This window comes from Nothobranchius furzeri, chromosome 2, assembly GCF_043380555.1.
Source record: "Nothobranchius furzeri strain GRZ-AD chromosome 2, NfurGRZ-RIMD1, whole genome shotgun sequence".
NCBI lineage: Eukaryota > Metazoa > Chordata > Actinopteri > Cyprinodontiformes > Nothobranchiidae > Nothobranchius > Nothobranchius furzeri.
Genome location: NC_091742.1, coordinates 72210440 through 72332335, shown reverse-complemented (window position 1 = coordinate 72332335; position 121896 = coordinate 72210440). Strand labels below are relative to the sequence as shown.

Here is a 121896-nt window from a genome sequence, read left to right as displayed (position 1 = left end):
GTGAATGGGCATTGCACTACTTAGGCTGTACGCTAGGTGGATTTGTGAAAGGTGCACAGTAGAGGGGTAGCAGCTGTCAAGCTAACTTTGAGCAGGTCCAGTGGTACCAAGTACGGGGAAATACGACTTTCAACCAAGCTGTCCAGCGTGGAACTTACTTCCCTGAGCAGGTCCTACATCAAATCTCTCACCACTCGTGTGTACACAATATCCTGAGGTATGGTTTCAGACAAAGTCTTGATTGCACGTAGAGATTCATTAATCAGAGCAGAATGTAGGTTCCAAAGTACCCTGTAAGGTTTTAGTAGGTACTTCCTGTTAGAGGTCTAAGAGGAGTTACTCTTGGTTAGTGAAAGTGACGGCGGGGGGCCTGGTTCTTTGTCGGTTAGTACATGTTAATGGGTTAAACGTGCACTTTCCCCCCTTTCCATTTCCATGCATAGAACTATGTAGAGACTACGTCTACCTCCTGCGGGGAGTCTGGTCTCTGTACCCGCGGGGACGGTTTGACGTAGGGTTTGATTTGGTTTGCATGCACCCATTTGTAGACAGGCTCCTGTCTTGCTTTGGTGATGCGTAACCTGTATGCAACTGGAGAGAGTTTTGCCACGATCTCAAATGGTCCTGACCAGCAGGGCAGGAACTTCTTAGCTTTGCGTGCCGGTTGGGCGAACCGAAAGTAGAATACTTTGTCACCCACCTCGTATTCGCGGCTGGTTGTCTTTTGGTCGTAGTAGGCTTTAGCGCCTTCTACGTTGGTCTCCAGTTTCTTCTGAGCGTGCGCGAACGTAGCTCTGAGGTGTGTTTTCAAGTCTGCCACATACTGATGAGCGGTATAGGCAGTGGCAACACTGACATCCTCTGGGTGATACAGGAGGTGCAGTGGTAGAGTCATCAGTCTGCCGGTCATCATCTCAAAGGGCGTAACCCCCGTGGATCGCTGTGGAGTGGACCGTATGGCCATCAGGACCAGAGGGAGCTTGACGTCCCAGTCCTTCCCAGTGGAGCAGACGTACTTTTTGAGCATAGAGACGACCGTGCGGTTCATCCGTTCGACCTGTCCGGATGACTGTGGGTGATAGGGGAGGTGGAATCTCACTTCCACTCCCAAAAGTTCAAACAGGGACGTCATTACACTGGATGTGAAATGAGTTCCTCGGTCAGAGTCAATGCAGAGTGGAAGTCCCCATCGACTGAAAATGTGGTTAATCAGCAGTACAGCGGTTGTGACGGCTGTATCGTTTGGCGCTGGAAGGCACTCAACCCACTTTGTGAAACTGCAAGTTACAGTTAGCATATATTTGTTTCCTCTTGCCGATTTGGGAACCGGTCCAACCCAGTCGATCTGCAGGTGGGACCAAGGGAAGGTTATTCCCCTGCGTTGCAGTGGTGCTCTAGCAAGCGGCTGGGAGGGTTGAAACTGGGCACAGATGAGGCAGCCTTGGACATAGCTGTGTACGTCCTTGGACATCGACGGCCAATATGCTACTTCTGTCAGTGATGCGAGGGTAGCTTTTGCTCCGCGGTGACCTCCAACCGGAGTGTCGTGGGCGTAGGCAAGCATCACTCCTCTGTGGTCGAGTGGAACAACCCAGCGCGGCGGGCTGTGATCGTCACGTATGTAAACTAACAAATCGTTCTGTAGTTTCAGATGCGCGAGTTGACGATGCAGGGTTACCAAATCTTGGCTTGCACCAATAGGTGGTGATGGTTGTTTAGACATCGGGCCCTTTTGGAGAAGCTCGCGGATGAGCTTCAGGTCAGGATCTTGTTCCTGCATGGTGACTAGGTCCGCATCATGTGGTTGTCTGCCTAGAAACACGGGTACCCCAACGTTCTGAGGTTCGTCTGCCTGTTTAGCATGGCGACGAGTAATCGCGCAGACCTCGTGAACGGCCTTGGGTGGAAGCCACTCGTCTTTGAATTCCCAGCAGGTTCCCTGGTCAGCACCGAGCTTAGCAAGGCGGTCAGCTTCGTCATTACCATCTTTCTCTGGACCTAGGGTCCTGGAGTGACCTTTGACCTTTTTCCAGTAGACCATTATGCCTTTCTCAGTGGTGAGCAGATCACACGCTAGGAATAACTCCGAGTGTTTCACGTCTCTGTTCCTGGCATTTTTCATGTTGTTCTCCTTCCACATGGGGAAGTGAGAGATGAAGCTGTGTCTAGCGTAGTTTGAATCAGAGCAAAGGACGATTTGAGTGATGTCCAAGGCTGCCGCCTGCTGGAGGGTTATCAACACTGCAGCAATTTCGGCGTACTGACTAGACTTTTGGCCCAACCGGTAGTGATTTGGTTGCTTGGTGTCACAGTCCACCCAAACGACTCCAACCCCGGCACGGAGCTGGCCTTCGTGAAGGTAGGCGCATCCGTCAGTGTAAACTTTCGGAAGCCCTTGGCAAACATTCTCATCAAAGTAGCGATGATTGGATGCGGTCGGGTAGACTGCGGCAGGTGTGTCCAGGGGGCCCATGACGGAGTCAGAGTCACAGTGCTGGCAGCCTGCTAGCCCTTGTCCTAGCGCTAGCTTGGTGTTCTGACCATACTTGACCTCAATGTTGTATCCTTGGAGCACCATCATCCACGTCGCAATGCGGCTGTTTGACACTCTTCCTTCGCGCAGACGCTGGCTGTTTAGGAAGGTGACAGGCTGATGACACGTTTCAATGATCACCTTCTGTCCACCGATGTAACTACGAAAGTGTTCGACAGCCCAGACTGTAGAGAGGAGAGCTCTCTCGCAGTCTGAGAACTGGAGTTCCACCTTGCTCAGAGGCTTGCTGGCGTATGCCACAACTCTCATGTCCTGATCGTGTTTCTGCTTCAAAGCAGCGCTCAGGCAGTGAGAGGAGAAAGTAGCCTCTATGTAGAACTCTTTATCCTTGTCTGGGTAAGCCAGACAGGGTGCGGACGCCAACTTCTGTTTTAGGAACTGGAAGGAGAGTTCTTGGGGTCTGTCCCACACGAAAGGTGTGTCGTTCCGAAGCAGCTCAGTGAGGGGCCTCGCTGTTTCAGCGTACTCCTCAATGAACTGTCTGGAGTAGTTGCAGACTCCGAGGAAGCTCCTGAGTTCAGTCAGATTAGCTGGGGCTTTGATGTCCTGAATGGCTCTAATGCGTCCCGCTTGGGGCTCGACTCCATTAGGGCCAACCAGCAGTCCAACATACTCCACTTTGGTTCGACACCACTGTCCCTTGAGAATCGCCAATTTAGCTCCGGCATCAGCGAGCTGTTGCAGCACGTGACGGAGTTCGGCCAGGTGCTCCTCGAAGGTTCGACTCCTCATCAAGATGTCATCGACATATATGAGGTTCCCTCTGGAAGCAGCATCTGACATGGCTTTGTGGAGGAAGATGTTGAACTCGGCAGGTGAGTTAGAGTAGCCAAAGGGGCAGCGGTTCCAAGTATATTGGCGATTTCCAAAGGAGAAAGCCAGTTTATACTGGTCCGCCGGCTCAACCTTCATGGTCCAGAAGCCGTTGGCTACGTCAACCGTAGAGAAGAAACGAGCATCTCTGACTCTGGCTAGCTCCTGATCTAAATGGATCATAGGCCACCTGGAGAGAGGTACCTGTTTGTTCAGTGCACGATAGTCTATGGTGAGACGCCATTTCCCAGTCGGTTTCAGAACCGGCCAGATGGGAGAGTTGTAAGTGGAGTTACACTCTCTGATGATGTTTTTCTCCTTCAGCTGATTGAGGATCTCCTGGATCGACTCATAAGCAGCGAGGGGAATCTTGTACTGACGTACATAAGTAGGAGGGGCATTCGGGTTCGTCGGAATGCGAACCGTGTGCAGGTTTGTGAGTCCACAGTCCAGGGAGTCCCTGGATAAGACGGACTGAAACTCATAGAACAGGCTTCTAAGCGCTGCTCTCTGCTCCTCTGACTCCAGCGCATCCGCTTTGTCAAGCTGCTGGCTGACTTCGGCCTCGAAGCCGTCATAAGGTTCAGAGGAGGAGGGTCTCTGGTGTTCCGGGCTTTCAACCGGTGACTCAGAGGGTTGAGTATTTATTGCAAAAACCGTTAGACACTGACCGCCGTCAGTATCTAAGGTTGCACTGCAAATGGGTTCCTCAGGAAGGGCTTCATGCCGCTTGATGGTAATCATTTGTGAAGGGAAAGTACTGAATGTGTCTGCACCAACCTGTCTGTCGTTCAAGAACAACGGAAGTTGTCCGATCACGGGGACTGAAAGTTCGAAGTCATGGAATGAGCTATCTATCAGCATGCCCAAGGGCTTTCCTGCCGGCAGGTGGATAGGACTCTGGGTCGGATTTTCGACCAACAAGTACGCAGAACGAGTGTTCAGCTCCAAGAGTGGCGTGCCACAGACGGCTAAGTTGAGCTCCAAGAAGTGTGGTGATGGCTGGAAGAAGGCCTGTGTGCCTGGCAGCTTCTGATGCTTCATGAGAGTCAGACGAACAGACACTCCTTTGACCAGTGGGGGCAGAACCGTGCTGGCCTCAACCACTGCACGGCAGGCCTGTGGAATGGTCTGTCCAGACAGCAAGTGTTCACAGCCTTCTGAGCGAGGCTCAGAGGAAGGTGTGGCCCGGGCCCAAAGGACTTGATTGCAAGTGTCCAGCTGGGCACCTAGTCGAACCAGCAGATCTGCTCCAATGAGTGCAGGTGGATCAAGCTGTGGTATGATGCTGAATGTATGTGTGAGCTGTCTTGCTCCAAGCTGGATAGTCAGAGAGCAGACCTCTGGCGCTTTCAGGAGCCTCTGCGGCCAAGTAGGTGACAAGAGCCGATGGCTACGTGTCACACTGACCAGAAGGGGGTCCTTCTGACGCAGGTGTTCAAACATCTGCTGGCTGATGGCTGACTTTTCCGACCAAAGAGCAAGGCGAGCATCTGAGATGTGGGTGCAGTTGATGGTAAGACCACCAACTATGTGTGGTGCATATGGCTGCAGGCTGACGTTCTTCAGCGAGCAGAGAAAAGATGAATGTGCGCGGAGCGGAGTTCCAGGAGCGGTTTCGTGCCTTTGCAGGCGGTCATCGTCTGTGGGAGCCGTAGGGAGGGGCATGACCTTGGAACAAGGGATTTGCGGCTCACTTAGGCTGACTTCAAGAATGGAGGATGGTCGGCTGCTATCCGGGTTCCAGGGCTTAGGTGTGTCCACCTGGGCCCACAGTTGACCCTTCTGGCAGTCGATGAGGGGAGCTAGACGTTCAAGCAGGTCCTGACCAATGAGAAGTGGTTCAGTGTCTAGCTGGCAGACATAAAACGGGTGAACCAGAGTCATGTCTTGGAAGGTGATATCCAGCCACGCCCGGTGAGTGATACACTCCCGGGTCTGGGTGTAGCTGGTGATTTTCAGGTCACAAGGTTCAACCTGGACTGGTTTCCCGAGCGACCGCATGGTGTCAGACACGCGATGGAACAATGTGGAGCACATCAGGGTGATTTCTGAGCCGGTATCCAGCAGAGCATCAACTTGTATGCATCCACCTAGATTGGTGCTACAGTACAAACGGCGAGCATGATCATGGTTTGTTAAGTCACCAAGGAACTTCAGAAATTTAGTATCTGGTTTCTCTGGGGGGTAGATTTCAGGAGACTCCTGTGGTCTACCAGTAGTGTTTCCCCAACTGATCAGGTAAGTCCTGGCCACGCTGGGGGGTTGAGCCACGCCTAGTCATGCGGACGTTGGCTCTGAGTCTGGCTTCTTAGAAGCAGACTTTGGTGCAGGGGTCTCATCTGCAGATCTCAGCTGTTCCTTCTGTTTAGCTAGGAACTGCTGAAACATCTCCTGGAGGTCGGCTTTGGTCAAGTACTCACCTGCGGACTTGTGTTCGGGACCTACCTGTGGGCGGCGCTCCTTAAACCTTCCACTGTTCCGACCTGCCTGCCGTTGGTTTTGGTTGGGCCACTTCCTGTCTGATTGTCCAGACCTAGGCGGCCAATCAGCACCCCCCTTCCCCTGTTGAGGAGATTGGGACTGCTCTTGCGGTTTAACAGGTCTAGGTTTAGCAGATTTTGGCTTAGTGGGTGGAGCTTCTGTGCCTTCAAGCTCCAAACGCGGCTCGGCGTTGGGAGCTAGGTGCATGACGCGGTGATGTGCGTCAGGCTTTTGGGGCTTTCCGCCGGCTTCCCAAGCCTGTTGAGCGTATCTCCTAATCTCCTGAGTTGTCAGTTTTTTCATCCGACAATACATTGAGACTTCGGAGCGAACACACTCGTGCAGGTTGTGAATGAACAGGGATCTGAAGGCAGGGTCTTCCTCGAGCCCAGGGCCGTTTCGACCTTGGAAATAAGCACTTTTGAGTCGGCGATAATACTCTCTGGGGGGTTCGTTTCTCCCGTGTTTGATGGAGAAGGCCCCCATTGTAGCTGACGCGGAGTCTGCATACGTGGCGTATTCATCTCTCAACGCTCGGCAGAGCGAGGAGTACCGATCTCGAATGTCAGATGGTAGAGTTTCCATGAAACCATGCACCGTTCTAGATGTAGTTTTCCAAATTAGCTTGAGCTTTTCCCTTGAAGAGGGTGCTGGAAGATCAAGCAGACAACGTTCTATCTCCCTGAGATAATCGTCAACATTGGATTCATTGGTGTTAGGATCAAAGCGTTCTATGTCTTTAGCTAGCGATTCAATTTGACGTACACGGAGCCCTGACTCACGGTACGGCGCGTCATCCTCTGACTCTGACCCACGGTCTGTCTCAGAGGGCGCTGGATATCGCTGGTGTGCTCTGGGCTCCCAATGTTGACTCCTGGGGCCCAAATCGGGGTTCGGCATGCTGTGGCGGGCTGCTGGCACGTCACGTGGGTGTCTTGGGAGGTCCTCCTCCCGGGGCACGTCTGCGTAGTGCAGCCTGCGTCTTTCAACTGGGGCTTCTGCGTAATACGCACTGTCCGGGTACGGACTGGCGTATGATGCTTTGTCCTGCAGCTGGTTATCGGCATGCCGAATACCGGAGTAGCTAGGATGGGTGGATGGTTGAGGTGCAGCTTGGGGTGCATAACCCCAATCGGCACCTTGCACCCTTCGTGGACTGGGGGAGCGGTCTAAATAGAGGTGCCGCTCAGCTGGTCGACTTCTCACTGATTGAGAAGGCCGTGAAGATGAGGGTGGTGGTCCAACCTGGGGTTCGAGGGCGAATTGCCCTCGGCCCCTAGGTGGTCCTGAATGCCCTATAGTGTGTGTAGGGAACGGGGCCGAAGGTTGGGACAGATAAACTTCATCTCTCCCCTGCGGCGTGCGTCCGTCCAGAGAGTCATGGTGTTTCCCCCCTTCCCACTGTCTGTTGTCATCAGCAGAGGGGGGCGGGGTCTCCTCCCCATCTTCCCCAGAATCGGTGCGGGTGTCGTCTTCCTCGATCAGCCTTCCATTTCGCTGTTTTTCAGCTAGCATACTCTGGAGGTTCATGATCTCTCGATCATGTTGGAGTTCTCTCTGATAGAGGATCAAGGCTAACTTAGCTAAGTGAACCTGGATTGGTTTTGTACCATCCGGGTTTTCTATTTGATCGATTACAGCGTCTAGCTCGTCGCTACGCTGTTCTTCAGTGAAATCCCTAGAAGGGTAGTCGGGTTCTCGAGCAACCGCGACCAGTTTGGACAATATTTGTCCAGAAAGTAGGCCAGGTTCATAGTCGTGGGCCGCAGCGCCATCTGGTTGCTGGGAGTTGGTCAGTTCACTACTCTGTCCCTCCATTTTAACAACCGAACCAAAATAGCCTAGTAGAGCTTCTGCAGATAGCTCAAACTGCACCTTTTTGCAGCAAACTGCTAGCTTTGTAGCAGAAAAACACTAAATTAACCTTTGTGCGCACAGGTTTTAGCGTTTTAAGATTGCACGGAATGCCGTGACTGACGCTTAAAATACTATTCCTTTCAGTATTTTAGCAAAAGCTGGTGCGTTGCCGTAGCAACGTCTTACAACACTTGCAGTGTTAAATATGCTAGTTATTCCTTCAGAATATTAGCAAACAGGGTGTTATCAGTCTTTGAGTGAAGGTTTCAGTTAGTTATAATAGCCACAGTGAGTTAAAGTCGCTAAATTAGCAGTTAATTTTAGCCTAAAAGGGTTAGTCAGAATTACTTACACGCTGCACCTTTAATGAGGAACTGAATTTTAACCTAAAGGGTTAGCCAGAATTAATTACACGTTGCACCTTTAAGGAAAAACTGAATTTTAACCTAAAAGGTTAGCCAGAATTAATTACACGTTGCACCTTTAAGGAAAAGCTGAATTTTAACCTAAAAGGTTAGCCAGAATTAATTACACGTTGCACCTTTAAGGAAAAACTGAATTTTTAACCTAAAAGGTCAACCAGAATTAATTTACACGTTGCACCTTTAAAGAAGCACTGAGTTACTGGTGAGAGTTCGATGCAGCTTCCTGCTCAGCGAAATCAGCACCACTCTGTTGCTGGTTCAAGGCTGAACAACGGATTATTTTTAATTCAAGCTCTTTGGATTTATTTGTTTGTTTGTGCCGGATAGAAATCTCTGTGTATCCAAGCCTCACGCGGGCTGCACCAATAAAATGTTGGTGTTATTAGGAGCGAACAATTAGTAAGCTTCAACTTACTTTTGGATTCTTCAATAAATTCTGTAAATATGGGAATATTTACTGATTTATTAATTAATTAAGATATTCTTAGATATACGGGGCACCATTCCCCTTTTTCCGGGGAAAAATTGAATCCAAAACTCTTATCAGTCTTTCTTGAAGTTCGTAGAATCCTTGGAGCAGAGACTTCTCTTCGACACAACAAAGCTACTGGACACAAAAATCTGAATTTTATAACATTTAATTAACAATTTGTCAAATGAATAAACAGTGGAATAGATGAATAATAACCGTGTGATATGATTGAAGATGGATGTGTTTGCATGTGATGGAGGATGTATGAATGGGGTCCTTTGTTCTCACAAAGGAGTAGTGTGTATGTGTGTGTGTGTGTGTGTGCGTGTGTATGGATTCAAAATGGAGTCTTGAATACAAGATGGCTGACCCCTTTGTCTGGCTAAAGTGTGGGTGGCAACTTGCACTTTAACTTCCAAAGCACTTAGAATCAGTAGTAACTTAACCTTAAATCACTCAAAACATTTCAAAAGATCATGAAACAACACAAAAGATTAATCACAAATTAATATCTTTTAGTTTCAGCCTGGCCATGACAGAAACCATTTTAAGATACCAAACAATGATCAATAAGCAGTTTATTCTTTCAAAATGACCCGACGGACGTGTTTGGGACGAAAGAGGAAAACACGAAGCTACTTTTTAAGCAATAGACGCGGTTTTATTGCTTATTCTGGACTATAGAGGAAACGGGAGAAGAAAAGGAGAGAGAAAAAAAATGAGTTTTCTGATCACCAAAGCAGCAAGGCGTCCCCGCTGTTATGATTTGACGGTTCTCCGTTTTCTCCGCAGTTTTCAGCGTCATCCGTCGGTTTAATGCTTTCTCCGTTGTTTGGCTCCACGAGTGTTTCTCCACGGAGCGTCTCTGAGAGCTGAATGGAGCTCCGCTCGTTCCCAGTCAGGTCCCGATGAAGTTGAGTGTAGTTTCCAGCGGTTGCGTGGCTCAACTTGGCACTTAGAGCTTCCGCGTGCTCAAGTTGTCGGAGCGTTAACAAGCGTGTCCTTACCGCCAGGTATCCTGGGCAAAAGAACGAGGTTTCTTTGTCTCATTCATGATTTATAGTCTTTGAAGTCGCGGGAAAGCTCCAAGCTCCCGCCTCCCGCAGATCGTGTTTCTGGTATTAGGCGGTGACGTCATCACAATGCTTCCGTGTGCAAAGCATCATGGGAAATGAAGTTTCTTGGCGCTGATGTGATTATTTGCTTTTCAGAGCAATTTAAGCACAGTCATTTTGGAGAAAATCACTGCATAGTAATTTCCTCATGAGGTCAGACCCTCAACATATATATATATATATATATATATATATATATATATTATATATATATATTAGTATATATATATATATATATATATATTAGTATATATATATATATATATATATATATATATATATATATATATATATATATATATATATATATATATATTAGTATATTACAGCAGCTCAAGATTTATTGGGATGTCTATTATGATTTAAATAAACTTATGAAAATCATTTTTCTGGAGAAGTAAAAAAAGAAGGATGTGGAGGACACCCTCCTCTTCATGACAATAAAAGCAAAATTATTTAATTTTGATGGAAAAAATAAAATCAACAGAACTGTTTACATTTGCAAAGACAGCATCCAGTTCTTATTTATGGCAACTTGGGGGCAGTGTTTGACTCCAGGGTGTCACCTAAAAGGGTATCCAGAAGTGCAAAAGATCTTATCTGATCCTATATTCTTTTATTTCATTTGAAAATAGAAAAAGTTAACCCTTTATTGAAAATAATATAAAAAATCCCCAAAACAAAGATGAATGCTATTATTCGTGCAATTTAAGTGGACTTAGCGAAGTTGTCTCCAAGCTTTACTTCCTGGTTGCTCTGTGTCCTGACTCCTCTGGGTTCTGCAGAGGTTGAGCCATGACTGATGGTGTTTCTGTGTGCCTTTTCTATCGTGATAAGCCTCTACTGCTCTGATAATAAAGCAGATGTGCTCCAGATGGTTCTGTATGATAAGGTTGGGTGGTACTTCTCTTTATTCAGAACTGCCTTTTAGATGGGATGCCTGAATCATCACAGAGCCTTCTGTGTGTTTTATAGATGGATGCAGATATTCGCTACTGCACGTACTGGAGAGGTTCGCCGACACGTTTTAGTTTTTTGAGGGTTGGTTCTTTTTTCCCCTGATTTGAATCAAACCTGATCATTAAGTTGAACACTTTTAACCCTCCCACTGTCTTTATGGGTGACCCCGCGAGGAAAGTTGACCATTGAGCAGGATTGATGGTTTATCCCTTGAGGTCCACGTGGCAGGGGTGAGGTGGTGCTCTCTCTTCACCCCTGCCACATGGACCCAAGGGATAAACCATCAACCCTGCTCAATGGTCAACTTTCCTCACGGGTCTCACAGTGGGAGGGTTAAGCACAAACAAATGCCCAATTTGCTGTCTGAAAATAAAAGCTGCGTCATACCTTGGCAGAGGTTTCGAAGCAGCCAACAAACCCGTGCTCCTGGTAGAAGCTGTCCAATTTGGGAAGTTTGGGACACAAACCATGACTACGCTGGTCACATTTGTTGGTCAACAGAACCGCTGGAACTGGCCTTCCATTGCTCAGGGTGACCTGGTGGAACAGCAGACATGCTTGGAGCTGCCACAGGTTGAGTCTAGTCTGCCCCCAAGTGGACACAACAGTCTACTGCAGCAAATTCACTTACCTTTGAATCCAGATCTCCTTTCCACTTGAGGACAGCCTGGAACGTGGACAGCCTCGTCATGTCGAAAACCACCAGAGCTCCCACAGCTTCTCTGTAATACACCCGGGTCATGTTGCCATAACGTTCCTGTCCTGTTGGACAAAAACAAGAAGTGTTTGTGTTTCTGTCGTCCATCCGTCTGACTGTCAGAAAACTGCAGTATTAGTCAGAAATGTGATCAATGCCAACAGAAATTTGGTGCTTTATGAAAAAACAATTTAAACATTTTATAGCTCAAACACAACCCTGAAAAACCACTTGTTTGTTATGCTGAATGGTCTTTAAACACACCTAACACAAGAATTCCATCTGATCACACTTAGCTCGTGGTATACACAAGTGAGAAATGCAGCTGTAACTAAAGTTCAGAGGTTATTGTTTAAAATGTCAAAACTTCTGTCTTTTGTGTTAAGGGCGCTGCAAAGGGGACAATATGATTAAATTAAATCCAATTCAAGTGTATTTATATAGCGCCAAATCATGACAAGAGCCGTCTCAAGGCATTTCACATAATAAACATTCCAATTCATGTAAGTTCATTAAGCCAATCAGAAATAATGTTTCCTATAAAAGGAACCCAGCAAATTGCATCAAGTCACTGACTAGTGTCAGTGACTTTACAGCAATCCTCATACTAAGCAAGCATAAAGCGACAGTGGAGAGGAAAACTCCCTTTTAACAGGAAGAAACCTCCAGAGAATCCTGGCTCAGTATAAGCAGCCATCCTCCACGACTCACTGGGGATCAAGAAGACAGAGCAGGCGCACACACACACACACACACACACACACACACACACACACACACACACACACACACACACACACACAAAGTAATGTGTCTATAGTTATATTGTGATGTCTTAGCCAATGTAGGGAAGCTAAGACAGGAGAGATATGATCTCTCTTTTTAATTCTCATCAGAACTCTAGCTGCAGCATTTTGGACAAGCTGAAGACTTTTAACGACATTCTGTGGACTTCCTGAGAGTAATGAATTACAGTAATCCAGTCTTGATGTAATAAATGCATGAACTAGTTTTTCAGCATCACTCCTGGAAAGGATGCTTCTAATCTTAGCAATATTCCGACGGTGGAAAAAGGAAATCCTACAAACCTGTTTAACCTGGGATTTGAATGACATGTCCTGATCAAAGATAACACCAAGGTTCCTTACTTTGTTCTCGGAGATTAATGTAATGCCATTCAGGTCAGGTGATTGGCTACGCAATTTCCTTTTCGGGATTTCTGGTCCAAAGATGAGAACTTCCGTCTTGTCTTGATTTAAAAGCAAAAAGTTTAGAGTCATCCAATTTTTTATGTCCTCAAGACAAGCCTGTAATCTACCCAACCGATTAGGTTCATCAGGGTTAATGGATAAATATAACTGAGTATCTTCAGCATAACAGTGGAAGTTTATCCCATGCTGTCAAAAGCTTGGTTTATGCTTGACACATTCACTTTCCGCTTGGTGATGCGGCTGGCGGCTGGAACGCGCTTCACAACTCGCAGCGTTTATGGTTCATGCGGCTTGTCTCTGCGGTGAGCCAATATTCTCCCAAACTGAACGGGGCAGCATGGAGCTCTACGGCATGCATCCAACACTACACCATAGTAGAAGTAGAAATTACTGTTTACAACATGGCATTCCAGCATTTTTAACAGCATCCTTGTCTTTTCCGACAGTGCGAGCTATTTCTCTCCAAGAATTATTAACAACATGTTGATCACGGCGATCTTTGAGAGCTGAATCATACAAATGTCTGTATTTATGACCCTCTGCCATACTAGTTCTTGCCGGTCCGCCATGTTTTTCCACGTCCGACCGTCCGCGTGGTTAGAAAATTTCCTAGGTGCGCGTTGCGGAAATTTTGGGCCGTGCAGAGGCGCGTGGAGGGGCGTGGTTGTTAAAATGACGCAAAATGACGCAACTTTTCCACGCGGAGCCGTGCGGACCTCGCGGACGCGTCAAGCATAAACCAACCATAATGATTTTACCAAGTGGGAGCATATATATAGTAAAAAGAATTGGTCCAAGCACTGAACCCTGTGGTGCTCCACAAGTAACCCTGGAGTATGAAGACGATTTGTCATGTACATTTACAAAATGAAATCTGTCAGACAGGTAGGATTTGAATCAGCCTAACACTGTTCCTTTGATCCCTACAACATGTTCAAGTCTTTCTAAAAGAACATTGTGATCAACTGTGTCAAAGGCATCACTGAGATCTAACAAGACTAGAACAGACACAAGATTCTTATCTGAGGCCATGAGAATCTCATTTGTAACTCTCACTAACGCAGTTTCAGTGCTGTGATACTTTCTAAAACCAGACTGAAATTCCTCAAACAGAGCATTAGTGTTTAAATGCTCACATACTTGGATGGCCACTATTTTCTCCAGGACTTTGTATAAAAATGGAAGGTTAGATATTGGTCTATAATTCACTGGGTCATCTGGATCCAGAGAAGGCTTCTTAAGTGAAGGTTTGATTACAGAAACCTTAAAATCCTGTGGTACATATCCATTTACTAAGGATAGATTGATTATATCTAGAGTGGGGGCAGTAACCAAAGGAAATGCTTCTTTAAATAATTTGGTTGGGATTGGATCCAAAATGCAAGTTGATGGTTTAGATGAAGCTAATATTTTTGATAAATCTGAAAGCTCAACTGGATCAAAACGGTTCAAGCACAGATGAGGTTCTACAGTCACCTCTGATGCTGCCTCTCTTACTGAGGAGGAATAAATCGCATTAGGGAGGATGCTAAAGATTTTGTATCTAATAGAATTCATTTTACTTGTAAAAAACTCCCATGAAGTCATTGCTGCTGAGGGCTAAGGGAATAGATGGCTCAGAGCTATGATTCTGTGTAAGTTTAGCAACTGTACTGAAAAGAAATTTAGGATTATGCTTATTCTCCTCAATTAATGCTGAGAAATTAGCAGTTCTAGTTTGTCGAAGCTTATTTTTATAAAGCACAAGACTATTTTTCCAGGATAGGTAGGCCTCCTCATGGTGCGTAGAGCGCCATGTTCTCTCCAATTTCCTAGAGTTTTGTATTAAGGCTCGTGAATGAGAATTAAACCAGGGAGCCAACTTCCTGTCCCTGATTACCTTCTTTTTTAAAGGGGCAACATCATCTAATGCCACACGTAAAGAGGAATTAACATGATAAACTAATCCATCAATTTGTGAGGGGCTAGAACTGAAAATATTGCCCTCTGCTACATGCCTCTGAGATGCTGAGGACAGTAAAGATGGAACAGTTGATTTAAAAGATGCAACTGCGTTGTCAGATAGAGACCGACTATAGTGAAATTTACTTTCATGTCTCGAGAACTCAGTTATAAAAAACTCAAAGGTTATCAGAAATTGGTCCGAGAGGACTGGATTATGTGGAAAGATTGTTATTTCCTCACACTCTATGCCATAAGTCAGCACAAGGTCTAATGTATGATGGCAGGAGTGGGTGGAGCTATGTGTTCTTTGAGTAAAACCAATTGAGTCTAAGATATTACTAAAGGCTACATTGAGGCTATCATTCTCAATGTCCACATGAATATTAAAATCCCCCACTACAATGACCTTATCAGTATTTAGCACCAAATCAGATAAAAAAATCAGAGATCTGATCCAAAAACTCAGAGTAAGGGCCTGGTGAACGATATAAAACTACAAACAAGAGTGGTTTTACAGTTTTGCAATCTAGATTAGGAAAACTAAGAATAAGATGTTCGAACGAACTATTAATTGGTAAGGGACTGATTAATAAGTCCGAATGAAAAATGGTTGCTACTCCTCCTCCTCGCCTTGTACTTCGAGCAATATGATGATTTAAATAATTTGAAGGAGTCGACTCGTTTAAGCTAACACAGTCCTCTTGCTGCAGCCAGGATTCTGTGAGAGAGAGCAAAGAGATCTGATTATCACAAATCAAGTCATTAACTAACAAAGTCTTAGAAAAAATAGATCTAATGTTCAATAACTCACATTTAATTTTTCTAGTTTTCTGCTCAGTTGAATTTGTTCTAATATTTATGAGATTTCCATGATTTGCTTTATTAAGCCTGATATTTAATCTGTGTGATTTTGGCCGTGGGCAGAACACTGTCTCTATGGGGTAGTGGGTGGGTAACAGTACAGAAGCTGCAGAGGGGTGTGTTAAACTACGACTCTGCTTCCTGTTCTGGACCCTGGGTTGTCATGGAGGACTAATAAAACTGGCCATGTTCCTAGAAAGAAGAGCTGCTCCATCCAAAGAGGGATGGATGCCGTCTCTCCGCATCAGACCATGTTTTCCCCAAAAAGTTTTCCAATTATCAATGTAGCCCACGTTGTTTTCAGGACACCACCTAGACAGCCAGCGGTTTAAGGACAGCATGCGGCTAAACATGTCGTCACTGGTCCGATCAGGCAGGGGGCCAGAGAAAATTTCGAAGTCTCACATTGTTTTGGCAAACTTGCACACCGAAGCAACATTAATTTTAGTGACCTCCGATTGGCATAACCGGGTGTCGTTACCGCCAGCGTGAATAACAATCTTACTGTATTTACGCTTATCCTTAGCCAGCAGTTTCAGATAAGATTTAATGCCGCCCACTCTGGCCCCAGGTAAACATTTAACTATGGTTGCTGGAGTCTCTAATGTCACGTTTCTGACTATGGAGCTGCCAATGATCAGAGTCGGCTTGTCAGTGGGTGCGTCACTGAGCGGGGAAAATCTATTAGAAATGTGGACGGGTTGGTGGTGGCCCACGGGTTGGGTTCTATGCTTCCTGCGTACCGTCACCCAGCCGGCCTGAGGTCCCGGCTGCTCGGGTTCTGCCGGAGGATCGCTACAGGGTTGTTCTGAGCTAGTTAGCCCCGCGCTAGCTAAGTAGCTACGGCTGTTTACGGGTTTTTCAACAGCGCAGAGCCGGGACTCCAATTCCGACACCCTCGCCTCCAAAGCTACAAAAATGCTACATTTATTACACGTACCATTATTGCTAAAGGAGGCAGAGGAGTAACTAAACATCTGACACAGAGAGCAAGAGATAGGAGACGGAGAAGCAGAGACAGAAGTAGCCATAGCTGTGCTGAGGCTAAGCTAACTGGACGAGCAAACTGTTCAACACCAAATAAACTGCGTGCGAACTCAAATGGTTCCCTAAAAGCTAGGTGGAACAACAGAAAATGTGTGTTTTAGCGTGCTTATGTGCTACAATAACTCAGAGATATCCTAGTACAGAGAAATTAAATCAGTTTTAGCGAGCCCCAAACACCAAACAGCTACACGTAGTGCAACACCGAAAACAGGAAAAAGGAAACGCCTTACCGCCAGGTGCAGCCAATCAGCCCATGAGACAATTTAACTATTATAAAGGGTAATGCAACCACAAAAATAGCCCACAAACTCACTCACTCATTTTCTATACCACTTAATCCTCATACGGGTCATGGAGAGCTGGTGCCTAACTCTGGCAAACAATCCACAAATTAAAGCAAAATAAGAAAAGTTGAATAATGACATGAGCTAGACTATGTAACAAACTGGCTAAAATAAAAATAGAATAGCATGAAGCACAAACAACTTCATCATTTAAAAAATGTCCACAAACAAGAAAAGGACATTTATACAACATTAATAGAAAATGTAGTATAAATAGAGTTTCTGTGCAAATTTAGACCTCAAAACAACTGAAGAAAAAATGACTAAATTAGTCTGAAAATTACCTTTACATTTACATCTTTTTGGGATTTTGCATAAAAATATCTAAATGATAAAGCAAAACAAAACATCTGCCAGCAGTTGGAGACAAAACAAAGACAAGTTACTAACAGATTCTAAAAATACATTTTTCTGCTAAACAAACTAGCATAAAACATTTTTTCATGCCTCTTAACAACAATCTAACATAGTTTAGCTATAAATGTTTTGCTGCGATAAAAGCAAATACAACAACTTGTGGTTCTCTTGCATTTGTCTAAAAACCCCCGCCAATAACATGGCTTTGTCTGAAGCATCTACGGTATTGGTTGTCGTTTTTGCCAAACCGCCGCACTTCCTGGGTCCTCCGCTCATTATGAGCTTTTTTTATTTTATTTTTATTTTTTTGCAGCAGAACACCACTGGTGTGAGATTTTCTCTTGGCTCAACAGTATAAGAGAAGGAGAAACAGCCAACTGCTACCACTTGAACTTTAGGACAAACTACCAGAGTCCAAAAAAGAAAAACACTATTAGAAGTCACAGACAACAAAATATGTTTAGACCTAGGTAATGGCGACTGGTGTTTAGTGCTTTCTTGATTACTGTGGCAATGCTGGTTCCGGTATCTGCCGGACGTGACTCAGGGATGATGGGTTAAGTGTTCTGTGACCGTGTTTGTGTTTAAAAGCTAGATTTCCTTGCAGATTTGCTATTGCAGCTTTAATTTGAATGGTTTGTCAGCTTATAGCCATTTTTGGTTTCCTATGAACAGAAACTTCTGATGATGATATGTTACAACCAGGGTTCGAAATGAACACCCGCCAACACGCCAAATGCGGGTTAAAAATTGTTTTGGCGGGTACTGTTAAAATATTACTAGCCAGTTTGGCCGGTGATCCGGAGGCAACCAAACAATTCATGTCAGAGACGCTCTGGGTCGTTTGCCCCCTCCTTCCCTCCTCGAAGACGAATCACGACACTACTGTAAACCGTGTGCTATTTGTGACGTTTTAGAGGCCTATTGGCTGCAGCGCACAGGCACACTACTGTCTGCTGTGCAATTTGGTCCAATCACCAATGAGAGCGCGACACCAGAAACGCCTGAAAACACAAGCAAAAAATACGTGATGAAGAGCAAAGACAAAGAAAAATCAGAGCTGGACGGCAAAGTTGGATAAAATGCTGCGGTGGTTAGGACAGACGTCTGGAGGAGGTGAGAAGAGGAAGGAAGCAGAAGATGAGAGTGTTGACAGAGCGTGCAAAGCGAAGAGAAGAAACTTCAACAGTAAATGGCAGACAGGCCGTGAATGGCTTGTGTTTGACAATGAAAATGCAGTAATGTTTTGTAAAATTTGCCGAGTGTACACGAAAGAAATAAACAAAACTAACAGTTTTGTGGTGGGGACTAATAATTTTAAAATCGAGGCTGTGAAGGACCACGAAAAAGCTCGAAGTCAACAGGAAAGCCTCCAAATGAAGACTGCTAAGGCAGTTCCAGTTGAAGTGTTGCTGGGAAAAGTCTCTCTTCACTCAGAAGTTTGGAGTTGGAAAAGATGCAGCTTCTTTTTAGAAATGCTCATGCCATCGCAAAAAAGGGAAGGCCTTTCACCGACTTCGCATGGATGTGTGAGTAAGTAAATCAATCATTCCATTTACATGTTTCAGAATCAGTGCATTTAAACTGATACAGAGTGATGATAGACACGCCTTTACTGACACAGATGAAATGTTATGCTTGATTTCAAAAAGAAAAAATAAAAGAACTCAGTAACTGAACTCTGCACTAACTTTGGCTTTATTCACATGATTAATTTAGGGTGGACAGAAAGAAAGGCTTGAAGATAGGAGAGACATATACAAATGACCACCAAGCAAAAGAATTCATACACTACATAGCAGAGGATGAGAGGAGAAAAATGAAGACAAGATTATTAGATGGCAAGTTCATGTCAGTCATGTCAGATGGATCCCTGGACAGTGCAGTGATGGAAGAAGAAATTGTTTATGTCAGGAGTGCCAGTGAAGGAAAAGTTCAAGTTGACCTTGTTGGGGTTAAATCAGTCTCAAAGCCAGATGCTGCAAATATAGCTGAAGCTGTGTGCGGTATGTTGGACAGTGAAGTCAGCACTGATTGGAAGAAGAAGCTGGTTGCCATCACTACTGATGGAGCATCTGTAATGACAGGAGTAAACAATGGTGTTGTTACAAAACTGCGTGGAGACAGATGTTACGGGCCACTGCATGGCCCATAAGCTTGAACTCTCCTTTTCGGATGGAATAAGGAAGAATGTGATGGTCAGGAAAGTTGAGGACCTGTTGAGTGGACTCTACACCTTATATCATAAGAGTGGCGTAAACAGGGCCAGCCTAAAGGATCACTTCAGGGAGCTCCACCTGAAGCCTTTGATGCCAACCAGAATAGGTGGAACCCGGTGGCTCCCACATTTCTTCAATGCACTTGATCATTTTCTCAGGGGATATGTTGGCTTTGTCCACCACTTAGAGGAAAAGGTGTGTTAATTTACATTCTAGTAAAACTAGTGTAGATAGATACAATGTTCTCTAAATCTGATACTCACTATCATCAGTTTTAATGCGGTCTGTGGCTGTGATATAATTTAGTTTGTTTGTCTGTAGTCCCAAAATACCACGAACACCAATGCAGTTCTGAGGGCAAAGGCCAAGGGGTTCCTCAACATAGCCAAGGATGGTGGGGTGCTCAGGTTATGCTGCCTTCTCCATGACACCATCTATCAACTGAGCAGCCTCTCCAAGTCACTGCAGAGGTCCGTGTCAGCCCTGGCTGAAGCTCAGAGTCTCAAGCTGTCATTCAAAAGTACAAGTCAAGGTATGTAACCTACATTGTATTCTTTGATTTTAGGTTATGTTGCTTTCAAATAAATACTGTAGCTATGTGGATGGATGAAATGACACCCATCAATCTATCTGCACAAATGTAGACCTGGGCCTAAGCTGAGATCAGTGCTGGACACAGACACATGTGGCAAGGTGGAGACACGAGGGCCCGGGCGGGATTCGATCCCCAGACTCCCGGGTGAGAGTCATACGCTCTAACCAGTCAGCCAAAGGGACATCCCCTTGGCCAAGTAGCCAGGGCGCATGATCAATCGGGACATTGTGACAGGACACTCACACTGTCACACACATATGAGGGAGTCCTTCTGAAGCCTTCTGATGCTGGCCAGCACAACAAGGCAAAGAACGAGTTGATCGATTCTCTGTGTCAATGCATCACTGCGAGATTTAGTGATGTGAACAGTGGTGTCCTGCATGCTATGCGACTGACCAGTTTCCAGTGCTGGCCAGAGGCAGACACGAGTTTCGGTTAGTGATGGACACATCTTGCCAATGCATTTTATGATTTACGACAACTTCTGAACTTTGTAGTAATGTTTTCCCTTGTTCTCAGATTTTGGTGATGAGGAGATAAACAAGCTCACAAGTCACTTCTGACCTCTTCTGCTGTCTGCTGGAGTGGATGTGGACTTGATCCCTGATCAATGGACAATTGTTAAGGCTGAACTGTACACAGCAGGATTTAGCCAAGGTATTTAGAGAATGATGTTAGAGAAAAAAATTAACATTGATGTTCCTAAATGGCAAAGTTTTTAACAAGTCCTTGAAAAGCTAAATGTCTAATAGTGTAAGATTGTAATTTGTTAAAAGCGCATTACAAATCTAATTATGTCTTTAAAATAATATATAAAGTTGCATTTTAAACTATTGCTTGCTAGACTGTAATTTTGTCTGACCCTTCTGCAGGAACTTTTGAGAAAACCTGGCCTACTGTGAACAGAATGCTGCACCATCGGTGTCCTGACGTCCTTTACCTCTTTGATGCTCTCCTCACCATCCCTGCAAGTACAGCTGACTGTGAAAGAGGGTTCAGTGTCATGAAGCAGGTAAAGAGTGACTGGCGTTCACGCCCAAAGTCTCCTAACGATCTTCGTCCTGTAGCGCTAACCTCCTTGGTGATGAAGGCCATGGAGAAGATCATAAAAGAGCACATTGTAAGAGCAACTGAGCCCCTGATGGATCCACTCCAGTTTGCTTATCGTACACGCAGAGGCGCCGATGATGCAAAAATCTTCATCCTGGACTCCATCCACAAATATCTGGAGCTCCCTGACTCCTCCGCCAGGCTTCTGTTTGTTGACTTTTCATCAGCATTCAACACTCTGCAGCCTCACATCCTGGCTACTAAACTTTCCTCCCAATTTCATTTAGATGACCAGTTAACCCTGTGGATACTGGACTTTTTAACCAACAGGACTCAGAAAGTTTGGGTCAACAACTGTCTCTCCGGTCTCCGTTCCACCTCCACCGGCTCCCCCCAGGGCTGTGTGCTCTCCCCCCGCTCTACATCTACACCGACGACTGCAGATCCACACATCCCAACTGTCACCTGGTGAAATACGCTGATGATACAGTCCTCCTATCACTGTTGTCAGGCTCCTCACAACACCACAGACCTGCTCTTCAGGAGCTTGTAGAGTGGTGTGACAGCTCCAAACTTGAACTGAATGTGAGCAAAACCAAAGACATGGTCCTGAAATGATCTGCTAACACAGAGGAGATTCTCAGGAAGTGCCACCAATGGTTATATCTCCTTAGGAAGCTCAACTTCTTTGGAGTCAGCTCCTCAGTCATGATGACTTTTTACTGTGCCTTCCTGGAAAGCATCATGACCTTCTCCATCACTTGCTGGTTCTACTCTCTTAGCCTCCAGAACAGGAACAGACTGCAACACACTACATCAGTGTGTTCCAAAATCGTGGGCCTGCCTGTCAGAACTCTTGCTCAGGTTTTCTATCAACAAGCCCTGAGACAGGCAGCCCAAATCCTCCACAACCCCTCTCACATTCTTCACCCCGCATTTCAATGGCTCCCCTCTGGGCGACGCCTACGCTGCATTTCCTGCAAGACTGAGAGGAGGAGCCACCTTTGTCCCCAAAGCCATTCTGCTCTTTAACTCCAGCAGATAAGACCATCCCCTGATAAACCCTCTCCTTGGGCTCTCCATATATTTAACTTTTATACAGATGACACTTTAGTCACTTTATTCACTTACTCAGTGATTTTTACATATTTTACTGTTTTATCCATCTTCTTGCTGCTTTATTACTTCCTTATTGCCTATTTATTCAATGTCCGTATGTCCAACATTATGCTGCTCTGCTGTTATTTTTATTTTTTTTAATTGCCCCTCGGGGATAAATAAAGTTTTTGTGATTCTGATTCTGAAAGGTGAGACCCTCTCTGACCTCCTGAAAACCCAGTTGTGCTCATCTGACATTAAAGACTTTGATCCAACCAAAGCCATTGACATCTGGCATGCTGACAGTTTGCGCAGACGCAGGCCTGAATTTGTGCGCAAAAATGCAACAAAAGAAACTGATGCTTACTCAGATTCAGAAAAAGAAACACGTTCAGAGAGCTCTGAGGATGAGGATGTTTGATTCAGAGGGAAGAGATACAGTGAGAAAAAAATAAATCAATGTTGCACTTTTTATATGTTCTTGTGTGTATTGCAGTATGTGTGCGTTTTTCACAACAGCAGTGTTAATAAAATGACAAAATCTTCATTCAGTGGCATTCATAATCTCTTTTTTGACTGCAGAAAAAATGGCTAGTGGGAATCCAAGGTGATGATCATAAAGGTTAATTTTGAACCCTGTTTTTTACAATGAAAGAACGTTTATATTTTGGATTTGTACTTCCAAGTTCTCACTTGGTGTCGTTCTTGTCCTGACCAGCAGGTGGCGGTAACACGTTCATTGTTCTCCGAGCGCCAACCAAAACCAAGACGAAGAAGAAGTAAAGGACTGTTGGCAAGGTTAGCTTGTTGTATGAGGTGAATGTTGAGTCTCTGGGTTAAACCATCGACATATATACGGCTTAAACATGTATTCAGGAGAGTCTCTGATGGAGTTTGTCAACAAGCAAGTAGCTACTGCTAGAAAACTCATCACGAAGGTTGAAGAAGCCTTGGCCCAGTTCGAGGAAGGGCTCGGTAGTCAGCGTAGACTGTCGGATATGAGCTGGGAACCACAGAGCAGCTCACATGGAGCAGGTAAGAAACACCAGCGGGACTCGTGCAGAGAAAGAGTGGGACAATAATTTAGCCCGGGGCCCTGTCCTGTTATTATTTAAGGTGTGTAGAAAGCTGCTTTCTTGTGTAGATCATCTCCAGCAAGCGGACCTCAGTTTTCTGACTGCCTTCTAGCTAGCCGTCTTTCGATTTTTACGGGCGCAACTACAAGAGAATTTACGGTGTCCTCGTTATAGAGTGTCTTTCAAAATAAAAGCGCTCAAAACACATTTCAAAGTTTGTGTAAAATTGTGTCTACGATAAAACTTCGTTTTATCATTTTATCTATTTAATAATACTTTTAATTAAAATAATGAACACGAAATAAACATGTTTGTGTAAAATTGTGTGCAAGATAAAACTGTGTTTTTATGATTTTATCTATTTAAAAATACTTAAAATTAAAAGAATAAACACATTTGTCTACTTTGCAATTCTTATCCCGCCCCTCCCTTTCATCCTGATCTGATGTGGCATTTCAAAAGAAAGTGAAAATATTCACAATTATCACTAAATTCAATGGTTTCATTCTCAAAACGGTCTAAATGAAGTGCAAATTTAACTATAAAGACAATTTTCACCATATTCAATGGTTTCTTTCTCAAAAACTGTCTGATTCCACATCAGTCTTAAAGTACACACTGACTGCTAAATCCTCCCCGACTTTCATTAGGATCTGATGTGACATTTCAAAATAAAGTGCAATAAAATATGACTTGAGACAATTTTCACTATATTCAATTTAATAATTTCTCAAAAGCTGTCTGATTCCACAACATCATTCCACCTCAGTATTAGAACACACATCGAGGACTAGATCAGAAATTTTGTGAGGATGTAGTCGTCTATGTGTACTTTAAGGCAGATGTGGAATGATGTTGCGGAATCAAACTGTTTTTGAGAAATCAGCCGTGGAATATAGTGAAAATTGTCATTACTGACTAGTTTCATTGCACTTTATTTTGAAATGCCACATCAGATCTTCATGAAATTTGGGGAGGATGTAGTGCTCGATGTGTACTCTTAAGATTGAAGTCGATTGATGTTGCGGAATGAAACAGTTTTTGAGAAATTACCATGGAATTAGTAAAAATAGTCCTTAATGACTTGATTGCACTTTATTTTGAAATGCCACATCAATCAATCAAAGCTTTATTTATAAAGCGCCTGTCGGGAAGCCCAAGGCGTTGAACGTGGTACATGAGAAATGTGAAACATGATGAATAAATCAAAAATAAAAGCAATTCAAATTGTGCAAAAAAGGTAAAACATTAAAGTAGAAGACAAATGGGTAAAACAAGGGATAAAGAGACCAATGAAAACAGGGAAATAAAATCAACATTAAAGCTGCAAGCAGCGTCGTTCGGCCCTCGCAGCTCCGCGCCGCTCCGCTCCGGCCGGCAGCCCGGGGAACCAGGGCATGTCCGCGGAACAGAAATGTCGACCACCCCGACACCAGAAACCGCAAACGATCACCTCGTCCGCACCTCACCCTGACTCAGCATCCCCTCTGAGCCCACCAAGTTTGGTGCAGTTACGACCTCGTCTGTAGGAGTTATTACAGGTTTAATGGTGTGTAGGGGGAGCTGTGGTGACATTATACAAATTTCACCAACCGTTTGTGTCTCATTGGCTAAAGGGCATGATTGTTGATTGCCATGTTCAGTCTCCTGCAGATGGGAGGCTGTTTGTGGCAGTTACGATCAAACGTAAGGTCATGGCGTCATGCCAGAATTCGCCATGGCATCAAAGCCCCTCCCTATCTGGAAAGCTATCAGATCTGAATGGTCATCACAACATCATGAAGACAGGGCATGTCCTTAGTATCATGTTGACTAAATTAGAGGTGACAAATATGGGCATTTCCCCATAAAACAATAGACTTCCTATTATCAGGGGGCGGGGCTTAGGTGATGTCAGCTGTCCACAATGACGTTGCCTTGAGATGTGGTCAGTGATCACACAGACAAAGTTTGATATAGTTCTGATCGTGCACATGGGAGTTATTAAGTCAAGTAATGTAATGGCGAAAGGTCAAAGTTTGAGGCTTAGCCACGCCCACACCTTTATACTTATTTAAAATCCGACGGTTGAATTTTTTCCACTATATCTTAAGAGTATCTAGCAGAAGTTACAAGGCGATTGGTGAAAAGGGCGATGGAGCATCGCTCTCCAAACAACGTGTGCGAAAATCACTAAATCGAGTACTTGGACCAAAATGTCCGACTTCCTGTGCGACTTTGCACTTGGCTCCAAGAGACTTTTTTGTAGGTCCTGAGACACCACATTGGTGTACCAAATTTCGTAATCCTCAGTCAAAGCATGGCTTGGGGCTGACAGTTTTAATGGTCCTAGGGGGCGCTAATTCAGAAAATAGGCCACGCCCACAAACTTAAGCTGACCATGTCTATTGGAGGTCAGACTAGGATCACTCAACAAATTTCGAGGTGATATCACGATAAATGAAGAAATGAGAGGCAAACGTATTTCCATGGCGTGATGGCGAATTTCGCCATGCTCCCAAAGCCCCAACTTTTTTCAAAACCTTCCAGTACTGGAGACCAAGTGACCTCAACTTGTCTGCTGCTATTTACCAGAGATTCCTTGTGATTGGGTAAAAGGAGTCCAATAGGGAGCTGTGAAAAAAGAGTGGCCTGGCAAAAGGTCAAAGTTTGAGGCTTAGCCACGCCCACACCTTTATACTTATTTAAAATCCGACGGTTGAATTTTTTCCTCTATGTCTTAAGAGTATATAGCAGAAGTTTGAAGGCGATTGGTGAAAAGGGCGACGGAGCATCACTCTCCAAACAACGTGTGCGAAACCACTAAATTGCGCACTTGGACCAAAATGGCCGACTTCCTGTGCGACTTTGCACTTGGCTCCAAGAGACTTTTTTGTAGGTCCTGAGACACCACATTAGTGTACCGAATTTCGTAATCCTCAGTCAAAGCGTGGCTTGGGGCTGACAGTTTTAATGGTCCTAGGGGGCGCTATTTCAAAAAATAGGCCACGCCCACCGGATGTTCACATCAGATCTTTTGATGGGCCGGACTAGGATCACTCACAAGAAGTTTCGTGACGATATCTTTAGAATTGACGAAATGGGAGGCAAACGTAAGGCCACGGCGGTACGCCTGACTTCGCCGCACCGCCACAGCCCCGCCCTCTGCCGAAAACTCCCATAAAGTGACGCCAAGCAACCCCAACTTGTCTTCAGTTACCAGCTACAAATTTGTGGTGATTAAATGAAATGGGGCAATTTGGGACCTTTCACAGTAAAACTTAACCTTTTTGGTCCTGAGGGGGCGGGGCTTGTGTGACGTCATCATCCGACCATTCACTTTACTTTGTGGGTGGATGACGAATGACCATAGAAAGTTTGGTAACTCTATTCCATTCATTTATGAAGATATAGCTATTTAAATTTTTTTGGCGAGTAGTCAAACTTCGAGGCCTGGCCCCACCCCTTCAGTATTAACGAAAAGTCAATTTTATTGTCTCATTTTTTTCGCCCATCTCTTCTGAGCAATTTGACACAATTTTTGAGACGATCGTGAAAAAAATGATCGAGCAATCCAATCAGAAACGGACCCTAAAAACGGCCAAAACTGCAAAAAATCGCCATTTCAACCCAAAATGGCCGACTTCCTGTTTGATATTGACCATGCTTGCAAGAGACTTTTCTGTGCGGACTGTTGAGTACTATAAGTGTACCAAATTTCATAATTGTACGATAAACTAACCACGCCCCTCCACAGCGCCTCCGCACGGCCCAAAATTTCCGCAACGCGCACCTAGGAAATTTTCTAACTGCACGGACGGTCGGACGTGGAAAAACATGGCGGACCGGCAAGAACTAGTATGGCAGAGGTTCGTAAATACAGACATTTGTATGATTCAGCTCTCAGAGATCACCGTGATCAACATGTTGTTAATAATTCTTGGAGAGAAATAGCTCGCACTGTCAGAAAAGAGGAGGACGCTATTAAAAATGCTGCAATGCCTTGTTGTAAACAACAGTAATTTTTACTTACCGTAAATCCTCTAATACAGGCCGGTATTCAATTAAAAGCCGGGTCTCCAATTTTGGCCGGTGTCAGAGTCAGCGGAGGTAAATAATGGCCGGTCTCTTATTGTGGCCGGATGGAATTAACAAGCAAGTACGAGCGTCCCAGCGGTAGTCCCCAAATCAACCAGCAGAAGGCAGTAGGTGTTCACGCAGACCTTTATGAGGCTTTTTCTTCAACACTTTGTAACGCTACAGACTCGATCCTCTATCACGCTCCTACCACACAGAGTCATGGTGTCAGTTAACCATGCTAATTCAACCCGCTCCACAGAACACACATCACCTTCCCTGTGGCTTACATAACACTCACACAACACGCAAATCAGCACATAGGAACTAGCAGAACGATAGGAAACACATATAACACAATACCCAGAATGCACCTGGCTTACAACCCCGGCCAGGTCATTACACTATCAAGTTCAAAGAGAACGTGCTGATTATGCTGCAGAACACTCTGGAGAGCAGCAGTAGGGGTTGTATGAACTACAGTAATCCCTCGTTTATCGCGGTAGATGCGTTCCAGACCTGGCCGCGATAGGTGAAAATCCGCGAAGTAGGGACTCCCAGCATGCCCCTCGCGGGGATTCCCTCCACGTCGCACCTACGTCACAAACCGCGGCTATAAACGGAAGTCGCCTTTCCAGCTCACCACTCAGTCATCGTTTCTTCAGATTCACGATCAGAGTTTCCAACCTACCGATCAATCCAACGAACTATCAGCTCATAGTAAGTTATCTTACTTACTTCTGGAAAGCCCGGCATTTCCGTGTCACTTCGTTGACGCTCGAACGCTCGGGGGTTTCCTAGAGCAGCCGGCGTTTCACCGACGCTATCACTTCCGCGTCTGTGAAACCACGCTCCCTATTGAATTAACGTATGATCACATTCTCTGTGATCAGCAACGCGCTGTGCCAGACCGTAGGTACTGACACGCGATCGTTCATGTCAGTTCATTTCCTTTAATGTTTTCTGTCTTTTATTTGCGCCTGATGCGTTTCGCTGCTGTGGAGCGGGGCGCTGCGGGCATCACCTTGTCCTCCGATGCACTGATCACTGATACGGCCGCCAAACAGCAAGCGCTCCGCTGTTTTTGCGGTCGGTAGATCTATTAGAACTGCAGTTCAAAGGTAACTCATGAGGTGAATATATATGAACCCAGGTAGCAGTTTCTCTTTAGGATTGAGAGGAGATGCAGGAAGATAATAAACAGACAGGACAGAAAAATAGTCAAATAAAAACAAGTTAGTTTTTGTACCTGGTGTTGCAACAAACAGACACCATTGAAGGTCATCAGAAGTGAGGAACAGAAAATGAAATAATTATTTTAATGTTTAGAGCAGCAGGAACTCCGAGAGGCTGCAGGCGCATCCGTGAGTTTGCGGCTGCTGCGCAGGGGGAGGGGGGAGATGGCTGAAGCAGAAACTACCGTTGTTAAAAGAAATGTGTTTAACTTTGAAAATGTGGGCGCAATTTTAATTGTCAAAAACTCCAGCGAACCATTAGTTCATTTTGCTCAAATAGAAATAGAGGCCTGCCTCTAATACTGGCCCTCCTTCCAATAAAGGCCTGGAGCTTGATGAGCTTGAGTCAAATACAGGCCCGGGCCTGTATTAGAGGATTTACGGTATACTACGGTGTAGTGTTGGATGCATGCCGTAGAGCTCCATGCTGCCCCGTTCAGTTTTGGAGAATATTGGCTCACCGCAGAGACAAGCCGCATGAACCATAAATGCTGCAAGTTGTGAAGCGCGTTCCATCCGCGAGCCGCATCACCAAGCGTAAAGTGAATGCATCAAGCATAAACCAAGCTTTACACTAGAAATCCCAGTGACTTGTCATTTGACGGGATCCCCCATCTCTACCAGAGAGTTGTCATTTGACTGGGCTATTGTTATCTAGGATTCTTAATCACTTGTGGATGGTTTCCTTTGTTCTGTAAATTAGGGGTGCACCGATGGATCGGCATTTGATCGTAATCGGCCGATAGCGCCCCTATCGGTTTTGATCGGAATTTTCAAAATAGATCAAAGCAGACTGATCAGGTAGGGTTGTCACGGTAACCAGTGTAGCTGTAAACCCCGGTAAAAAAAAAAGTTGACAATAATAATAACCATCTTGTTTAAAAAAAACTATATTATCTTGGTGGGTTCACCGTGGCTGCGGTGTAGGCGCGGTGACTCTTACCAGCCACCGTATCATCTGCTGAAGTTGCAGGACCGGCGGCACATGCACGCTTTGCTGTTTACAACAAAAACTTTCTTGAAGCTAAAGCTGAAATAATGGCCAAAGGAGCGCTCAGGAGGACATTTTTTATCCCTCAAAGAAGACAAAGTCGGAGTTACGGTTATCTTTTAGATATTTGAAGAATGCCGAGGGAGTTTATAGAAGACGGACGGCTATCCTGTTTGCAGCACGTGCAGAAAAAGTGTCTGTGAAAGGCAGCAACGCTTCAAATCTCATGACACATCTGCGTGACCATCACCCACAACTCTACAGTCAACACAAGGCAAGCTAACGTTAGCGTTTTAGCTAAAATGTGTGATCCGAGGATTTGGGTTGAGGACGAATGCAACGAGTCGCTATATAAAGCAGCCGCAGCGCCGCTACCTGCATATAAACCGTGTCGCGGACACCCCCATGTTGAGATGACGCTATGCATCACGGGGCTCCCAGGGGCAGATAAGAGTTGGTCTCTCTCTGAGAATAATTATGAATTTAACAATGATTACTGCCTGATGACATTTTCCCCACATCTGCAAAGCTCACTGGAAGGACACAAACCAAGGACAATATTTTCCTGATATAGGGTTTATTACTCAAGTAAGGGTAAAAAAGTATCTGATTAGAAGGCTACTTGAGTACTGAGTGTCATCTGAACTAATATTTTTAAAATGATGACATCAAACAGACTGAAAATAAGAAGTTATGGGCAAATATTGGCATTTTAAAGACTAAAGGGGAAAAATGTAAACAAATAAACAACATAATTACAAAATAACACATTTTAGGCAAAATGTAGACATAAACTGAGGACAATATTTCCTGACATACAGGGTTTATTTAATTGTGTGAAAATGTAGCACGTTTAAAAAAATATACCGCGATAATACCGAAAACCGTGGTAATTTTGGTCACAATAACCGTGAGGTTAAATTTTCACACCGTGACAACCCTAATACAGACCACTTTAGATTAGGTTGCATTTCCTTTATTCCCAGATTATGTAGTTTGTAGCACTCATTATAATGTTGTAGAAAATTTCTGGCCAATCCAGTGATCGGTATCGGTGATCAGCATTCTTTGATATCGGTATCGGTGATCGGCAACAAAAAACCTGATCGGTGCATCCCTACTGTAAATGTGGCAGTTACATGTGAATCGGTGGTGTAGTGACAATTCATTCAAAGATTCCAACATTTAGGGTTCCAAAATGTTGCCTGTCTGTGTCTCCAGTCATCCTTTCTTCTTTAGAGGAGTTCTGCTCTCTGACGTGGAACACAACTCATCATCTGAAGACAAATCAAAACTCTCCTGCAAGAGAATGGATTCTTCCTCCCCCAACTGAATCACAAGAACCCATATTTTGCAGCAGAGCCAAAGCCTCGGCAGCAATGTAGCCTTTAAGCATCTTTGTGTCGTGTTTATCAAGCCAAAGGTTCTTGCAGTAAACTGTCCTTCTTATTCCCAAGTTTATATTGTCATCACAGTTCACAATCCCGCCCACCGTCCAACACGCCACACCCAAGTCTATAGGGCTGCATGATGGCGCAGTGGTTAGCACTGTTGCCTCGCAGCACGAAGGTCGCAGGTTCGAAATTCTGCGGCCTTTCTGCGCTGAGTTGCGTGTTCTCCCCTTGCATGCGTGGGTTTCCTCCGGGTACTCCGGTTTCCCCCACAGATCACAACATGCCCTATAGGTTATAAATTGTAAGTCTGCTAAATAAATAAACATAAACATAAGTCTATGTATGCGTATGACTTGTTTTCTACACCTGAAAAGTAGCTTTATCATAGGTGTTAGGAGCCACCTTTTCAAATGCAACTATAGCAAGTTCGTCTGCTAAAAGTCACCTATTCACAATTAGCTTAACAGTTCAAGTCGGCCTTGCAGTTATCCTGCCTGTGAGGCTTTAATGGCAGGCCTCCGTTGTTGTTGGTTGGTTGTGATTTCTGACCAGAATACACTTCCTACTCTGTTTATGTAACCACACATAAAAGGCATAACAGACAATAATGGCAACAATGAAAACAAACAACATAAGTACACCAACAAAACCATACATTACGTACCCGCTGGTGGACACCAGAGGTTCGGGGAGCCGTCAGGCTGAAGAAGGAGGCCTACAGGGCGTGGCTGGTCTGTGGGTCTCCGGAGGCAGCAGACAGGTACCGGATAGCCAAGCGGGGTGCAGCAGTGGCAGTTGCCGAGGCAAAATCTCGGGCGGGGGAGGAGTTTGGTGAGGCCATGGAGAAAGACTATCGATCGGCTCCAAAGAGGTTCTGGCAAACTGTCCGGCGCCTCAGGAGAGGAAGGCAGCAACTCGCTCACACTGTTTACAGTGGGGATGGGGAGCTGCTGACGTCAACTGAGGCTGTAGTCGGACGGTGGAAGGAATACTTTGAGGAGCTCCTCAATCCCACCAATGCGCATTCCGAGGAGGAACCAGAGCCGGGAGGCCTGGGGATGGACTGTCCGATCTCGGGGGCAGAAGTTGCTGAGGTAGTCAAACAACTACACAGCGGCGGAGTCCCGGGGGCGGATGAGGTTCGTCCTGGGTATCTCAAGGCTATGGATGTTGTAGGGCTGTCATGGTTGACACGTCTCTGCAACATTGCGTGGTCATCGGGGGCAGTTCCTAGGGAGTGGCAGACAGGGGTGGTGGTCCCCATCTTTAAGAAGGGTGACCTGAGGGTGTGTTCCAATTATTGGGGGATCACACTCCTCAGCCTCCCTGGAAAGGTCTACTCCAAGGTACTGGAGAGGAGGGTCCGATCGATAGTTGAATCTCAGATAGAGGAGGAGCAATGTGGTTTTCGTCCTGGCCGTGGATCTGTGGACCAGCTCTATACCCTTGCAAGGGTGATGGAGGGGGCATGGGAGTTTGCCCAACCAATCCACATGTGTTTTGTGGATTTGGAGAAGGCTTATGACCGTGTCCCCAGGGGCACCCTGTGGGGGACGCTCCAGGAGTATGGGGTGGGTGGCTTTCTGTTAAGGGCCATTCAGTCCCTTTACCAGAGGAGCGTGAGTTTGGTCCGCATAGCCGGTAGTAAGTCGGACCTGTTCCCAGTGAGGGTTGGACTCCGCCAGGGCTGCCCTTTGTCACCGGTTCTGTTCATCACTTTTATGGACAGAATTTCTAGAAGCAGCCGTGGTGTGGAGTGTGTCGAGTTTGGTGGCAGGAGAATCTCGTCTCTGCTTTTTGCGGATGATGTGGTCCTCCTAGCTTCATCCAGCTCTGACCTTCAGCTCTTGCTGGGTGGGTTCGCGGCCGAGTGTGAAGCGGCTGGGATGAGGACAGCACCTCCAAATCTGAGACCATGGTTCTCGACCGGGAAAGGGTGGCTTGCCAACTCCGGGTTGGGGGAGAGGTCCTACCTCAAGTGGAGGAGTTTAAGTATCTCGGGGTCTTGTTCACGAGTGAGGGTAGGAGGGATCGGGAGATCGACAGGCGGATTGGTTCGGCGTCTGCAGTGATGCGGGCGCTGAGCCGATCTGTCGTGGGGAAGAGGGAGCTGAGCCAGAAAGCCAGGCTCTCGATTTACCGGTCGATCTACGTCCCAATCCTCACCTATGGTCATGAGCTTTGGGTAATGACCGAAAGAACGAGATCGCGGATACAAGCGGCCGAAATGAGTTTCCTCCGTAGGGTGGCCGGTCTCAGCCTTAGAGATAGGGTGAGGAGCTCGGACATTCGGGAGGGACTCGGAGTAGAACCGCTGCTCCTCCGGATCGAAAGGAGCCAGTTGAGGTGGTTTGGGCATCTGGTCAGGATGCCTCCTGGACGCCTCCCCGGGGAGGTGTTTCGGGCATGTCCTGCCGGCAGAAGGCCCCCGGGTCGACCCAGGACATGTTGGAGAGGTTACATCTCCAATCTGGTCCGGGAACGCCTTGGGGTCCTGCCGGAGGAACTGGTGGACAAGGCCGGGGAGAGGACGGCCTGGAGCTCCCTAGTTGGGATGCTGCCCCCGCGACCCGGACCCGGATAAGCGGAGGAAGACGACGACGACGACTTGTACACCCCAAAGACAAGATATCAGCAGAACACAAATGTGGAATCGTATATAAAATCCCCCGCAAACTATGCAATAAAACATACATTGGTGATGCCGGACGGCAACTCAACACACAAAAAGGAAAGGAAGTGATGCCACTAACAGTGGCAAAACTCTAAAGAAGGCTGCAGTGATTGTCGAAACATCAGTAAAAACAAGGTAAAAATAACACTTTTTCTGTGTTAAAATAATAACCATAATGCAGTGCAAACATGAAGATTACTGAAAGTGAAAAGCTAGGAGAACATAAGGATAAACTATCAAAATGATAATACTTAACACCAAGAAAAGGATCTTACAGAGTCAATCAAAGAGCAGAGGGGATAACCACAATTGGAAAAAAAACTGAGAAAAAATTAGAACAGGAGAAGAGACTCTAAACAAAAAAAACTAAGAAAAATGCAGTGCTCAAAGGCACAAAAACGGAAGCTAAATAAAACATGAAAATAGAAAAATTACACACAAAATAAGAAAGTGAAAACTGATGAGAAGTAAAAACTGAAATAATCAGAGGCTAGGGCTGGGAATCACTGGACTGACACTAACAAGGGTGTGTGTATGAAAGCTGAAAGATAATAGAGGTGTCAGGAACCGAGTTCAGAAGACCCGTGAAGACGCCAACACAGTAAAAATATATTAAAAAGTCTTTATTTAATGCAGAGGTACCTGGAGGGCAAGGCTGAGGCAGGTTCAGAGGCAGGCTAAGGTCAAAGTGGCAGGCAGAGAGCAAGGCAGGGGTCAGGCAAAAAACAAGGTCCAGAGGCAAAGATCAGGCAGGGTGGATGGCTGGAGAATTACTGGCAAGGCTGTAATAATCTGGCATCTGTTGACTGGATGGCTGGGTCTTTTATAGCAGGGGAAGCAGGTGAATGGGATGAGGCTGATTACAGGAGCAGGTGGAATGAATGGAGCTGATTGAAGCTGACAGAGGTTGCTGGGGAAAACAGGGCTTGGCTGGAGCTTGGTGAGAGGACAAGGTGAAATAAATGAAGGTATAATGAGGAAGTGGAGGAGGGTGAAGGACGGGAGTCATGACAGAACCCCCCCCCCCCCCCCCTCAAGGGCGGATACCAGACGCCCACAGGAAACCAGAGCAGGGCGGGAGGAGGGGGACCAGGAAGGAGGGCCAGAGCAGGGCGGGAGGAGGGGGGACCAGGAAGGAGGGCCAGAAGAGTCAGGGGTACCGGCAACGGGGAACCAGGAGCCTAGACTGTGAGAGCCTGGGGGGCCGGCGACGGGGAACCAGGAGCCGGGACTGTGAGAGCCTGGGGGGCCGGCGACGGGGAACCAGGAGCCGGGACTGTGAGAGCCTGGGGGGCCGGCGACGGGGAACCAGGAGCCGGGACTGTGAGAGCCTGGGGGACCGGCGACGGGGAACCAGGAGCCGGGACTGTGAGAGCCTGGGGGGCCGGCGACGGGGAACCAGGAGCCGGGACTGTGAGAGCCTGGGGGGCCGGCGACGGGGAACCAGGAGCCGGGACTGTGAGAGCCTGGGGGGCCGGCGACGGGGAACCAGGAGCCGGGACTGTGAGAGCCTGGGGGGGCGGCGACGGGGAACCAGGAGACGGGACTGTAGGAGTGTGGTGATAGAGGACACTGGTGGACGAGGACTAAGAGGGGACTCTGGACCAAGACCAAGACTAAGAGGGGAAACTGGACTATGACTAAGACTAAGACTAAGAGGGGACACTGGACCAAGACTAAGACTAAGAGGGGACACTGGACCAAGACTACGAGGGGACACTGGACTAAGACTACGAGGGGACACTGGACTAAGACTACGAGGGGACACTGGACCAAGACTAAGACTAAGACTACGAGGGGACACTGGACCACGACTAAGACTACGAGGGGAAACTGGACCACGACTAAGACTACGAGGGGACACAGACTCTGGGACTTGAGGGGAAACTGGACTATGTCTTTGAGGGGACACAGACTCTGGGACTTGAGGGGACACAGACTCTGGGACTTGAGGGGACACAGACTCTGGGACTTGAGGGGGCACAGACTCTGGGACTTGAGGGGGCACAGACTCTGGGACTTGAGACTGGGGAACTTGAGAGCAGGAGGGGTCCTCTTCAGAGCAGGGGCAGGAGAGGTCCTCTTCAGAGCAGGGGCAGGAGAGGTCCTCTTCAGAGCCTGGAGGTGTTGACCCTTGGACTGGAGGCTTGTGGAAAGGTTTCACCGGAGCCCCTTGGACAGGCTGGGCCGGAGCCCCTTGGACAGGCTGGGCCGGAGCCCCTTGGACCTCATCCGTCGAAGCAAGATGCGATATGTCCTCCCGGACCACCGCCAGAGCAGGGTGCGATGCGTCCTCCCGGACCACCGCCAGAGCAGGGTGCGATGCGTCCTCCCGGACCACCGCCAGAGCAGGGTGCGATGCGTCCTCCCGGACCACCGCCAGAGCAGGGTGCGATGAGTCCTCCCGGACCACCGCCAGAGCAGGGTGCGATGCGTCCTCCGCGACCACCGCCAGAGCAGGATGCGATGCGTCCTCCGGGACCACCGCCAGAGCAGGATGCGATGCGTCCTCCGGGACCACCGCCAGAGCAGGATGCGATGCGTTCTCCGGGACCACCGCCAGGGCAGGATGCGATGCGTCCTCCGAGACCACCGCCAGGGCAGGATGCGATGCGTCCTCCGAGACCACCGCCAGGGCAGGATGCGATGCGTCCTCCGAGACCACCGCCAGAGCAGGATGCGATGCGTCCTCCGAGACCACCGCCAGAGCAGGATGCGATGCGTCCTCCGAGACCACCGCCAGAGCAGGATGCGATGCGTCCTCCGAGACCACCGCCAGAGCAGGATGCGATGCGTCCCCCGGGACCACCGCCAGAGCAGGATGCGATGCGTCCCCCGGGACCACCGCCAGAGCAGGATGCGATGCGTCCTCAGAGACCACCGCCAGAGCAGGTTGCGATGCGTCCTCAGAGACCACCGCCATAGCAGGTTGCGATGCGTCCTCAGAGACCACCGCCAGAGCAGGTTGCGATGCGTCCTCAGAGACCACCGCCAGAGCAGGTTGCGATGCGTCCTCAGAGACCACCGCCAGAGCAGGTTGCGATGCGTCCTCAGAGACCACCGCCAGAGCAGGTTGCGATGCGTCCTCAGAGACCACCGCCAGAGCAGGTTGCGATGCGTCCTCAGAGGCCACCGCCAGAGCAGGTTGCGATGCGTCCTCAGAGGCCACCGCCAGAGCAGGTTGCGATGCGTCATCAGAGGCCACCGCCAGAGCAGGTTGCGATGCGTGCGGGTGGTGTTTGGACAGGGGTTGCTGGCGACGGTTCCGGCGTCGTCGTCGGGTGGAGGGAGAGACAGCGTCAACAGGGACAGGGGAAAGGCAAAGGAAACCGGATCTGATGGGAGCAGGAGAGTACTGATGCATCGGGACAGACAGAGTGGATATGGATGAGGTGACCTGATGTTCTTGGGGTGTGGAATCGGAGACAGGAACAGGAGACGAGCAACGACCAAAGGTCTCCTGCAGACCCCTGGCAAACTCCCAGAAGGACACAGAGCCGGACGGACGCAGAGAAATATAGTCCATTGCCCATACCAGGGCGTCACCACCCAGATTAGACATTATGAACGAGACCTTTACATGACCTGAGGAAGCCAGGTCCAAACAACGAGCGCAGGCTTCGATATAAGTCCGGCAAGTCTCTGGGTCTCCACAGTATCTGTAATGGAGAGTTTTTGGTGTAGTCCAAGATTCTGCTGGATCCATGTCAGGTCAGATGAAAAGTCGAGAAAAAAAATATAAAAAATAAACTCCCAAGTACTGTGTCGGCGTAGGGTCAGAGTTTGGCCAGATTATTCTGTCAGGAACCGAGTTCAGAAGACCCGTGAAGACGCCAACACAGTAAAAATATATTAAAAAGTCTTTATTTAATGCAGAGGTACCTGGAGGGCAAGGCTGAGGCAGGTTCAGAGGCAGGCTAAGGTCAAAGTGGCAGGCAGAGAGCAAGGCAGGGGTCAGGCAAAAAACAAGGTCCAGAGGCAAAGATCAGGCAGGGTGGATGGCTGGAGAACTACTGGCAAGGCTGTAATAATCTGGCATCTGTTGACTGGATGGCTGGGTCTTTTATAGCAGGGGAAGCAGGTGAATGGGATGAGGCTGATTACAGGAGCAGGTGGAATGAATGGAGCTGATTGAAGCTGACAGAGGTTGCTGGGGAAAACAGGGCTTGGCTGGAGCTTGGTGAGAGGACAAGGTGAAATAAATGAAGGTATAATGAGGAAGTGGAGGAGGGTGAAGGACGGGAGTCATGACAAGAGGGACAGAAAACGCAAAGAGGCATAGGAAAAGGGGAGAGACAAGGGTTGACATAGGACAGAGGACATGAACAATTCCACATTTTTCAGGATCCCATGCTAACCCATGGTGTCCGCGGGATTTAAAAAGTATTAAAAAGGTGATAAATAAAAATAGTCAAATTTAAGGCCATTAAAAGTGTTAAATTTGGTCTCGGAGGTATTATTTTTTCCAAATTAGGTATTATTTTTTTCAGACTATCAGGTGTCGTATTCTGAACATTGACATAGAAATATATTCCGAATGAAATGTTTTTGAACGATTATAAAAACAAAACAAGCCGATTATTTGCTCCTCCCACTTGCGCTGCCCTGAGTTGCAAATGAAGCGCTCCTCCACAGTGTTGCCAACTTAGCGACTTTGACGCTATTTCTAACAGCTTTTCAGACCCCCTTCTTGACTTTTTAAATCTTAAAAGTACCTAGCGAACACCTCAGAAACATCTCTGGTAACCCTTAGCTACTTTCTGGATAACTGTCGTCGACGTTTCCTGCAGGTTAGCTAAACACTCCGCCTGCGCTCCGGACCGTTCTTCAGGACATTAGGAAAGGGAATGATGTAGTGATGTGTCTGTCAGTCTCTAAAGAAACAGCTCTCGGAGCCGGCTCCCTGTTGGAGTAACCAGAGTGAGTGACACACACCGTACCTGCGGACTCCTGAGCCGCTAAAAACGGCTAATGTGCGCACGCTAAACACACGTGCAGCTTGCCCCAGATTGCTGTGAGACCGGGTTGGGGGGTGGGGGGTGCAGCTGTGGTTGGGACAATTATTACATTAACTGATGGACCTGTAAATAATAGTTTATAAATAAGGTAGAAATAAGTTTCTCACGCTGATAAATAATAACTAATCTCTCTGAGGACACGGTGCTAGTGCACGCTCCTACAGCACCTTGACACGACTAAATAAATGTTATGCAAAATTTTGTGAACATCAATTTATTTGCATGCACTTGTTATAAATGCCACTGTATAATTCTTGCTGTCAGTATTTGCAAGATATTGGTATTTGGGTCTGTACTGGTTAGACTTAAATGAGTTAAACCAAGGTCTATAGCCCTTGGGTCATAAACTAGGAGCTATAAGTATATTGGTCTTTTTATACTGGAATCAGGAGTTCTTTTAGTGATCATCTTGTTTCTTATTTATTTTTGCCCTGATTGTGCCCTGAGCAGTTTTATGACTGAATAAAAAAATAAATAAAATAAAAATCTACATAAATTGAAAAATCGTCTTAAATAATTGAGATCTCAATTTCAGTCACAATAATCGTGATTATTGTTTTTGCCATAATCGAGCAGCCCTACTTTAGCATATCCGGTCACATAATGATGACGTCATATTCAGTGGTCGTTCTGCATCATTTCTGGCCTCGTGGTCAACTGTCTGAACCGCTGAACAGAAGTGCCTGGCTTATTTTCTAAGTAAAATAAATATGTGCAATACATTGTCAACATCAGTGAGTCTCTAAGTCTATTCTTTTTGTATGTTATATATGTTAAAATGTGTAAATAGGTCGCTGATTAACACTTGCAATTTAGTGTTGTGATGGTTTTAAAAAAATTCTGAAGGTAGTAAAAAAAAGTATTAAAAAGTAGTAAATTTTACTTACGGATTGCTGTATATACCCTGTAACCTTGTTTATTATTATTATAATTTTTTATTTCATTTTTATTCTCATTTTTTAAAATCTTAATTCTTCATTTTATCTTCAATTTTTTATTATATTTTTTACCTCTTTTATATTTTAATTGTTCTTTTGAAGCGACTCATGCTGTTTTTATTAAGCGCTACATAAAAAATCCTTTCTTGTCATTTGTGTGCTTCTGTGAAGTCTTTGGATGGACAAGTTCAGTTAACCAGATTCAAGACAGGAGAGAGACAAGTAGAGCCACTGGGCCAGCCTGAAAGACTGACAACCCCCAACACCCAAGCACATTCCATTGGCCATCATCTGTGGCTGGCTGCATTTACAAACGAAAGGCAGCTAACGATCAGTGATTTAGTCATTGTTATCAAACCAAGGAGTTATTTGACAAAGCTCTGGTAGAGCTGGGGCAATCTGAAAACGCTGGGAGTTCTAGTGTTAACACAGAATGTTCTGTTGTGGAGATACAATCTAAACCACTCCAGAGCAGACCCTTTGATCCCAACCCATCGTTCCAAGCAATCAAGTAGAATCGCGTGGTCAACTGTGTCAAAAGCTGTGTCAGATCTAACAACAGAAGCACCACAGAGAATTTCACTCGCATGTACTGTACCAGTGTACCTACACACATGACATGACAATAAAAGTGATTTGATTTGAGATGTACCCTGATCTAGTGATAGATAGATATCATTTAAGACCCTCAGTAGAGCCAACTCAGTACTACGGCCAGACTTGAACCCTGATTGGAAAACAAACAGATCAGAGTCAGCTAAATGTGAGACCAGCTGCTGATAAACGACTTTCTCAAGCAGTTTCAATGTAAAAGGCAGGGTAGAGATAGGCTTGTAATTTTTGATCACAGAGACATCAGCACCAGGTTTCTTCAGGGTTGGCTGAACAACTGCTGCTTTCAAAGCAGCTGGGACCACACCTGTGCTGAGGCTCCCATTGATAATCTGACCAAGTGATGGGCCAAAACACGGAAAGGCAGCCTTCCAGAGACAAGGCGGCAGGACCTAAAGTGGAGAGCCAGATGGCTTCTGCCTCGCAACAAGCTTACTCAGCTCAGAATAAGAAACGGTATTGAGGGCGCTCAGGGTGGGTGGTGATGGAGGAACTGGAACAGGGTCAATAGTTACCAGAAATAGCTGCTTTAATGCTTAGGCATACTTTATGAACAAAGAATTTGTGAAAATCTTCAGTTTCCAGCAGCTGTAGTGGACATGAAGCTGGGCTCTTGATACACCAGAACAGAGTTGAGTGTTTTGTAGAGAATCTTGGGATTCTTAGAGTTTGTTTCGATGATGTCTGCAAAATAGGCAGTTCTGGCAGCCCTCACTGCATCCAGATAAGCAACAGAGATGCTCTGAACAACTCACGCGAGACCTGTAGGCCATCCTTTTTCCACTTTCTCTCAGAGGATCTACATGCCCGCCTACAAGCCCGTGTGACATCAGAGTGCCAAGGCTCCCTCCTAGGCCAAGACTTGCAAAACTTGAGAGGTGCAACCACATCCAGGACCTGATTACAAAGTAAATGAAAGTGGTGTGAGTAACCCCCAAATTCCACTACCGCTGCTCCGCTCCGCTGCGGTCCGCCCCCGCCTTCCGCAGCCGCTCGCTTCCGATCTCAATTTTTACTGGTATGCGCTCTACAACGGCTCCGCTCCGGTGCGGAGACCTGAGGTGGACAAACAAGCATGCGCGGGATTTTCAAGATCTTGCGATACAGTCCGAGCAATAAACGCGGAAGTTAGATCCAAACTTTTTTTTTTTTTTTTTTTAATAAACTTTATTTAACAAACAATGAGTATACAACATAGAAACGAATGAAGTGTACAAAACAACTGAATATGAACACACAAAGCCAGGGGTAAAAGAAAAAAGTAACAATTATAAGAATACACGCAAAAATTCACATATATATATTGTTTTGAGAGCCTTTTTGTTGGTGGATTCTGATATTGATTTTATGTACAATTCCACATCCTTAAAAAAATGACAGCAATATGGTGTTTTGTTGGTAAACTTACATTTGTGAAAAAAGAATTTAGCTAAGAGTATTAACAGATTTATCATAAAAAAACATTTATCATTCTTCATGGGGAACTTAAAGAAACAGAATAAAACATTTTCCCATCGTAAAGAAAACTCCCTTAAAATATGGACAGTAACAAACCTGCTAAATTCCTTCCAGAATCTTTGTGTAAAAGAACAGCACCAAAAAAGATGCGTCACAGTTTCTGGATGATCCCCACAGAAAGTACAATTAGTATTTATGTCCCTTTTAAATTTTACCATGTAATGACTGGCTGGATAACATTTATGTAGAAGTTTAAATGAGACTTCTTTCACCTTATTTACAATCAAATATTTCTGGGGGATCATCCAGACTGTCTTCCACTTGATATCTGGAACATATCGGTTCCAATGAGATATTATATACGGGAGAGAGAGACAATATCTTCCTGGAATAAACTACGCATTCTGTTATTGCTGTTACCAAGTTCTAGAGAAAAGCAGATTTTTCCTATTGGTGACTCAACTGGATCAGGGAGTGTGACTGAGGTAGATATTGAGCTGTCAGTGTTTTTATATAACATTAAAATCCCTGAGGGTATGGCACCAAGCACCATTGAGAATTCCTGAACACTGACTGGGAAATTATATAGGGCAATAAAGTCGTTGTAAGTAAGTAGTTGTCCCTCTTTATTAACCAGCTGAGCCACCAATAGGATCCCATTCTGGACCCAAGTTTCCAGGAAAAGTGATTTATTTTTAAATAAAATATCTCTGTTGTTCCAGATAAGATATTTGTGAGGTGAGAAATTGTGTTTATAAATGAGGGTCCACGCTAAGAGGACTTGCTTATGGAAGGATGAAAGTTTTATAGGGAGTTTCTCAACATTGTAATTACTATTTAAAATAAAATTAAAGCCACCAAAACGAGAGAAAATATGATATGGTATAAGGTTCCAGATAGAGGTAGGGTTTTTAAGAAAATGTTTAGCCCAATTAATTTTGAAAGTGTTATTTAAAGTAGAAAAGTCTAGGACGTTAAGCCCACCTGATTCGTACTTATTCATCACAACAGTTTTCCTAATATAATGTGTACGGTTTTTCCATATAAAATTAAAGAGCATACGGTCAATATCTTTACCAATTTCCTTATCCAGATGTAAAGAGAGAGCAGCATATGTTAATCGGGATAACCCTTCAGCTTTAGTAATTAACACTCTACCTTTCAAAGACAAGTCCCTCTGCAGCCACTGGTTAAACTTTTTTAGGGTTTTCTGTATAATTGGAGTGAAGTTTAAAGAGCATCTTGACTTTTGATCTTTGGATATTAACAGTCCCAGGTATGTGACTTCCTGTCTAACAGAAATATTACAGACAGTATTTGCAGGGCAGTCTTTAATTGCTAGCAACTCACACTTTTTTAGATTTAGGCATAAACCAGAGGCCTCAGAGAAGTCACTAATCACACTAAGAGCTAGAGGGATTTGGTTTGCATTTTTTAAGAAGAGTGTGGTGTCATCAGCTAACTGGCTAATCACGAGCTCCTTATCAGCTATGGTGATTCCTTGTACAACACTGTTTGAAATATTAGTTGCAAGAATTTGTGTACAAAGTAAAAATAAATATGGTGAAATAGGACATCCTTGGCGAATACCACGTTTCAGGTCAAATCTCGGGGTGGAGCCATTAATCATTTTAATAGAACTATTGCCATTTGTATATAAGGTTTTGACAGCTTTACAGAAAAACCTGCCGAAGCCAAATTTTTCCAAAGAGTGGAAAATAAATTGATGTTCAATTGTATCAAAAGCCTTATAAAAATCCAGGAAGAGAATGAAGCTATTGTCAGATACCAAATCAGAGTAATCAAGTAAATCCAATACCAGTCTAATGTTATTAGAAATGTGTCTATTTCTCATAAAGCCTGATTGTGTCTCATCAATAATTGTGTCCAAGACCTCTTTAATCCTGTTAGCAAGTATTAAAGCCATAATCTTATAGTCATTATTGAGCAGGGAGATGGGTCTCCAATTATCAATAAAAAGTAAGTCTTTGTTTGGTTTTGGAATAAGTGTTATGAGACCTTGAGTAAGAGTAGGAGGGAGGGTGTTATTCTCTATACTTTCTGTAAAAACCTGCAGTAAAAACGGGGCCAGGAGATTAGAAAAAGATTTATAAAACTCTGTAGTCAAACCATCTGTGCCGGGAGATTTATTGGCCTTAAGTGCAGAAATGGAAGTACAGACTTCTTCCACAGTCAGAGGGCTGTCACAATAAATTCTATCTTCCACAACAATCGTTTTTAGGTTTTTAATATTATTGAGAAATCCTGTTGAGACAACCTCATTATATTTTGATTTGTATAGTTTAGTATAGAATTCGGCACAGAAATATGAAATTTCTCTAGGATTGTCAGAGACAATGCCATTAATATTTAGTTGATGAATAGAGTTCATTTTTGATCTGTATTTTTCAAGCCTGAAAAAGTAAGCAGAATTTTGTTCTCCCTCCTCCAGCCACCTCTTCCTGGATCTTACAAAAGCACCCTCAGCCTTGCGCCGATATAAACCGTCCAATTTATTTTGAAGTTCTAGTAAACTTAACTTATCTTCCTCTGAGATTTCTTCTGGGGACTTCTGGTAATAAGAGGCAATTCTGCTTATTACGTCTTGTTCTTCAACTTTCCTTAATTTAGCAATGTGACTCCCGTATCTTCTCAAGAATTTGCATGCTTCAAATTTAAAAAGTTCCCAGTTTCTACAAAAGGATTTCTCTCTGTTAGCTTTATTCCAATAATAACTGATTAATTTATGAATCTGCATGTTAACCATTTTATCTTTTAGCAAAGAGTTATTTAACTTCCAATAAGAGAAATTATGAGGTATATTATCCAGTGTAATTATTTGGATGTTAATGTGAATTGCTCTATGATCAGTGAGGGGGGTGGCATGTATATTAACGGTAATATTATCTTTATCAATGCAGTCAGAAACAAGCCAGAAGTCAATACGTGATTGCCTGGATCCTGTCTTATTGCTCCAAGTAAAGAGTCTATCATCTGGACATTTTTTTCTCCAAATATCCACAACATTAAATTTTCCCATACATTTTTTTAAGTTTGCACTATATGAGGATTGCTGCCCTGGAGGCCATCTATCAACCGTATTGTCTAAAGCGATGTTAAAGTCTCCACCAATTAATAGGACTGAATTTGGGTATTTGAAGAGCCAGAAATTAATTCTTTCTTCTAAGGAGTCGAGTAATTTATCATTTTCTGTTTTATTATTGTACCCATATATATTTACTGCAATGAAAGTACTGTTATTGTGTCTGATTATTGAGCAGAGGTAGTGTCCTAAGGTGTCACAGTCAGAGTGTAATACATCCCCAGAAAAATTATTTTTAAACGTGGCAACTCCAGCAGAACGCTCAGAGCCATGGGACAACCATATGTCATTACCCCATTGCGATTTCCAAAAGTTAATATCAGCAGGTGTGGAATGACACTTGGAAAAAGCAAAAATCTGTTTTAAATTGTTTGGCAAACAAAAATAAAGCTTTGCGTTTACATGTTTGTCTTAAACCCCTGGTATTAAGAGAAACAAATGAAAAAGACAAAAGTTATTAGAAAAGAGATTAATAGAGAAAGTAGGTTCTAAACGTCTACAGCTAAGAATAGATCTATAGAATAAGGGGACCGGGTGCTGCACAATTTTGTAATAGAACAGTAAAAACCCTGAGTAACTAAGCTCATAAAAATATAGAATTTAACTATCTGCTATGGTTTAAATATAGCTTTTATAAGCAAACACACTCTTCAACACAAAATAAAACTTTAACCTGAGGGTGAAAATATAAAGTTCTCCATGTAAACAAACTTGCAGAAATGTTAGGTTGGAGACTGAATAAGCCTCTCTATGAAGGAGGGAAAACTTCTGATCCACTGATGAATCCTCGACCTCCCACGAAATAAGCTGGCTTACCCTCCTTACGGGCTTTGTCTATCATCGGCCACAGTTTGTCACGACGTTCTTTGTCCTCCCTGGACAGATCTTCAGCGAACCTCAAATGATTGTTCTGCAGGTAGGAGGAAGTTTTGGCTGCTTTCCATACAGCATCTCTGTAGATTCGGGAGGTGAACTGCACAATGATGCCTCTAGGTCTGGTGCTACCTTGTCGCTTGGCTCCGAGTCGGTGTACAGTGTCGATGACGTCAGGCAGCCTATGATTTTGTGTTGGCAGAACAGACTTGCATATCTCAATCACCTTTTCCCTTACGTCTTCTTTCTCAGCCTCCTTGACTCCATGTAGTCTGAGATTCCACCTCCTGGAATATCTTTCCAATTCAGATATTCTCTGTTGACAGTTGTCCACTCGACCTTCCTCTTTAGTTACTTTTTTCTCCAGGTCGCAAACTTTCCCCTTCATATCTTTCATTTCCGCACACACAAACTCAATCGTCTTTTTGAGACCATCAATCTGGAGCGTATTCTCTCTCACCATGCTCTCAATGTTATCAGACCTGGTGTTTATTAGTGCCGACAGACGAGAAATTATCTGATTTGCATCATCTGGATCAGAGCTGCTGCGTTCATACATCACCTTCTTCGGAGCTGGCGATTTAAGAGGTGTAACAGGGAGAGGTGGGAAGTCATCCATGTCTTCTTCGGTTAGCGTGAGTGCTACTGCGGTAGCTGCGTAGTCATGAAAGCTATCCATTAGCACGTTGCTGGGCGTAGCACTCTTCTCATTAGCATCCTCAGGCGCTATCTTAGACTTGGAACTTTCCAGTCCCCTTTTTGCTCCTTTCTGGTTCGGCATTCTTGCCCTATAAGTACTGTATCTTCTCTTGTTTGGTGAAATGTTAGTGTTGGCAGCATAAAGTTGAGGTTTTACCGTTGTTCACAAACTTTCTGTGCAGAACTCGGTAGAAAGCGTCTGCTCACTCCGCCATCTTGGCCGCCCCATCAGTTAGATCCAAACACCCGTTGTGTTGGAGAAGCATCGGCATGAACTGTTTAATCTGCCCATCATTTGTGTAGAGATCAGCAGTGTTTGGATCAACAAAGTGTGACTACTTTGATAGTGGAAACTGTATTTATGGCTAACTTTTGTGCATTTAAACTTCAGCCGCCACTGATAGTTGTTAAAAGTTGTTAAACCTGTGCATATGAAACAAAAAACGCCTTTTGTTTATCGATTTATTGTGAAAAACGGAAGTTGTGCTTGCTCCTTTTCCTGTTGGGCGATGGTGATTTCTGTCCATTGACTGCGGAGGTGCTCCGACGTCCGGCGAAAATAGGATCGATTCTATTTTTGCCGGACGCCGGAACAGAGGACGGCGCACGGCGCCACACTGCCGGAGCACGGCCGCAGTAGTGGAATTGCTCTGACTGACTACAACGGGACCGATTTTGCTCCGGCGTTCGTGTCGGAGCGGAGCGGAGGTAGTGGAATTTGGGGGTAATGATCAAAGTTAGATGGATCTGGGTTAAAGGTCTCTAACCTCACAGACAAACAGTCCACAATTTTTGCAACAGTTTCTGCATCCAGGGCTCTGAACCTAGTAGCTGGAGCTTCACACACAGGGACAGGACATGGCAAAGTAACATCACAGAGTATTGGAGAGTGGTCAGAGAACACAGGAGGCAAAGTCACAAGGTTCATGACAGAGAGACCAAATGAGAGAACCGGGTCCAGGGTGTGACCCCTGGCATGAGTTGGGGACGATAACCATTCAGTTAAATTGAATGAATCTAGCAAATTCCAAAAACCTTTAGCAAGCACATTGTCAGGACATGGATATGGATGTTATAATCACCAAAAAATAGGACATAGTCATATTTTAGGATACAGTCAGCCACAAGATCATAGAAATCATTAAGGAAGTTAGAGCCAGTCTTTGGAGGGTGATAAATCAGTACGATGAGCAGGCGGGGGGAGATGCATAGTTCAGATAGGCACAGTTCAAAGGAAGAAAATGACATGGTGGGTGTAAGCTGTTTACAGGGAAAGCTGGATTTAAAAACAACAACCAGCCCACCACCTCTGCCCCGCGATCTAGGGATATTAAAACAGAAGCAGCCAGGTGGTACCAGCTCCAGCAGGGCGCTTGAGTCACCAAACGGGATCCAGGACTCACAGATGCACAGAAAACTCAAATCATGTTTAATAAAAAATCCTGAAGAATAAAAGTTGTGTTCTACACAGACCTGGTATTGACCAGACCAAACCGGGTCTGCGGCGGGGCCGCAGCACCGGGATCGCGCACCGGGATCGCGCACGGGCACCCTCTCCTCCAACTCTGAGCCCGTAACTGAGCGTAAATTCTCACTGTAAACCCCACTCTGGCGAGGTCCTCGAGCCGATTGGCCGTGGCGCGGTGCCAGCTCACCCTCATAGCCGGCCAAGTTCACAAGGCAGGGTGCAGAGTAAACCATCAGACGTCTCGGAACCACCGGGTCATAAGCTGGGCCGAATCCGACCAGCCGCTTCTTCAGGGATCCAGGAAGTCCAGCCCAACGTCTCACACACCGGCTACCTTGCTGTCCCCGTCTTCTACGATGCTTCCTTCCCAAGCTGGGGCAGACAGAGGGCCAACACATCACGGCTTGGGGGGAGAGAGAGCACAGGGACAGTCCAAACAACAATGCTATCCGTGAGGTTCCCAGCGTGCAGCGACCGCTATATCAACAGGAGTACGAAGCCTCAGCAGCGCAGCTCGATCAAAAGGCACCAGAGAAGCCACACCATTCAAAAAAAACATCAGAGACAACAAAAATACATTAAAACCAATAAAACGCAAGGTTCCGTTGCGTAAAGAGGACAAGCAGCTCGCTGCGTGCCATGCACCCGCGAATGCGCCATCTGAACTCAACATCAGATCTTTATGAAATTTGGGAAGGATGTATTACTCGATGTGTACTCTAAGACTGAAGTAGATTGATGTTACGGAATTAAACAGTTTTTGAGAAATTAACCATTAAATATAGTGAAATTTGTTTTTAAAGCCAACTTAGATTGCACCTTTTTTAAAATGCCACATCAGATCCTTATGAAAGTTTGTGAGGATGTACTAGTCGATGCGTACATTAAGTATTTTTTAAATCATGGGTGGGGAACCGTGGTCCATCAAGGGCCACTATCCAGGATATTTTAATTTCAACCCTGCTTTAACAAACCTGATTTCAATCAGCAGGTGATTAACAGGCTTCTACAGAGCCTGATGAGCTGCTGAACAGGTGAATCAACACCTGAATCAGAAGTGTTGGAGCCAAGACATACAGGATGCCGGCCCTCGAGGACCAGGGTTCCCCACGCCTGGTTTAAATAGACAGAATCATTACACACAATTGTGTACACACACACACACACACACACACACACACACACACACACACACACACACACACACACACACACACACACACACACACACACAAAATACCATACCACTTTATTTGTAGAGCACTTTTAACACAGCAATACAGCCGACCATAGCGCTGCACATAAAAACAAATAAATAAAAACACAAGCTAAATTAGTCGTGTATATCATAGAAGTAAAAAAGATGAAAGAGTTAAAAGAACATCAAACTAAAACCAGAATATAAAAACACAAATTTAAAATCGAACAAACAAGGTGGAAAAACTAAGGATGAGTTCATGCTTTATGGTTCGGGAGTTGAAGGCCAGGGAGAAGTAGTGGGTTTTTAGGCGTGATTTAAATCGGCAACAGAGGGTGCTTGCCTAACCTGATGAGGCAATGAGTTCCACAATTTTGGGGCACAGACAGAAAAAGCCCTTTCCCAGTGGGTCTTCAAACGTGCCTCAGGGACAGTTAGGAGGAGCTGATCTTCAGACCTAAGAGCATGAGTAGGGTGATAGTAGTTAGAATAACATTTAAATCTAGTTCATTCTTTTCATCAAAAGTATTTTTAAATAGATAAATCATTGTAAAGCTGTTTTGTCTTAGACACAATTTTACACAAACTTTTAATTGTGTTCATCCGCATGCTCAGACACACATCTTAAAAGTGCTCCTTTATTTTGAAAGGCACTCAAAAATGAGGGCACCGTAATTTCTCTTGTAGTTGTGCCCATAAAAATCGAAGGAGGGCTGGCTTGACGCTTGTTTCCGAACAGTCATGTCTGCGCTTAAACATTTTTAAAGAGAAGATCTGGACTTCTCCACAGCACAGCCAATGGTTGAAAGTACCAAAGAGGCTCTGAAAGAAATAATAGTCCATCTTAGCTCTGCTGAAAGGGAATTATTTAGCTCTCGTGATGGATACTTAGCATGCACGAGGAAAACAGGCGCTGAAGTCGCAGAAGGAACACGCCGGAGTTATGGAAAGTGGTTAAAAACTGTCAAGATTGATGGAGTAATATTCTGGATAAAACTTTTCGAATCACTTTTATTCAGGGTATCCGCGGGTCCTTAAAAAGTCTTAAAAAGTCTTAAATTTGCTTTTCCAAATTTAAGGCCTTAAAAATCCTTAAAAATGACAAATAATCCTTAAATACAGTTTCCAAAGGTCTTAAATTTTCAAAGACCCAATAAACAAGATTATTTTGTTCCTATAAAATTTTCGTGAATTTCTAGTTAGTCTTCAGCATTTTTTGTGTGCGATGTTGGTGTAAGCGGAACCGTGAACGTTCAGTTGGTTGTGAAAGGGGGCTATTTTTAGATGAGCACATTAGCTGGTTAAGCTAGTGGGAGCTTGCGCCATGGGGAAGTGCAACTTTAATGGTAACTGGATGGTTAATCCCACGTTCGCGACGTGGTTAGCACCGGTTCCAGGCAATAGCTGGAAATTATAGCTTAAATTAAATTAAAAAAATAGCTTAAATTTGGTCAAAGTGGCCTTAAAAAAGGTCTTAAATTTGGCTCCCTTAAACCTGCAGATACCCTGTTTATTGGAAGGACTTCTGGCTGATTATTTGGAGCTTACGGATGACGTTATGTCATTAAAAAGGTCAAGGACAAGGAACGCGAACAAGAAAACAACGCTGGAGCAAGGTGTGGCTGACGAGCAACAGGTGACAGGAGTTACAATGGCAGGCATGGATGATCAGCAACAGGATTTACCGACGACAATTTTCATGATAATAGGAGAGGAAATAAGAGGAGTAATAGAGACCTTGCAGCCACAACTGGACGATTTAAAGCAAGAGATATCGCAGGCTGGCAAAAAAAAAAGGAAGATGTGGAAGAATCGTTGTGTGAAATGGACAGTCGGATTACAATATTGGAGAAAGAAACGGACAACTTCGTAAGGTTAATAGTGAGTTAATAAAGAAGGTTGATCATCTTGAAAGTTACTCTAGGATGTGTAACATCCGCGTTTATGGGCTGCCGAAAGATGTAGAAAAGGGACATCCATCAAAATACATGGCTTCTCTCCTGTGCGAGATGTTTAAAAGTAAACTAACTTCGGAACCTGAGGTTGAAGTGGCTCATCAGATTGGATTAGCTGGGAAGACTGGAGACAGAGCCATGATTGTGAGACTACAACGATATAAAATGAAGGAAGAGATCATGGAAATTATGAAGAAGGAACGCATCTTTGAAATTCGCGGGATGAAGCTGCGAATTACTGCAGACCCGACGGAGATGATGGCGAAAAAGAGGGCAAGCTTCCGTGATGTGAGAGAGAAACTGTGGAAGGCGGGGGTAAAAAATGGGATCATTCATCCTGCAACATTAATTATAACATTTAAAGAAGAAACCAAGAGGTTCGTAGATCACCTCCAAGCTGAAGATTACTGGAAAAAAGTGATAGAGCCAAGCTTGAGTACTAGAGAATGTTATATTAAGACCACAGGATCTAATTTAGGTTAAACTACAGCTGGCGTGGTGAGACACTTCTAATTTAGATATGGTTAAAGGGGGAAATGTGTGTGATGTGATGGGGGTTTTCTTGTGGTTGAATGTCTAATGTTATGTGTTGCACAAATATATATTATTATATGACAATGGCAAAGGTTTGTGTATTGAGATGGAAAGTATTGAAACTGCATAATGACAAATGTTCTTGAATTACCTAAAAAGGATTGAGGATGGCTCATTTGAACATATGTAGTTTAAGAAATAAGATACAGGGTGTAGCAGAAATCAAATTCAATTCAATTCAAAAATACTTTATTAATCCCAGAGGGAAATTGACATCCAGATGGGATTTACATAAAATGGCGATTACTGAAACACATTTTGATGAGTCAATTAGTAATAATTTGCTTAGTATAGAGGAGTATAATATATATAGATCTGACAGGAATACAAAAGGAGGAGGAGTGGCATTTTATGTTTGAGATCACATACCAGTAAAGGTTAGAGGGGATTTAAGAAATGGGGAATTAGAAGTAATCTGGTTACAGGTGCATTTACCTCATTTAAAGCTGCTGTTAGTTGGGTGCTGTTACCGCCCACCTAATGCAGAAGTGAAATATATTAATTTAATATGTGAAATGATTGACAGAGTGTGTGATGTGGATAATGAAATTTATTTACTTGGAGATTTTAATATTGACTGGAATAAAACATCATGTGCCATCAGAAGTATATTGTTAGCCAGTACACAAACATTTAATTTGAAGCAGATGATCAGGAGCCCAACTAGGATAAAGTTACAGGGCCGTTGGATCAGTATCAGCCACTTGTATTGATTTAAATTTTACAAACGCACTAGCGAAGTGTTCAAAAGCAATAACAGTACCGGTAGGCTGTAGTGATCACAATTTAGTAGCAATAGGCCAAAAGACAAAAATGCCAAAATCTGGTCAGAAGATCATTTTCAAGTGGATCTTAAAGAACTTGGAATGGAATAAGTAGGGATGAGCGAGTACACCACTATCTGTATCTGTATCTGTTCAACCAACTAAATTATCTGTATCTGTACTCGGAATGGGCGTGGCATAACCCGGAAGTGGGCGTGGTTTAACCGGAAGTGGACGTGATTTACATCAATGTATTATTTTAAGTCTGAAATTGATATGGATTGATCAGAAGTTGCTATGTGTATTGTTTATTTGAAAACTATTTACAGAGCAGCCTCAGAATTGAGATTAAATATTTTGATCACAATAGTAAAGAAACTATTACAGAACAAGTGTTTCAATAAAATCAGAACATTAATATTTGAGTGCATGGATTAATACATCTGAACTCATGCAGTAGGAACTAGGAAATATGAAATGCTAGAACCAGACACAACTTTCTATATATTTTTTATTTTAATTTGATTAAACTGATTTTTTTCTTAACGTTCTTGGCATTTTCCCACACAAAGTTAAACAAAGAAATGTTGATTAATGTGTGTGTGTGTGTGTGTGTGTGTGTGTGTGTGTGTGTGTGTGTGTGTGTGAGAGAGAGAGAGATAGAGATAGAGAGAGAGAGAGAGAGAGAGAGAGAGAGAGAGAGAGAGAGAGAGAGAGAGAGAGAGAGTTCAAAAAAATAAAAAACTCGACCGGAGCGGAGGTAGTGACAACAGCACGTCAGCTCTGTCTTGTCAAACGCACCATGTCAGTTACGAAAAAAGTAACTTTAAATATTCAACCGAAAAAGAGGCGAGCTGAAGAAAACCTAGGGAAAACAGAAAAAACGTGAGCAACAGTGAAGCAATCACAGCGCGATCCGTTACTGTGTGTGTGTGTGTGCGTGGATGAGCCGGCCGGACTGAGCTCCCGGTCGGCTAGAGAGTTTTGTAAGTAGGGAGGGGCGGGCGCTCTATGTGACTGGCCAATCACAGAGCGTGAAGACAGTCAGTTGCCCAATGAAGATTTTCCTTCAGCACGATTACAGATAATGACTCGTTTTACTCGTTTCCTGCTCGTATTCGTCAAAAATGCGTTATCCGTACCGGATACTCGTCTGAAACGAGTATCCGGCTCATCCCTAGGAATAAGTATTACATGGATGTAAGCTGCATTGATTGGTCAAGATTTTTGAAAGAGATTGATCCTAATGAGGCTCTGAGTTTTCTATGTCATTGAGAGACATGCACCAATAAGAAAATTAACTGTGAGGAACTCTAAGGCTCCCTGGTTGGATGAAGAACTTTGAGAAAAAATGACATTAAGAGTAGGGTTGTCACGGTAACCGGTATAGCGGTAAACCCCGGTAAAAAAGTTGACAATAAAAATAACCGTCCAGTTTTTAAAAAACTAAATTATCTCGGTGGGTTTACCGTGGCCGCGGTTTCGGCGCGGTGACCCTTACCAGCCACCGTCGCTTCAGCTGAAGTTCCCGCAGCGCGCACACGCACTTAAAATTGAGTTCGGAAGCGAGCGGCTGCAGAAGGCGGGGGCGGACCGGAGCGGAGGTAGTGGAATTTGGGGGTTTTAGTTTGCAACGGCACCAAAACTTTGAAGCTGAAATAACGGCCGAAGGAGGAGACAGCAGCGCCCAGGACATCCATCAGCCCTCAAAGAAGACTAAATCGGAAGTATGGGCATATTTTGGATTTCTGAAAATTGCTGAGGGACAGTTAATAGAAGACGGCTATCCCGTTTGCAGAACGTGCAGGAAACAAGTGTCTGCAAAAGGCAGCAACACTTTGAATCTAATGGCACATCTGCGTGACCATCACCCACGTCTCTACAGCCAGTGCAAGGTAAGTTAACATGAGCATTTTAGCTTAAATGCATGACGTGAGGACTTTTGGCTGGGAGAATGCAACGAGTCACTATATACTGCAGCCGCAGCGTCCTCTGCCAGCATTTAAACCGTGTCACGGACACCCTGTTGCTGGATGAAGCATCTTATTTGTTGATGATGAAGAGAAATATACAATTAGTTCCTTGTCATTGATTTGTTTACTTATTCAATGCCATTTATACTTGAACATTTGGATTTGATTACATAGTGTAGTAGTTATTTTAGAAATTTGTTTAAAGTGGCTATTTATTTTAAATACATATTTTTTTAAGGTTGACTTGTACAGTGCTCAAGTCAAGTGTGGACTGGAGTTTTAGATTTTCATTTTGATAATGTTTTCTCATATACTTGTTTTCTTCAAGTATTGTATATGAGAAAACAAGTGGTGTTTCTTTGATTTGTTTACATATTGTTTATGTTTTGAATGTTTGGATTTGTATAATTTAAACCTGCACTGACTACTGTAACATGTTCCAGAAAAAGAAGCTATTTGTTCCTTTACTTGTGAAAAGTTGCACTTTTGCTAAGGCTTTGTGTTATCTTAGGTTTAATAAACACTGTTAAACCTTTTCAAAACTATTTCAGTTTGTGTAGAACAGGACTATCAATGCTTTCTGAACATATGCAACACCGTTTAAAAAATACCGCGATAATACCGAAAACCGTGATAATTTTGGTCACAATAACCGTGAGGTTAAATTTTCATACCGTGACAACCCTAATTAAGAGAGAAGGCAGGGTTTCCCTTACATAGGCGTAGCCGTGGCGGCCCGCCACGGCTGAAATCTTACCGCCACGCCTACAAGATCCCAAGTTTTATTTATTTTATTTTTTTTGCGCTGTTTCCCGAAGAAGCAGCGGGAACTACTATGTTGTCACTTGTGATCACAGCTGGCGGACAGCAAGAAGAAAGGAGCAGGCAGAGCAAGGTGCAGTTAAAGCATAAGTTGCTGAGTTTAAAATTAGAAAGGTAGCAGTGGATATAATGCTTTTTGGTTTACATGTTTCAATAGCATTAAGTAGGGCTGCAACTAACGATTATTTTCATAATCGATTAATCTGTCGATTATTTTTTCGATTAATCGATTAATCGGTTTGTTATTGTTTAGCTATTTAACCTATACAAGTGATGAATACATTTCAGTTAAGAAAAAGAAAAACATAAGAGAATTGTGCAGTTGACTGCAATCTATTTTATTGCACATGAACACAGTCAGCGGTGTAAAATGAGCTAAACAGTGCAAAATATCAGTCCAGAATAATTTTTTAGCATCAAAATATAAGAGGTAAATTCCATAAAAAATAATGTAGAATCTAGAATAGAGTTTGTAAGTGGTATGCATTGCTGGGGGGTGAGTGTCTTGTTCCCCATGTAGTTGTCCATCGTTGCTTGTTTTTTTTCTGCATAAGAAACACAAATAGACTGAAATAAGTACACATATAAAATAAAGCAGCACACACACTACAACACTAAATCAATATTACATTATTTGAATTAATTAACAATATACTGTGATCATTTATTTTGATAAAAATGTGCTGTGAGGCGTTTTACAGTGTTAGACAGTAAAACAGCCTTTTAATAGTAAAAAAAAGGACTTTCTGAATTTCTCCTGTATTTAAAAATTGAAAGTGTACACCTATGCCGCGTTATATTCACCTGGACACAGCTCGTCTGTATATTTTTCTCCGCGGAGTTGTCCTTTTTTGAATGAGGAACAGTTATGGGTTTGTGCCATTTTTCTCTTAACGAGAACATTCTTATAAACAGACGTGCTAAATTTGGCAAGCGCATGATTCACAACACGGAGGAGATTCACGATTGCATTTAGTCAATCAGAAGTAGAACGCCGTAGACTGACTCGGCAAAAAAACATGTTTAACATCCACTATAATGAACTCAGCTCCCAAATTTGATCTGCGTTAGCTTGTTTATTTTCCGTTACTTACCGGATTCACCGGACTTTCCTCTGCTGCATCAGCCCCCACGTTTTCGTCTCAAATGTTCACTTAGGGACGTCGTGCTTCCGTCGTGCCATGGTTTTTGCATATTTTGCAGGTCACCGTCTTTTAAAAACATCTAGAGTGAAGTGCTCCCATACTCGTGAGGTTTTTGTCCGGGGTTTCTCTTGTTTTGTCGCTTCTATTTTTCTTCCGTATTTCTTTTTGTTCCGCCATCTCTCACAGCAAGATGAGCATCAGTAACGTGATACGTCATGAAAACCGAGGGCACTTATTGGCTCATTTCTTCTTCTACGGCTCCACTGGTAGATCAGTGGCTCATTACTGCCACACACTGGCGGCAAATTTAACAGATGTAACCAATGTCAGATTGTGGTAAAAAATAGACTTTATGCGGTAAAATATGATTATTAAACAACTAATCGATGACTAAAAAAGTTGTTAACTATTTTAATAATCGATTATAATCGATTAAATCGATTAGTTGTTTCAGCTCTAGCATTAAGATAAACGAGTGTTGACGATCTTGACAGGGTTTCCTCCAGTGCTTATTAGGCCAGATTTTCCTCCCCCCACCAGGCTAAGCATCACTTATTCATGTAAAATTTATTTATTTTTTCACGTCTGACTTTAACCGCAACTAATACTGTATTACGGCGTGAGCGCAACAGCGACAACTTAAGATCGATGTGTGAGCAGCGTGAGAGGTCGGGTGTTTTCATCTGAACCCTTAAAACCTCCACTACGCTGCACTATTGACGTGTTAGCGCACGGCGCTAACAACTTAGCGACGTGACATGTCTCGGAGAAAGCGTAAAAACACGTTGGACGCTTCTTCTGAAGCAGGAAAGTAACACCTCTTCTTAAGCAGAGCACGACGTCGCCTCGGGTCGTTCACGGCCGAGCTGGTACTGGACTGGGCTCGATAACTGACCCAGCACAGCCACTGGGTCGTTGGAGCTGCCCCGTGACTGCCTGATGGAAATCCAGCGGGTTTCATCAGACTCATAGTTTCTTGTTTTTGCTGGGGACCCCCTGTATTTTACCGCTCCCTCCTGCAGTCTTCCCCTATTAAAATTTAAAATGATTCTGTAAATTCCGTGTATCAATAGAAAAAATCTCTGCCTCTGCCAGCTGCAGTAAATGTAGTTTCCAAATAATAAATAAGAGGTGCATTCATTTGTGTATCTCCTTTGATCCGCATTAGTGATATACTCAGCACCAGAACAGTGAAGTAAAGAAAGATTCCTGAGTTTGTTAGTAATTTTATTTATTATGTGCATCTAACCTGTGTTATTTTTCTCTGAAATGAGATCAAATCAGTGCTTCTATGGGTTGTCTCCAATCTGCACTGGAAAATTTTACTTTATTTAGGGACGTGTCATAATTTCTCCCCAAGCACCCCCACACACACAGCTGGAAAAATTCCTAGGGGAAACACTGGAAGGCAACGGCAGAAGCGATAAAATCAGGAGACACAATGAGGTGGGAGTCCTATAAGAAGCTGAGGAATCAAGTCACTAAATTAAACTGAATAAAAAGAAGAGTGTTTTATCAAAGTAAATTTGATTCTGTAAAAGGGTGTAATAAAAAAATGTGGAATATGATTAATGAATTAATGGGAAGAAAAGGAAGGGTAACAGCATCTTTTTTTAGAAGCGGACGGGAAAGTTTTCATCAAGCAGAGAGAAATAGCTAGCTATTTTAGCAACTATTTTAGTACTAAAATTCTAAATATAAGGGAAGGACTTGGTTTTGTGGATAAAGATACAAGATTATCTGGTGAAATAATAAGAGAGAAAATTATGGCAAACAAGAAATGTAAAAAAGTTTTGTGACTGTAGATGCAGATAAAATAGCAAAATTAATTCAGGCTGGTAAAGAAAAACCAGCTGGAGTTGATGAATTGAAGATGAAGTTGTTAAAGTCGGTAGCTGATTTAATTGCAATACCTGCAGCTCACATTATTAATACAAGTCTAAGAGCAGGTGAATGGAAAATAGCCAAAATAATCCCAATACCAAATAACAATAGAGAACCAGTTTCTGGAGAAAATAGCAGACACATTAGTTTACTCCCAGCTCTTTGTAAGATAATGGAGCAAGTAATATGTGAACAAATTCAAGAATATTTCTGTATAAATTGACTGAATTCAGTATATCAACACGCATACAGGAAAGGGTACTCCACGGCTACTGCTCTCACGCAGATGACTGATGATCGGAAGACAGAAATAGATAATAAAAAAATAGTTGGTGCAGTGCTGTTAGACTTAAGTGCAGCTTTCGATGTACTAGATCACGACGTGTTATTGGATAAGTTGCAGTGCTATGGATTTGAATCGACTGCTATAACATGGATGAACAGCTTTCTAACAGATAGGAAAAATATAGTATATTTCAATGGAAGTTATTCTGAGCAAGTAGTGGTGAGCTGTGGGGTGTCACAAGGGAACGCTCTGGGACCATTGTTGTTTTCAATTTTTATCAATGACTTACCTTGTTACGTCCCCTCCTAAACGTCCAGGAGGATGAGGGGACTAACACAGAAAAATAGGTGGAGGTGTGTGTGAGAGGATAAATAACGAAGTGGTGAGAGTAAAAACAAAAGGGTTTATTAACAAAGGGTGTCCGTTTCTAACAGCAAATAAGGCTTACAACAGGGAACGGTGATGAAAAGGTGGAAAATGGAAACGTAAGCGGTTAACTGCTTACGAAAAACGGCATTTAGCCGAACTAAATAAAAACCACCTAACAGAAAAATCCCCGGCTCAAAGTCCAATGGGGACAAAACCACCAAAATGAGAAACTGACACTCTTGTCAGCTAACCTGCAAATGAGGAACTAAGCCTATTTCCTACAGAAACCCCTAAGCGAGCGTACACCACAGATTAACTATAGCAAGAAAATCGTAACCGAGCTCAGGAGAATCACAGACTAGCTCTGGATCTCCCGACTGTCTGCTGTGCTCCTCTTTTGAAGTCCTGTGGGCTGCTTCAGATCAGCTGCTGCCTTTTTTTGGCGTGCCTCTCTCCCAGGTCCTGGACTGCCACGGAGGGAGAGTGAGCTGCTCTGGGAACTGTCACAGGTGCTGAAAACTCTGCGGTGGGGACAGCAGGCTCAGATAAGGATGAGGAGGAGGACCGAGGGGACGAGGGTCGCCACAGCCTCCCCTAGAACGTTATTTTGCCACTTCCGTGCGGAGCGGTAGGGAAGCAGATTTCAAACACGTAACCGAGTCTGGTTACCGAACGGAGCAGAATTCTGATGACATCACACCTGTGCGCGAAGGTGCGGGTTCCAACCCACAGGAGAGGAGGGAGTGAGGAGGCAAACCGCGAGTGGATCACAGGGACAGAACTGATGTTTTAGAGCACAACTGCGGTAAAAATGGCTGTTTGTCCTCATTATCAAGTGTACCCCCCCCCCCCCCCCCTCCCAGTTTAGACGCGGCACTCATGCACGTGTCTCTTTCTGTTCTGATGCTGCTACATGTAATATTTTTAATTTATTAAGCCTATAATTTATTTTTCCTCAGTAACGGATTTGATTTAAAATGTAGCGAATTACAATTCTTTTTTAAAAACGTACAGTACTCAAGTAAAAGTAAAAGTACAGATTTTAAAAATGACTTCAAAAGTATAAATATATAAAAAAGCTACTCAATTACAGTTACATGAGTAAATGTAATTTGTTACTTTCCACCTCTGGTAACTTGGCCAGATTACAGGTAGCTCAGAATAAAGCGGCTCGTCTGGCTTTGCAGTGTTTATATAGTACTAGTATAAGTGTAATGAATTCTCGTCTATCATGGTTGTATGTGGAAAATAGAATGAAGTATTCACTTTTGTGTTTTCTTAAGAGAGTAGTGATGACCAAAGTACCAGTTATTTTACAGAAATAAAGGGGTGAAGAAACTAGGGCCCGACCGATATAACGGCCGGCCGATATTAAGGTCATTAACACTATCGGCTATTGGCCAAAAAGATGGCCGATATGGCCGATATTGCGCTACCTATCCAGCAGATGGCGCCAGTTTTATGAATAAGTTTTGTGAATAAGTTCACCAAGTTAACCTCCACAGAGTGTTACTTTGTTGCAAAGCACAAGTATTACGTTTTATTTATTGCTGCATTTTTATTATTTTAATATTCTTATTGGGATCTTCTCTCCCTAAACTTGTGTGTGTTGTTAGATTCCCCAGAGTTAGCTAAGTCAGAAAAAACATTTTGTAACCAGTTGTTTTAGCATAAAGCAATGGAAGGGAAGGCTTGCATTCACCTACATAAAAAAAAACACTACAATGTATGTGAATTCACTTGCATTGTTTGATGCTAAACTAAGAAAACCAACTGCTGCAAGATCATATTGGGCTGGTTATAAAATGCTTTTTCTGACTTGTCGAACTCTGGGGAATCTTAATAAGACACAATTTTGCTGAGTGGTGGAATATTCCTTTAAGTTGAAATGTATTTGTGGAAACCACATTTTACAAGAAAAAACTTGAATGTTAAGATTTATGCTGTGACTGAGTTTGTGTGTTCTGTTGTTTTTGAGATCTGCTAAATAAATCTTATTTGCATTACTTGGAAACCCTAGTGAGTTATTGAGACAGCTCTTTGGTGTGTAATAGAGAAATAAGTTTGCATAAAAAAGGCAGAGAATGAAGGGTTTAAGCTTAAGAAATTATTTATTTATTTATTTTTTGTGAGGGAGATTTATCGGCCATTATATCGGCTATCGGCCTTTGTTAAAAGTTTTATATCGGTATCGGTCCCAAAAAAAGCATATCGGTCGGGCCCTAGAAGAGACGGTCATTCTGAGACATAAGATTGTATGTTCTATTTCGTCTAGTCTTAGCCCTTAAGCTAGCTGCTATTGGAAGGATGATCTCCGCATCAGCCAATCATGAAGAGCTTAAATGTACGCCCACCAATAGTGGGCCCCCTCGTGGTATATAACCGCAGTGACCCCACTGCTCACCTCCTCCTTTTTCTCTTCATGCCAAGCTTGAGAGCTTTATTAAAGAGCAAATATTATCCTAAAAGAGCAAAATTATCCGAAGACGACTTACCAGCCATGTCCAGCGACGCCAGACCCTGCCCGACCTGCCAGAAGGGCTCCATTTCCAGCGGCGACCTGCACGCTAAGTGTCAGGTCTGTCTCGGGGCTCACCACGCTGGCCTGGCCTTGACCCCGCAGGCCTCGTGTCCATTCTGTGCCGCTCTGCCCGTGGCGGAGAAGATTTGCCGGGTCGAGTACTTCACTTCCGCCGCCGACGAAGAATTTCCGGTTGCTGACTCGTACCCGCTGGACAAGGCTTTGGATTTCTTCGACGCCGGTCAGGAGCCGGCTGGCTTCAACCGGCTGGATGACGTCACCGACAGCGAGAACTACGATGAAGCGGCATCCCTCCTAGACATAACGGACGTCGACGAGCTTCGCTCAGCGGGTCCTTCTGCCCCAGTGGCTTGTCGCTCCTCCCTGCCAGCAGTAAGAGCACTGCTCCAGGAGCTGCCCGCCATCATTTCTGCGGCAGCAGCCCGCAAGGGGCTAGCTGTGTCAGAACCGGCCCCGCCTGAAGCGGATGATTTGGCGGGAATTTTCGGGGCAACTCAGACACGCTGTCCAGACCCTATCTGGCCGCGCTTCCCCGCTGCTACAAGTTGCTGGTCTGCCGCCTTCTCCGAGCCTGCCAAGCTCAAGGCGCCAGTCTCCACGAATGCGCCCATCACCAAGGTCGAGGGTTTTTCCGACCAAGGCTGGCCGTCCGTTCCTCCGCTAGAGCCGGACTTGGCCTCGCTGTTCGGCGCCAAGAACCACCTCGCTGGCCCGCGAGCTGTTCCCGCTTCAAAACATGACCAGCTGCTGACGCGGCTCACCGACCGCGCACATCAGTGTGCCTTTCAGATCGGCGCTGCAGGGAATAACATCACCCTTCTTGCCTTCGGCGTCTCAAAGATGATGGAGGAGCTGAAAGCTCCCGAGGAGTCGAAAGCCGTCATTACTAAGACTGCTGATGCTATCCTCAATCTTTGTGCTGCTGTGCTCACCGGTTCTGCTCGCATCGCTGCCTGGCAGACCCTCATCCAGCGAGCGATCTGGCTGAAGGCCCTGCCCTCCATTCCGGAACATCTGCAAAGGGAGATGCTGGACGGCCCCATCACCACCGATGTTCTGTTTGGTCCCCATCTTAGGGGCGTCATTGAGAGGGCTCAGAAGACGGCCGAACTATCGGCTACGGTGCGAGACCTGGCCCACCCTCGGTAAGCCTCGCACTCCGGCCGTTCCGCCAGAGGATAGGACGAACGGCGCAGAAACTTCAGACGCCCAGCTGCACCGCCCGCTCCAGGGAGCCGGCCTCCCGCCTCGGCTCCACATCAGCGGGACCAGCGAGATGGAGGACAACGGTTCCGGCGGGGCCAGCAGACGCCGTCTTGGCAGTCCCAGGTGCAGGAGCCTCGCCGAAAGCAGCCACGGAAGTGACTCTTTGGGGGGAATGTGTGTGTTACTGATTGTTCTGATGTTGTTGTTGGTTTTGAAATAAAACCCAAAAAAACGTCACTCAAACAGCACAATCCTACAGTCCTCCGCAGAATCCTCTGCCGAGTTCTCACACATGTTCCCCACACCAAGCACTGCTGCATGCATACATGTTCCTGCAGGTAGTCATAATACACGGCCAGCAGTAAGTGTGCGCTCCATTTGCGCTCCAGCCCCAGCATCCGGCCAGGCCCAACTCTTACCGCTCTCCCCACACCGTTGGGTGGGGCGGGATGTCAGGTCGCTGTCTCGACCGCGCGCGGCAGCACAGTGCGCGGCTCCATCCGCTGGCACTCTGTCCCCCCCGTGCACGGGCCCGGCTCCCACTCGTCCTTCACTCTCGGACTCCACGCTCCGCGGTGTGGACCAGCCTGTTCCAGCTGTTTCGCACTCGCCCTTTCGAGCGCAGCCCTCCATGGGTCGCCCCCAGTTCTCTGGTACGGGCGACGGCGGTAAGGGTGCATGCACAACCCTCAGACGTTGTTCACGGGACCGCGCACACGCATCCACTGTCGGAACGCGTGCACGAGTGGCGCCGCCTTTGCATCATGAGCAAATGGATTTCGGACACCATTCATTGCGGTCACATACTTCATTTTCAGGCCACTCCACCTCCCTTCAACGGGATCGTGGAGACGACGTTCATATCGCAAGTACAGTCTCAGGCGCTAGAGCTGGAGCTGCGGGAACTTCTGTCCAAGGACGCTATTTCCCGAGTCCCTCGCGGACAAGAACTCTCGGGCTTCTACTCCCGCTACTTCGTTGTACCGAAGAAGTCGGGAGGAATGAGGCCGATTCTCGACCTGTCCCTGTTCAACTGCTCCATAGCAGTAATGCATTTCCGCATGTTAACGATGAGACAAGTCCTGGAATATGTGCACCCCGGTGATTGGTTCACGTCAATCGACCTGAAAGACGCATACTTCCACATACCAGTAGTTCCAAACCACTGGAAGTTTCTGCGTTTTTCGTTCAAGGGAGTTCAATATCAGTTCAATCGCCTCCCTTTCGGCTACTCGCTAGCCCCGCGCACCTTCTCCAAATGTCTGGAGACCGCGCTGCAGCCACTGTGCACGGAGGGAATGAGGGTCTTATTTTACCTGGACGATCTTCTCCTGTGCGCTCGGTCCAAGGACGAGGCGTCACAGCAAACCAGGAGGTTGACAGAGCATCTGTCAACCCTAGGGTTTTCTATAAACTGGGAAAAGAGCTCCATCCTTCCATCCCAGTCGATTGTGTATCTCGGGGTGGAGTTGGACGCCTCCCTAATGAGAGCACGTTTGTCGCCTGCAAGAGCGGCAGATCTCTCCACGGTGATCCCCCGTGTTCAACCCCGCAAGATCGTGAGAGCCCTGTTAGTCATGAAACTCCTGGGCATGATGTCCACAGCCCATTCGGTGGTGCCGCTAGGTTTGCTGCGCACGAGGCGCTTGCAACGCTGGTTCATCCGCCTCCGGGTACACCCGATACGTCAGAAGAGACGTATGTTGAGGATTCCCCCTTCAGTGGGCGGGGACCTCGCTCACTGGGGGAACCCCTGCATCCTCTCACGCGGGGTTCCCATCGGACGTCCTGCGTCACACGTATCTGTGTTTACGGATGCGTCACTGTCGGGGTGGGGGGGCACGTGCTTGTCCCATACGGTGGCAGATCGCTGGCCCTCCCACACGCACTAGCACATAAATGTGTTGGAGCTTATGACAGTGAGGAATGTGATCAGACACTTCGCTGCCCTTCTCGAGGGCCGTCATGTCGAAGTTCACACAGACAACCGAGTGGCGGCAGCCTACATAAATCGCCAAGGGGGAGTTCGATCCCTCCCACTGTTGCGTGTCGCCACAGATTTACTGTGTTGGACACATGTCCACCTGCTGTCCATCAGAGTCATCTACATTCCGGGGGTCCTGAATGTAGCGGCAGACATCCTGTCGAGAGGGGGACCCCGCGACTCCGACTGGCGTCTACATCCTGCACTGATATCACAGATCTGGATCAGGTTCGGGGAACCATCTGTGGATCTGTTCGCGGCTTGCAAAAACGCTCAGTGTCGCCTGTGGTTTTCCCTGAGTCCCCGGGACGGACCCCCGCTCGGGGCGGACGCCTTCTCACACCAGCCCTGGCCTCGAACGCTCCTTTATGCGTTTCCACCAGTCCCTCTGATTCCCTGTCTCCTGGACCGAATTCGGTCGGAACGGCTCTCGGTGATTCTGGTGGCTCCCAGACGCGTGTCCGCGTCATGGTTTCCGGACCTGCAAGCGCTAGTGTCCGGCTCCCCGTGGAGGCTCCCGTGGAGGGCGGACGCCCTTCTCCAGGCGGATGGGATAATCAAACATCCTCCGGAAATAGGCCAACGGCTGTGGGTCTGGCCGCTGAGCGGTCACGCTTAGAGGCTTCTGGGCTGCCGCATGATGTGGTCGCCACGATTCAGAGTGCGCGGGCGCCCTCTACCATTGCGTCTTACGCTGCTAAATGGGCAGCTTTCCAGAAATGGTGCGCAGAACGGAATGTTCAAGCGCTCTCCTGCCAGCTGGCGGATGTCCTATCGTTTCTACAGATACTGATGGACAGAGGCCCTATTAAGACATATGCTGCAGCTATCTCATCATGTCATCAGGGTTTTGGAGATAGATCTGTTTTCAATCATCCCCTCACAAAACATTTTCTAAAAGGTGTCAGGAGGAACAGACCTGTGTCCCGCCCGCTTTTTCCCCAATGGGATCTAACGGTGGTTCTGTGTGGCTTATCTGGAGCCCCATTTGAACCCTTGGACCAGGTCTCACTCAAGTTCCTGTCGCTTAAACCTGCATTGCTGCTGGCGCTAGCATCAGTTAAGAGAGTGAGTGACCTAACCGCCCTCTCAGTGGCTCCCGCATGCCTCAGGATCTGGGAGGATGGCGGGTCTGCTGTTTTATGCCCCAACCCAGCCTTTGTGCCCAAAAGCATTAATGCTTCCTTCAAATCCAGGTCAATTTCTTTGGATGGACTTTTTCCTCCTCCCCATAATTCTGAGGAGGAGGCGGCTTCTCACCTTCTGTGCCCGGTGCGCGCGCTTGCACGATATGTGTCACGCACTTCAGGGATTCGTCGCTCACAAAACCTGTTTGTGCACTACAGGGAGTCTTCCCTTGGTCAGGCGCTGTCGGCCCAGCGTTTTTCACACTGGCTATGTGACGCCATTTCACTCGCTTACACATCTTCAAGGCAGGATCCCCCTGAGGCCCTCAGGGCTCACTCAGCCAGAGGGATTTCCTCTTCGATGGCGCTCCTCAGTGGTGTGTCAATGGAAGACATTTGTCAGGCTGCTTCATGGGCTTCACCCTGTTCCTTTACTCGTTATTATTTACGAGATGTGTCTTCAGGTTCCATCACTCGTTCAGTGCTTGGACCCCAGCAGGCTGAATGAATGCTTATGGCACCTCATTGGCCTTGCTGAGATGGATTTCATCCTCTTGTGGATGATGTTTTTTAGTGGGGGCCCGTCTTTTATCGTGGCTGCCTCAGTCTTTAAGCCTGGTCTGAGGCTGAACGTCCCCCACTAGAGGAGATTTGATTGGGTGTGTCCATTGGTTGTGTTAACCAGTGGGGCGTAAACCCATCCAGCTGCGCTTTATTCCAATAGCAGCTAGCTTAAGGGCTAAGACTAGACGAAATAGAACGTTGGTTACGTATTGTAACCCCAGATTCTATGAGTCTAGTCGCAGCCCTTAAGCCACTGGCCCCACTGGTTATGATGGGAATAAGAGCCATTGGAGGTGAGCAGTGGGGTCACTGCGGTTATATACCACGAGGGGGCCCACTATTGGTTGGCGTACATTTAAGCTCTTCATGATTGGCTGATGCGGAGATCATCCTTCCAATAGCAGCTAGCTTAAGGGCTGCGACTAGACTCATAGAATCTGGGGTTACAATACGTAACCTAAGTTTTTGGGTGTATGTGGTGCTTTGGGTGCCGACTGTTTTACAAGGACTCATCATCTATCTATCAGCAGTAAAGAGTTACAGCTACATGTCACAAATGTCTCCCAGGAACTTTTAGTCATAATTAAAGTAAAATATTTAAATTCCATCTAGGGTTATTTATAATATACCGTAATTTCCGGACTATAGAGCACACCTCAATATAAGCCGCACCTACTAAGTTTAAAAAAAAAACATGGAACTGTACTTATATAAGGCGCACCAGGCTAAAAGCCGCAGATATCTACCGGATATCTACTGAATTGAAAACTTAGTTTAATTGAACATAACTGAACTGATCAGTATCAAACAAAACAGAAAAGTTATTGATTAGTTTATTCATCATCCTCCTGCGCACTGAAACCACTGAAGTCATTCATGCCAAGCTTGCGTGCGGCAGGACTGTTTCCCTCCTTTACTGCCAGATCGATTGCCTTCAACTTAAATGTGGCATCACATGAACTCATACGTGTAGTTTCCATGATGAGGGGGTATGGATTTGAAAAACATTCTTCGTCGTGCCGGCTGCTTGCATGTGCTAAATTTAAATGAGCACTTTCTTCGATTTCCACTTTTGACTTCCACCTGTTTCACTTTCTGCTAAAGCGCCCCCTGGCAGGTGAAGGAAAATCTTCAGTAAAGCCGCCCCTCATTATAAGCCGCATGGTTCAACGCGTGGTGAAAAAGTAGCAACTTATAGTCCGGAAAATACGGTAACCAGTTATTGTATTTTTTCCATGCAAAAGTAGTCTATCATGTTAAGCTAAATTCTTGATGCATTTGCATCCACTAAACAGAGGATTATGTTCATGTGGGTCATCAGCATGAAATTATTGAAGTTATTAAAGCAAACATGGCTGAAATCAGTTTTACTGTAATCTTGTTACTATTCTTTAAGTGTACGTGCTGCTGTAATGAGTGAATGTCCCCACTGTGGGATTAATAAATCTATTCTGTTCTATTCAATACATTTTTATCAGCCCGTTGGAAAAAATATGTTTGAGGAATTTTGACCTTTCCGGGCTTCTGTATGAATAACCTGGTTACGGAGGAGGGGTTTGTCTCCCAAACAGAAAAAACACACTGGTTACAAGGTGAATTAAAACATTAGGAATCCTAAGGTTTTAACTTCCTAACCCTAACCAACTAATGTAGGAGAGGGATGTATGAGTGAGTCACCGTGGTAGAAAGCCCAACTTGCTGTAAGTGACAGTAGCGAGTATCTGTGGCTGATGAGTGAAAACAAAAGACAATAAACATTAATATAATCTGTTTTTCTTTTCATAAACCTGATTGCTTGGTGCCCCTCTGGCCACTCGGTGCCCTGTGCACTGTGCGTGATGCACATTTAAGGAGCCTTCGCACACGGGGAAAAACCGGCAGTACTGGTTTTTCAAAGTAAAATAAATTTTAAAGTTTCGTTATATTTAAATTTTTTTTTCATTTATTTCATTCAAAATAAAAACAAATGAAACATATAAACAATAAGAAATACATAACAAAAAATCAAATATGAACAAAAAAGGAGCAGAATGAAGAAAAACGTCCTATAATTTCTGCCCCCTTTTCCAGAAGAAATAATCAATTTGTTTACAGTTTCCATTTGTCAGACTCACATACAGATTCATATTAAACTTTTCCTGTTCTTAATTCCAGAGTGATCATGATCATTGATTTAATTTACATTTTCATAATTATTTAGTACACTCAATTTGGTACATTTTTTGAATATATTAAATGACAGAGTTTTTTTTAATTTCCCTTTTAAGGTTATTCCATAATTTAACACCATTTACAGATATAATCCATTCCTTAATTTTAGTTCTATATCTAGGTTTTGTAAACACATCAGTTTCTTTCAGCATGTAGTTACTACTTCTCTTTTCAAATATCCCCTGAATGTTTGTTGGCAGAGTACCTAAATCGGCTTTATACATGGTTTCGAAGATTTTCCAGTCTTTTAAATAATGAAATTTCAGTAATTTATATTTAATAAACAATGGGTTTGATGGATCTCTACAGCCACTATAATTGATGATTGTCAGAGCTCTTTTCTGTAAAATAAGTAAGGGTTGTGTATAGTTTTTGTATGTTGCTCCCCAGATTTCTACACAATAAGTCAGGTATGGAACAATCAATGAATTGTACAATGCCAACAAACCAGAATTAGTCAGTAAAAACTTGACTCTATGTAATACTCCTAAGGATTTTGCAATTTTACCTTTTATGTAACTAATATGGGATTTCCATGTCAAGTCTTCCTCAATAAAAACTTCAAGAAATTTAGTTTCTGTTACTCTTTGAATTTCAATCCCATCTGCAATGACACATCACTGTTCTTTTTATCATTAAACAGTATAAAATTTGTTTTATTAAGATTCAGTGTCATTCCATTTATATCAAACTAGTTTTTAATTTTAATCAGTTCTTCATGTATCACTTTAGCCACCTCCTCAATATTTGATCTTGAGTAAAACAGTGTTGTATCATCTGCAAATAGAATGGTACCGAGTGTCTTAGATACATTTACCGAGTGTCTTAGATACATTTACCAAGTCGTTAATAAACAAAATGAACAGTTTTTGTCCAAGGACCGACCCTTGTGGCACTCCACAATAAATTTCACATAGTTTTGATTCATGGTCCTTTATCTGAACAAACTGTTTCCTTTTTTCTAAATACGTTTTAACCCATTGATGAGCCACACCTCTTATTTCATACTGACTTAATTTTCGAAGTAACCTTGAGTGATCAATGATGTCAAAAGCTTTTATCAAATCAATGAAAACACTAAGTAATTTTTATTGTCAATTGCTGTTGATATTTTATCCGTTAATTCCATTATTGCCATTGCTGTGTAATGTTAAGTTCTAAACCCCTATTGTTCATTGTTTAAAATTTATTTTTTGATGAATTTATCCAACCTTGATACAAATACTTTTTCCAATATTTTAGAAAACTGTGGAAGCAGTGACACTGGCCTGTAATTATTGAAGCTATGTTTATCACCATTCTTATACAAAGGAATGACTTTCGCTGTTTTCATTGCGTCAGGAAAATTTCCAGTAGAAAGTGATAGATTACAAATGTAAGTGAATGAATGGTTCAATGACAGATTCTATGATGGTTTTAACAGTTATCATGTCCAGGTCCTGATAATCGGTTGATCATTTGTTTCCACAGTTTTTTACAATGTTAAGTATTTTTTCTTTATCTACTTTGGCAAGGACAATACTATTGACAGTACTAATCATTGTGGTCAATTTATCTTCTATTATTGGTTTGTTCTCCATCAAACTCCTACCCACATTTACAAAAAAAATCATTAAACTCGTCAGTGATTTCATCATCATAAATATCTTTTTTGTCCTTGACAAAGTGATTTGGAATACTGGATTTTGTTTTCTCTATTAGTCACACAAGTAGCTTTCCTGTTATTTTTATTCTGATTCAATAGATTACCATAATAATCTTTTTTTTGCTTCCTAATTATTGTTACCAATTTATTTTTATATTTTTTATATGTATCTTCTGCTTCCCTTGTTTACAATTTAAAAAAAAAAACTCCTATATGTAGCGACATGAATGGCCTCATTTGTGACCCAAAGGTCACACTTCCTCAGCTGGGTCAAGCTGTCCTGGCTTCACTTCTATCTACAGATTATCCATCACAGGATACTTAATGTCGGTCTACCACACCTTTAATCTGACTGCCTTTATCTGACTGCTGTTCCATCTGCAAGACGGACACTTCAAGATTTAAAAGAATAATTTTTAATAAACTCTTTTCACTGTCTATTACAATGTTCATAAATAATCATCAAGGTTCATTATAAATGTATTTAATTACTGAAATGAATTATTATTCTTTGGTTAATAATTATTATTATTTATGATAATCAGTAATGTTTAACAGTGACAAGAAGATCATCTGCACTTATACACAATCATGCAGGACACATTAAATCAGGTTAAGGTTAACTGCACTCACATGTCTTTGTCACATGACAGCCCAGAACTTTCTGTCTCTGAGAGGGCGTGTTCTGAGGTATGTTAAATCTACATGTCAAAATGTAATTCGTTAGAATAAGATTACCGGCCGTCTATTAAAACCTAACTCCTCAGTTCAAGTTCAGTTCTTGAGCTCAACAAATTCTCTCCATGGCAACGAGAGTCCAGAGGATCGAGCCGGCCGTTCGAAACCTCTACTAAAGCTTTTCTGTCACGCCGATAGAATTGCTTCAACAGAAACGTCATCTGCAGCACAAGCTGACGCTACGAGATTCCTTAAGAATCTGCTCAGACGCAAACCAATTCCACACCTGTGTGCCTACAGCAACTCTAGGACCAGAGAGTCGGTACCACTGGTCTCCCCTACCGGACCGAGTACCCAGAGGCTGATCAACATCCTCTCTTGACCTCCGGATCTGAACAGAGGGTCGTCTGAACGGTGAGGTAGAACACAGATTGCATCTGAATGCCTCTTTTAAGAAATAATTTAGCTTAACTGCAAACCAAATTCTTTCACCCAGAACGCGTTTTTCTCTAAGATAAAATCTTCTGAGACCTACATTCACACATTCAAACATACACACTTCATGTTTAGTTTCATCCAGACACGGACTGCTTTGTAACGGAATCAAAGTGATGTAACTATCTAAAGTTGTATTTTAATACCCTGTTAGTAGTTCACTTTTTATAAACAGAAGAATAGGCTGTTTTTATCATCAGGGAGTTTAATTAAACACTCTGTATTGACTTTGAGACAAGAAAAGAGAGAGAGATGGGATCGTTTGAGAATCTTTAATTTCTGAATTATAAATTCTAAACAATCTACCAGGACTAACTCTGTGATGAATGAAAATGGATTCGGATGTTGTGTTGGTGCGTGTGTGTGTGTGTGTCTGGTTCAGATTCTCTAGGCTGACGTCACTGAATCTGGTCGTCTTTGTTATGACTAGATATAACGAGGCTTATAAAGTGATGAAATGAGCCGCTATTTTGCCGTGTATGTACCCAGTGGGGGTCTCCCAGGTAGATCAGGAAATGCCAGGTCTGGAGACCTCGGATGTACGATGGAGCTGTCGGTGCAGCGATCACAACGTTTCAAAGCCCGTCTGGAGGGTCGACCCCGGTACCGTTCGTCGGCGTCAGCAGGTGCTCTTATTTTGAAAGGACGTCGTCTGGTTGTTAAACGACGAAAATCTCCCGCTTCACAGTTCTTAGTTTAAAGAAGAAAACACATCTGGCCAGGCTGCGCTTTTCTTTAGGATGATGGTGAATAGAACTGAAGTCAAAATGGAACTGACTTAAAATGGCGTTGCCCTGTTTTATATCTCTGAATTGTTGATAAGTTGGAGTAAAGTGGATTGGACACTTGAAGTCAACACCAGATTCTCCTGCGGCAGCCGAAAGCTCTGATTGGTTGGAACAATGTGTCATGCGTTTCTATGGAGATGAGGATCAGTATGTCTGTGCCGTACTCCTGTTTTCATTAAACATAATTCATGACATATTTATTTCACAGATCATTCACTTGATTATTGTTGATCAACATCTGTTTTGCTTAATAATTTTAATCACAAATAAAGTACTTTGATTAAGTAAAGTTTCTTCCTCTCCTTCGGACTCTTCTCCTGGAATGTAAACAGTCTGAGGAACACCCGACCTTGGTTTTTCTACAGGGTGTTATTGTGCACCGGGGGCAGCTGTATGGAGTTGAAAACCATGAACTTCATAACCTTACAGCTTTAATACCAAGTTTTAATACCAAAGCTTTTATAAATTGTCATTTACGAATTGTCTTTTAAATTGTCATTTTTAAATTGTTAGTAATAAATTCTTAACTTTTTAAACCTCACTCTTCTTTGAAATAAGACACAGAGTGGTGCATTTGGTTATTAAACGAGCAAAGATCTCTTTAGATCTTCGGAATTAATAAATACACTTTCGGTATTAAAATCTCTTAAATTAAATATTACTCTTTTGTTTAAATATAGACCAAGCCAGTTGGTGTATGAACTTCTATCGATTATATAAATATCTGTGGATATATATATATATGATATAAGTTTCATTGCCAATTTGTTTGATCTTTCTCAGAATTTAACAAAGCTGAATAGCAACAATGTTAAATTCTAGTTATGTAGATTAACAACGCTACATATATAAATTATTCTATTTTGCACACGCATTCTTTAATCCCTAAACCTTGGTTTATGCTTGACGCATCCGCCAAGTTCGCACGGCTCCGCGTGGCAAAATTGCATCATTTTAACGACCACGGCCCCTCCACCGTGCCTCCGCACGGCCTAAACTTTCCGCACCGCGCACATAGGAAATTTTCTAACCACGCACACGGTCGGACACGGAAAAACATGGCGGACTGGCAAGAACTAGTATGGCAGAGGTTCGTAAATACAGACATTTGTATGATTCAGCTCTCAAAGATCACTGTGATCAACATGTTAATAATTCTTGGAGAGAAATAGCTCGCACTGTCGGAAAAGACGAGGACGCTGTTAAAAAATGCTGGAATGACATGTTGTAAACAACAGTAATTTTTACTTCTACTATGGTGTAGTGTTGGATGCATGCCTTAGAGCTCCATGCTGCCCCGTTCAGTTTGGGAGAATATTGGCTCACCGCAGAGACAAGCCGCATGAACCATAAACGCTGCAAGTTGTGAAGCGCGTTCCATCCGTGAGCCGCATCACCAAGCGGAAAGTAAGTGCGTCAAGCATAAACCAAGCTTTAGTCATCTAAAGTTGATTTTCCCTTTTACCTGTAGATTTGATTAATTTGCAGTTATCATTATATGACTTCAACAGTATTTTCATGAAGGATGTGTATGCAGCGTTTCATTTTAAACTGTCATTATGGTTAGTTTACATGCACACAAATATAGACTATATATGTCTCGTATTTACATAGTTTTAATGCATATCCAAAAAATTAATTCTTAAAGGGGCATTATGGAAGTTTGACAGTCAAAACATGTATAGAAATAATAAATTTCTTCTTAATACATTCTCCTGCAATGCCCTGGTCCTGTAGAATGAGCCCTGGCATTTTTACTGTGATTGCCTGTTTTTCTGTAAAATCACAGAAAAAGAGAGCTGCTCGGGTCGAGCAGGCTGCTTCATGTGCATTCATGCTCAGGCATAGCCCTCTGAACCGCTCTTAAGAGGTACAGATACAAATGACGTCACTGGCACAATTTCTCGCTTGGTAAGACGTCGGACTTTCGTGCTGAAGACCCGGGTTCGATTCTGGATGTGAACATCGTTTATTTAGAGTTTATTTTTTACATTAATGGTATATTTTTTTACAGTAAGATGCCCAAAGTTTTATTTGAGACTCGCCGAACGGCATTGAATTCACAGATAAAAAAGATGTGGGTTCAACTTTCATTTTGGAACAATTTTTCAAGAGCATGCAGGAGGACTGACCCATCTTAAACCTTTGTCGGCTGTGCTGAAGAGAAACGTACAGAACCAAATTATTTAATTAATTAGCTGCGCGTTCTCCTGTCCTCTGGGACACACACACACACACACGGAGCTGACTGTCTCAGCTGTTATTTTCGTTAAGGAGTGTGCACGTACAGCATGCGTGCCTCGTGCACGAGCCTACTATTGAAGCTGCCGTTACGCTTTTGGCCTGAGGGGGCAATCGCGAGCATAAAAATTCAAAACTCCGTAAAGTCCCTTTAAGGTACGTTGTTTAAACATTTTTTATCCTTCAGAAGGTGTGGTAGCTTTTATTTTGCCGTGGCGGCGCACCAGTCTTCAACTGTCCAATTTTGGTTAGCTTGTGCAAATTGTAGCGTCTTTTTCCTATTTGCTGTGGAGATGAGTGGTACCCGGTGGGGTCTTCCTCTGTTCTAGCCCACCCGCCTCACGGTTGTGCGTGTTGCGACTTCACAAATGCTTTGCTGCATTCCTCGGTTGTAACTAGTGGTTATTTCAAATTTGTTCTTCTATCAGTTTGAATCAGTCAGCCCATTCTCCCCTGACCTCTAGCATCAACAAGGCATTTTCGCCCACAGGACTGCCGCATACTGGATGTTTTCCCTTTTCGCACCATTCTTTGTAAACCCTTTGTAAACGTGGAAATCCTAGTAACTAAGCAGATTGTGAAATACTCAGACCGGCCCGTCTGGCACCAACAACCATGCATGCCACTAGGGCTGCTCGATTATGGCAAAAATAATAATCACAATTATTGTGAGTGAAATTGAGATCTCGATTATTTCAGACGATTTTTCAATTTATGTTGATTTTATTTGTTTTTATTTTGTCATAAAATTGCTCGGGGCACAATCAGGACAAAAATAAATAAGAAACAAGATGATCACTAAAATAACTCCTGATTCCCAGTATAAAAAGACCAGTATGCTTATAGCTCATAGTTTATGACCCAAAGGCTATAGACCTTGGTTTAACTCATTTAAGTCTAACCAGTACAGACCCAAATACCAATATCTTGCAAATACTGACAGCAAGAATTATATATTGGCATTTATAACAAATAAATGCAAATAAATTGATGTTCACAAAATTTTGCATAATATGTATTTAGTCGTGTCAAGGTGCAGTAATAATAATAATAATACATTTTATTTAAAAGCGCCTTTCAGAACACCCAAGGTCACTTGACAGAAAATACTTAAGAAAATACATTAAAACAACAATAAAAGGCAACGAAGAAAAAACAAAGAGAGAAACAGTTTAATAAAATCAGAGGTCATAGGCAGATTTAAACATACTGTGTGTTTTGAGTTTGGTTTTTAAAAGGGTAAAACTGTCGATGTTCCTGATGTCAGGGGGGAGTGAGTTCCAGACATGAGGAGCAGAGCGGCTGAAAGCCTGAACAGCATGTTCAGTGTAAACCATAGGCATACAGCTTGGAGGAAGTTGGCTGATAGCTGAGCATGCGCTGACGGCCGATCACCGGACACAGCAGCGTTTGAAGTTGACAGCTCGTTAGCAAACATCCACAAACAATTTAGATGCATTTTTGCCTAATTTAACTACTGACAACGGAAAAATCATCTGGTAAGTATAACTCACTCAATCTGGAGATAAGTGAAGGAAATTTAGAAAGTTTGTTAAATTATACTGACGAAGTTTTTTGAAGTTTTCGTTATGGGTCCGAAGAAATCAGCAGCTGAGGCTGAAACACCTGGGATCAAGAGGAGCCGTCCTCAGGACTCGCCTGAGGCCTCATCTCCCCAGAAGGACGTATTGGAATTATTAGATTCTATTGATAAACGGCTTCTGGGGTTTGAGGGGCGACTTCATCTGCTCGAGGTTCTTCACCAGGAGTTTCAGAACCTCCGAACATCTCTGGAATTCAGTCAGGAGCAGGTCGAGCGGCTCGCTGCTGAGAGCGCGTCTCTGTGGGAGTCCGTTTCTTCCCTGGAAGAGGGAATGACGCGGATCGCCCAGGACAACAAGATTCAAAAGGAGACGGTTTTGGACCTTCAGGCCTGCAGCATGAGGGATAATCTGGTGTTCGCAGGCCTGCCGGAGCAGACGGGAGGGGCGGAGAACTGCGATCTTTGAATATTTTAACCAGAAGATCAGAACTTTTTATTGCAGTGATTACTGGACACTTTCTATTAACTCAGAGAAAAGAGAGTCAGGTTTATAATAGTTAAGAAGTTTATTTCTACACAATTTAAACAAGGTCTAACTGTAAACACTCTGTGTACTGATGAAACTAGGTGGAATTAATCAATTAATCTAGGTGGAGTTAATTAATTTCCCTCTGGGATTAATAAAGTATTTTTGAATTGAATTGAATAGAATTGAGTTGAATGAGACGTGAGATGAATAGTGTATGTGTTGTTGTTATCAGAACTCTCGTATCCGGAGAAGCAATTAGTTCTGAGTGGCAGCGAATGTTTTGCTCTAAACTACGGTTGGTGATTTATAAAACATGTTAAACGCCATCTGTTGGTCTACGTACCCACAGGGGAAGCCTCCGTTCAGATCCAGAATGTCGAGGTCCGTGGACCTTCCTTGGTACCGAAGCCGGTAGAGACAGCAGCATTGTCGACCAGACTAGTCTTGGAATGCTTCCAGGTCACGACAGGTTATTATTGACGTCAGCGAGACCCTGAAGGGGTCGTGAGGTTCAGCTTTTATTGTGAAGGAACCACTGTGGTCAGGTGTAACGTGCAACAGATTTTATCCAGCTTGTCAAGGTTCTTATGGTTGTAAAGGTTCCGGATGGCCTGTCAGAAACTTCTCTAGAACGCTTTGAACTGAAGTAAAGGTGACGTGGGAATAGTTTTTATAATTGTCATATTTTGGTTTACTGGCGAATCAGAATTTGACATGCAAAAGAGGGCTTATACAGACACGACAGAAAACCACGCCTTACATCAGAAACGTAGGTTCTGATTGTATCAGACAAAAGGAAATGTGTAATGTGACTTAACATAACTCTGTGTCAACGTGTCTAGTGCAGCTGTCCAAAATTATAATTACTACTGATCACAGGATTATATTATCAAGTAATACATTGTCATTTCACAAAATGATTGAACATCTGATTCACATTATAATTGGCAATAACAAACATTGTTTGATTATATATTTATCAAAAGAGTTCTCCGTCTTGTCTTGAACTGTAAGGAGGTGAAGCAGTTTAGATGAGCAGAGGGCATGAAAGGCCTTGGGCCAATATCTCATGTAGATTAGGCCTCCCGACGGAGACATCACATCTCCGCTCGAGCAGACGCAGCAGAGCATGACCTTTTAGGTCAAAAACAGGACATTTCGTGACGCTACAATATATATATATATATATATATATATATATATATATATATATACACTTGTGGTATATATACTGTTGGGGTTATTGGGAAGCGAATAATTAGTAAGCTTTTACTTACTTTTGGATTCTTCAATAAATTCTGTAAATATGGGAATATTTACCGAGTTATTAATTAATTAAGATACTCTTTAGGTATCTCCGGGGCACCATCCCCTTTAACCGGGGAAAAATTGAATCCAAACTCTTACCAGTCTACCTGAAATTCGTGGAATCAGGAGCAGAGATTTTCACGCCGACACAAAGAAGTTTACTGGAGACAAAATCTGAATTTTATAACATTTAATTAACAAGGAGATTAATAATGCAAAACAATTTGATATAATTGGAGATGTGTGTGTGTGAAATGGAGGGTGTATGAATGAATGCTTGTTCTCCCAAGAGCAGGTGCGCGTGCGTGTGTGTGTGTGTGATTTTCTGAGCAGAACCTTTCTCTCTGTGATTCAAGGCTAACTCTCTCCCACACTGATAACCGATAGGGGAGGTGTGTGTGTGTGTGTGTGTCTGGGAGCTGTCTCCTTTCTCTCTCTCTCACAGTAAAACTTAAACACTTCAAAAGTTCAAACCATCATGAAGCGTCACCAAAGGTTAACAGGGGTGGACCGTTAAAGCGCCCGAGCGCCAATGGCGCTAAATTTTCTCGTCGGGCGGTAAATACTTGACGACTTACCGCCCGGGTGGCGCCCAAGCCTTATTTGTCATTTACACACTGGCTTTCACCTACATCATGGCCCCGCCCTGTAGGAAGCCGCCGTTTTCGTTTCGCGCGCGTGAACCTGCGCGCCTCTAGCCACGTTCTGCACTTGTACGATTCGTGCACGTACTGCACATTCTAGTTATAGTCACGTGAACTATAAGTTCACTATTAAAGACGAAGTGGAACCACGCTAGAAACACACAAGCACGCAGGAAGATCGCGCCACCACAGGGATGGGATTTCTTGATGAAATCTCCGGCAAAACGCTTTAAAACTGGTGAGGAGAAGCGAGACAGTTCGAAACGGTATGAAGCAGAGAAGCGTGTGCGTAGGTGGAATGATTCTTGGCGGTTTAAAGAAGAAGGGAGGCGCAGAGAATGGCCGTGTTCGAGTTGAGCAGCGCATCGCCTGGAAAACAGGCGAGATTAGACGGAAGCAGCGGGGGGAGTGGCTGAAAGCCGGCGTTTCGCCGGGGACACACCGGCCGCGGAAGCGCCCGAAGCGCCGAGAAGCGAATTGCTCACGAAATTCGGCCGCTGCTCGCCGCTCCTCAGTTCAGATCAGACGCGCCCCATTTGAGGCGCGCCTCGGCTCAGCTGTAGTTTTTCTTTTAACTACTTGTCCTCCATTTCCTCTCTCTTTTCTCAGCTCTTTTCCTCTACGTGTGTGTGTGTGTGTGTGTGTGTGTGTGTGTGTGTGTGTGTGAGAGAGAGAGAGAGAGAGAGAGAGAGAGAGAGAGAGAGAGAGAGAGAGAGAGAGAGAGAGAGAGAGAGAGAGAGAGAGAGAGAGAGAGAGAGAGAGAGAGAGAGAGAGAGACTATGCTGTGAACCAGTTGTTTCTGCCAGTTGAATCTCTTGGATTTTCCTGCATGTGTAGCTCGGGGGTGACGATGGCTGAAGATATCGCGTCAGCGTTCACATTTGTTTAATTTTCAATTTTAATTCTGGTGCCTGTTAGCAGCTGAAACATCCTCACGTGCTTGTGGATATCATATATTGTATATGAAGACCTGACTGTAATAATTAAAGGTTATCAGCTGTAGGTTTAGTGTGCTCATAGGAAACGTTGACAAAAGAAAACAAAACACATTTCTCTTTATGGCCTATATGTGATTTATAGAATACATGTGAACAACTAACATTTCATGTTCTACCACCGAATGTTTGGATCAAAATATGAACCAATCAGATCTTAGATCAGGTGAGAGCCAGGCGTTTCCCATCATCATCTAGGTTTTGCAGCCGAGGGAGAGCAACTGCAGCGCCTTGCTCCAAAATCTGCGGCCGCCTTGATCTCACAAGTTTATCGTTGTCTACGTATGCATGACGTCAGAGCAAGTCGGCATCAATTCGGACACGAATCTAACCGGCATGCACTGCTCGCCGATCAACGCTGGTCTAGTCTGCGCAGAACTGGCTCATCTCGAACACAGCCGATGGCTCGAATACAGCAAAGCGGAGTTGGTGATGTACTGCGTTGTATGCCGGAAGTATGCGACGACAAAATCGTGTTTTGTTGAGGGAACAAACAAATTCAAACTTGAATACGTTATTATGTTTGTGAATGTGTACAAAATAAAGGTTTATTACATTTAAAACAGTTCTGTTATTATTTTGACTCGTTTTGGCAGCTGACCAGTGGGGCCGGTAGATTCTTGGTGGGGCCGGTAAATATTCAGAGTTACCGGCCCGGCTGGCCGGTTGGTTTTGAAGTTAATGTCCACCCCTGGTTAATCATAAATTAATATCCTTTAAGTTAAACAGCTTGGCCACAGCTGACAACTAAAGATAATTAACTATGATCAATTAACACAATGACCCGACGTGCGTGGTTTGGTTACGGAAAAGAAGAAAACACGTCTGATAATTTGAAACGGTCTCACGCTGCGACCGTTTATTTTGTTCTAGAAGAGACGAGAAAAAATAAAAGTTTAAATGAGATAAAACTTGCAGGAGCAAACAGCTGTTCTGAATCAAAGCAAGGCGCCCCTTGTGTTCGCTGATCAGATGTGATTTTACGCTTCTCCTCCACAGTTTTCTCCAACTGGCTGGACACAAAGAGAGCAAAGTTTCTTTTGTGCTGAGTTTGATAATTTACAGCGTCTCCGTGTGGTTTGATGGCTTATGGAGTTGCTTTCCAGCGGTTCTGTGTCCTCGCACATCAGCTGGAGTTGAACAAAAGAGAGCAGATTTGCTGGGTTTCCAAACCCAGCTTTTCAGCGGTTCAGTGTTTGATCCGCTCACGTTGATCGGAGCGTGCAACGAGCGTGTCCTTCACAGCCAGCCAAACCGGTACAAAAGAAGGCTAAGTTTCGTTTTTAGCTGAAATTTATAACTTTGAGCTGGTTGTTGTGTTGTTCGTGCTCCGCCTTGGCGGTGACATTATCACATTGCTTCCGTGTGCCGAGCATCATGGGAAAGGAAGTGTCTCTGGCGCTGATGTTGGAATATTTGCTTTTTAAGAGCAATTTAACACAGTCTTTGGAGAAAATCACTGCACAGTAATTTCCTCATGAGGGCAGACCCTCAACAATACCTTCTCATTCAATATGTTTTCTTTATTTTCATGACCAACAAGTGCTAAACACCTCTGGGAACTTCTTCAAGACAGTTGGAAAACCATTTCAGGTGACTCCCTCTTAAAGATCATCAAGAGAATGCCAAGAGTTTGCAAAGCAGTAATCAGAGCAAAGGGTGACTATTTTGAAGAAAATAGAATATAAAACATGTTTTCAGTTATTTCACCGTTTTGGTTAAGTACATAACTCCACATGTATTCATTCATAATTTTAATGCCTTCAGTTAGAATCGCCCAATGTAAATGGTCATGAAAATAAAAACATGTTGAATGAGAAGCTTTGTCCAAACACGAGATTTTTTTTATTCACATTATTCTACATTTTGTTTTGTCTTTTATCCTGTCCAGAACTTCCACAGCATCATGTCTGGGATAACAAGATGGCTCTGACTGACCAGCAGCTCTCTAAACAGAAATGGACCTCCAATTTGGACCAGAAGGAACCAGAACCTCCACTGATGAAAGAGGAACAACAAGAACTCCTTATCCATCAGCATGAAGGGCAGTTTCTTCTGAAGCAGGAAGTTGTTACCTTCATGGAGCCCTCTCCTTCTGAAGAAACAGACTGTCATGAACCAGAACCAAACAAGAACCAACCCTTGTGTCAGAGTACTACAGAAGCTGAGAACCAAGATCAGGGTGGATGCAGGAAAGAAAACTCAGAATCAAACAGCGATGGACTGACGCGTAATAAAATATGCCAATCCAAAGATCACAGAGACAGTGTAGATGATAAAAAACAAAAAAGGCACAAGAGGGCTCACACAGGTGAGAAGCCATATCCATGTAAAACTTGTGGTAAATGTTTTAGTGTCAGTAGTACCTTGACTACACACATGAGAACTCACACAGGTGAGAAGCCATATCCATGTAAAACTTGTGGTAAATGTTTTAGTGACAGTAGAACCTTGACTACACACATGAGAACTCACACAGGTGAGAAGCCATATCCATGTAAAACTTGTGGTAAATGTTTTGGTGTCAGTAGTTCCTTGACTAAACACATGAGAACTCACACAGGTGAGAAGCCATATCCAAGTAAAACCTCTGGTAAATGTTTTAGTGGCAGTGGTCACTTGACTAAACACGTGAGAACTCACACAGGTGAGAAGCCATATCCATGTAAAACTTGTGGTAAATGTTTTAGTGACAGTGGTCACTTGACTAAACACATGAGAACTCACACAGGTGAGAAGCCATATCCATGTAAAACTTGTGGTAAATGTTTTAGTGACAGTGGTCCCTTGACTAAACACATGAGAACTCACACAGGTGAGAAGCCATATCCATGTAAAACTTGTGGTAAATGTTTTAGTGACAGTGGTCACTTGACTAAACACATGAGAACTCACACAGGTGAGAAGCCATATCCATGTAAAACTTGTGGTAAATGTTTTAGTGTCAGTGGTCACTTGACTAGACACATGAGAACTCACACAGGTGAGAAGCCATATCCATGTAAAACTTGTGGTAAATGTTTTAGTGACAGTGGTCACTTGACTAAACACATGAGAACTCACACAGGTGAGAAGCCATATCCATGTAAAACTTGTGGTAAATGTTTTAGTGTCAGTGGTCACTTGACTATACACATGAGATCTCACACAGGTGAGAAGCCATATCCATGTAAAATTTGTGGTAAATGTTTTAGTGACAGTGGTCCCTTGACTACACACATGAGAACTCACACAGGTGAGAAGCCATATCCATGTAAAACTTGTGGTAAATGTTTTAGTGACAGTGGTTCCTTGAATACACACATGAGAACTCACACAGGTGCGAAGCCATATCCATGTAAAACTTGTGGTAAATGTTTTAGTGTCAGTGGTTCCTTGACTAGACACATGAGAACTCACACAGGTGAGAAGCCATATCCATGTAGAACTTGTGGTAAATTTCTTAGTGACAGTGGTTCCTTGACTACACACATGAGAACTCACACAGGTGAGAAGCCATTTCAATGTAAATGTTGTAGTAAATTTTTCTCACAGAGTACTGCTTTGACTACACACATGAGAACTCACACAGGTGAGAAGCCATATTCATGTAAAACTTGTGGTAAATGTTTTAGTGCCAGTGGTCACTTGACTACACACATGAGAACTCACACAGGTGAGAAGCCATTTCAATGTAAATGTTGTAGTAAATTTTTCTCACAGAGTACTGCTTTGACTACACACATGAGAACTCACACAGGTGAGAAGCCATATTCATGTAAAACTTGTGGTAAATGTTTTAGTGACAGTAGTTCCTTGACTACACACATGAGAACTCACATTATATCATTGAATTGCTAAAGCCTCATACTCCAACCCGAGCCCTCAGGTCCACAAACTAGAACCTTCTAGAAGTTCCAAAGACCAATTATAGAAGTCCAGGTGATGGCTCCTTCCAGACTGTTGCACCCTGACATTGGAGTGGTCCTCCTTTTAGCCTTACTAGTCTTGACAGTCTGGACACTTTAAAAAAAAACAGCTGAAGACCCTTTCATTTAAAGCTGCTATATCTAAATATAGTATTTTCTTATTTTTAACTCAAATTTGTAATCATCTTTCATTTGATAATGGTATTTTATAAATATGTGACTTAGATTTTTATTTCTGTTTTAAGATCACTATGATTTTATGACTTAATGATTTGTTTTGATCTATGTGACACACCATGTGATTTTCTGTCTGTAATGAGTGCTATATTAATAAAATATACATACATGTGAAAAGCCATATCTAGGATGCTCTGATCAAGTTTTATGCTTCCAATCACAAATTCCAGGAGTGTTGATTACTGATACCGATCACACAGCTTGGCCAAAAATTTCCTGTGAAGTTATGAGTTCTACAGATATGATCTGGGCATAAAGGAACAATAACATCCACTAAAATGGCCTATATTAATTAGAAAGAAAAGGAAACAATTTTTATATAGCTCCTCTCAAGATAAAAATCAGAGGCGCTTCACAAGAACAAAACATTTTAAATATAAAAAAGATTTTGAAAAAATTCTAAAAATTGTGATTAAAAATGTAAGGAAAGGTAATGCGAAAACGAAGAGGAAAGAGAGAAATCAGTGGATCCTGGGAAAGGCAAAATGGGTAGAAAGAGCAGAATAAGGAGGGTGATGATGGTCACATCAAAGCCAGCTTGAACAGGTGAGATTCCGCTGCTTTTTAAAGGAGACCACTGAGTCCAATGATCTCAGGCTCAGGGGGAGAGAGTTCCAGGGACCTGCTGGGGATGTAGGGACTGCGAAGATCACAAATGTATGATGGAGCTTGTCCATGTAAAGCCCTAAAAACCAGAACCAGAATATTAAATTGAATTTGACTGGCAGCCAGACATGTTAGACAAAAACATATTTTTAAACATTTTTAAGAGATAAAAAGACTTGCAGCACAATAATTGTGTTTGTTTCTGTATGTTCCCCGAATAAGTCAAGAAACTAAAGTCTTCTGATTAAACATTCAAAGGCCAATCAGACTGATATTTCATATTTACATGGAATTATCACATCTTTTTGATCAGTTCATATATATGTAGCCAATCCTTAATGCAACAGTGTTGTAAACTTCTACCTTCTACTACCTTCTCAGATGTACCTAGGTTTGGTGCAGGTTGTGTTTTTTGTTTCTCCCAAGCCCCCACAATGCGGTCAAAAACTGAAGCAAACCCGGAAGTGAATTACATTGCAGTTCCACCCTCATCCGCTGGGGGCTGGTGTCAGAAGCGAGCAAATCCTCATTGACTCCTATGTTAAACATACCAATTTCACAGCGGAAATAAACATGTTTACAGCCTGGTACCAAAACATGTTTTTGGTTTAAATGATCTAGTTTACACTCATGACAACTCTGAGGGGGGTGAATTTTTTTCTCACTCTTCTGTTTAAATGTATTAAATGCCTAAAATTCTGTATAATTAATGAGCATCAGACCCACGTGACCACAGAGCTAGCTCCATGGAAAGGCCTCTGTAGAGCCTCGGTTTCGCCTGAAAACTTTTCCGCGATTTTTAGTCTCTGAAATCAGACCAGTAGTTGTAGCGTTTGTGCAATCTTTTTGGATATTATTTGTGTAATTGTTGGACAAAATGACCTGCTGTGGTATTAATTGCACTAATAGAGCGTCCAAGGAGTCTCCACTTCATTTTTTCCGGTAAGTAAAATTATATTTATGTATTTTAGGTCACTGCCACTCTTGCACTAGCTGAGCTTATCAAAGAACTACCATTTTTACATGTACAGTTTAACCATGAAATTTAGATGTAATATACGGTAAAATAATTAATAGGGTAAATGTCGATGGGTAAAACCATGGTAAAACCCAGTGCATTTAACATAAAAATGGGTTGAAATATGACGGAGCTCTCGGAGGGACACTTCTGTGTTCCATTCTTCCACCCAGTTCTCCCCAGCGGTCAGCCCAGCACATCTCTGACCGCTGTAGCGGAATATAGTTTTTATATTCTTACACTTTTATTAAGGTCCAGAGATTAAACTTTGGGCCGGGCCCTTATAATCAGAAGAGGTTGGTTTCACCACAGGAAATTTTATTCAAACACTTTGTATTGACTTAGAGACAAGAAAAGAGATAGATGGGACATTTAAGAAAATTTATTTTATAATTATTCGAAACAATCTCCAGGACTAATTCTCTAATGATGGGTGCAGATGAATGTGATTTTGAAGTGTTTGTGTGTGTGTGTGTGTGTCAGTTCAGAATCTCCATCTGGTGAGGCGAGTCTGAGTGTAAGATGTTGTTTTGTCTAGCTGACCACGAGGTATTTCAGAAGTAAGACATGAAACGCCATCTGTGCCGGTCCACGTACCGTTTCGGAGACTCCCGTGTTAGATCGGGAATGCCAGGTCCTCGGACCCTCCTTTGGTGCTGGAACTGACGGCACAGAGTCTGCAGCACGACAAACCAGTCTACGGATCGACTCCCGGTAGCAACGGCAGATGTCCGCGTCACGTAGAGAGTTCAGCTTTTATTCTGAACGAACCGTCGTCTTGTTGATAAGACAGAATTTTCCAGGTTGACAGTTGTCAGCTTAAAGTATAAAATACAGCTGGCCAGTCTGTACTTTACTTAGCGATGATGGATTTGAGAGCTGGTCGAGTACTTGGTTGGAACAGCGTTGAACCAAGTTGAACTACGTTGAAGAGCTTAGTTGGAACTGAAGACAGATTAACTAAACACCACAGAACTCTGCCCCGCATCAGAAAGGAAGTTCTGATTGGATGAGTGAACAATGTATCATGTGTTTACCTTATGTGGATCAGGATGTCTAGTGCACAGTCCTGTTATTCATTAAACACATAAACCATAACATTGTGATTTCACAGATCGTTCACCTGATTATTATTGACCAACAGTTGTTTGGATTAGCTTTATTAAAAATAAAGTTCTTTGATTAACCAATAAAAAGCGTTCTTCGTCCTTCTTCTGTCTTCTTTGCTGTAATGTAAACATCAGAAGCAAGCGCACGACCTTGGCAATTTATGCACACTGTCACTGTGTCAAAGGGCAGCTGTTAAGGGCAGAAATGGCATATTCATAACGCTACACCGCTTCGGCGCCTGGCTGCTGTGTGGGCTGACTGCTTGTGGAGCGGACTCGGAGAGAGACCTGACCGCAGACATACTGCAGCTTGGAGAGTTGGTTGATGGTGCTTGAAGTTAGTCTCCAGAAGTCTGTATGCCATCAGATAAACTCGCTCATTTATTTTTTATTTTTTGCATATTTGTAAAATAGTGGTGGTGGGGAGCGAATAAATAACTAATTTGTCCACAAAGAGCCGCGACCAGGTGCCCTGTTCTCATGGGAACTAGTGCAGTTTAATAAAATGGAAATTAGTTAATAAAATTGATTATTAAAAGGTTCATATCCTATCCAATAAGGCAATAGACTCAAGTGGTTCATTTTATATTGTTTTTTATAAAGTATGCATTTTGTATTACTCTTTATCCTAATTTTAGACCTTTTACTACAGTTCATGATAAGCTATTAAGTATTTTAAACCCATATGCTTAAGTAGTTCTTTGTATGAAGTTTTCCTCTAGGTGATCCAGAGAGGCTTGACCTTTAAGAGAGTGCTGGACTCCCAATTCACCAGTGGCGGCTGGCCAGTAGAGGGCGATAGGGCGCCGCCCTCCCAGTTTTCCCCAGTGTTTTTAATTTTTATAAAAAAAAATAAATAAATACAATTAACAATAATCACATATTCTAAGTTAATTGTGTGTTTTGTAACAAAAACAAATCATGCACATCTATATTGATGAGAAGCTCTCTGCCGAGCGGTGGAGGCAACAGAAAGGCTGTAGGCTGTGTTTCAATCAGTGTTGCCAACTTAGCGAATTTGTCACATTTCTAACGCCTTTTCAGACCCCCTTAACGACATGTTTTCAAAAAAGCGCCTAGCAACAATTCTGGTGACATTTCTGACACCCCTCAGCTACTTTGACTACAATTTTGTAGCAGACTTTACCTGCAGATTAGCGAGGCATCTGAAGCGACCGTCCTTCCTTCCAGAGGATCAGAAAGAAAATGATCTGCGCATGTGCTTGCAGCATGATCACGCTACCCCCGTTGACCAATTAAACCTTTTGTGGGTTCTCACAAGTCCATTATTTGAGATAGCCACCGGAGCTACATAAAGGGCGACCGCTCCTTTCGCCATCCTGCCGCATTTCGGCAGCTGAGCTCGGCTGGCACTGGTAGGCAGCGTCGCACTCACACATGGCTTCTCACCACTTGTGGTGCATTCAAGGAACATTGGAACTCTATGATGAGTTCAATAACGTAGCACATTTAAAACTTTTATTAAAAAAAAACAGAATAATACTGTAAGTCATTGGCAGGTCATTGGCAGTTTGCGTGTAACTTTTCTGAATACTAAATACGACCTGCTTCTTTTTACACAAAAGTACTAAAAACAACAAAAACAAAATATATATACCGTAAATCCTCTAATACAGGCCCGGGCCTGTATTTGACTCAAGCTCATCAAGCTCCAGGCCTTTATTGGAAGGAGGGCCAGTATTAGAGGCAGGCCTCTATTTCTATTTGAGCAAAATGAACTAATGGTTCGCTGGAGTTTTTGACAATTAAAATTGCGCCCACATTTTCAAAGTTAAACACATTTCTTTTAACAACGGTAGTTTCTGCTTCAGCCATCTCCCCCCTCCCCCTGCTTCAGCCCTCTCCCCCCTCCCCCTGCGCAGCGGCTGCAAACTCACTGATGCGCCTGCAGCCTCTTGGAGTTCCTGCTGCTCTAAACATTAAAATAATTATTTCATTTTCTGTTCCTCACTTCTGATTACCTTCAATGGTGTCTGTTTGTTGCAACAGCAGGTACAAAAACTAACTTGTTTTTATTTGACTATTTTTCTGTCCTGTCTGTTTATTATCTTCCTGCATCTCCTCTCAATCCTAAAGAAAAACTGCTACCTGGGTTCATATATATTCACCTCATGAGTTACCTTTGAACTGCAGTTCTAAAAGATCTACCGACCGCAAAAACAGCGGAGCGCTCGCTGTTTGGCGGCCGTATCAGTGATCAGTGCATCGGAGGACAAGGTGATGCGCGCAGCGCCCCGCTCCACAGCATGCAGCGAAACGCATCAGGCGCAAATAAAAGACAGAAAACATTAAAGGAAATGAACTGACATGAACGATCGCGTGTTAAATTAGTTTTTGAGGTGGCGACACCTGATTGTTACTGTGGCCGTGCTCAGGAGGCAGATCTACCGACCGCGAAAACAGCGGAGCGCTCCCTGCTTGCCGGCCGCATCAGTGATCTGTGCGTCGGAGGACAAGTTGATGCGCCCCGCTCCACAGCAGCGATACACATCAGGCGCAAATAAAAGACAGAAAACATTAAAGGAAATGAACCGACATGAACGATCGCGTGTCAGTACCTACGGTCTGGCACAGCGCGTCCCCCCCCCCCCGAACGCAGGAGCTTGTCACCTGCTGACAGCAGGCTGCTGTCTTTTCCGAGGGCTGCATCTTGCCGGTCATTATCACGTGACAGCGACTAGTCGACGACAGGCATAAAAAGTCACTATAGTGAAGTTGACTAGTTCATACACCCCCTACTGCTGCTCTCCAGAGTGTTCTGCAGCATAATCAGCACGTTCTCTTTGAACTTGATAGTGTAATGACCTGGCTGGGGTTGTAAGCCAGGTGCATTCTGGGTATTGTGTTATATGTGTTTCCTATCGTTCTGCTGGTTCCTATGTGCTGATTTGCGTGTTGTGTGAGTGTTATGTAAGCCACAGGGAAGGTGATGTGTGTTCTGTGGAGCGGGTTGAATTAGCATGGTTAACTGACCCCGTGACTCTGTGTGGTAGGAGCGTGATAGAGGATCGTGTCTGTAGCGTTACAAAGCGTTGAAGAAAAAACCTAATAAAGGTCTGCGTGAACCGCTACTGCCTCCTGCTGGTTGATTTGGGGACTATAACTCTGCCGCTGGGACGCTCATACTTGCTTGTTACCACATTCCACCCGGCCACAATAAGAGACCGGCCATTATTTACCTCCACTGACTCCGGCACCGGCCAAAATTGGAGACACGGCCTTTAATTGAATACCGGCCTGTATTAGAGGATTTACGGTATTATCTTTTAGGTCAATATATAGCACTGAATTACAACAGAATAATACATCTCAAGGCACTTGAAAACTACAACAGAAAATTCATTTTAATTCAATCATACATACATTCCTATCAATTTAATATTTTTTGTCTTTAAGAGTTCCATTCTCTTCAGACAAAATATAAATATTCCTTCCATTTTTTGTGCCATCTTTCCTTGATGTTTTAAAGGCTGCTGTTTTGTATTCTATGGGGTTTTTATTTTAATAAAGTATTTAAAAAGAAATTAAATAATTTTTTAAATAAAATCATGTGGGTGTTATTTGATTTACTCTACAAGACCAGTGACGTCATGACGTGGTGACGTCATGACGCAAACGTGGTGACGTCATTGTGTCGTATGCAAATTAGCACTAGTGACTTTTGGGGGGAACTTCAGCTACTTTCAGTCAAAAACAGTTGGCAACACTGGTTTCAATCGCCCAAACAGCACGGAAGCAGCCGGCCAATTGCTGACAAGAAAATCAAACGGTAGGAATGGGAATGTATCCAATCAGTGTCGACGTTGAGTCAGAAGCATGATGGGCGATGGAGGTACTGCCCAAGGCTTTCGTTGGTGTTCGGTAGAACTCGGCAGAGTCTCGACTACTACAGCACGTTTTTGGTCGTGACGCAGATGTAATAGACATGGACGCCAGTGAGCCTACAACCAGCATGGATACCGGATCTCAGCAGCCACTGAATTCAGTTCGGTCTCTTCTCCAGTATCCGTTCGAGAGGAGAACTATGGTGGAAAAACTTAATGTCAAAGAGCTTGGACCAGATCAGCCCGACGTAAAGATAAGCCAGCAGGAGGAGGAGAGAGGTAAACTGTACACACGAGGCTTCTCCCAAAATTGGTACACCAGGAAGGCTTGGCTAGCTGGTTGCAATCACGCTAATGCGTTATTTTGCTTTCCGTGTTTGTTATTCAAAACGACTGGGACAGATGAGGCATGGATTGAGTCAGGAGTTACGGACATGAAACATTTTTCTGAGAAGGTGAAGAAACATGAGTTATCCCGGGCACACATGGACAACACGGTGAAGCTAGCTATGCTAGGCAGAGCTAACATTGCCATGCAGCTAGAGACGAGGGGCACAGGCTTGCAGTGAAGAAACACAATGAAGAAGTGGATCAGAACCGGCACATTTTGTCCAAGAGAGAGAGATGTCAACACAGTGTATGAGCACAAGGATGACCTCCTCAGATTTTTCCAGATGATCAGAGACTCGGATGACTTTGATCCAATCACTGAGAGAGAAGCGGGAGGCTTTGTGAGAATGCTGGAGGAAGAAGATTTCGGCTTTCTGCTGGCATTGTGTCACAAGATCATGCCACTTGTGGACATGCTGTTCAACCAGCTGCAGAAGAGGAACATTGACTCTGTCTACATCTGACAGGGGTCATCCAGAGTTTCACCAACAGATTGCAAAAGATCAGGTACATACTTGTTTATTTAATATTATTGTGATGAAATTCTCCAGTATGTTAGTTTCACAAACAGTAATGTGGATGTGGACCATTTATGGTCATGTTATTTTATGTGCAATTTAATGCAGTATTTTTCAACCTTGGTCCGCAAGGCAGTGTGCCAATAGTCAGACACACGTAGATTAATCCCTTTGTCCAATAATGTAAGACAGGAAATAAAAGAGCTGTGCTTAATTCAGGAAATAGTGAAGTTGTGCACAAAGCTCAGAAAGCACAAGTTTGTTTAAAAAAAAATAGCACAGCCCCACCAAAAATATTTTTCACCAGCCGCCACTACAATTCACACTCCCGCTTGTGCAGTGAACACTTTGAGAGTCATCACTTCACCACGGACTCCAGGGTACAAACACATTACTTCATACTTAGGTTAAGATTGAAAAAATTGAAACATTAGCTGTATAATATACAGATGTTACATTGCTGTGTAACTAGAAGAAAACGTTCTTGTAAATATGTATATACAGGTGCTGGCCAGTAAATTAGAATATCATCAAAAGGTTGAAAATATTTCAGTAATTCCATTCAAAACGTGAAACTTGTACATTATATTCATGCAATGCACACAGACCAATGTATTTCCAATGTTCATTACATTTAAATTTGATATTCATAAGTGACAACTAATGAAAACTCCAAATTTGGTATCTCAAAAAATTAGAATATTCTGAAAAGGCTGAATATAGAAGACACCTGCTGCCACTCTAATCAGCTGATTTACTCAAAACACCTGCAAAGGCCTTTAAAAGGTCCCTCAGTCTTGTTTTGAAGGCACCACAATCATGGGGAAGACTTCTGACTTAACAGCTGTCCAAAAGACAATCATTGACACCTTGCACAAGGAGGGCAAGACACAAAAGGTGATTGCTAAAGAAGCTGGCTGTTCGCAGAGCTCTGTGTCCAAGCACATTAACAGACAGGCGAAGGGACGGAAAAAATGTGGTAGAAAAAAGTGTACAAGCTCTAGGGATAACCGCACCCTGCAGAGAATTGTGACGACAAACCCATTCAAAAATGTGGGGGAGATCCACAAAGAGTGGACTGCAGCTGGAGTCAGCGCTTCAAGAACCACCACGAGGAGACTCATGAAAGACATGGGATTCAGGTGTCGCATTCCGTGTGTCAAGCCACTCTTGAACAAGAAACAGCGCAAGAAGCGTCTCGCCTGGGCCAAGGACAAAAAGGACTGGACTGATGCTGAGTGGTCCAAAGTTATGTTTTCTGATGAAAGCAAGTTCTGCATTTCCTTTGGAAATCAAGGACCCAGAGTCTGGAGGAAGAGCGGAGAAGCACAGAATCCACGTTGCATGAGGTCCAGTGTAAAGTTTCCACCGTCAGTGATGGTGTGGGGTGCCATGTCATCTGCCGGTGTTGGCCCACTCTGTTTCCTGAGGTCCAGGGTCAATGCAGCCGTCTACCAGGAAGTTTTAGAGCACTTCATGCTTCCTGCTGCTGACCAACTTTATGGGGATGCAGACTTCACCTTTCAACAGGACTTGGCACCTGCACACAGTGCCAAAACCACCAGCACCTGGTTCAAGGACCATGGTATCCCTGTCCTTGATTGGCCAGCAAACTCGCCTGACCTTAACCCCATAGAAAATCTATGGGGTATTGTGAAGCGGAGGATGCAATACGCTAGACCCAACAATGCAGAGGAGCTGAAGACGACTATCAGAGCAACCTGGGCTCTCATAACACCTGAGCAGTGCCACAGACTGATCGAGTCCATGCCACGCCGCATTACTGCAGTTATTGAGGCAAAAGGAGCCCCGACTAAGTATTGAGTGCTATACATGCACATTCTTTTCATGTTCATTCTTTTCAGTTGGCCAACATTAGAGAAACAAACATTTTTTCATTGGCCTTTAGAATATTCTAATTTTCTGAGATACCAGATTTGATGTTTTCATTGGTTGTCACCTATAAATATCAAAATTAAACGTAATGAACATTGGAAATACATTGGTCTGTGTGCATTGCATGAATATAATGTACAAGTTTCACGTTTTGAATGGAATTACTGAAATATTTTCAACCTTTTGATGATATTCTAATTTACTGACCAGCACCTGTAGATTATCTCAGGGGTGTCAAACTCAAACTCACAAGGGGCCGAAATGAAACTCTGGGACGGAGTCGAGGGCCAAACTTAATATATTTTGAAAAAGTGACGGCAAATTTGCACATTTTCTTTATCAACATGTATGCAATTTTGAACCTTTAAATTTGGAAACAAACAGATTTCTGCATTAACACTGAATGTGGAATAACCAAATTACACACGAGCAAGTCAGTTTTAAATAAAAGGCATCAGTGGTATTCATTACTTGTGGTATAATCAGCATTTTTAAAATCTATTCAGGATTTATGGTTTATTCATTTTTCTTATTTTTTATTCTCCTTTTTTTCTCCTGTAATAAGTGTCATCGCTGCTGTAACGTCTAGCTTTCCCCACTGAGGAACAATAAAGGGATTTTCTATTCTATTCATCTATCTGCAGCCTTTCCACTTCCTGTTTACTGTAGGTTAAATCTTTTCTCACGTGCCAACAACAAAATAAAAGTATTATTTTATCTTAAATGAAAATGCAACATCTCACCTGTTAACTTTCATGTTTTGGAGCAGAAAAAGAGCATAAAACCAACATATTTAAAGCTCAGTTTGTTCCACTGATTTACTGTGATGCTCACCTGTTCCAGCCAGATACCTGCATCATGGGGCTGATCTGATCTGATCTGAGGAGACTCCTGTTGTTTTGTTCATCTTCATCATAATAATGACAACATTAGATGACAACAGGTGCTCACAGACTTGTGCTGATGAACATGTCTGAGCAGCTTGACCACGTTGTTGTGTGTCGGGGAGGAAACACAACCACAGAGTCATGCTGGTTTGAGCGTGTCGCTGCTCGCTGGAGTTATATCGGCTCTGCCCGGAAGTTAGTTTGAAAACTTTCTCTTTCAGTCGTGAACACATTACTGAGCGGTTAAAATCTCCGTTTCTGGGCTTCAACGTCAGAAAATAGCTGAGTAAACTCGGCGCTGAGTGAGAGGAGTGTAGTTTGTCCGAGACAGCGGAGCTGCAGAGACCCGGCAGAAGACGTTGGAAAAAACACAAAGGAGGGGGTGCTTCAGCTCCGCGCTAACGCTGCAAAGCATCATGGGAGTTGAAGTCTTTGCGGTAAAATCGGCCAGCGGGCCAGTTTTAATATATTTTTGATATTTATCTCGCGGGCCACATAAAAATGCTCCGCGGGCCGCATCTGGCCCGCGGGCCTTGACTCTGACATATGTGTTTTATCTTCTTCATTCCAGCATCACAGTTATAGTTATGACATTTTTTTCATATTAATGAAATATTATGATTATATTGCAGCACAAATGTTTGACACCAATTTTGTTAGATTTGAAGAAGGTGGGGGGGCCAACTTCACTTAGGTACCTACTGCAAATAATAATAATATAGCAATAATATGAAAAAAATTTAATAACTGTAACTCATGCATGAACGAAGAAGAAACACTATATACATATTTACAAGAAAGTAACACGACATCACACCTTTCTGCATCTAATCAACACAACGACTCCCACACAACAGAGGATAACGATGCAAACGAACCATGAGGAGGTAGGGAGGAGGTGTTTTGCAGGTGACAGTTTCTGCCTTTCAAGCAACAATAGACAGCTACAATAAGATCGACCCTCCTATATTCATGAAACCAAAGAAGTCCAGTTGCCTTCTTTAAATTTCCATTTGAATTACCATGCAGATGCCTCACTCATTCATGCCAGGTGTGTGACTGCAGGTAAATCCAGAATTCAGCAGCCCGTATTATCACCAGAACCCCTTCCTTTCACCACATCACCCCGGTTCTCCAACAGCTTCACTGGCTCCCAGTTAAATTCAGGTCCATCTTCAAAATTCTCCTCCATACCTTCAAAGCAATCCATAACCTCTCTCCTCCATATATCTCAGACCTTATAAGTATTTACACCCCATCCCGTTCTCTCAGATCTTCTTCTTCCATCCATCTTGCAATTCCTTCTGCCCGTCTCGCTACCATGGGGAGCAGAGCTTTCAGCCGCTCTGCTCCCCGTCTCTGGAACTCACTTCCCCCAGACATCAGGAACGTCGACAGTTTTACCCTTTTCAAAACAAAACTCAAAACACATATGTTTAAATCTGCCTACAACCTCTGATTTTATTTAACTGTTTCTCTCTTTGTTTTTTTTTGTTTGTTTGGGTTTTATTATTGTTTTATTGTATTTTATTAAGTATTTTCTGTCAAGTGACCTTGGGTGTTCTGAAAGGCGCTTTTAAATAAAATGTATTATTATTATTATTATAAACACTGGTGTTTGAAAGGGGGTTTGACCTAGGATAACCTTTGGAAACTTTTATTTTTATCTTTTCAATGATTGCAGCACAAATATTTTTTCTGGCAACATTTTTTCAGTCTGGCTAAAAGTCTGTTTAGTCTGTCTCATAATCATGACCGTTATTGAACAACAATTGCATTTGATTTTAATTTTAATGATTCTATTTCAGGTGGAATTGCTGTGTGATTCCTGTGTCCTGTGGCCCATGACCTGTGTCAGCCCGGTTCTGGATGTGGCCTTGCTGAGTTATCTGTAGCATGGTGCTCGGCTATCTGGGAGGTGGTCTGAGTTGGTTCTGTGCTCTGTGGTGGCTGCTGGTTTCCTGGTGCTTGGGGCGGTTCCAGAGTGCACCTGATCCTTGGAGGTCTCACACTTCACATCCCAGCACACGCACAAACACATGCTTGTTGATGTCTGTTGTTCATTGTTTACATGTTTATAGTTGTTCATCCCACACTTTCTTGATGATTCTTAGAAATGTTTCTTCACAGGTGCAGCAGCTAGTTGCTGTTTTTTATGTTGGTTTCCTAGTTGTTTTTATTTTTCTCTCTTATTTACTTGTTTGTCCTCTATCAACCCTCTTTATTCCAGATTGGTTCAGCATTTACATGCTGATGTGGCGATACATAACCCAAACCAATATTACAATAACATAAACTCCTACACAAAAGGCTCCTCTTGATAGAGCAAATCTGTTCAGCACATTCTGACAGACAGACCACCATTCTTCTGTCATGTTGCTGTACAGGACATTTTTAGAGTTTTTCTTTTTAAAGATAAATAGTATTACATTTAAAGAGCAATACTTTCACATTATCATTTTCCCACACTTTCTGTATACCTGTATTTGGTTGTTTTTCAATAAAGAATGACAAATTATTTAAGTTTATGGTTTTTTAGCACACAAATATCTATCTGTTGAAAATATATATCTCTCATATAAGCTCTTTCATATATTATTATAAGCTCTTTTATATGAACAAATATGTATCTCTCACTTATGCTCCTTATATATTATCATAAATACATTATTATATGCCTTTTCATGGAATCTTGTTATAATATCGAAAACCTCTCTGTGCCTTTTCTGCTCAAGCTGAACAGCTGCATAAGGGAGTGAAAGTGTTCCTTCCTTCATTTCCTCAATACAAGAACAACTGTCTTTGTTAGCAAAGGATGTTGCAGGATGTGTCCTGGTCATCTCAAGGTTGCATGTCCTTGGGATGAATTGGTCTTTCATTAACAAGGCTATTAGCTGACGTGCGTCTGCAGGTGCAGATGGCAGAATTACGTGTGTGTATGGCAAACTACGTATGTAACATTCCTGTAATCTTCAATAAAAATCAGCCGTTTTCAGCAGAACGGCGAGAGTCTGTCCGAAGCAACTGACAGGAGCAGATCGCCGGACCTGCTGTATGTTGCAAAGGCTCTCCCCCTCATGAGCGGTGAAAACAGTGTCTGGACTCCTCTGATCATTTGTCTCCTCATTCTACCAACTCAAAAGGTGTTTAACTCCATCTTCTCCGTACCCGTGCTTGGTCTAACAGAAGAAAGACAAACAAATTTGGCGTCACGAACAGGATTTTTTCTTTTTGAAGAAAAAGGAGTTTTTGGAGGACAATTTGACCAACCGACCCAGTGAACGATCTTGGCACAGAACACCGCGGTGGAAAACAAGGTGAGCAGGACCTTATTTCTAAAAACTGCTCATTGGATTTATCCAAAGCCTTTGTGTCCAGAATCATAGTAGCTGTGGTCCTAAAATAAATGTTGGAGAAGAAAGTGGAGACAAGTGCAGAAGTAATAAGAGATTTTTTGTAATGGTTTAATGGTAAAATAAGATAAGGATTTTACAATGGTTTAATGATAAATGAGATAAGGAAATAGTACAGAAGAGGGTTGGAGGCCCAGGGTTATTAGAGAAGCCCTAAATTCCATTTTCCAGGTCGTGGCTGACCACACTATTTGCTGACGAGTGAATAGAAAATATAACGAGGTTATATTAAGCTAGGGTAGGGCCTTAGGGGTGGGAACCCTAAAATACTGCAGGTCAGGGACCTGGTTCGGGTTAAGGCCCTGGGAGGCTAAAGAGAGCTCCCTAAATTCTAAAGGTCAAGGACCTTTTGTATGAAATGAGAAAAATGTTCTAATGTACAAGGTCGGGGACCTTTTATGAGACAAGAAAAGTTGGGTTTGGGGCCCTAGGAGGTAAAAAGAGATCTCCTAAAATTCTAACAAAATTTTTGGACCTTTAAAGGTACCAAGTACAAAAAGCACAGCTGTAGACAAGCTTCACTGTGTGTGTAAGCTGAGTTCAGCCTGTGTGTGTGAGACGCAGCAAGAGGCTGCTTCAGAGTTCTGGGAGCTCCGTGTGTGTGTGTGTGTGTACAGCGCTGGATGTGTGTGTGAAGGCCTGATGCGGTACCAGAAAATAACTAAATAAGATAAATAAGAGCTTTAAAAAGTTGCAACTCGTATATGTAAATTACACTGCAGTGCTAAAATTAATGCTTGGAGCTACGCAAAATTCAAATTCTGCAACCCTGTTCTGATCAGTCTTTGAACAGAACACCATAAGTTAATAAATAAAAGGTTTTTAAAGTAACATATGTATATGTATGTGTGTATGTATGTATATGTGTATACATATATATACATATGTAGTGTACAAGCGTGATAATCATTTGTGTGCGGGGCAGCATGTGAGTGACCCTGATCTGGGGGTTAAGTGGCCTGGAGATAAAAAAAAAAAACAATAAGAAACGCAAGTAAGGTTGTAAATGACAGCTTTTATTTTAGAAATATATGGATATACATATACATAAAGTCAGATAGCTGCTAAACAGTAAAATCGAAACAGATCTGCAGAAAATAAATATATAAACTATTTCTCAGAGCGCTCTCAAAAAATTGCAATTGGATTTGCTCTAATGTTACATAAGTCCTGCTTAAAAGCATAGTAAGCAATAAATTCTGAAAATAACCAGTGCAGTGTTAAATAAATTCTGTGCTTAAAATATTATATATATATATAGAGAGAGAGAGAGAATAAATAAGTGACGAACTGACTTACTTTAAAAAAAAAAAAAAAAAAAACTGTGACAAACAAAGAATGTCGTCTGTGCCATGTGAATGAGTGGATGTGTGTCTTCTTGCATGAGAAGTAAATGCTGCTTTCGCTGGATCTTCTGAATGACGCAGTTTTTAATAGAGGGAGCAGCTGCTTGAGAGACAGGGTGCGGTCCATGTTTTTGCTAGACGGTTATTTAGTTCAAGAGACTGTGGAAACAATAGAAAAAGAATTTATCGTTAGTGTGATGACAAGAAAATCCTTTAAAATACAAAAGTTGTATGGTTGTGGTTATAAAGGAAGTATTTTGTCTGATTATGGGCCGTGAAGCCAGCTGGACTCGCTCGCTCTCTCTTTTTTTCTGTGTAGCATGCAGTTTTAAGCTATTCGTGACTTTAGAAAGGATATTTTTCGGTGTTTTGGACGTACCTTAAGGCTTCTGGTTAGGGTATTCAGGAGATCCTTCCTCTCGGACAGATCTAGTGAGAATGACTGGAGTTTCAGCCTGGGGACCTGACTCCACCCACTTTTACACACAGGAGTCCCATAGTCTAAAAATAGCACAGGGTGCTGCGAAAAGCAACTCTGAACCTCTCAGGATCATCTTTATGAAAACCATAAAATTAACAAATAATCAGTCAGGAAATAAAATATTTGTTAAATCTTGCTATAAAACAAAATCCAATAATTGTCTTGCCTCAACTTTAAGAACCATTAACGTTAATGGCTGGATTTTGAGATGCTGAATAATGAAAAAACAGATAAACTAAGTATTATTTCCTGTAACCTGGCTAGAAACTGTACTAGGCTGTTTTGAGTTAAAAACTGGTAGTTATTTTCCCAAAATAAAATAGATAAATAAAAAATGAAAGGAGGGATCTTGCATTTGGGATAGATTGTGCCTAAAGTTTAAAACCTGTGTAGAACTGATTTGACGATTCAGAAAAATTGTGCATAGGAAGTAGTCTAGATTTACCTTTGAGTCAATAAAGTCGACTAATTATTAGAAACCATCGTTGATTCTGATTTGTAAAAGAGAAAGTTCTGTCATTTCAACCCAATCAACATATTTAAGGAAAGCGTTTGCTGTGCATTGTGGAGGCATGAACTTTACTGGGTGGGCCTGTCACAACCAGCTGCAAAGAATGTTTGGCTCTGACTTCTATACAAAGAGAACCTGGAAGCCCTCACCAAAAGCTGTGACTCATAACATCAAGACGGGGAGCACTACAAGATGGACAAAGAGGCAGAAACTTATTTGCCCTGCTGCTGATGAAACAAAGTACAAAAGGGGAGGAGCATGTGTGCTAACATGTGAACTTTAATCAATGACGGTGGTCATCCTGGACTTACAAAGAGAGGCTCAAAAGAGACTGTTTCCTATGGTTACACCCAGTAAAAGAGTGCTTGCTGCAGTCAGGTAATGAACAAGGCTTTTTGGCAACAACCAGTTGAAATGATGAAATGTCCGAACTGTGGAAAATTTACTAAACTACTGTAGAACATAGTTAACTGGAAAAGTTAGCCTAAAAAAAAAAGGATAATAATAATAACAATAAATAAATAAATAATAGGATTAGTAACCTGGATTTCAGCCCAACTCATCATTGGACGTCAATATAATCTTTATTGTCTTAGGATTCTCAGCTGCAGCGGACATGCAGTAAAGCCTTATTTTCTTTTCAAAAAGTCATTCATCGGCGTCATCACTTATCTTCATTAGTTAAGGAAACGGTGTCTATTTATAAGTCTAGGAGAACGCTTTAGGCTTCAACAGTTTTCTCCTTCGAGCAAACATGCGCAAATTATAGTAACGTTCCATCCCATTCCATTCATTGCATAAAAATAAACATTAAATGAATAATTTGGCATTCAGCTGACTAAATGATTCATGGAACATCTCATCCGAGACAATAGTGAGGTAGAAAATAATGTTACAAGATATTGAATAAATGGTACCCCTCATTCGATAAAAATTATGTTCACATTTTTTATCTTGTGAAATCTTTAACATAATATTTTTAATTGGCCTTTTTGACGACAATTGGCTAAAAAGTCTTTAAGATTATCATCACAGGATGGCATGATAAATAAGTAAATAACATAAATAAATAAATAGATAAAAATAAGAGAAAAAGCAAAATTAATTAAATGAAACGTAATAGTAATAAAACGTTAAATTGATCTAAAATCTGTCATTCAGTGCCACTGGAAAAAGGAAGAGGATAGGGGAGTATTTCTTAGCACAAATCACGTTATTGATTTAGCAATGCGTTATTTATGAATTAACCTTAAGTAGTGAATTAATTCTTAGGATTTCTTGTGCGAGTAGTGTTCTTAAAGGAAAAAGAAAGAAAGAAAGAAAGTAAGAAAGATAGGTAGTTTAGGTAAGGGACAACCTGAAACTATTTGGTTGAATTGATAGTAAAAGTGGTTGTCCTAATTTCTAATTGAAGAGATCACATCGCAACATGAGTTTAGAACGGCAGTTATGGGAAGTTTTGTTGGATTAATTTGATCACATGCTTTAGGTCTTATTTTTTCTTTCCACTGATTTAGCGTTAGGTTAAGTATTTCACACTTTTGCTTCAGTCTGACATTTGCTTGGTGTGTGAGGGCACAGAGACGTGTATGGACCGTGTGTTTGACTGTGTTTGTCTTGTTTGTTTGTTTATTTATCTATATGGGCATGGCCGAGCCTTGAGAAACATCAACAAAGCCATTGGACTATTCTGAGTAAATTAACCAATTCAAATTCAAATTCAGGATCCTGAAACAATTTGGTTATAACCTCTAATTGATGAAGGACATCTTAAGAATTCATTGTACAAGGCTTCCTCTCCAGTGTTGCTGGAACTGTTATAAAACCCATGCATGGTTGTATATTTTAGTTTGATCATTTATACTCATTGAATTATTGTTGTTTGCTTTATGTTTTAATTTCTTTGTAATTTTTTCTCTGTGACACAGGTGGAGATGCTGGTGGCAAAGTGGATCCCACTCATTTCTTTCTCCCACACACATTCTTACTCTCTCCCTCTCTCTCTGTGTATGTGTTTGTGTGTCCGTGTGTGTCCATGTCGTGATGTCACTGTACCTTTAATTGCGCTTGCTGGTCGTAACTGTATGTGTCTGATGTTGAAGGTATCAGAGGCTAGGGTCAGTAAGAGCTAGGACATTTTTGTGCATAACCTCTAATCCCTAGGCGATCGGTTCGGGGAACTTCTGGTCCGGCCGGAGTGTGAATCTTCCTACCAACTATCTGCCAAGCTCAATTGGACTGCACAAGCCGAGAAAGCCTTCATTGGACCAAAACTACACACACGAAGATACTTCGCCTTCGGTGCCAGGCGTCGACTGGGTCCTGCTAAAAGTCACCAAAAGGAAGTGGACGGAACCGAGGTGGACCGAGCCATACAGGATCACGGAGAGGACGTCACACGCTGTCCGGCTGGACGGGAGGAGCCTAACCTGGAAGAGAAGCAGCCGACATCTGCCTGACCAGAAAAAGTACCCAAGGACCAGGACGAGAAGCAGCTGACATCTGCCTAACCAGAAAAAGGATCCAAAAACCAGGAAGAGAAGTAGCTGACTACAGTAGCGTGCCAAGCTACCAATTCTGCGGGACGAGGTAGCATGCCAAGCTGCCACCACATCCTGCAGGACGAGAATCGTGACATCATCACCCCCTGCAGCTGCCTGGAGCCAGTGGAGGGACCTCAACAGGGGGAAGAAGTAACCACCATACGAACATTCTACAAGGGTTATATTTAACACCCTCCATTTATTTTATCTGGGTTCTATTTCACACCCTCATTTATTTTACAAGGATTATATTTTACACCCTCCACCTGCTGACCCAATTATCCAGATGCCCTTGTTACTAGCCAATCCTAACATCTATTTGGGAGGGGAACCCTCTGATGATAGTGATGACTCTCATGATGAAGAAGATGATGTTAGAATGTGAGAATGTTCAGTGATTTATGTAACAATCCCTTCACCTGATCATTTCTATGAGTTTTTGATTGTGTTGTTTTTATTTTTTGACCATTGATGAGCTAGGCATGCTCACTCTGTGCCAAAAGGTGTTTGTCCCAAAATGGGAAGACATGGGGGAATTTTCCCTATTAACGTACGACAATTAGGGTTTTTCGCCCTCATACGGTGAGCATGCGATCCATTCATGTTGTAACATGTTCAGTTAAAAATATGATCATGTTTTTTTTGTATTAGTTTACTGCTGGAAATATGAGAAGCTGTAATCTGATTGATTGTTTGTATTTGTATTTTAAAACTTTGCTTATTGGATTCTTTTTGATGGAATTTGGTGTTATTGTTTTGATTTCTTATATCTTTATTGAACTCTTAAAAGAGTTCAAAAGGGGGATTGAAAATATATATCTCTCATATAAGCTCTTTCATATATTATTATAAGCTCTTTTATATGAACAAATATGTATCTCTCACTTATGCTCCTTATATATTATCATAAATACATTATTATATGCCTTTTCATGGAATCTTGTTATAATATCGAAAACCTCTCTGTGCCTTTTCTGCTCAAGCTGAACAGCTGCATAAGGGAGTGAAAGTGTTCCTTCCTTCATTTCCTCAATACAAGAACAACTGTCTTTGTTAGCAAAGGATGTTGCAGGATGTGTCCTGGTCATCTCAAGGTTGCATGTCCTTGGGATGAATTGGTCTTTCATTAACAAGGCTATTAGCTGACGTGCGTCTGCAGGTGCAGATGGCAGAATTACGTGTGTGTATGGCAAACTACGTATGTAACATTCCTGTAATCTTCAATAAAAATCAGCCGTTTTCAGCAGAACGGGGAGAGTCTGTCCGAAGCAACTGACAGGAGCAGATCGCGGGACCTGCTGTATGTTGCAAAGGCTCTCCCCCTCATGAGCGGTGAAAACAGTGTCTGGACTCCTCTGATCATTTGTCTCCTCATTCTACCAACTCAAAAGGTGTTTAACTCCATCTTCTCCGTACCCGTGCTTGGTCTAACAGAAGAAAGACCAACACTGTAAAAAAAACTCTTCAAATATAAAATGTTGGGGTTATTAGGAGCGAACAATTAGTAAGCTTCAACTTACTTTTGGATTCTTCAATAAATTCTGTAAATATGGGAATATTTACTGATTTATTAATTAATTAAGATATTCTTAGATATACGGGGCACCATTCCCCTTTAACCGGGGAAAAATTGAATCCAAAACTCTTATCAGTCTTTCTTGAAGTTCGTAGAATCCTTGGAGCAGAGACTTCTCTTCGACACAACAAAGCTACTGGACACAAAAATCTGAATTTTATAACATTTAATTAACAATTTGTCAAATGAATAAACAGTGGAATAGATGAATAATAACCATGTGATATGATTGAAGATGGATGTGTTTGCATGTGATGGAGGATGTATGAATGGGGTCCTTTGTTCTCACAAAGGAGTAGTGTGTGTGTGTGTGTGTGTGTGTGTGTATGGATTCAAAATGGAGTCTTGAATACAAGATGGCTGACCCCTTTGTCTGGCTAAAGTGTGGGTGGCAACTTGCACTTTAACTTCCAAAGCACTTAGAATCAGTAGTAACTTAACCTTAAATCACTCAAAACATTTCAAAAGATCATGAAACAACACAAAAGATTAATCACAAATTAATATCTTTTAGTTTCAGCCTGGCCATGACAGAAACCATTTTAAGATACCAAACAATGATCAATAAGCAGTTTATTCTTTCAAAATGACCCGACGGACGTGTTTGGGACGAAAGAGGAAAACACGAAGCTACTTTTTAAGCAATAGCGCGATTTTATTGCTTATTCTGGACTATAGAGGAAACGGGAGAAGAAAAGGAGAGAAAAAAAATGAGTTTTCTGATCACCAAAGCAGCAAGGCGTCCCCCGCTGTTATGACTTGACGGTTCTCCGTTTTTCTCCGCAGTTTCCAGCGTCATCCGTCGGTTTGATGCTTTCTCCGTTGTTTGGCGTTCACGAGTGTTTCTCCACGGGCTGGACAGAGACAGCAAAGTTTCTTTCTGTGCTGAGTTATAACTTACAGCGTGCTTGATGGAGTTGTTGCTTTCCTCCGCAGTTCTGTGTCCTCAAACATCAGCTGGAGGGGAGCAGAAACGAGCAGATCTGATGGGCTTGCAGTTTAGTTTCCAGCAGTTCCGTGGCTCAACTTGGCACTTAGAGCTTCCGCGTGCTCAAGGGAATCGGAGCGTTCGATAAGCGTGTCCTTACCGCCAGGTATCCTGGGCAAAAGAACGAGGTTTCTTTGTCTATGCTGAAGATTTATGGTCTTAGTTCGCGGGAAAAGCTCCACGGCTTCCCGCACATGCGCAGAACGTGTTTCTGGTACTAAGCGGTGACGTCATCACAATGCTTCCGTGTGCAAAGCATCATGGGAAATGAAGTTTCTTGGCGCTGATGTGATTATTTGCTTTTCAGAGCAATTTAAGCACAGTCATTTTGGAGAAAATCACTGCATAGTAATTTCCTCATGAGGTCAGACCCTCAACACTACAAAGCTAATATTTACATAACAAGTATGATTGGGTTGTGCAATACGGCAGCCTCTAAGGTTTATTTTAGGAAGATTTTTAAACCAAGTAAAGTTAGTAAAGAACACATTTCTATTGGCTGCTCAGAAACTGTTGGACTTAAAAGAGGCCTGTTGTAGAAGCAACTTGGTATGAATGATGCTTCCCTCCTTTTTGTCTTAACCAAAGAAATTCCAGTAATTGAGCAAAAACATTTATTTTTTTACATCACATTTTATAAAATAACAGGACACAAAGTGTCGGTACGGGAAGATGTGATGTGAGGATGCACAACAACGGCACCATTTAAGCTTGAAATAAGTGTAGCCATAACACTAACAAACCTCCTGGCCTTCTCAATTTTAGCAAGTTTTACACCTGCTCTCCAGCTACACCTTTGGGTGATGGATGACATGATGATCATCATATGAGGGTGTAGAAGGTGAGGCCGGTGCAGGTCCTCCTTCATAATGTTGACCAGCTTCACACTGCTGACCACTCCCATGTCATTGCCACCACAGTGAATGGGAAGGACATCAGGAGCTGCTCTTCCCTGCAGGGAGTGGAAAAAGAAGGGGAGAAGGTATTTCCACCTCGGTCTGCCCCAATCGAACCAGGAGACACGGACGTCAGGGAGGCCAAGGTTGTCTCCGAGGGTCTCTGCAGCTCTCTGGGCACCACGCCTCACGTAGCTGTCTCCAATGATCCAAATGGCTATGGAGAAAAAGATAACAGGTTTGGCCTAGCTGCTTAAACTGCAAAACCATACATGAAGTGGTCAAGACAGGTTCATGGTACTTACACAGGGTCCGAAATTAACACTCGCCACTCGCCAAATGCGAGTAAATTGCTCCATTTGGCGTGTAAATTTTTGAGCTCTACCTGCCACCTGGCGAGTAAATATTTGCACCAAATTAGTTATGTTTATCAGTCATCTTCCATGGATTTCTGATACTCCTCCCGCCTGCATGCAGCTTACACAAACGTACGCGAAACGTGAGCGCCGCATCCAACGTCATTTCCACCTATCCCATTCAATCAGTTTATCAAGTTAGCAGTTAGCTTCGTGTTAAAACTAGCGGTGAAATGTGGCGGTTTTTAACTGGAGTCAGCCAGCCTTCCAAAAGAAAACTCGTCGAACTGGAAGAAAAACCACCAGGACCAGTGGCAACCGGAAGATTTTGTGAAAAGTGGCGAACTGGAGGTGGCGGAGTCGTGAGACAATGGCTACATTATGATGGCCACGTAGCGTTGCTGCCTTTCACAGACAACTGTCCCTCGGCATTCTTCAAATATCCAAAAAATGCCCATACTTCCTTCTTTGAGGGATAATAAATGTCCCGAGTGCTGCCGTCTCCTCTGGCCATTATTTCAGCTTTAGCTTAAAGAGCAAGTCACCCCCAAATCACATTTTTTTGCTGATAAACTATATAAAGGAGTGTCTAATCGTGCTGCAGACACGTGTAGTCAATAATTTGGCAGTTCAGTGCATCTTGGTTAAAATTCACATATTCTGCCTAAAACTGTCAGTGTTGCACCGTCGTCAGGGAAAAATTCTGCACTGTATTTGAATTTAAATCTGCCACCACTATTGGCTAAGAGGTATGCTGTGATGTCATCTGGTACATTATGATGTCATAATGCCATTGTGAGCCTGTATGTGTGTGTATTTGTTAGTGGCTCCGCCCTCTCGGTCTGCCAAGCAACAGCATTTGTTGCATTTTTCAAACATGAAGTGGGAGTGAAGTAAGTTTCTTGTAGGGGGTGACTTGCTCTTTAAAGAAAGTTTTGGTCATAAACAACAAAGTGCGCATGTGCCGCCGGCAACTACAGCTGATACGGTGGCTGGTAAGGGTCACCGCACCTACACCGCAGCCACGGTAATCCACCGAGATAATAATTTTTTTTTTAAAACAAGACTGTTATTATTATTGTTAACTTTTTTACCGGGGTTTACTGCTACACCGGTTACCGTGACAACCCTAGCCCTGACACACTTTCAGATATTCTCATGGTGCAGCTGTGTTCTCCAGAGATCAAGGACTATGACCCAAATGAGGCTGTAATGCTTTGGCACAAAGACGGTGTCAGAAGCAGGAGGCCAGACTTCATGGACAGAAAACAAGGAGTCTGACTAGATTTCAGTGAAAGAGTTCATAAAACATCTCTAAAAATAAATAAATTGTAAAAATGACAAAAGAGTTGTTTTCCTTATTAATTGATGTTTTAATTATTTTGCCACTCTGTTTGGAATCAACATAATATAGAATTACATGCTTTAGGTAGATCTAAATCATTTAGAATTTTGGCCGGTAAAAGATATGCTTGGCCGGTAGATTTTCATCATCTACCGGCCAACTTGGCCGGTGAGTAAAAAATTTAATTTCGGACCCTGTACTTACACTTGCTGCTTTGTGTAGCCGACGTTGGACACGCAAGCTGCCATGGTGACCTTTTAACAGATCTCAGAAAAAAATGTAATAAAAGAATGAAACTTAAAAACTCCCAGACCTCATTTCATGATTGCTAATCAGCTATGGCTGATTTATTGTTTGGATCACAGTGAGTTACACTAATTCTAATATATTTTTATTTCTATTTTTATTATACATACATACTTTTTAATTATTATTTTCACATGGCTGTTATCGGGCTCTCTTGTTCTGGTTCTGATGATAATTCAGTTTCTTCCAGTAAGTTATCTTGTGCTTACTTCATCTGTATAATGTCTCTTTACTTTAGGTGAAGTTTGCTGAGTCCAGAATAAAGGCTAGTTGGCTGTACAAGATACAAACAAGTATTACGTTTTAGAAATATATGAAATGTACGGAGCCCCTCTGATGACATGGTCCAAAAAATAAATAAATTGTGGCCACGAAATACTATTTTGAGGGCACGTTATAGCTATTTCGTGGCCACAAAATACTTATTTGTGGCCACAAAATAGCTGCCCAGCCCAGATGTGCTCACTTGTGCACCTGTGAGCCGTGGTTCCGCTGGAACGCGTCTGCAGCTGTCATAGATCGACCTTTTTCCCCATCACTTTCATTTTTTAAATAGTAATTCATAAACATTCAATACCATTACAATTTCCTTTGATTTCATTTTAAATAAATATTTAGAGTCCCCAGGTAGCACATAAAAATGCAATTTAACGGTTTTCTTAAAGTAGAAACGTTTAACCTGTGCGGCCAGAGCGCTCTCCTTCCTTCTGCGCTGCGTAAACCTGAACTGGTAACCTACTTGTGTGTAATGTCTGTAGGGAAAAGCTATAGCCATGAGGTTCACTTTTGCCTCAGACCGACCATTTGCTGTTTTATGGTGTGGCTGAATCTGCGATCCGCTGCCATGTGGACTGGAATAACAAATGCTGCAGTAACAGGAGTTGTGGTCAGGTTCGGAGTCACTGGCTGGAGCGGACCCGACTTTAATACGTCATCCCAAAATAGAAGCTAATATCTTAATGTGGCGAGGCAAAGGTGGTAGGGGGTTTACTGGTACTAAACAGAATGTTAAGTAAAAAGATTAAAACAACGCCACCTTGGGAATTTCACCCAAGGACAATAAAATTGGTACCTTTTAGGCACACATAGGTTCAATGCTCTCACAAAGGCGGCAGAAACAAGGTGTACGCACAGGCCACACTTTTATTTCATGTTTTGTTAAAAGGACAGCAATTTAAACTACTAATTTAAAAATAGAAAGGAAGAATTAAAACAAGGGAAAGAAAATAATTAGTATTACCAGGCTGGAGCTTACCAAGGTAAGGTGGACCCACTGGAGGTTCTAGCAACAGCACAAACTAAATACTAAAAATCACCCGAAGCACCAGTGAACAGTCACACAGATGTGAAGGAGGGCCCACACCAACTCGCACACAGAAGAACCACTGCCACCACCCTTGGCTCCAGCCTGGACAAAACAAATCAAAGTTAAAAACCACAATAAAATAAACTCTGTTAAAATGTACAATAGTGCTCCAGAATCCTCTTGCGTCAGAGGGGAGAAAGGATCTCCCTTTCCACTCCAACCAACACGCTGGGTGGGAGAACGTCTGGCGGCGGAGCACCAGCACTGGTTAAAATCCTCGGTTATGCTCCGAGTGAGCGGCGGCCCAAACAGATCCCAATAGGTTGGTCCGCTCTATCGAACCGCTCCTCGGTTGAGGGGGGAGTCACAGCAGTGACTCAAAAACACTTTGTCATAGCACCACAACACCTTGGGCCCTAAAAAGAAAAAAAAGTAATAAACCTTATTAACCCAAGAAAAGATTATTCATACTGGGCGTGCCGCACATACATACCACGCCGACAGCAATAGATCACCTAGAAGGCAAGCACGCTTCTTTTCCAACAGCACGCGGTAACGTTACAGCTTTCATCAGGCTTCCAAATGTCGCCTCTGTCTGTATATAGCCTATATCAGTTATCACCAATCTGCTTTTTAACAGCTGATCAGAATACTCACCGCGATCCACACGCATCCAGTTTACGCTGCCACTGTTCCAAAATACAGCTTCTGTTTGGGTAGTGCAGCTACTTCCGTAAACAAGGAAGGAAACACTGCCCGAGTCTACTTTTTATACCCACAGCTCCCCTACTGGTGACTGGCGGGGTCAGCAGATTACCTCATCCTGCTATTCCGTGGCCACAAATAAGTATTTCGTGGGCACGAATACGTATTTCGTGCCCACGTTATAGCTATTTCGTGGCCACAATTTATTTATTTTTTGGACCATGTCATCAGAGGGGCTCCGTAGAAATGTATTTAGCCTGCTAATTTATCTCAAATACTAATAACTACCATATTTTCTGGACTATAAATTGCACTTTTTTTTCATAGTCTAGCTGGTCCTGCGACTTAAACTCCGTAACGACTTATATACCAAATTATGTAGGCTATACCGCGCTGCTGCAGGCTGGCTCTGGACCAGGAATGAGATCCCCTGCCCCGCTGGGAATAAAAAACACACAGCCATCACCTGCTGGAGCCTGTTGCACACTGGATCTGGCCCAGGTTTCAGCTCCTCTGCCCTGCCATCACCTACTGCAGCCTGTGGTGCACTGCTGCGGACCGGTTCCGACCCGCGACTGAGCTCCCCTGTCCTGCTGGCAGGGTTTCAAACACCGCCATCCTCTACTGGAGACCGTGGCGCGCTGCTGCGCCGCGTTGTTTATTCTGTTATTGTTACCAGTACTTGTCATGCAAAATGAAACGCTTGGTCTCAGATTTTGTAAGAAAAATAATAAAATGTCCCCCCAAAATGCGACTTATTTTCCAGTGCGACTAATATATGTTTTTCTTTTCTTCATTATACTTTTTATGGCTGGTGCGACTTATACTCCGGAGTGACGTATAGTCCGGAAAATACGGTACGTTAAAAATATTGAAAACTTGCTCAAAGGAAAATATATTTTCATTAAGGAAATAACTTATAAACTTACCGATTTAATACTTTTTTATTCACAGAAAGATAGTTTTCATGAAAAAGCGCCGCAAACCTCCACACAAACTCCGTGTGAGCTTCAGGTCGCTGGTGTTCCACAGAGTTAGCTCCGGTTGTAGCTAGGTAGCTACCTCCATTAGCTTATGTCCCACCTCCGCGTTAGCTTTGGATTATCTTCAGGTTAGCTTGTAGCTAATTCGACCGGGTGGCGTCCTTTGATCCCAGCCTTACAGCTCCACCTCGCTTCCCTTTTGTGGAATTGTCTGGGCTTGACGGAACCTGTGACACGGTCAAAACGGAGGTGGTAGCCACCTCCAATTTTTCTTCCAGAATGTGTTATCGGGGCTATGGAAACCCATTGTCCATATATGTATATGTCGATGCTTCTCACCGACACAGCCCCTCCCCACAGGGAGTCAGACAGGCTGGCTAAGTGAAGCAGGAGTCGGAGGTGGGGCACAGACACAGGTGTCAGAGATGAGACGGCAGCAGCTCAGCGAGTTCTTCTCATGGGCAAAAAACGAAACAAAGGAAATGTGAGTTGGTACTAATTTTATTCCAAGAGGATAATTGTATTTTTGGTCAAAAGTTAGACTGGCTGACTAATGTAAACATCTTGCTAAGCAGCGTTAAACATTAAACAACATCAGTAGTCAACAAAAAATGGCAAATTTGACATTAACAGACAAAAACCATTTGACACGAAATAAAAAAAAGTAGAATCTCCACTTAAAAATGGAGTTTGTAAGTGTGATTGTTGCTTAATTGTGACATTCTTATCACATTTTATTTTTAAACCTTATTCATGTCACTTTTTTCATATAAGAGATCAGAGGAAGTTCAGCAGGAAAATGATGAAGAAGGAAAGACAGAGAGCCAGACCTCGTCTCACATTACCGGTCGGCAAGATGGTGCCTGTGCTTGGCTTAGCTGCGGTCACCGGCCACTTTTTCAAACTTTTCTCCACTAACCTCTTTTCCACCTTGCTCCTGTCTGCGATCTTCTTCAGTAGTGTCCCTGCTACCATCTCCTATGATCGCCAGACTCTTTTGTCCTTCCGTTTGTTCACGATCGCCTAAGATGCACCGAGGATTTACCATCCTGTTTGTTTACCTGAGCGGCGCACCGGCCGGAAGCAATCGACGATCCAGAGCTGCGCACCTCTAGTGATGTTTGTCCGGTCCCGGGAAAACGTCGGAGGAAAAGAGGTAAACGAGCAGGAATCCAGGTGAGAATAAGACTTCTTTTAAAGCGTGGTTTATCTGGTAAACATCGGCGCGATCTTCTAGCTTCTTGTCCTTTGTTTGGTGACCTGAGCGCCACTTCCGCATTTCCGCCAGGCCGCTTTGCGACGCGGTTCATCCGTCCAAGTTTTTCAAGGTCGGTTTATCCTCATTCCTCAGTGGTTTCTCCTCCTGTTGCCTCCATAAGTGGTTTTTTTAAACACCGTGGATGTAACCCTACTAATTTACATCCACTAACTCCAGCTGTTTCTGTAGTTTCTGATTCCTCCACCTCACTCAGTATGGCTCTATTAAATTCCCGCTCTGTTAACAATAAGACTTTCCTTCTCAATGATCTAATTCTGTCTAAAAACCTGGATTTTCTGTTTCTGACTGAAGTTTGGCAGCAAACATCTGATTATTCTGGTCTGATTGAACTTTGCCCGAGTGGTTTTTCTTTTCTTAGCCAGCCTCGGGGTTCTGGTCGTGGTGGAGGCCTAGCTGTTGTTTACAGAGACCATCTTCCATGTAGCTCTACAACCTCTGGTCACTTTGCTTCCTTTGAACTGCAGCTGATTAAAGTCGGACGTAAGAACCCGTTCTACTGTGTTGTGGTTTATCATCCACCTGGTCCAAACAGTTATTTCCTTCAGGAGTTTAGTGACTTTCTATCCTCCACTGTGAAGCTGTCCAGACTAGTGATTGTTGGTGACTTTAACATCCACGTTGATGATCCCTCCGATCTCTTTGCCATGAATTTCTCCAGCCTTATGGACACCTTCGGCTTTACCCAGCATATTTCTGGCCTCACACACACCAGGGGGCACACTCTAGACCTTGTTTTTACCCTGAGTCTAAATGCAGACAGTGTTTGTCCTGAGGACGTTTATATTTCAGATCACCATTACATTTTCTTTAACTTGTCAGTTTCTGCGTCCCCACCTCCTGCTCGCCGTATGGTTAGTTCTCGTTTTCTTAATGAGAGCACAGCTAGCAATTTTTCTGCTGCTTTTGATCCACCCTGTTCTTCTGATAACGACCCAGATTCCTTAACTTCTCAGTTTAACGAGCACTGCTTCTCCATTCTGGACAACATCTGTCCTGTCAGAACCAGATCAGTTCCTGCAGTGAACCCTACTCCCTGGTTTAATGACAGCCTTCGCAGCCTGAAGCGCCAATGCAGAAAAAGTGAGCGTTTGTGGAAGAAAACCCATCTCCACATCCATCTGCTGCACCTAAAGGATCTTCTGACATCCTTTAACTCGCTCCATTAAAATCAAGTCGAAAGAAATCCAAGCCAGACCCATGGCTGAACGAACAAACTCGTTCCTTGAGACAAAATTGCAGGAGACTGGAACGTAAATGGATAAAAGATATGCTTACTGTATCCTTTGAGGCCATGCGAGAGGCTTGGTCTCAGTACCAAAGAGCAGTCAGAGGCGCGAGAAATCGATTTTTTGCCAGCATTGTCACGGCTAATTCCAATAATGAAGGTGTGTTATATAAAACCATAAATGCAGTGCTTTCCCCAGTTCAAGAACTATTTTCCTCTGTGTCCGCTGACTTGTGTAGCCAAATTCTGCAGTTTTTCTTAAATAAGATTACTGTAATCAGAGCTCAAATTCACCAATCCAACCTTGTTCCTGATTCATTTATCCCCTCTCATGTGCAACTTCAAAGCTTTCAGCCCATCACTTTGCCCTATCTAGAAAAAACTGTTGCAGCCATGAAACCCTATGGCTCCCCAGATGATGTTATCCCACCTCGCCTCCTGAAAGAGGTGTTTCCTTTAATTAGCAATAGCATGCTAGGCATTATAAATAGTAGCTTGACATTGGCTGAAGTTCCTCAAGCCTTTAAACACGCTGTTCTACAGCCAATCTTGAAAAAACCCGGCCTTGATCCCACCGATTACTCTAAACTGCGACCAATCTCTAAATTACCGTTTTTATCTAAGGTACTTGAGAAAATAGTGTATGCACAGTTGATTAAACATTTAAATGAAATTCAGGTAATGGACATCTATCAGTCTGGTTTCAGAAAACAGCACAGCACTGAAACTGCTCACGTTCGGGTCTTAAATGACATTTTTCTGGCTTTAGATTCAGGTTTCCATGTGGTTCTGGTACTTTTGGATCTATCCGCAGCATTCGACACGATCGATCATGACATTTTGATCACAAGACTTCACGCTTAGGCTGGCATTTCAGGCACAGCCCTAGATTGGTTTAGGTCATACTTTTGGAACAGGTCTGCGAGGGTCATGTTGGATGGCTGTTCATCTGAATCACAGCCTTTACGTTGGGGTGTCCCACAAGGTTCAATACTCGGCCCGTTACTGTTCAACCTTTATATACTGCCCTTAGGAGCCATTTTCAGAAGACACGCTGTCCCATCTTTATGCTGACGACTGTCAAATCTACTTTTCATTTAAGCCAACTCAATCAATGAAAGTTCTGTCTGATTGTATCCTTGAGGTCAAGCAATGGCTAGCTGATAACTTCCTCCATCTTAATGACTCCAAAACTGACTTAATCGTTTTCAGCCCTTACAGTACCACGGCTACTCATCAACCTGACCTCAGCTATCTCTCACCTAATGTATCCTCTGTAATCTCCAACCTTGGAGTAAAAATGGATCAAGCTCTGAAGATGGATGCCCAGGTCAATAACACAGTTAAATCATGTTTTTACCAACTAAGACGCATCTCGAAACTAAAGCACATCCTGAGTGTCCGTCTTCTGAAATCTGTGGTCCACACTTTCATCACTTCAAGGCTGGATTACTCTAACTCCTGCTTATATGGCATCAGTAAATCAGCTCTTTCCAGACTTCAGCTGGTACAGAATTCAGCAGCAAGGTTGCTGACTGGAGCTAACAGAAGACAACACATTTCTCCAATTCGGAAATCTCTCCACTGGTTGCCCTTGCAGTTCAGGATAAATTTCAAAATTATGCTTCTGACTTACAAATCCTTGAACCATCAAGCTCCTCCATATCTGTGTGAACTTCTCCATTTCTACAACCCACCGCGTGCTCTCAGGTCCGAAGATAAGCTCCTCCTAGCTGTTCCGAATGCTCGTTTAAAAAGCCGTCGAGAAAGGACTTTCTCTGTCTGTGCACCGACGCTGTGGAACGCATTACCACTGCTAGGGAGGCAAGCACCAACAGCTAGCATTTTTAAATCACGCTTGAAAACTCACTACTTCAACCTAGCATATACCACATAATTATGAACATCACTTAGATCAACATTGTTTAAAAATGGAATTCACAATATCAACTTCCGTACTATTGAGGCTCTTCTTAAAATGTTTTTCTAATTTTTAATCTCCCTGTGTCTTATTGATTTTTAGCTGTTAGTTTTGGGGATTTTTGTTGTATTTCTTTTTAATCTTTGATCTGTGTTCGTCCGACATGATTGTATAACGCGGTTTAAATTCACTAACATTTTTGCTGTACAGCGCCTTGTTTGGTTGTAATGCCATGTTGAATGCGCTTTATAAATAACATTGGATTGGATTCAACTTTGCAGTCAGAGATGCTAGGGTTTCCTATTTCTCCAACCTGGTGTCCCAGAGCAAAGGGAACCCCACGGTGCTGTTTAACACCATCAGCAGCATCGTGTCTCCTGCCTCTCCTACAGCCTCCATCCACTCTGTTGCAGACTGTGAGAACTTTCTGTCTTTCTTTGTGGACAAAGTCAATAAGGTTAGATCTAGCATCTCTCCTTCAGGCTTATCGCCGCCTCTCCTGACTCCAACCAGGCCCATCATCCTAGATAGCTTTGCTCCTGTTTCTTTGCCTGAGTTAACCAAACTAGTTAACTCTATGAAGACCTCTGCATGCCCACTCAACATCTTACCCTCATCTTTGTTTAAAAGTGCTTTTCAGTCCATCGGTCCCAGCGTGCTCTCTATAATTAATGCGTCTCTCGTTTCTGGTCAGGTCCCTGCTTACTTTAAGAATGCTGTAATCCACCCGCTTCTTAAAAAAACCGAGTCTCGACCCCTCTCTCCACAGCAGCTTCAGGCCCATCTCTAAACTTCCGTTCATCTCCAAGATCTTGGAAAAGGTTGTGGCTAAACAACTCACAGCTGCTCTTGATGAACATAACATCTATGATAGCTTCCAGTCAGGTTTTCGTAGAGCTCATTCTACTGAAACCGCTCTTCTTAGGGTCTCTAATGGCCTTCTGACCCACAGTGATGCAGGGGACTGTTCTGTTCTGGTCCTGCTGGACCTGACTGCAGCCTTTGACACTGTTGACCATCACCTGCTACTGGAGAGGCTGAGAGACTGGGTAGGCCAATCAGGATCTGCTCTGGAGTGGTTTTCCTCTTATCTCTCTGAGCGCTCCTTTTCTGCGGTCGTCTCCAAGTTTAGGCCCTCCACCACCTCTCTTACCCATGGTGTCCCACAAGATTCTGTGCTGGGGCCTCTGCTCTTCCTCCTCTATCTGCTTCCTCTTCAGCACATCCTGAGCTCCTTCAAAGGAATCTCCTACCATCTTTATGCAGATGACATCCAAATGTACATCTCCTTTAAGCCCCATGAGAGGTCTAAGCTGCAGCTGTTACACACCTGCTTAGACTCTATCAAAACCTGGATGGCTGGGAGCTTTCTTCAGCTGAATGAAGATAAGACTGAGATCCTCATTTGTGCCCCAGACAAGCTGGTTCCCAAAGTCAGAGACTCTCTTGGTCAGCTTGCTTCCCACACCAAACCTTCCGTCAGGAATCTTGGTGTGACCTTTGACCCAGCTCTCACCTTGGATTTTCATGTCAGTTCTCTTGTTCGATCTTCCTTCTTCCATCTCAGGAACATTGTTAAGCTGAGTCCCATTCTGTCTCGCTCTGAACTTGAGACAGTTATCCACACCTTCATCTCCTCACGCTTAGACTACTGCAACTCTCTTTTCATGTGTCTGAGCAGAACCTCCCTGAACCGTCTACAGGTGGTTCAGAATGCCTGTGCTCGGCTTCTGACCAAGTCCTCCAAACACACCCACATCACCCCGCTTCTCCTCCAGCTTCACTGGCTGCCAGTCAACTTCAGGGTTCATTTCAAGATCCTGGTTCTGGTCTATAGGGCCTTACATGGACAAGCACCATCTTACATTGGTGATCTTCTTAGTCCCTACACCCCCAGCAGGTCCCTGAGGTCCAGTGATCAAAGCCTACTGGTTGTGCAGCACCAGGCTAAAGACCAAAGGTGACAGATCATTTGCTGCTGTGGCCCCCAGACTCTGGAACTCTCTCCCCCTGAGTCTGAGATCAGTGGACTCAGTGGTCTCCTTTAAAAAGCAGCTGAAGACTCACTTGTTCAAGCTGGCTTTTGTATGACCTTCTTCACCACTCTCTCTTTATTCTGCTCTCCCCACCTATTCCACCTTCCTCAGGATCCACTGATTTCCCTCTTTCCTATTCACTCTCTCTCTTTCTTAACATTTTTTCTTTTAAATCACAATTGCTTATTCTTGCTCATTTTAAATATATTTTTAAACATTTTCGAAATGCTTTTTTATATTTTTACAATTTTTTATATTTTTTGTTTTTGTGAAGCGCCTCATGATTTTTATCTTGAGAGGTGCTATAGAAATGATATTTTCTTCTTCTTCTACCTGCTGAGGTGCAGGTAGGTGCTACAATGAAGAGTGAGATTTTAGATAGATGATGATGAGAGGTCGATTTGAATGTGATAATAAGTTAACACAGTTACATTTATTTAATCCCATAACAAGTAGGGTTGGGCAGTATGGCATAAGAATAAAATAAAATTTGTACATGCTTCCTTAGAAATATTTGAAAAAGCAAGTATTAAACTGCATTCTGGTGCATTTAGACTGCAATTTAGGCCACTGTTTTTTCTTTTGGCCATCTGAATAATAATTTAGTTCCAGCTGTTGTTGTGAGTGAATTATTTCTTTTTTCATTCTGTCAGAAGCAAACAGATTTTTCAGATTGTTGGTCAGCATTGTTGGCTGAAGTAGTTTAAAATATTCTGATGAGAGTCGGATCAATTCAGACTGAATATTCACAGCTTTAGTCTCGTATTAAATCTGTTTACACATCTCTACCCATATGTATAAGATGATATATCCTACATTCATATTATTAAATAAAAATAAAACAGTACTGACATGAAAACAGCTTTTATTTAAAACGTCCACGTTGGTAATCAAACCTGGATCTGACTAATGGGGACCTTAAGTCTCCTCCCCTTCTGGTTGGCTCATGGGTCCCCGATAAAAAAATAAAATAAAAATTAATGTTAGTGAACTAGGTTATAAAAGTTATTTTCTTGTCTTTCTGGGCTTTGCCTTACACCTTGAGTCACATCTGTCAGGCTTTTCATATCCTAGAGTATCACCGTTTATTTTCTATCAGAAGCTAATGCAGGAGATAGCTGTAGGAGACTATTTTCATGTTCAGCCTGCATGAAAAACTCAGAGTGACCGATTATAATCAGAAATAATCATTAAATAAAAATTTTTCAGTGAGGTTGACCTACACTCACCTAAAGCATTATTAGGAACACCTGTTCAACTTCTCCTTAAAGGCCCAGTGTGTGATATTTTTACCTTCTTACTATAAATCCTGTGTTTCCAGTTAACAAACTTGTTTTTCACTAATATTTCTCACCAACATCAATTCTAAATATTCCTCTCAACTTGAAATTATACATTTTTATATACATAAACTGTGGTCAGTGCTCTATGGTCATCCACCATCTTAAAATACAGTAGCTGGAAGCACGAAGTCTGTTAATTCAACTAAAAAATAAAAAAGAATAGCTACACCGTTGCTGTACTTGTTAGTTTGAATAACAAAACAATTAAATCAAAAGACATAAATAATTTGTCAGTCCGTCATCATGTCCAGCACAAGAAAGCTGCATATGTTAGGATCCCCGCCTGCAATTAGCTGGACGTCAGCCTCCGATTAGTGTCTCTGACTCCCAAACTCACCTCAAGTTGTTCATTTGTCTTTTCGTAACAGAACTCCCGATCCAGTCCCAACATGTCCGTTCCAAAGTCCTTCTACTCAAGTCTCCTCTCTTCCTGCAGCCTGCCATCTCTCCCAACACACTCCAGCGCACGTCAGCTAACCAGTGGCTAAATCAGCATTGTTTACTTAATCTCCACAACACTTTACTAATGGCAATGTAGAAGGGGTAATATGTTGTTGCTTTTAAGCTTAATATATTACCTTTACTTATGACCAATAAGATGTGATATTCTATATAAATATAGGATATCAACCTTATTGGTCTTTGAATGTTTAATCAAAAGAATTAGGATATGTTGCTTTTTCAGTGATCATAACACATTTCGTATTAATTCAGACAAAGTCAGGTTTATAAAAAGTAAGAAATTTATCTTCTAAAGAAATTTAAAAAAAGATAAGTTATAAATAAGACGAATGTGATGGATGAATATAAATGGATGGAATGTGATGTATGATGATTGAATGGTGTGTGTTTATCAGAACCTTGTATCTAGAAGAAACTGAGTTCTGGGTGTGAAAAGAATTTGGTCTGCATTAAACTATAAGTGATGGTTTATAAATCGGCATCAGATGCAATCTGTCATGCCTACGTACCCTTTCTGAGACCCCCAGGGTAGATCCGGAATGAGTCGAAGTCCGTGGACTCCATGGCACCGAGGTCCGTAGGAGAAACTGCAGCACTGGTCTTCGAGTTGTCTCCAGGTCACAACAGGTAGTTGTCTGCGTCTATGAAGGACTCTTAAGGAGTCAGAACTGTCATGGTCTGCGTCACCCCCTTCCTTTTTTGTGCTTCCTGGTGTCCTCCATCCCTCTCTAGATTCCCTCTTGTGTCCCTTTGTTCCCCAGCTCCTCTTGTGCTCCACTCCAGGTTCCCCCCTTGTGCTCTCTTAGCGCCCTCATGTGTCCTTGTCTGCATCCCAGTTATGTGTCTTATGTTGTAGCCCTTTGGCGCCCTCATGTGTCCTTTTTCTGCGTGTCAGTTTAGTGTCTTATGTTATCTTTTCTACTCTTTCCTCCCAGGTCAGCGCCAGCCTCGTTGTCCCCAGCTCAGTGTGTGTGGGTGTATGTGCTATGTCCTCCTCCAGCTAGTTTGTGTGAGTCCTTCCCTCTGTCTTTAGGTAATTGTTGTTTAGTTTTGTGTTTAGGTATTTGCCCTCCTCTGTTTCTGTTTTCCCCATTGAGTTGATTAGTTTCACCTGCCTTCCCTCCAGCCTTCACTCCACACACCTGCTTCCTGTTTCCTTAATTTGTCTCCCAGTCTATTTAAGCCCGGTCTTGTCTCTGTCTTGTGTCGGTCCATTAATGTTGTTTGTAGTCAGTTTCGTCCTTCTGTGTTTATTCCAGAGTTTTTGATCCCCAGATATGTACCTGGTTTTTGGAATTTGGAATTTTTGCTTCCAGCTTGGATATTCTTGGTTTTTGGCTCACCTAAAAATAAAGAACTTTTACTTTATCATCATCCTTGCCTCCTGTCATCCTGGGTTCTGCATCTTGGGTCCTCACCACCGCTAGTGATGATGATGTGAAGCCTTTTGAACCAACAAAGCTTTACAATCCAATTGTATTGAAAAAAGGTTCAAGGTTTGATGCTTCAAAACTCTGTGAGGACATCTGCTGGTAAATGTTTGTATTTCATTGTATTGTCAGCCAATTCTACTGAAACTGAATGGTGTATTGAACTTTATGGACAAATAAAGCATTAAAAAGCTTCCTCAGGATCATATAATAAAAGTATCTTGAATTTGAACATTACATTGAATATACTAAAATTGCTTTTCTTGGTGTGAATACTTGAAATGAAACAATGTTTATTTTTATGGAATACGTGATGAAATATATCCAATTTACACATATTAACAATCTCTTCATATTCAAATATTTTACTTTTCACATTTCTATTGGATTATTAGGCAGGAATAATTAGCTCAATTTATGTATCTTTTTTAGAAATAGAGTAACAAAATGAAGATTAGGAAATTCACATAAGGATAGGACATACTAAATTCCATCACACGTACAACCAAACTGAAAAGCTCATCAACTAATATATTAATTACCAATAAAAGAAGAAAAATCAAACCAAACTAGATTTTAATTTATTAAAGGAAAATGACAGACGGCCTAAAAGATATAGCCTACAATATGCACCAAGTATTACTACTATAAAGGTAATTTACCTGACTAGACCAAATACATTTTCAAACCTTATTTGGAGAGATTAAATTGAAACATTCCCACATCTCAGAACGCCCTCTTTTTGCTACAGGATCCATTTTTGCGACTCGGTGTTTAATCACTGAATACTGAATCCTGATTCTGTATGGCAAGCCAAATGAGCATTTATTCTGATATCAGGATATCAGCCAGAATTGTCATGAACATGTAAGCAGGTGGAGTGTACAGTCGGTAAAGACGGCTCTCCCTTGCCCTGCCTCCAACATGCCTACATCTAAATAGGATATATTATCCAGGGTTAACTCTGTAGTTATGCTGCTATAGGCTTAGACTGCTGGAGGACTATCGCGTCAGACCCGTGTCACAACCCGTGCACGCGGATTGGGTCCACAGCGCGCGTGTGAACGGGACTCGCGAGCGAAAATATACATGGCGAGAGGTCATTTGTGCACTGAGAGGGAGCAAACTGTGTCTGTGAGCGCACAAGGATGTGCACAAGTGACAAACCTGCGTGCGCGCGTTGTCAACGAGCACACGGCAGAGGAAAACGTGCGCGCGGCAGCCTCTGTGCGCGCTCGGCAGCCTCTCTGCGCGCTCGGTTTCTGACACCTGCTCGCTCGGCTGTAAGGGCTTTTGGCACTCTGGAGGCGTGGCCTGTGGCAGATCTTCTCTGTCCCCTGATTGGTTAGTTTACCCCGCACTTACTCTCTACCTATCTATATAAAAAAGTCTGATACTCAGTAGTTGCTGGCGTAGCTCAGCTGGAAGAGCGGGTGACTCTCGCCCTGGAGGAACCAGGTTCGAGTCCGGGCAAGGAAGATGCAGTGGATGTCATGTTAATTTTTATTAATTCCAGGTATTTTACAGTTGTGACCGTTCAACTGTCATTAAACGTCCGAATGTTTGCTGGGCAGTGTTTTAAAAAGTGCACATAAGCTAGATGATTTTAACCATATAAAATTACATTTTTTGTGATACTGGAAAAATACATACTGAAATAAAACTACTGATTGAAAACTTTATGACTGTGGTTGTACAATATATGACTCACTAATACACTGCAAACTCCCTTAGAGTGGGGCTGAGAGAGAGAGAGAGAGAGAGAGAGAGAGAGAGAGGTTCTTGCCTCATTAATGAATTGTTTATTTTTTTCAGTATTTAATTGACAAATTATCCTTTCAAA

At 43.2% G+C, this 121896-nt stretch overlaps 3 protein-coding genes and 2 long non-coding RNA genes across 6 annotated transcripts; 2 read left to right on the top strand and 3 right to left on the bottom strand.

Moving 5' to 3' along the window:
* Nucleotides 1-5647: 5647 nt before the first annotated feature.
* On the bottom strand, nt 5648-9881 carry LOC139065014 (uncharacterized). Its single transcript, XM_070547873.1, has 2 exons — nt 8312-9881; nt 5648-8249 (listed from the first exon to the last, which is right to left on the bottom strand). Exon 2 carries the CDS (start codon nt 7667-7669, stop codon nt 5648-5650), a length of 2022 nt encoding a protein of 673 aa, XP_070403974.1. The 5' UTR covers nt 7670-8249; nt 8312-9881.
* Nucleotides 9882-20018: 10137 nt separating this feature from the next.
* On the top strand, nt 20019-22532 carry LOC139065428 (uncharacterized). The gene is made up of 3 exons (XM_070547910.1): nt 20019-20389; nt 20475-20612; nt 20828-22532. Exon 3 carries the CDS (start codon nt 20863-20865, stop codon nt 21475-21477), a length of 615 nt encoding a protein of 204 aa, XP_070404011.1. The 5' UTR covers nt 20019-20389; nt 20475-20612; nt 20828-20862; the 3' UTR covers nt 21478-22532.
* Nucleotides 22533-22617: 85 nt separating this feature from the next.
* LOC107373972 (zinc finger protein 271-like) lies at nt 22618-83454 on the top strand. Of its 2 annotated transcripts, XM_054735486.2 has the most exons (3): nt 23001-23138; nt 70946-71059; nt 81080-83454. In XM_054735486.2, the coding sequence occupies exon 3, from the start codon at nt 81112-81114 to the stop codon at nt 83026-83028; it is 1917 nt and encodes a 638-aa protein (XP_054591461.2). In that variant the 5' UTR covers nt 23001-23138; nt 70946-71059; nt 81080-81111; the 3' UTR covers nt 83029-83454. The 2 variants fall into 2 exon arrangements, with proteins under 2 accessions (XP_070403973.1, XP_054591461.2); XM_070547872.1 differs by lacking the exon at nt 70946-71059 and having other exon boundaries at nt 22618-23138.
* A 15031-nt stretch (nt 83455-98485) lies between these two features.
* LOC139065613 (uncharacterized) lies at nt 98486-100336 on the bottom strand. Its single transcript, XR_011518592.1, has 2 exons — nt 98741-100336; nt 98486-98520 (listed from the first exon to the last, which is right to left on the bottom strand). It is a non-coding gene; the product is annotated as an uncharacterized lncRNA (long non-coding RNA).
* An 8168-nt stretch (nt 100337-108504) lies between these two features.
* On the bottom strand, nt 108505-109433 carry LOC139065591 (uncharacterized). Its single transcript, XR_011518572.1, has 3 exons — nt 109327-109433; nt 109163-109264; nt 108505-109085 (listed from the first exon to the last, which is right to left on the bottom strand). It is a non-coding gene; the product is annotated as an uncharacterized lncRNA (long non-coding RNA).
* Nucleotides 109434-121896: the final 12463 nt, after the last annotated feature.

Bases quoted from the DNA above. Each gene is read 5' to 3' on its own strand.
- LOC139065014 (XM_070547873.1), bottom strand. From the start codon at position 7,669: ATGGAGGGACAGAGTAGTGAACTGACCAACTCCCAGCAACCAGATGGC.
- LOC139065428 (XM_070547910.1), top strand. From the start codon at position 20,863: ATGCTGCACCATCGGTGTCCTGACGTCCTTTACCTCTTTGATGCTCTC.
- LOC107373972 (XM_070547872.1), top strand. From the start codon at position 22,970: ATGTATTCAGGAGAGTCTCTGATGGAGTTTGTCAACAAGCAAGTAGCT. The intron at 23,139-81,079 runs GTAAGAAACACC...TATCCTGTCCAG, and splicing joins GAGCAGCTCACATGGAGCAG to AACTTCCACAGCATCATGTC.